Source organism: Oncorhynchus clarkii, chromosome 8, assembly GCF_045791955.1.
Source record: "Oncorhynchus clarkii lewisi isolate Uvic-CL-2024 chromosome 8, UVic_Ocla_1.0, whole genome shotgun sequence".
Lineage (NCBI taxonomy): Eukaryota > Metazoa > Chordata > Actinopteri > Salmoniformes > Salmonidae > Oncorhynchus > Oncorhynchus clarkii.
This window is the reverse complement of record NC_092154.1, coordinates 30,036,257-30,180,435: the sequence shown is the minus strand read 5'-3', so window position 1 is coordinate 30,180,435 and position 144,179 is coordinate 30,036,257. Positions and strand designations below refer to the sequence as shown.

Sequence of the window (144,179 nt, the reverse complement as noted above, 5' to 3'; positions counted from 1 at the left end):
AAACAATGGTGGAAACATGACGTGCAAAAAAAGTCATGATCAGAGAAAGAAAACAAAACACAAAATAGCATAATTGGTCAGTAGCCCGTAAAACAGCCGCTATACATCCCAGCGCCATTCTCACATGATGTAATTCTCATATAATGTACTGTCAGTGATATATTATGCTTTGTAAAGGATCCTACTTGAAAGGCACAAGAGGGGGCCATCTCTACAACATACACCAGGCATTCAGTGAGATGTAAGTTCTATAATGTACAGTGAGTGATATATTGTGTCGTCTATTGTCTGTGTTTAAAAAAGGATGCTACTCCGGGGCACAAGAGGGGTCTAGGGAAGGATGCTACTCCAGGGCACAAGAGGGGTCTAGGTCTCTAGTTTACAACATGTACTCTTCATTCAGTGAGATGTAAGGTCTACATGAATGAAAGTCACAGTCACATTTCATTATGGGTAATGTGTGTGGCTGGGCTCCACCGTGCTCCAGGAGAGTTGGCCTCCATTTTATGAGGCATTGTTCTTGGCAGAGGCTGCCCTGATAAGATAACCCATGTGCACTCATGCAATAATGTCTACGTCCCAAATGGAACCCTATTCCCTAAATAGTGCACTACTTTTGACCAGAGCACTATGGGCCCTGGTCACAACTAGTGCATTGTATGGGGAATAGGGTGTAATTTGGGATGCTCGAATGTCACATAGAGCAAGTTCATGATGCATGCTAGCCTGGTTCTAGATCTCTCATCAACGGGTCTATCAATGAGTATGGTTACATGCACACAATTATGTGATTATTGTGACTAGTCAGATTAATATAGTAATTTAATTCAAATGTTTACATGCTTGGCAAGAAGGATCTCTAATAATCCTGTTTACATGGACCTATCTGAAATCAGGCTACCTGATGGCGCTCTGATAAAAGCAGAGAATCTGGCAATCAAAATAAATGTTCTACCACAGCGACCATGTTATTTTTGGGAAGCACGGTTGATTCTGAGTTCGGACATATAAAGTTTGTATGTGATAAGTTTGTATGTCGTGATGCATTCTTAATTCTTACTCTTATTATTATTCATTCTGATGCCTGGTCACTTTACCCTGCCTTTATGTACATTTCTCCCTCAAATACGTTGTACATTCATCTGGTACTCCCTGTATATTGCTTCCTTCTTCTGTATTTTATGACAACTCCAAGTCCAATTTTTTCATTGGGAAGGGCTCGTAAGCCCTGTCCTAATGTCCTAATCATTTGAAATATTGTCCTGACAGCCAGGTGTTTTAATCGGCATGTGCTCACTACGATTATTTTATTTATTTATTATTTTTTATTTCACCTTTATTTAACCAGCTAGGCTAGTTGAGAACAAGTTCTCATTTACAACTGCGACCTGGCCAAGATAAAGCAAAGCAGTGCGACACAAACAACACAGAGTTACACATGGAGTAAACAAACGTACAGTCAATAACACATTAGAAAAAAACCATATACAGTGTGTGCAAATGTAGTAAGATTAGGGAGGTAAGGCAATAAATAGGCTATAGTGGCGAAATAATTACAATTTAGCAATTAAACACTGGAGTGATAGATCTGCAGAAGATGAATGTGCAAGTAAAAATACTGGGGTGCAAAGGAGCAAAACAATAAATAACAACATGGGGATGAGGTAGTTGGGCGAGCTATTTATAGATAGGCTATGTACAGGTGCAATGATCGGTAAGCTGCTCTGACAGCTGATGCTTAAAGTTAGTGAGGGAGATATAAGACTCCAGCTTCAGTGATTTTTTCAGTTCGTTACAGTCATTGGCATCAGAGAACTGGAAGGAAAGGCGGCCAAAGGAAGAGTTGGCTTTGGGGAAATATACCTTCTGGAGCGCGTGCTACGGGTGGGTGTTGCTATGGTGACCAGTGAACTGAGATAAGGCAGGGCTTTACCTAGAAAAGACTTATAGATGACCTGGAGCAAGTGGGTTTGGCAAAGAATATGAAGCGAGGGCCAGCCAACGAGAGCATACAGGTCGCAGTGGTGGGTGGTAGGGATGGGTGGGTAGGTGAGTGCAGCGATCAGTTGAAGACCATACATTTGGTTTTACTTGCATTTAAGAGCAGTTGTAGGCCACGGAATAAGTTTTGTATGGCATTGAAGCTCGTCTGGCGGTTTAACACAGTGTCCAAAGAAGGGCCAGAAGTATACAGAATGGTGTCGTCTGCGTAGAGGTGGATCAGAGAATCACCAGCAGCAAGAGCGACATCATTGATGTATGCAGAGAAGAGAGTTGGCCCGAGATGTGAACCCTGTGGCACCCCCATAGAGATTGCCAGAGGTCCGGACAACAGACCCTCCTATTTGACACACTGAACTCTACCATTGGTGAACCAGGTGAGGCAGTCATTTGAGAAACCAAGGCTGTTGAGTCTGCCAATAAGAATGCGGTGATTGACGGAGTCGAAAGCCTTGGCCAGGTCGATGAAGACGGCTGCACAGTATTGTATTTTATCGATGGCAGTTATGTGATATTGTTTAGGACCTTGAACGTGGCTGAGGTGCACCCATGACCAGCTCGGAAACCAGATTGCATAGCGGAGAAGGTACGGTGGGATTCGAAATGGTCGGTGATCTGTTTATTAACTTGACTTTCGAAGACTTTAGAAAGGCAGGGTAGGATAGATATGGGTCTGTAACAGTTTGGGTCTAGAGTGTCTCCCCCTTTGAAGAGGGGGATGACGGCGGCAGCTTTCCAATCTTAGGGATCTCAGACAATATGAAAGAACGGTTGAACAGGCTAGTAATAGGGGTTGCAACAATTGAGGCGGATCATTTTAGAAAGAGAGGGTCCAGATTGTCTCGCCAAGCTGATTTGTAGCGGTCCAGATTTTGCAGCTCTTTCAGAACATCAGCTATCTGGATTTGGGTGAAGGAGAAATGGGGAGGCTTGGGGAAGTTTCTGTGGGGGGTGCAGAGTGTATGACCTTACACTGATTAAGATAACAAGAGTAAGGTGTTTACATGACTAATGCCTTACTCGGCCTACTGGCATAGTCAGTATAATATAAAATTATTAGTGTGCGTGTGAACATACTCCTTGCCATGCCAAACATGTATGGACATGCTACAAACATGGCAAAGACACAAACAGATCTTCATATGTTTTACATCAAATTAAAAGCTAAGGGTCCTGAAAATGCTACAACCGGCACTGGAAAGAGAGAGAGAGAGAGAAAGATAAAGAGAGAGAGAGAGAGAGAGAGAGACAGAGAGACAGACAGAGAGAGAGACAGAGAGAGAGAGAGAGACAGAGAGACAGACAGAGAGAGAGACAGAGAGAGAGAGAGAGAGAGAGAGAGAGAGAGAGAGAGAGAGAGAGAGAGAGAGAGAGAGAGAGAGAGAGAGAGAGAGAGAGAGAGACAGAGAGAGACAGAGAGAGAGACAGAGAGAGAGAGAGAGAGAGAGAGAGAGAGACAGAGAGACAGACAGAGAGAGAGAGAGAGACAGACAGACAGACAGAGAGAGAGAGAGAGAGAGAGCAGAAGAAAGGTGTAAGTGCATCGCTCTTTATTAGCTAGTGTTCAGAGATGGTTCGACACTCCCTAATCCGTTTACCCAAAAGGCCTCAGTCAGCTGCTGCATGCCGCCCACAAAGTCACTAGTTATTACAGGATGTGAAACCATTCATAACAGGGACGCAACAAATGTCACTGCACCTGTTTATCCCATTGGACACCAGTTATCACGGGGATACAACACGTGTCACTACACCTGACACCAGTTAATACAGGGTTACAGAACCTTTCACTGGCTCACAATGTCACTGCTGATCCCAGAGGAAAGTAGTTATTACAGGGATGCAGAGCATGTCACTCTACCTGAGTGATAACCTTGAAACACTGTTCAGTATTCACTCACGCAGAAAGAAAAATACAGCAGCGATTCAGGTACAACCTCCAATTCATGTCTCAGTGGTCAAGTGTGGAAATGTGGAGTCCCTCACTCCCATAGGAGTGATATGCTCTAACGCATTACAATGTAGGTCAAGGACAAGCACAGGCCCTGCTACACCTAGTCTGTTGTGGTCTGTTACAGTGCAATAAGCCATGCAGGAGTAGGAAGTAACATCATATGATCTTGATTGACTCTGCAGGAGTTGGTATTCAGAAAATAACATCAGCAATGACTTTCGCTGCAGGCCTACAGTAGCCCCTATTCCACCAGTGAGAAGAAGCCTTATAGAAGTTGCTCCACTCAAGCTAATCTAACCTCCTGGTGGTTCTGACATATCTAATCATATGCATTTGATCTGTCAGCTCATTTACAGATTGATGTGAAAAGATACTACAGCGTCAATGCTATACTCACACACATTCACACACACAGCGTAAATGCTGCACACCCAGCCCAACGACCGACGCACTGACATCAGGGGAGAGAGGGATCATGGTGGAGGAGAGGAGAGGGAGCTGTAGCTAATTTCACGCCCAGTATTTTCCTGTCATGCACTGCTAATTTCCCGTTCAGCCTTCGTGATGAAATATATGCCCTGTGATCCCTGGTGGCCACCAAGGCCCAGATCACATCCCAAATGGCAACCTATCCCCTATATAGTGCACTACTACCATAGGGCCCTGGTCCAAATAAGTGAACTATATAGGGAATAGGGTCCCATTAGGGACACACACACCCTGAGTGCTTGCTGAGCTATATCTTTATACGGGGAGGCCTTCCTCGCAAATCCATATTAGTGCCCTTTTCATACGGGCTTCCTAATTCATACAGAGCCAGATAAAACCATGCGGGAGACAGTGGTGGCAGTTTCATTTGCTCGCTCTCAATTTCTCCCTATCCCTGAGTGACACTGCGATGAAAATGGCTATAGCATCACATTCCCCAGCTCTGCTCTGCTCTGTTCTTCACCCAGTCTCCATGTGTAAATTAACACTTTTGAGAGCCTGCAGTGGTTCAATATTGTTCAATAAGTCCTGAAACACAGTTTAGTACAGTACAGTACAGTACAGGATAGGATAGGATAGGATAGGGTAGGATGTTAGGATAGCATAGGGTAGGATAGGATAGGGTAGGATAGGGTAGGATAGGGTAGTATAGGGTAGGATAGGGTAGGGTAGGGTAGGATAGGATATGATAGGATAGGGTAGGATAGGATAGGATAGGGTAGGATAGCATAGGGTAGGATAGGGTAGGATAGGATAGGGTAGGGTAGGATAGGATAGGATAGGGTAGGATAGCATAGGGTAGGATAGGGTAGGATAGGATAGGATAGGCTAGGGTAGGGTAGGATAGGGTAGGATAGGGTAGGATTGGATAGGGTAGGGTAGGATAGGATAGGGTAGGATAGGCGTACCACTCCAACAGATCCACGGACGATGACAGTTCCACCTCTACTCACATGGCCGTAACACAGCTGGACAAGAGGAGCACCTACGTAAGAATGCTGTTCATTAACTGCAGTTCAGCATTCAACAATATTGTTCCCTCCAAGCTCGACAACAAGCTCAGAGCCCTGGGTCTGGACACCATCCTCAGCAACTGGATCCTGGACTTCCTGACGGGCAGACCACAGGCTGTGAGGATTGGCAACAACACCTCCTCCACACTGACTTAACACAGGGGTCCCTCAGGGGTGTGTCCTCAGTCCTCTGCTGTACTCCCTGTTCACCCACGACTGTGTGGCTTTGCATGACACCAACTACATCATCAAGTTTGCTGACGACACCACGGTTGTTGGCCTGATAACCAACAATAACGAGTCAGCCTATAGGGAGGAGGTAAGTGAACTGGCATTGTGGTGTCATGACAACAACATCAGCAAAACAAAGGAGTTGATTGTTGACTTCAGGAAGCAGAGGAAAGAACATGCCCCTGAACCACATCAGCGGGACTTCAGTAGAGAGAGTCACGAGATTTAAGTTCCTCAGCGTTCACATCACCGAGGACTTGAAATGGACCAACAACACCACCACTCTTGTCAAGAAGGCACCGTCTCTACTTCTTAAGGCGGATGAAGACATTTGGCGTGCCAAAGGACCCCACACACCTCACCCACAAGCTGTTCTCTCCCTTACTGTCGGGCAGACAGTATCACAGCATGAGGTATGATACCAACAGGCTCAGAGACCGTTTCTATCTACAAGCCATCAGACTGCTGAACACTTGAACTGGACTCACCACCTGCTCTGATTCTCCACATTCTCATGCACTCACTCACACAAACACACAGACATACTGTACTTAAACACACATATACATTCATGCTACACACACATCACAACTGCTGCTACTAGACTCTTATTACTGCTCAATTTAAACACTTGCCCCTAATCCCCCCTTCCCCAATACATGTGTAAATATTGGACTATAAATTGTGCCTTCCAGTATTATACTGATGCTAAAACGTTTTCTATTCTACTGAGCCATTGACTTTATTTTCATATTCTTATATTTTCTTATTGGTGTTGCATTGAAGAGAAGGAACGTGCAAGTAAGCATTTTGTTGGACGATGTACCCCATACATACGACTAATAAAACTTGAAACTATATTACATACATGCAAAGCTACTTTTCAAAAACCCCAAATATCAAGTCTTCGGGGATATATATCCTGCTTTTTGAAAATACGAAGTAGGACTACATATCAGTTATTGATGCTGCCAGGTACACAAACATGAAGCAGTGCAAGTGTGACATCTCTGTCCTCGGGGACAGAAAATAACAAAACATCCCAAGCCCTCCCAAACAACCAAACCTAAGCCGATGCGGTCACAGCTGTGCTCTCATCTCCTCCCCCTCCTCTCTCCTCCTCACCTGTCAGAAGTAGTTACGGAGGAAGCAGCCCCCCCTCGCTTCGGTCAGTCCGACAGCTCCTCTAGTTGCCGTGGAGCCGAGCGATGTCCCCAGGTGAACCAATGGCAGCGGTCGCTATGATGATGAGCTCCGTTTCAGAGAGGTGGGCGCCACGTGGGAGAAGGGTTGAGGGGGGATATAGGGAGGGGTGAGTGGGAATGAGGAGAGATGATGGGAAGGAGAGATGGTCCTGTGTGGCTCAGTTGGTAGATCACAGTGTTAGCAATGCTAGGGTTGTGGGTTTGATTTCTGGGGCCACCCATATCTAAAATATATATACGCATGACTGTAAGTCACTTTGGATAAAAGTGTCTGTTAAATGGCATATATTATGGTAAAGGGGTGAGGGCAGGTGTGAGGATGGTGAGGGAGTGCTGAACTCAAGTACTACAACACTGGTTCTGAGCTCCAGGAGCGAGGGGTGAGGAGGAGGTTAGGGAGGTTGATTGTGGGTGAGGAGGGGGTAAGCTCCAGGGGCCACCTCCACGCTATGCTTAAAGATGAAAGCAGAGAGGCTGTGCTGCTCCAACAAATCGATCAGACAGTGGTTAGCGGGGCTGGCTGGCTGGACGGTGTGTGTGCGTGCGCGTGTCTGCATGTGCACGCTTGTGTACTATTCCGTGCATACACGTTCTAAGTATTTCTGTGTCTTCTCCTACATTACATTGCATGTACAGAACGTGTATGTGTGAACGTACGTGTGTGTGTGTGTGTGTGTGTGTGTGTGTGTGTTTGTGTGTGTGTGTGCGTGCGTCAGATCCTCCGCACACCCTCAAGTCAGTCTCAAGAGGTCCCCTGGAGAGGAGAGAATAGGTGAAATGAGAGAAGAGTTGAGACACAGAGAAGGAAGCACGGACAAATCAAATGTCTTCCAAAACAGGTTAGAGAGACACACTTTGAAACTGTTCCCTCATGACTGGATCCCATTAATACAGTTGGCATACTACCACTCCTCTAGTGTTTTGATATTCTGGAATGGAGAGGTGTGCTCATTTTGCATCAGCGTTGTTTTGTAACTGAACTATCATCATGTATTTTTCAACGATAATTACACAGACATGAAACTATATGCACTGATGTTGACTATTGTGACATTTCCATGAAGATCATTAAAAAAGTGTCACTGTCAGGTGTTACGCTTCTCGACTACATATACAAAGAGGGGATCCTCACGTCATTGCTTGAAGCCGTCCTGAGAAGGTTGCCCACCCTAGATAATGCCCACAGTGCTCTCCCTCTCTATGGTTTTATGGGTGAGCTCTCTGAGCAGTGATGGAGAAGAGTTGGGGCTTATCTTTGCCTGTGTGAGTTCCTTAGGGATGGACGAGAGGAAAGGAGAGGAAGCTGAGGAGAGGAGAAGAGAGAAGATTAGCTACTAAGGCTGCCTCTTCTCTAGAGAGAGAGAGAGAGAGAGAATGAGTGAGTGAGATGAGTGCTCTCCTGCCAGAGGACAGTTTTAACTCCCACCGGGCTGGATATAGCAGGACTACAATTGTTTATGGGGAAGTTGGAGGTGTTTCCAACAGTGATAGGCTACAGTACAACCATTCACTGTTTCAGCACAACATCCTCCACACTGTGAGTAAATAGGGAGCAGAACAGTGGTGTTATGTGATTCTGAGTACATCATGTCTTGTAACACTTGGGCTTCACTTACAAGCATCTGTAGTGAGCTATCGAGCGACCGACGCTAGTTGCTCATTCTCAGGCACTGCCAATGAACGACATGCTCCATAGATTAGCTACGTGCTGCCTCCTTGCTTGGCTGCCTCATGCACACACACACACACACACACACACACACACACACACACACACACGCATACACACACACGGTCTGTCTTCTCAAGGTCAAAGCTTGATCAGCTCCACCACCACAAGCCCTACAGACGTGAAAGGAGGGAGGGAGGGAGGGAGGGAGGGAGGGATGAACATACGTAGCATGAAATGGGGTTATCAGAACAACAACTTTCTCTCTGTGACACCCACTGCGTGTTTATGTGAACGCAAGCGAGCAGTGGACTGAATAATTGCGTGGATGAGGGGAGGAAGAGGAGAGATGTCAATGTTTGCTGAGAGCATTCTAATTAGCCATCTCGTTTGCCTCTTAACGAGCTCTTGTTGGAGTGAAGAAACATTTTCAGTCTCGATTAGGAAGATGTGTGATTTCCTCCCCAAAGTGAGGGTCCTGTGTGTCGCAGTGTGTGTGTGTGTGTGTGTGTGTGTGTGTGTGTGTGTGTGTGTGTGTGTGTGTGTGTGTGTGTGTGTGTGTGTGTGTGTATGTGTGTGTGTGTGTGTGTGTGTGTCACAGCATGACTGTTGGTTGTTTCAGAGCCTCCCTACCTCCCTCCCTTTGCCCTAGATGGGATTTGCATTAGGAAGACAGTGTGAGTGGAGACAGTCCAGACTTACAGATTGGAGAAACAGCATCTCTCTCGATGCGTCCCAAATGGTACCCTATTCGTTATTTAATGTACTACTTTCTGATCAGAGCCCTATGGGCCTTGATCAAAAGTAGTGCACTAAATAGTGAATAGGATGCTATTTGGCCTCTCCTCATAAACTCTAATGCTGTTTCTGGAACAGACACACACGCGCACACACATACAGTGCATTTGGAAAGTGATCAGACCCCTTGACTTTTTCCACATTTTGTTACGTTACAACCTTATTCTAAAATTGATTCCATTTTTTTTTTTTATCTACACACATAATGACAAAGCGAAAACAGTTTTTTATACATTTTTGCAAGTTTATTACAAATTAAAAACAGAAATACCTTAAATGGAAGAAGTTTGCAACCACTAAGACTGTTCCTAGAGCCCTGCCAAGAGCAACAGGGGGAGAAGAGCCTTGGTCAGGGAGGTGACCAAGAACCCGATGGTCACTCTGACAGAGCTCCAGAGTTCCTCTGTGGAGATGGGAGAGCCTTCCAGAAGGACAACCACCTCTGCTGCACTCCACCAATCAGGCCTTTATGGTAGAGTGGCCAAATGCAAGCCACTCCTCAGTAAAAGGCACATGACAACCCACTTGAGTGGCACTGTGTACACAGAGGAGCGAAGGCAGATATATCTGCACGTGTTTCTTAGACGTTTACGAGCTCCTCAGCACAATGAAAGCTTGCCAAAGGGAAGTGTGCATGCGTGCGTGCATGTGTGTATGTTTGCGGTGTCTCCATGCTATGTATGTACAGTATGTGTGTTAGTGCTGCCATCTACTGGCACATACATGAACTGTACTAACCATTCCATATCCTCCATCCCAGAATGAGCAGATGTATTAATTTGATTGGGTGATAAGCTGCTATGTGTTCTGCACTTATCGTTCTCTCCATCATGCTATGCTAATGCAACATGAAACTAGGCCACATGTCCGTGCTATGAAGACGCTGTCTGCGTCCCAAAAGGCACCCTATTCCCTATATACTCCCCTGCTTTTGACCGGAGCCCAATTGGCCCTGGTCAAAAGTAGCGCACTAAATAGGGAATAGGGTGCCATTTTGCATCAGCTCAGGCATTTGGTATTCCAATTAGTCTCTTTGCCCAGTAGTTCATGCAGTGAAGATTCTGTAGTAATTTGCTTATAAAATGGTTCAATCTTTACATTACGATGCACAAAAGGGAATAGTTAACATCCATGTCTCTTTTTATCCTCCTTTTCATTGTTAATCCTGATGCTGAACATTCTGTAATTTCTGCGATATTTGGAACATTATAAACTGGGTAGTTTGAGCCCTGAAAGCTGATTGGCTGACAGCCATGATATATCAGACCGTTTACCACGGGTATGACAAAACTTATTTTTACTGCTCTAATTACGTTGTTAACCAGCTTATAATAGCAATAAGGTACCTCAGGGGTTTGTGGTACTCCACTTTGCGTTGTGCATAAGAACAGCCCTTAGCTGTGGTATATTGACCATATACCACCTTAGGGCCCATGAGACAGACACTAGACTAAGACATTAGGGGCTCAATTCAATCCGTAGCGTTGAAAATGTGCATTTCCGATTGAGCCGACATACAGATTACTGCCAAAATAATGAAAACGCTTGAGTAAATTAGGGATACAAAGTATATTAAAAGCAAGTGCTTCCACACAGGTGTGATTCCTAAATTAATTTACAATTAACATCCCATCATGCTTATGTTAATGAATACAAATGCTGGATAGGCCATTATTTTGCCCCCATCCACAGGGCACGAGTGGTCACTGAATGTTGTGATGAGCATAAAACCGATGTAGCCCAGATGTCATGATTGTCTCAGTCAACAGATCTCAACCCAATTGTACACTTACGGGAGATTCACCAAATTATGGAATTTCTCGTGGAAGAATGGTGTCAGATCCCTCCGATAGAGTTCCAAACACTTGTAGAATCTACGCCAAGGTGCATTTAAACTGTTCTGGCTCATGGCGGCCCAACACCCTATTAAGACACTTTATGTTGGTGTTCCCTTTATTTTGGCAGTTACCTGTATGCAGTGTTTACCATGGATGTAGTCTCCGCAACGCAAGAACATTGCCTTTAAATCTCACTGTAGTGCGGATCTTCAGCGTTACAGATTGAATTGAACCCTAGGATTCCCACAGTGACTCTACTATTTTTACATGTAAAACCCCCATCCTCCATCTTCCGTCCCTGTTATCTGCTTTACCATACGTCCTCTTATAAAACGTTTTACAGGTCCATCTGGGTCCGTTGTTCTCCCTCTCCACGCTTATTTACTCCTGTAAGCTGCTAAAGCCTTCTATTGACCTTGGCTGGCACTGCAGTCGTACTCTCTACACAGTCCTGAGTGGCCATGCCGAGGTTCCCAGTGCTGTTTGAGCTGAAGGCCATGTTGTCTGCCCTCTGCTGCGGTCAATCATGGCCTGGCTGGCTTACTCAACTCTCCTATAATGGAGACACTAGGACTGTGAGTAAAGGTTTTAACTCTCTAAAGAGAAGCCGAGTGGGTTTGGTATCCATTAAAACACACAGATATACACAGAAGCTAGACAAATATAACTGTATATACAGTAAGACAGATGATTATCAGCTTTCTCTGCCTACCCTCGCCAGGTTCGGACAATAGAATGGGAGAGAAAGAGATGCGGAGGGAGAGAGAAAGAGCGAGAGACAAGATGAGAGAGCGAATGATATATTGAAAGAGAGAGAATGAGAGCCAGAGGAGAGAGAGAGCACTCCGTGTACCTGTCCTGTAGATTTATGGAGAGGAAAGGTGTGCTGGAGGTAGAAACACTCTGGGCAGACAGCAAACTCCCTGCTGTGTGTTTAAACCAGATTATACTGGATAGAGACACCCCTAGAATAACCAAACCTGAGAATAACACCAACTCTAGTGAATATAGGTAGGAATACTGAATACGTGGCCAAAGTATACAACTACAGGGAATAGGAAGCTAAATCAAGAAATGATTTCATTTTTTAATTGCTTTGGTACTATTTTCATAAGTATGTGGTAAAATGTCACAACTCTTAGTACAAAACTCAAAACAGATCATCAAAAAGGCTGTTTTTTTTTGTTGTTGCTCAAAGCATATTTTCAATTGACTAAGTACAACATTCATCTAGAAATACACTATATATACAAAAGTATGGGGACACCCCTTCAAATTAATGGATTCGGCTATTTCAGCCACACCCTTTGCCAACAGGGGTATAAAATCGGCCACAAAGCAATACAATCTCCATAGAAAAACATTGGCAGTAGAATGCAGTAGAATGGCCTTACTAAAGAGCTCAGTGACATTCAACGTGGCACCGTCATAGGATGCCACCTTTCCAACAAGTCAGTTTGTCAAATTTCTGCCCTGGTCAACCGTGAGTGCTGTGATTGTGAAGTGGAAATGTCTTGGAGCAACAACGGCTCAGCTGTGAAGGGGTAAGCCACACAAGCTCACAGAACGGGACCACCGAGTGCTGAAGCGCGTAGCGAGTAAAAATAGTCTGTCCTCGGTTGCAATACTCACTACCGAGTTCCAAACTTCCTCTGGAAGCAACATCAGCACAAGAACTGTGAAATGGGTCATGACATGGGTTTCCATAGCCGAGCAGCCGCACACAAGCCTAAGATCACCATGCTCAATGCCAAGCGTAGGCTGGAGTGGTGTAAAGCTCGCCGCCATTGGGCTCTGAAGCAGTGGTTACACGTTCTTTGGAGTCATGAATCCTGCTTCATCATCTGGTAGTCCGATGGACGGATCTGGGTTTGGTAGATGCCAGGAGAACGCTATCTGCCCCAATGCATAGTGCCAACTGTAACGTTTGGTGGAGGAGGAATAATGGTCTGGGGCTGTTTTTCATAGTTCGGGCTAGGCCCCTTAGATCCTGTAAAGGGAAATCTTAACGCTACATTCTAGATGATTCTGTGCTTCCAACTTTGTGGCAACAGTTTGGGGAAGGCCCTTTCCTGCACAAAGCGAGGTCCATACAGAAATGGTTTGTCGAGATCGGTGTGGAAGAACTTGACTGGCCTGAACAGAGCCCTGACCTCAACCCCATCAAACACCTTAGCGATGAATTGGAATGCCGACTGCAAGTCAAGCCTACTCGCCGAATATCAGTGCCTGACCTCAGTAACGCTCTTGTGGCTGAATGGAAGGAAGTCGCCGCAGCAATGTTCCAACATTTAGTGGAAAGCCTTCCCAGAAGAATGGAAACTGTTATATGTATATATGGATTTTGAGAACTAGAGAAATAGAATGTGTGTTTTTAAAGTATAAACATGTAAATGACATGTATGGTATATAATAACCATACATAATGACTACTCGTTATTGCTAATTGATTTCACATAGTGGTCATCACAATTGGTCATCATATAGATGTGAAAGGGGGTGTGTGAACATTTGCAATTTCTTTCAACATGTAGCATAATAGACTGCAAGGGAGAGGAAGAAATCAAAGAGATCAAAAAGGATCAAAGGAGCCTGTCAGAGAGGTAGGCATGGGCCCCATCAAAGAGGTCAGAGAGGTAGGCATGGGCCCCATCAAAGAGGTCAGAGAGGTAGGCATGGGCCCCATCAAAGAGGTCAGAGAGGTAGGCATGGGCCCCATCAAATAGGTCAGAGAGGTAGGCATGGGCCCCATCAAAGAGGTCAGAGAGGTAGGCATGGGCCCCATCAAAGAGGTCAGAGAGGTAGGCATGGGCCCCATCAAAGAGATCAAAGAGGTAGGCATGGGCCCCATCAAAGAGCTCAGAGAGGTAGGCATGGGCCCCATCAAAGAGGTCAGAGAGGTAGGCATGGGCCCCATCAAAGAGGTCAAAGAGGTAGGCATGGGCCCCATCAAAGAGATCAAAGAGGTAGGCATGGGCCCCATCAAAGAGCTCAGAGAGGTAGGCATGGGACCCATCAAAGAGGTCAGAGAGGTAGGCATGGGCCCCATCAAAGAGGTCAGAGAGGTAGGCATGGGCCCCATCAAAGAGGTCAAAGAGGTAGGTATGGGCCCCATCAAAGAGCTGAGAGGTAGGCATGGGCTCCATCAAAGAGCTCAGAGAGGTAGGCATGGGCCCCATCAAAGAGGCCAGAGAGGTAGGCATGGGCCCCATCAAAGAGGTCAAAGAGGTAGGCATGGGCCCCATCAAAGAGGTCAAAGAGGTAGGCATGGGCCCCATCAAAGAGGTCAAAGAGGTAGGCATGGGCCCCATCAAAGAGGTCAAAGAGGTGGGCATTGGTGACGTCAATAGAGGTGGACATCAGAGAGAGCGAGGCAGAAGGCAAGGAGCCCTTCTGTATAATAAAGTCCGAGCCACCGTCGTTGACCATGTGGTAAACAGAGACCTTACCATGGCCGAGGCTGCCAGATTAGTTCACCCCAATCTGAAAAGATTCACCAAGAAATAACATTTTGCCAAGAAAACCTATAAGTCAGCAGGATATGCACTATGCTTTACCATTACATTGAAAGCAAATTACATACATGTATTGTAATGCATGTAAATTCACAAAACATGTTACAATATTCGTACAGTATGATCTATTGACAGTATACTCTGTTCTACCCTCAGAATTGACAGAAGACCCCATGGTGGTAGCCGTGTGCTGACCGACCAGCAGGAGTGGGCACTGGTGGAAATGGTGAGGTCCAGGAATGACATACGGATGTCCGAAACAAAGCAGGCTATTGATTGAGAACAGTGACACCTTTGCCAATGTGGCATTCATCATTCTACCAACAATCGCCCCCACCTTTTGAGAGAAACAACGACCGGGTGAAACAAATGCTGGCCGAGTATGTTCAGGTACAGCACTATATACTGTATTACTTTTACTGTTAATGCACATGCTACTTCACAATATCATCCTGGAACTATACTGTAAAAATAACTAACCAAAATATATTTTTAGATGGGGATGGTGCTTGATGCTGCTGTGAACCATCACAAGTATATCTTTGTTGATGAAGCGGGCTAACCTGGCCAAAACTCGGCGCCGCGGGCGGAACCTCGTCAGCCTACAGGCGACCGTCCAAGGGCCTGGACAAGGTGGGGGAAACATCTCCATGTGCGCAGCTATCTCTGAAGATGGTGTAGTAGGACGCAGGCCATTACTTGGATCCTGCAATGCTGCACATTGTGTTTCTCAATGAAATTGAGAAGGCCTGTCAAGGTGAAGGGGTCACTTATGTCATTGTGTGGGACAATGTCAGGTTCCACCCTGCAGAGGTGGTTCAGGCATGGTTTTAGGCACATCCCCGATTCGTGACCCTACAGCGCATTCAGAAAGTATTCAGACCCCTTGACTTTTTCCACATTTAGTTAATTACAACCTTATTCTATTTTTTTTATTTTTTTATCCTCATCAATCTACATACTGACAAAGCTAAATGTTTTTTAGACATTTTTTCAAATTGATACAAATTTTTCAATAGAAATACCTGATTTACGTAAGTATTCAGACCCTTGTTATGAAATTCGAAATTGAGCTCAGGTGCATCCTGTTTCCTTTGATCATCCTTCAGATGTTTCTACAACTTGATTTGAGTCCACCTGTTGTAAATTCAATTGATTGGACTTGATTTGGAAAGGCACACACCTGTCTTTATAAGGTCCCACAGTTGAGAGTGCATGCCAGAGCAAAAACCGAGCCATGAGGTTAAAGGAATTATCCGTAGAGCTCCGAGACAGGATTGTGTCGAGTCACATATCTGGGGAAGGGTACCAAAACATTTCTGCAGCATTGAAGGTCCCCAAGAACACAGTGTCTTCCATAATTCTTCAATAGAAGAAGTTTGCAACCACCAAGACTCTTCCTAGAGCTGGCGTCCTGGCCAAACTGAGCAATAGGGGGAGAAGGGCCTTGGTCAAGGAGGTGACCAAGAACCCGATGGTCACTCTGACAGAGCTCCAGAGTTCGTCTGTAGAGATGGGAGAACCTTCCAGAAGAACAACCATCTCTGCAGCACTCCACCAATCAGGCCTTATTGGTAGTGGCCAGACAGAAGACTCCTTGGTAAATGGCACATGACAGCCCGCTTGGAGTTTGCCAAGAGGCACCTAAAGGACTCTCAGACCATGAGAAACCAGATTCTCTTGTCTGATGAAACCAAAATTGAACTCTTTGACCTGAATGCCAAGCGTCTGTCTAAAAAAAATTATAATCTAAAAACCTGTTTTCTCTTTGTCATTATGGGATTATATAGATTGATGAGGGGAAAAAAGTAATTTAATCAATTTTAGAATAAGGCTGTAAGGTAACAAAATGTGGAAAAAGGAAGGTGTCTGATTACCTTCCGAATGCACTGTAAATGTCATATTTCCGGATATTTTGTAATACATTTGCAAAAATGTTGAAACCTGTTTTTGCTTTATTCATTATGGGGTAGTGTGTGCAGATTGATGAAGGGAAAAAAACAATTCATTTTAGAATAAGGCTGCAGCGTATCAAAGTGACTAAAAGTCAAGAGGCCTGAATACTTTCCGAATGCACCGTATACCTGCCACCGTACTCTCCTTTCCTCAACCCTATTGAGACTTTTTTTTCAGCATGGAGGTGGAAGGTGTGTTATCGCCATCCCCATGAGCGTGCAACCCTCCTGGCCATGGATGAGGCATGCGACAACATCAATGCAGACCAATGTCAAGCTTGGATTTGCCATGCCAAAAGGTGTTTCCCGCTGTGCATGAACAATGAGGACATTCACTGTGATGTGGATGAGAATTTATGGCCAAATGCTCAAGATAGGGATGATGCAAATGAATGCATGATAAAGAGTAGGTTTTATTTTCATTCATTTAATTTTTTCATTTTATTTCTTACATTTGATTACAGACAGTAGACCGATGTTGCTATTATATCTGAAAATAGAATCTTTGTATGAATGATTGTAGAGAATGCCTTCATTGAGCACACATTGGATAGATATTATGGAAATTATAGATTTTCTGTCAATTATAGATTTTTGTTGGATTATGTAAGTGTACTGCCACATGTGAAAACTGTGTAATCTACTGTAATTTACAGTACTGTTGCATATTACTTTCAGTACTTCTAAGGGCGATTTGAAACACGTATCTTGCATTGTTTGCTATTGGATTAACTGGTAGTTCAAACGACTACATTGAAAAAGTGATCATTATGTTGTGTATTTCACAATCAACTTATATTTTGAATCAATGGTTGCGTGGTGAAAGATTTTTACAATCCAAATGAATACACAATGACAGGTTTTGAATGAAAGACTGGCTGCGTTACAAGCGTGACCAGTTTGGAATGTACCAAAGTGATAAAAAAATATATGTGGTATCAAACATGTTGTGGGAGTCATTGAAGTTATAAGTAGGATCATGTGTGTGTGTGTGTGTGGCTGCTCCTGACCCACTTCAGCTTGTCTTCTTTCCTTTCGTTCTGCCATGTCTAATTACATGTAAATACAACAGGCTCTCTTTCTCTTTTGCTCTCTCCACCATGCTCTGTTTCTTCTCTCCCTCCGTCTCTTTCTCTCTACCTCACTCTGCTTCTCCCACTCCATCACTGGTCCATTGTTGCTGCTATGGGAACTGGGCTCTCTCTCTCCTCCATACTCTACCCTCACTGACTCCCTCTCTCTCTCTCTCTCTCTCTTCCTCCCTCCCTCTCTCCTCCATACTCTACCCTCACTCACTCCCTCTCTCTCTCTCTCCACCATTCCTTTTAAAACCTTTTATATTCAAGAGAATTAAGCTTGAGATCTTATCAATAGATACTTTAGGCTGGGCGTCGGTTGATAATTGTCCTTATCCATCAATGTGATAGGTAAACACTGGTTGATTGATTGATCATTCTAACTCGATTCATCCACTGCAGCCTGAAAACATCCTGCAGCATGCACACACATACATACGTCAAGTGAGTGATCTCACTTCAGCCCTGAAATGATCGCTCTTTCAGCCGAGGAGGCACTCCTCCGAGTGTTGTGGGACAGGGAGTGAGAGAGAGAGGGAGGGAGAGAGAGAGAGAGAGAGAGAGAGAGAGAGAGAGAGAGGCAGGGGAGATAGAGAGGAGAAGAATAGAGAGGGAGAGAGAGAGAAGGAGGAGAAGACAGCTAAAAAATGCCAACTGCCACCTGTGGCCCAGAAGAAGGAGGCTGGCCGGTGCCCACAGATGATTGGGTCTATTAAAAGCGTCCATCTGTACCGTGTCTCATTTTCTGCCTCCCAAATGGCACCCTATTCCTTACACAAAGCACTACTTTTGACCAGAGCCCTTATGGACCCTGGTGAAAAGTAGTGCACTATAAAGGGAATAGGGTACCATTTGGGAAGCAACCCTTGTCGTCCCCTGCCTGCCTGCCTGGGACCCAGTGATTGATCTCATCCGAACCGTCCTTTTGTCCTCTGTCACATTAATAACTGCCTCTCCTACTCAGAGAGAGACTGACATACAGAGAGAGACTGACATACAGAGAGAGACTGACATACAGAGAGGGGGGGGGGGTAAGGAGAGGCGGGAGAGAGAAGGCGAGAGGAGTGAGAGAGAGAGAGGGGTTGGGAATAAAAGATGTGAGAGAGAGGAGAGAAAGAGAAATGAGGGAGAGAGAGAGGGGTTGCGATAGAAGTGAGATAGGGATTGAGAGAAAAGGGAGGACGAGAGCTGCAAGATACTCAAAGTTACAGCTCTCTACTCATTAGAAACCAAGCAACTCTAGCTTGTGAGATGCTTGGTGAGTCTTTCTGCTGACAGATTCAAGGCTCAGAGCAATCACTCCAGCAGCAGTGTGGCTACTGTCAATGCAATCATCAGTCATTCACTACTGAATATGACATTCACATACAAATTGTCATATAATAATTATCTTTCTTCAACCCAAAACCCAATGTTTTCAGCAGCTTTGGCTGGCTTTCTAGCTCTGTTTGGTTAAACAGAAGTCCAATCTGATGGTTTAAACAGAGAGTCAGACACTGACAATGGCTAGAAGGCTCCCTCCAGGCTATTTTGCTTAGGGATAATGTCTTCTGTCCCTTCAGGTTAACCTGCCTCACTGCCCTCTGCTAGCTCCTTGTTCAACAGACTAGCCAATCAGCACACTCAGAAACAACCTAAGGAGTCTGTGGAGGGAGAGAGGGATGGCGAGAGAAAGAGAGAGAGAAAGAGAGGGAGAGGAGGGGGTTAGCAGCTGAGCACTAAGCAGGGGACCAGAACATATAGTTTTTTACATCCTCCATGCATGGTCGACACACACATACATCTGCACACACACACACACACACACGCACACACCGTGGCGGCCTCAATATGTGGTCACGGTTACGTAACCCTTAGTTTCACACCCTTTCAGAAACGTCCGTTACTGGAATAGTAACACTCAGAGAGGGGAAGAGGAAGGAAAACTGTGGAAATGGAACGATCCCTGCTTACCTCTTCATTGCCCACAGCTCAGGCAGTGAAGAGAAGATATTTGACACTACTGTAGAGGTTACTACTAGTACTGACTGAGTGGTAAGGAAGGGGGGCACTTAACCGTATGAATTGAAATGATCTCGTATTGTTTTCTTGAGCAGGTGTAGGTTAGTTAGAATCAGGTGGCTGAAACAGTTTGACCATTTTTTGGGGGGGGGGGTTATTTTATTTATGCTTGTACTCAACAAGACTGAATTATGCAGAAAAACAATCTTAGTTTTTTGGTTATTATCTTGCTTGCCCTTTTCTGTACCCTATCCAGTGCAGCTTAATGCTTCATTGTGCAGCCCACCAGCAACACACTGGCATACTCTAGGCATACTCTAGGCATACTCTAGGCATACTCGGTGGTGTAGAGTTCCACGAGGTCATCAGTAGGAAGGCCATTTCTTGCGTTCAAAATACCTTTTACGGTTAAATGTACATGTACTAAATAAAGAATGCAAGGAAAATGGGTTTCCGCTGCATTTTCTAACTCAACTGAAGGTTTTCTCACAACAAAAAATGCGTTACATAGTGAGTGTGCCTACTCTGGTATTTATTGGAAAGGAGCATCAAGCTCATCACCTTGCACTTACACAACGCTTTGAAGTTCATCGTGATTTATTTCATCTGTAGCCTAATGAACGGCATGTTTTCCAGACGAGTCGTAGAGGGAGGACCACACACCACATCATACACCATATTATCGCATGACTCCAAGTCCACTTTGATATTTTTTTATATTTTTTTTATGTTTTATTAGGATCCCTATTAGCTGTTGCAAAAGCAGCAGCTACTCTTCCTGGGGTCCACTAAAAACATGAAACATGACATAATGCAGAACATTACTAGACAAGGACAGAACTACATAAACATAAAAAATAAAAGGCACACGTAGCCTACATACCAATACATACACACAAACTATCTAGGTCAAATAGGGGAGAAGCGTTGTGCTGTCAGGTGTTGCTTTATTGTTTTCTTAAAACCAGGTTTGCTGTTCATTTGAGCAATATGAGATTGAACGGAGTTCCATGCAATAATGGCGCTATATAATGCTGTACGCTTTCTTGAATTTGTTCTGGATTTGGGGACTGTAAAAAGACCTCTGGTGGCATGTCTGGTGGGGTAAGTGTGTGTGTCAGAGCTGTGTGTAAGTTGACTATACAAACAATTTGGCATTTTCAACACAATGTTTTTCATGAAAAGAAGAAGTGATGCAGTCAGTCTCTCCTCAACTCTTAGACAAGAGAGACTGGTATGCATAGCATTTATTTCAGCCCTCTGATTACAATGAAGAGCACGATGTGCCACTCTGTTCTGGGCCAGCTGCAGCTTAGCCAGGTCTTTCCTTGCAGCACTCGACCACACGACTGGGCAATAATCAAGATAAGATCAAACTAGAGCCTGCAGGACTTGCTTTTTGGAATGTGGTGTCAAAAAAGCAAAGCATCTCTTTATTATGGACAGACCTCTCCCATCTTTACAACCATTGAATCTATATGTTTTGACCATTAGTGTTTGACAATCTAAGGTAACACGAAGCAATTTAGTCTCCTCAACTTGTTCAACAGCCACACCATTCATTACCAGATTCAGCTGAGGTTGAGAACGTAGATCTTACTTTTAGAGATGTTCAGGGCCACCCATTCCAAAACAGACTGCAACTCTTTGTTAAGGGTTTGAGTGACGTTATGAGCTGTGGTTGCTGATGCGTGTATGGTTGAATCATCAGCATACATGGATACACATGCTTTGTTTAATGCCAGTGGCATGTCATTGGTAAAAATAGAAAAGAGTAGAGGGCCTAGAGAGCTGCCCTGCTGTACACCACACTTTACATGTTTGATATTAGAGAAGCTTCCATTAAATAAACCCCTTTGAGTTCTATTAGATAATTAGCTCTGAATCCATGATATGGAACATGTTGAAAAGCCATAACACGTGTGTTTTTTCAACAATAGATTATTGTCAATAATATCAAAGGCTCCACGGAAATCTAACAGTACAGCTCCCACAATCTTCTTATTATTAATGTCTTTCAACCAATCATCAGTCATTTGTGTCAGTGCAGTACAGTACATGTTTAGTGCCCTTCTCTATAAGCATGCTGAAAGTTTTTTCTTAATTTGTTTACAGAGAAATATAATTGTATTTGGTCAAACACAATTCTTTCCAACAGTTTGCTAAGAGCTGGCAGCAAGCTCATAGGTTTGCTGTTAGTACCAGTAAAGCCCGCTTTACCACTCTTGGGTAGCGGAATTACTTTGGCTTCCCTTCAGGCATGAGGGCAAATACTTTCCTCTAGGCTCAGATTAAAGATATGACAGTTAGGAATAGCTATAGAGTCAGCTACCATCCTTAGTAGCTTTCCATCTATGTTGTCAATGCCAGGAGGTTTGTCATTATTGACCGTTAACAATACTTTTTCCACCTTTCCCACACTAACTTTACAAAATTCAAACTTACAATAGTTTTCTTTCATTATTTCTTTTTTATGCATAAATACGATGGCTCATTGTTCATTGTTGGCATTTCCTGACTAAGTTGGCCATACAGTTTTCCAATTCCTCAATTCCTCATCAATCCATGGAGCCTTAACAGTTCGTAACAGGTCTAACAGTCCGTTTCTTAAGAGGTGCATGTTTATCAATAATTGGAAGAAGCAATTTCATAAACTCATCAAGGGCAGCGCCTGGATGCTCCTTATTAATTACATCAGAACAACACATATTTTTACCATGATCCACGTAAGAGTCACAGCAAAATCTTTTGATTGATCTTTTATACACTATTTTAGGCCCAACATTTGGAACTTAGGCGTTCCTGGATATAGACACTATATTGTGATCACTGCATCCAATGGGTACAGATCCAGCTTTAGAACAATGTTCAACAGTATTAGTAGAAATGTGATCGATACATGTGGAGGATTTTGTCCCTGTAGTGTTTGTAAACACCCTGGTAGATTAATAACCTGATCCAGATTACAGGTACTGGTTACAGTAAGAAGCTTTCTTAGGGACCTCAATATTCAGGTTCCCAAGAAATTACACCTCTCTGTTTACATCACATACACTATCAAGCATTTCACACATATTATTTAGATACTGACTGTTAGCACTTGGTGGCCTATAGCAACACCCCAAAAGGCTTTAGATGTGCAAAGTGAACCTGCAACACTTAATTAACACTTGACATAAGATCTTCTCTAAGCATTACAGCGATATGGCTCTGAATATATACAGCAACACCTCCCCGGTAAGCGTTTCTGTCTCTTCTATATATGTTATATCCTTGCATAGCTCTGTATCATCAAATTAATTATCTTAGTGAGTCTCAGAAATGGCCAATATGAATGTTATTTGATGTTAGCAAGTTGTTGATTTCATGAATCTTATTTCTAAGGCTACATATATTAATATGGGCTATTTTCCCTTTTCATGGGGAGATTATCAAAGATAGACATAATATGGAAAAGAGCAAACAAAGCAAGAAAAAAAATATTAACATTCAGCAGTCCATTAATCAATAGGTGTGTGTGTGTGTGTGTGTGTGTGTGTGTGTGTGTGTGTGTATGTGTGTGTGTGTGTGTGTTTGTGTGTGTGTGTGTGTGTGTGTGTGTGTGTGTGCTGCGGGGTTGAAGCTATGAACCCACCCTCCCTTCCAAGCTTCTGGGAGGGAGGGTGGACAATGAGCCTGTCATAGCGGATGAAAGCAATGTCCCCACGTGCTCTGGCAGCTTTCATAGCTGGGATAAGTTCTTTCCTCTTCTGGCGCACAGCTTCAGGATAGTTCTTGATGAGGAAGATATACGTTCCTCTCAAATTCTTGGCTCTTTCCAGAACAGCTACCTTGTCCTTGAACCTCAGGAACTTGACCACTATCGGCCTGGGCCTGGGAAGCCAAGATATGATGGTTATTATATCAATATGTGCGCATAAAGCGTTTCTATCAACATTTCTCACACTATTCATTTTACTGACACAAAACAAACATGTTTTATGCGACATGTACTTTACTCGCATAAAAAGGTTGGATAGAAACTTGGTTATTCTCAAAAAATGGAGACACTTTGAAGCCTTTTCCACTGCCTGTGGGGACCAATGTCACCATTAAAAAATGTCACCATTAATTGGATTTGTGGGTAGTGAGGGTAGGCAACAACACATTCGCCACGCTGAACCTCAACACGGGGGCCTCTCAGCGGTGTGTGCTTAGTCCCCTCCTGTACACCCTGTTCACTCACGACTGCGTGGCTGCGTACGACTACAACACCATCATCAAGATTGCAGATGACATGATGGTGGTAGGCTTGATCACCGACAACGATGAGGCAGCCAATAGGGATGAGGTCAGAGACCTGGCAGTCTGGTTCCAGGACAACAACATCTCCCTCTATGTCAGCAAGACAAAGAAGCTGATCATGGACTACAGGAAACGGAGGGCCAAGCACACCACCATTCACGTTGACGGGCTGTAGTGGAGCGGGTCGAGAGCTTGAACTTTGTGACATTTTGCCACATTTCAGGCTTCAAACATAAAGATATAAAACTGTATTTTTTTGTGAAGAATCAACAACAAGTGGGACACAATCATGAAGTGGAACGACATTTATTGGATATTTCAAACTTTTTTAACAAATCAAAAACTGAAAAATTGGGCGTGCAAAATTATTCAGCCCCCTTAAGTTAATACTTTGTAGCGCCACCTTTTGCTGCGATTACAGCTGTAAGTCGCTTGGGGTATGTCTCTATCAGTTTTGCACATCGAGAGACTGACATTTTTTCCCATTCCTCCTTGCAAAACAGCTCGAGCTCAGTGAGGTTGGATGGAGAGCATTTGTGAACAGCAGTTTTCAGTTCTTTCCACAGATTCTCGATTGGATTCAGGTCTGGACTTTGACTTGGCCATTCTAACACCTGGATATGTTTATTTTTGAACCATTCCATTGTAGATTTTGCTTTATGTTTTGGATCATTGTCTTGTTGGAAGACAAATCTCCGTCCCAGTCTCAGGTCTTTTGCAGACTCCATCAGGTTTTCTTCCAGAATGGTCCTGTATTTGGCTCCATCCATCTTCCCATCAATTTTAACCATCTTCCCTGTCCCTGCTGAAGAAAAGCAGGCCCAAACCATGATGCTGCCACCACCATGTTTGACAGTGGGGATGGTGTGTTCAGCTGTGTTGCTTTTACGCCAAACATAACGTTTTGCATTGTTGCCAAAAAGTTCAATTTTGGTTTCATCTGACCAGAGCACCTTCTTCCACATATTTGGTGTGTCTCCCAGGTGGCTTGTGGCAAACTTTAAACAACACTTTTTAATGGATATCTTTAAGAAATGGCTTTCTTCTTGCCACTCTTCCATAAAGGCCAGATTTGTGCAATATACGACTGATTGTTGTACTATGGACAGAGTCTCCCACCTCAGCTGTAGATCTCTGCAGTTCATCCAGAGTGATCATGGGCCTCTTGGCTGCATCTCTGATCAGTCTTCTCCTTGTATGAGCTGAAAGTTTAGAGGGACGGCCAGGTCTTGGTAGATTTGCAGTGGTCTGATACGCCTTCCATTTCAATATTATCGCTTGCACAGTGCTCCTTGGGATGTTTAAAGCTTGGGAAATCTTTTTGTATCCAAATCCGGCTTTAAACTTCTTCACAACAGTATCTCGGACCTGCCTGGTGTGTTCCTTGTTCTTCATGATGCTCTCTGCGCTTTTAACGGACCTCTGAGACTATCACAGTGCAGGTGCATTTATACGGAGACTTGATTACACACAGGTGGATTGTATTTATCATCATTAGTCATTTAGGTCAACATTGGATCATTCAGAGATCCTCACTGAACTTCTGGAGAGAGTTTGCTGCACTGAAAGTAAAGGGGCTGAATAATTTTGCACGGGCAATTTTTCAGTTTTTGATTTGTTAAAAAAGTTTGAAATATCCAATAAATGTCGTTCCACGTCATGATTGTGTCCCACTTGTTGTTGATTCTTCACAAAAAAATACAGTTTTATATCTTTATGTTTGAAGCCTGAAATGTGGCAAAAGGTCGCAAAGTTCAAGGGGGCCGAATACTTTCACAAGGCACTGTATCTACCTCAATTACCTCATACCCCTACACGTCGACTCGGTACTGGTACCCCTTTTTTATAAGCTAAGTTATCGTTACTCATTGTGTATCTATTATTACTTATATTATTACATGTTTTACTTTTCTATTATTTCTCTATTTTCTTGTTCTCTGCATTGTTGGGAAGGACCCGTCAGTAAGCATTTCACTGTTAGTCCACGGCTGTTGTTTACGAAACATGTGACAAATACAATTGGATTTGATTTGACTTAGGTTAAAAGTTGGGTGGCTTGATTCTCCACCCTTGCATAAGGTGGTTGAGTCGCGGGAAAGTACTGCAGCGATTTGTTGACTTGCTGCCCAAGATCAAATCATCTCTGAGTCACGAAATGAGGAGTATGAGGAACTGTCTGATGATGCATGGCTGCTAGACTGAGGTTTCCTCACGAGAACATAACAGCAAAACTGAACCAGCTCAACTATGAGCTTCAGGGAAAAGACAAAGACGTGGCACACATGATCAGCGCTGTCAATGCCTTTAAGGCCAAGGTGGGTGTGTGGGCCTCTCATCTGTGGAATGGAAGGCTGGTGCACTTCCCAAACCTGGAGAAAATGTCACAAAACATTGGAAACAAAGATGCTTTTCTCCCACAAGAATTGTGCACCCACCTGGAGAAACTGGCATCCGAATTCAACAGGTGTTTTCAGGAGTTAAATGACATAGGGGAGGTTGTTGCATTTATCTCAAACCCTTTCCTCCCCTTTGAGATTGGGGAGGTGTCCGCCAGATTCCAGCAGGTATTTGCTTTACCAATCGGAGTTGACATGGAGATAATTGAATTGCAATATGACATCGAGTTGAAAGCAAGATCAAGAGACAGTGACTTTTGGGGTCTTGTAAACACTGAAGTTTCCCCTCCTTTCATCCCCTCCTTCATCATTAAGGTGAAGGCCTACTTTGGGTCAACATATCTCTGTGAGATGGCCCTTTCACAGATGAAAATAATCAAGTCAAAGAACAGGTCTTGTCTAACTAATCTCACAAACAGTGTCAGACTTGCTTTGTCAAAGTATGAGCCAGACTACAGAGCACTTGCTGAGAGTGTAATCACAGCCATCACATTGAATGTGTGTGGGGCTCTCATCAACAGCCATCAGAGTGAGTGAGTATTGCCAGTTTTAAATCTGTTGTAGGCTATATTGTTTACAAAAGGATATGATCTGTGCTGTTCAATAAGGGAAACAGTACTGTACAGGATTGGCTTAGAATTGAGATTATATATATTTTACTAGGCAAGTCAGTTAAGAACAAATTCTTATTTACAATGACGGGCTACACCAGCCAAACCCAAATGACGCTGGTCCAATTGTGTGCCACCCTATGGGACTCCCAATCACAGCCTGAGCTGCAGTGCATCTCAGGCCATGCATCGTGTGATGCAGCCTGGATTTGAACCAGGGACTGCAGTGACACCTCTAGCACTGAGAAGCAGTGCCTTAGACCACTGTGCCACTCAGGAGCATATATACATGAATGGTGAATGAGTAATAGGCCAGTTGAAATATTGAACAATGTAATATGACTGTTTTAAAATGTTGAATGATAGTTGCCCTTCTGATTATAATATTTGTATAATTAAATGAATGCTTTGCTTGTGACTGACAGGTAACTAAATGTCAAAGTGGAACTACATTGTGGCCTTGTTTTTTGTCATTTTTTGCAAGTGGTAGATCTTGGTTTACATTTGGACTTGGGATGTGATCTTAGGCTTGAAAAGGTGACCACTGATCTAGACCAAATGCTTTCTTTGGACTGTCTTGGAAGAGCTTGTTTCATTTTTGAGTTATTCTTAATTTTTTAGGGTGTAAATAAGCTTTAATATTGCAGATAGATTGTGGCTTCCATCATTGTAATTGTCTGCATCATTTCCAACCCCTTAAATTAAACTGTTATACTTTATTATTCATCACAATTTTATTTAACCAATTTTGTTCTTTAATTCAGGGCCAACAGACAAATTCCTTACTTTCTTCCCCTTCCACTTACCTCTTCCATTTTTGCAGTAATGCTGCAATTAGTTGGTTGTAATTTTGGATAGCAGACACTTCCATATATTTTTGTTAGCTGCAAGTGAGACACAACTCCACCATTACTCCACCAGTCCCATTTATATAATTTACAAAGATTATACAATTTAATGTTTTTTTTAATGTTTTTTTATCAAATAGTATATTTGAGTTTAAAGGAAAGGGAAATGTGTCTTCCGCATTTAACCTAACCCCTCTGAATCAGCCAGGTGTGGTGAGCTGCCATAATCATTTGCCGATAATATTTGTTGTAATATTTGTTCTGTCTTTTCTGGTGGACTAAACTGAAATTGCCACCAACTTTCTATGGCTTCTTTTAAAAATAGTGATATTTTGGAGACAATTTCATTTTCAAATATTGTAAAGTGTGAGGTTGAAATTAAATTAAAGGGGAAAATGCCATTCTTGGACATATGGTGAGACATTCTTACTAAAAATGCCATTCTTGAACATGAGGTGAGACATTCTAATCTGCTAGAGAACCAGTTTGGATTTAAGAATAACTACCTCTGAAGCCTTTAGTGAGAGGTCTAATGCTTTAATATTTAATAATTTCAGCTCTCCAAATTCATGTAGGTGTAACGACGTTCGTCTGTACGAGAGGCGGACCAAAGCGCAGCGTGGTTGTTTTGATTCATGTTTTAATAAATAACTTCACATGAACAAACTAACAAAAACAAGAAATGTGAAAACGCAAAACAGTCCTATCCTGTGACAACAAACACAGTGACAGGAACAATCACCCACAAACACACAGTGAAACCCAGGCTACCTAAGTATGATTCTCAATCAGAGACAACTAATGACACCTGCCTCTGATTGAGAACCATACTAGGCCGAAACATAGAAATACCCAAATCATAGAAAAACAAACATAGACTGCCCACCCAACTCACGCCCTGACCATACTAACTACATACAAAACAAAGGAAATAGAGGTCAGAACGTGACAGTACCCCCCCCCAAAGGTGCGGACTCCGGCCGCAAAACCTTGACCTATAGGGGAGGGTCTGGGTGGGCGTCTGTCCGCGGTGGCGGCTCTGGCGCGGGACGCGGACCCCACTTCACCATTGTCTTAGTCCGCCTTATTGTCCGCCTCCGTGGCTTTCTCACCATGGCCACCCTTCTCAATGACCCCACTGGACAGAGGGGCTGTCTGGGACAGAGGGGCAGCTCGGGACAGAGGTGGAGCAGCTGCTCGGGACAGAGGGGCAGCTGCTCGGGACAGAGGGGCAGCTGCTCGGGACAGAGGGGCAGCTGCTCGGAACAGAGGGGCAGCTGCTCGGGGCAGAGGGGCTCCGGCAGCGGCGCCGGACAGGCGGGAGGCTCCGGCAGCGGCGCCGGACAGGCGGGAGGCTCCGGCAGCGGCGCCGGACAGGCGGGAGGCTCCGGCAGAGGCGCCGGACAGGCGGGAGGCTCCGGCAGAGGCGCCGGACAGGCGGGAGGCTCCGGCAGAGGCGCCGGACAGGCGGGAGGCTCCGGCAGCGGCGCCGGACAGGCGGGAGGCTCCGGCAGAGGCGCCGGACAGGCGGGAGGCTCCGGCAGAGGCGCCGGACAGGCGGGAGGCTCCGGCAGAGGCGCCGGACAGGCGGAAGGCTCCGGCAGCGGCGCCGGACAGGCGGGAGGCTCCGGCAGCGGCGCCGGACAGGCGGGAGGCTCCGGCAGCGGCGCCGGACAGGCGGGAGGCTCCGGCAGCGGCGCCGGACAGGCGGGAGGCTCCGGCAGCGGCGCCGGACAGGCGGGAGGCTCCGGCAGAGGCGCCGGACAGGCGGGAGGCTCCGGCAGAGGCGCCAGACAGGCGGGAGGCTCCGGCAGAGGCGCCGGACAGGCGGGAGGCTCCGACAGAGGCGCCGGACAGGCGCGAGGCTCCGGCAGAGCTGGACAGGAGGAAGGCTCTGGAAGCGCCGGAGAGGCGGGAGACTCCGGCAGCGCTGGAGAGGAGGGAGCCCCTGTAAGGATGGGCCGGAGAGACAGCCTGGTACGGGGGGCTGCCACCGGAGGGCTGGTGCGTGGAGGTGGTGACGGATAGACCGGGCCGTGCAGGCGCACTGGAGCTCTTGAGCACCGAGCCTGCCCAACCTTACCCGGTTGAATGGTCCCGGTCGCCCTGCCAGTGCGGCGAGGTGGAATAGCCCGCACTGGGCTATGCAGGCGAACCGGGGACACCGTGCGCAAGGCTGGTGCCATGTAAGCCGGCCCAAGGAGACGCACTGGAGACCAGATGCGTAGAGCCGGCTTCATGGCACTTGGCTCGATGCCCACTCTAGCCCGGCCGATACGCGGAGCTGGAATGTACCGCACCGGGCTGTGCACCCGCACTGGGGACACCGTGCACTCCACAGCATAACACGGTGCCTGCCCGGTCTCTCTAGCCCCCCGGTAACCACAGGAAGTTGGCTCAGGTCTCCTACCTGGCGTAGCCATACTCCCTGTTAGCCCCCCCCCCCAATAAATTTTTGGGGTTGACTCTCAGGCTTCCATCCACGACGCCGCGCTGCCTCCTCATACCAGCGCCTCTCCGCTTTCGCCGCCTCCCGTTCTTCCTTGGGGCGGCGATATTCTCCTGGCTGAGCCCAAGGTCCTTTACCATCCAAATCCTCCTCCCATGTCCATTTCTCCAAATAGTGCTGCCTCTCCCACTGCTGCTGCTGCTCCTGTTGCTGCTGCCTCTGTTGCTTCTCCTGCTGCTCCTCTTGCCGTTGCCCGTTACCACGCCGCTTGGTCCTGTTGAGGTGGGTGATTCTGTAACGACGTTCGTCTGTACGAGAGGCGGACCAAAGCGCAGCGTGGTTGTTTTGATTCATGTTTTAATAAATAACTTCACATGAACAAACTAACAAAAACAAGAAATGTGAAAACGCAAAACAGTCCTATCCTGTGACAACAAACACAGTGACAGGAACAATCACCCACAAACACACAGTGAAACCCAGGCTACCTAAGTATGATTCTCAATCAGAGACAACTAATGACACCTGCCTCTGATTGAGAACCATACTAGGCCGAAACATAGAAATACCCAAATCATAGAAAAAACAAACATAGACTGCCCACCCAACTCACGCCCTGACCATACTAACTACATACAAAACAAAGGAAATAGAGGTCAGAACGTGACAGTAGGACTGTTTAATTTAGTCTGGCTTGCCGTTCCAAATAAAATGGAATATTATTTTGCTCATATAATTTAAAAAACAAGTCGCTAGGTGTAAGCAAGGCCATAAGCAAATAGATCAACTGAGATATGACTAAAGAGTTAAACATTAAAATACCATTTATAATACGAACACATTTCCACATATAACACACTATTACAAACATACATAATATACTAACATAATGACCCAATAAATACTCAATCTAAAAAAAATATTGATTCTTCATCTACTATAGTCCCACAACATTTCTATGTATTATATTTAAATTGTTTTAAAATAATGTTTAAATGTATATATTGAAAGGTTTCTGGTTTGCTCAGTTAATTTATTCCATGTATTTATTGCTCTAAATGAAGAAATGGGCCTCTGGCAGTCTCTATGGGTGTGCCACAGGGTTCAATTATTGGACCAACTCTCTTCTCTGTATACATCAATGATGTCGCTCTTGCTGCTGGTGAGTCTCTGATCCACCTCTACGTAGACGACACCATTCTGTATACTTCTGGCCCTTCTTTAGACACTGTGTTAACAACCCTCCAGGCGAGCTTCAATGCCATACAACTCTCCTTCCGTGGCCTCCAATTACTCTTAAATACAAGTAAAACTAAATCTTCAACCGATCACTACCTGCACCTGCCCACCTGTCCAACATCACTACTCTGGATGGCTCTGACTTGTATGTGGACAACTACAAATACCTAGGTGTCTGGTTAGAATGTAAACTCTCCTTCCAGACTCACATCAAACATCTCCAATCCAATGTTAAATCTAGAATTGGCTTCCTATTTCGCAACAAAGCATCCTTCACTCATGCTGCCAAACATACCTTTGTAAAACTGACTATCTTACCAATCCTCGACTTTGGCGATGTAATTTACAAAATAGCCTCCAATACCCTACTCAATAAATTGGTTGCAGTCTATCACAGTGCCATCTGTTTTGTCACCAAAGCCCCATATACTACCCACCACTGTGACCTGTACGCTCTCGTTGGCTGGCCCTCGCTTCATACTCGTCGCCAAACCCACTGGCTCCAGGTCATCTACAAGACCCTGCTAGGTAAAGTCCCCCTTTATCTCAGCTCGCTGGTCACCATAGCAACACCAACCTGTAGCACGCGCTACAGCAAGTATATCTCTCTGGTCAACCCCAAAACCAATTCTTCCTTTGGCCGCTTCTCCTTCCAGTTCTCTGCTGCCAGTGACTGGAACGAACTACAACAATCTCTGAAACTGGAAACACTTATCTCCCTCACTAGCTTTAAGCACCAGCTGTCAGAGCAGCTCACAGATTACTGCACCTGTACATAGCCCATCTATAATTTAGCCCAGTTTCAGCTAAGGCATAGGGAAAGTCGTTGGTATATATTAAATAGAGAAGTGGCCCAAGGCAGCTGCCCTGCGGTATTCTATAGTTTAACACATGAGGGGAAGAAAATGAAGCATTGATATAGGTGAACTGTTTCCTGTCAGTTAGATATGACTGTACCCAATTCAATGCTACCTCCTTAAAACCATAATGCATTACTTTTGTCGAAATTATTTCATGATCCACTGAATCAAATGCTGCACTGAAATCTAAAACTAGTACACCCACAAACTTGCCATTATCCATAGCATTGAGCCAATGGTCAGTCATGTCAACCAATGCAGTGGTAGTGGAATGTTTTTTGCGATAAGCATGCTGATTGGCTGTAATCAGGTCATTCTTTTCCATGTACTCCCATATTTGTCTACTCACAATACCCTCCAATATCTTTCTGAGTGTAGGGAGTAGACTAATTTGTCGACTATTGGCAGGAGTAATGGGTTCTTTGCAGTCTTTTGGAATAGGACACAGTTTTGCATGCTTCCATACATTTGCAAACATCCCCTTTTCCAGTGACCAATTAAATATGTATCTCAGTGGAACTGCAATCCGGGGAGCAGCACAGCGAAGCAAAAAATTGTCCATAAGACCATAACCTGTAGATTTACCATCAGGTAATGACTTCAATAGGTTTAACGCCTCCTCCACTGACACCGTTTGCAGACTAAAAGAGCAGATCTTCTTGCTCATAATATGATCATCAATCCATTGGACAATAGCTTGTTTCGAAGAATGTATGTTTAAATTTCTTGCTCAGTAAATACATTTTCTTTGTAAAAAAATCTGCAAAATGATTGTCAATATCAGCTGGTTTTGTTATTATTCTCCCGTCAACCTCCACACTAGATGGGCGTGAGGAGATAGATGTACCAAGTAAGCCCTTAACTGTGTTCCATACCTTTATAGAATCATTTTTCCAATCAATTAAAGCATTGCCATATTTCTTTGAGAAAAAGTCTCACCCAGTTCCTTCATCAATCCATGGAGATGGACGGGCACCAACTGTACTCTTTCTTATAGGGGCATGATGGTCCATTACCTCAGTGAGCAAATCAATAAAACATTCTGTAGCATGATTTAAATCATCCTCTAGATAAATCAGCTCCCAGGGTACAGCAGACAAATCATTTAGAAATAGCTCATGATTAAATGTTTTAAAATTTCTCTTAACCACAATCCTAGGGGGTTTCTTTGGAACCTTGGTGTTCATGGTTATGGTCACAATATTATGGTCTGTCCAGCCCACTGGCATTGATCTGGCTTTTAAGCATTGCAATGGTATATTACAGAAAATCTGATCAATGCATGTGTCTGAACGATGACCCAACTTAATTGAAGATCTAGTAGTATCATTAACCATTTGTTTCAAACCACAGTTCTTGGCATTTCTCATCAATTTTGTTCTATTCAAATTATTGTGATCCTTCCAATTTATATTAAAATCATCCAAGATAAATACATCTCTGTTGCTATCTGTGGCCTGGTCAAACCCAGTGCATAAATTACCCAGATAGCACACCTTAGAGCTAGGAGGTCTATACACACATCCTACCAATATGGGTGCCTGGTGAGGCAGATGTACTTGAGCCCATAGTGCCTCTATTTGACATACATTAAGGTCATCCCTTCTCTTAAAATGTATATGATTCTGAATGTACAGTGCTCCACCCCCACCATTCCTATTCCTATCTCTTCTCAGTAGACTATATCCATGAATGTTAGTTTGCCCATCATTTACAGATGCATCTAAATGTGTTTTGGTCAAAGCCAAAATATATAATATTTATGTAGACCAAGTTAAAAACCTCACGTATTTTGTTAGGAAGGCTTATGCAACCCTTTCCTTATCAAGTGAAGATCAATAGAGCATGTATTCGTTATAGTTTAAGTTGTCATGATACACTACAACAAGCAAACTCAAATTTGAACATTAAATTAAAATAGCCAGGAAGTTACTCCAGAGTCCCGAGTACAATCTGGTTAGAGCCAGTTTGCGCTGTTCTGTGAAGGGAGTAGTTCACAGCGTTGTACGAGATCTTCAGGGTTTTGGCAATTTCTCGCATGGAATAGCCTTAATTTCTCGGAAAAAGAAAAGACTGCCAAGTTTAAGAAGAAAGTCCTTTGTTTCATTTTGAGCCTGTAATCGAACCCACAAATGAGGATGCTCCAGATACTCAACTAGTCTAAAGAAGGCCAGTTTTATTGCTTCTTTAATCAGAACAACCGTTTTCAGCTGTGCTAACATAATTGCAAAAGGGTTTTCTAATGATCAATTAGCCTTTTAAAATGATAAACTTGGATTAGCTAACACAACGTGCCATTGGAACACAGGAGTGATGGTTGCTGATAATGGGCCTCTGTACGCCTATGTAGATATTCCATTAAAAGTCCAGCTACAATATGTCTGCAGGAACTGTTGCCCCTGGTATCGGGGTTTAGGAGCGTGTCCGGGAGCACGCGGCGATGCTCCATCATCTCGGCGCCGCCATGGACCGCATCCCTCGACCCCTATACCAGGGGCACCTGACTCCACATTGAGCGTGTGAAATTCTGTCAGTGGGTGGGTGTAGCTGGTGCATGGAAGTCAGGCGCAGGAGAGCAGAGATGAGTGGACAAAGCACTTTACTCAGGCAATTATTAAAACAGGACGCAACCGCGTCACAAAAAACAAAAACAATGGTCCTCAGAGAGAGAGAGAGAGAGAGAGAGAGAGAGAGAGAGAGAGAGAGAGAGAGAAAGGAGAGAGCGAGAGAGAATTAGAAAGAGCATACTTAAATTCACACAGGACACCGGATAAGACAAGAGAAATACTCAAGATATAACAGACTGACCCTAGCCCCCCAGATACATAAACTACTGCAGCATAAATACTGGAGGTTGAGACAGGAGGGGTCAGGAGACACTGTGGCCCTGTCCGGCCCCCGTAATGGGGTTTGAGTCAGAGAATCCCAGTGGAGAGAAGGGAACCTGCCAGGCAGAGAATTGGAGTAATATGATCCATTTCTTGGTTCTACTCAGGATTCTAGCAGCTGTGTTTAGCACTAACTGAAGTGTATTTAGTGCTTTATCCAGGTAGCCGGAAAGTAGAGCATTGGAGTAGTCTAACCTAGAAGTGACAAAAGCATGGATACATTTTTGGACAGAAAGTTTCTGATTTTTGCAATGTTACGTAGATGGTAAAAAGCTGTCCATGAAACAGTCTTGACATGTTCGTCAAAAGAGAGATCAGGGTCCAGACTAACGCCGATGTCCTTCACAGTTTTATTTGAGACGACTGTACAACCATCATGATTAATTGTCGGATTCAACAGAAGAGCTCTTTGTTTTTTGGGACCTAAAACTAGCATCTCTGTTTTGTCCGAGTTTAAAAGTAGAACATTTGCCGTCATTCACTTCCTTATGTCTGAAACACAGGCTTCCAGGGAGGGCAATTTTGGGGCTTCACCATGTTTCATCGAAATGTACAGCTGTGTGTCATCCGCATAGCAGTGAAAGTTAACATTATGTTTCCAAATGACATCACCAAGAGGTAAAATATATATTGAAAACAATAGTGGTCCTAAAACAGAGCCTTGAGGAACACCAGAATTTACAGTTGATTTATCAAAGGACAAGCCATCTACAGAGACAAACAGATATCTTTCCGACAGATAAGATCTTAACCAGGCCAGAACTTGTCCGTGTAGACCAATTTGCTCCAAAAGAATGTGGTGATTGATGGTATCAAAAGCAGCACTAAGGTCTAGGAGCACGAGGACAGATGCAGAGCCTCAGTCTGACGCCATTAAAAGGTCATTTACCACCTTCACAAGTGCAGTCTCAGTTCTATGATGGGGTCTAAAACCAGACTGAAGCATTTCATATGCATTATTTGTCTTCAGGAAGGCAGTGAGTTGCTGCACAACAGCCTTTACATTTTATTTTGAGAGGAATGGGAGATCCAATATAGGCCGATAGTTTTTTATATTTTCTGGGTCAAGGTTCGGCTTTTTCAAGAGAGGCTTTATTACTGCCACATTTAGTGAGTTTGGTACACATCCGGTGGATAGAGAGCCATCTATTATGTTCAACATAGGAGGGCCAAGCACAGGAAGCAGCTCTTTCAGTAGTTGGAATAGTTGGAATAGGGTCCAACTATGCAGGTTGAAGGTATAGAGGCCATGATTATTTTCATCAATGTGTCAAGAGACATAGTATTAAAAAATAGGATTGGGGGACCATTCCATTATGATATCATGATAAATAAACTACATGTACATCTCATATCTGCACAAAATTGAAAGATCTCTACAGTCTGTCAGAACTCCTGCTCGCAGACACACGTGGGCTCTGGCATTTGCAACCATTTTCCTTTTACACTCAATTAACTCCTGTTTTATTTGTCCAATGCTGCATTTTTCTCCTTCCCCAACAGGTCTAGGAAGAGGAAAAAGAGTGAAGCATTCAAAAAGTATTCAGACCTCTTGACTTTTTCCAAATGTTGTTACAGCCTTATTCTAAAATGGATTAAAGCCTTTCCAAAACTGATTTGAGCCTTTCCCAATCATGTCCAATCAATTGAATTTACCATAGGTGGATTCCAATCAAATTGAAGAAACATCTCAAAGATGATCAATGGAAACAGGTTGCACCTGAGCTGAATTTAGAGTCTCATTGCAAAGGGTCTGAATACGTATGTAAATAAGGTGTTTCTATTTATTGTTTTTAATACATTTTCAAACATTTCCAAAAACCTATTTTTCCTTTGTTATTATGTGGTATTGTATTTATTTTTCTGAGGAAATTGTTTTATTTATGTCACGTTCGCCGGAAGCTCTGTACTGGGAACTGTCGCCGGAAGCTCTGGACTGGGAACTGTCGCCGGAAGCTCTGGACTGGGAACTGTCGCCGGAAGCTCTGGACTGGGGATCGTCGCAGGAAGCCCGGTGCGTGGGACCGGCACTGGTGGTACTGGGCTGGTGACACGCACCTCAGGGCGAGCGCGAAGAGCAGGCACAGGACGTACCGGACTGAGAAGGCGCACGTGAGGGAGAGTGCGAGGAGCTGGAACAGGACGTACCTGACTGGGAACACGCACTTCAAGGAGAGTGCGTGGAGCAGGCACAGGACGTACTGGACTGGGGAAACGCACTTGAGGGAGAGTGCAAGGAGCAGGCACAGGACATACCTGACTGGGGAAACGCACTTGAGGGAGAGTGCAAGGAGCAGGCACAGGACGTACTGGGCTGTGGAGGCACACTGGAGACCTGGTGCATAGAGCTGGCACAGATGGTGCCGGAAAAATGACACACTCCGCACGGTGAGTGCGGGGAGTTGACACAAGATGTACTGGGCTGGGAAGGCGTACTGGAGACCTGGTGCGTATAGCCGGCATCACTTGTACCGGAACTTTAACACACTTCTCAGGATGAGTACTGAGAGCTGACTCAGGTGGCTTTAAATCGATAACACGCTCCTTAGGGCAAATGTCGTGCATCCTCCACCAATTCAATAACTCTCTCATTTCTCTCTCCTCCACATTCTCCCTCTTCTCCCAGACTGGCTCTGGTTCACTCCTCGGCTCTGCCGACTGCTCCATGTGCTTCTCTCCCCAAAATGTGGGGTTTCTGTGGCCTTCCTCCCCGACTACGTCGCTGTCCCTCCCTCGCTGCTTCTGCCTGCTTCCATGGCAGGCTCTTCTCTCCTGCCATTATGTCGTCCTAAGTCCAGGATGTTCTCTCCCTGATCTCCGCCAAAGACCAGGATGCCATCTCCTCCCGGGCACGCTGCTTGGTCCTTTGTTGATGGGATATTCTGTCACGTTCGTTTGTATAGACGGACCAAGGCGAAAGTGAAAATTTGCAAAACAAACAAACAAAACAACAAACCGTGACAACAGAGGTGCTACATACACTTACTCAAAACATTATCCCATAACACACAGGTGGAAAAATGCTACTTAAGTATGATCCCCAATTAGAGACAACGATAGCCAGCTGCCTCAATTGGGAATCATACCAACACACCAACATAGAAAAAACAAACTAGAACCCCACATAGAAAATATAAACTAGACTAAATCCCTGACCTACTCTACCATAGAAAATAAAGGCTTCCTATGGTCAGGAAGTGACAATTTAATACATTTTAAAATAAGGCTGTAACGTAACAAAATGTGGAAGAAGTCAAGGTGTCTGAATAATTTCCCGAAGGCACTGTATGTGTTAACATATACATGTATGTGGCAAAACACATTTGAATACATGATTGAGGTCATTTTCCTACATAGATATGGTATTTGAGACTTTAGAAGGATTCGTTTACATGTCTCTAATGTATGTTTTTCATACAATACATGCAACATATAAGTTGGATATTACAAGAATCTTCAGTGAATCGTGTAAGTGTATTTGCTGCCATTATGTATCACTTCCAAGTTCCAGATAGAACACTTAAGAACCTTGTTAATACATTATTCTATATATTTTCCACACGGGATGTGACCCACTGTTATGTATTAATACAATACGTATCCTATAGGAGAAAGTCTCAGAGGGATTTCCATTCAGTGGAACGTATTAGAAAAGACCTGCACAAAGGTCAACAGTATTGAAGAGGCACTTAGGCTATTGCTATTTTGGTCTTTATTGTGTCTTCTTTTGGCGAATGGACACCTAATGAAGTTTGATCTGATGCGGAAATGCTGTGATGGATGTGAGCTGACAGGGTTTGGAGAAATAACACTGTCAGAGGATTGAGGATGAGTGACAGGGAGATGAATGAGACAAGGCAGCATTTATCTTTTGGGTCATCGATGCTCTTTCTGTCATCTTCTCAATAGCCTAATTCGGATCATTTTGAGGCAGTTACAACAGTGTAGAAAGCTAGGCCTAAAAAAGGAGGTTCCACTTTTTCTGACTTCGCCCTATATATTTTACATCTAATAGCCTATCGATAGATTTCATAAGCTATTTCACCTTGGACATCCTTGGTGATCACTGATTAATGTGCTATCTAGTCTTAAATGTTTGGCGTGAGTTGCTTTGTTGCAGGGGCTCCTCACCTGAATTGCCTTTGCTGGGCCATTAGCAGTGGGGGTAGCATTTTTCCCTCCCATGATTTTATTTCAGGTAGGATAGCAGCCTACCCCAAAATATAACTGATATTGATAACCATACTGTAGATGTAATCTTGATGCAAACATACAGTCGACTACTCAATGGGGAAGGCATGAATGGCAACAACACTGTGCCCTTCGCTCCCGCTTGACAAGTTACCGAGTAGCCAAGTCATTGTAAGCACACACAGAAAATGCATTAAGAAGCAACACTGCAGCCATCATCAAATCACATTGTGAAATGCCCTTAACCAACAATGCTTTAAGAAGATTTTTTTTAGAGTGTTAAGTAAAGAATAGATAAGTAGAGAATAGAAAATAAAAGTCACAAATAATTCAGCAGCAGCAGTAAAATAACAAGCGAGGCTATATACAGGGGGTACCGGTACAGAGTCAATGGGCAACGGTGAGTCGAGGTAATTGAGGTAATATGTACATGTAGGTAGAGTTACATGAGCACTTTTAATAAAAAAAATAAACATATAACTTTATAACTGAAAATATACAGTGAAATACTTCTCAGACTCATCCTCTGGCAGACTCATCCTCAGACTCATCCTCTGGTAGCTCAACGTAAAAGAAAAAAACACAGCTCAATCAAAACCATCTAATCTATAGCAGAGCACTTTCAACACAACCACTCCTTTCCACACGCCCACTATTTTCCTTTCCACACACCCACTCCTTTCCACACACCCCTACTCTCCCATACAACAGTTTCCACTAGATAGCACAGCCACAAAGTCAAATTGGCTTTATCCAATTGTATATGTATAATGACGAGATGCTCAAGTCTCCACCCTAACAACGGGAGTCATTGTCCCAAAGGTGGGAAGGCAGGTGGCAAGCTTAGGTCCAAAATAAGCACATATTTTGGCTAGATTTTGGTGACCCTGTTTGATGGCTATGACCTCCGGCAAGCCATCAAACAGGCAAAGCGTTAATACAGGACTAAGATTGAACCCTACTACGCCGGCTCTGGCAGGATGGATGTGGCATGGCTTGCAAACTATCATGGATTACCAAGAAACCCAGCCACGAGCTGCCCAGTGACGTGAGCCTAACAGACAAGCTAAATGCTCACTTCAAGGCAAGCAACACTGAACCATGCATGAGAGTACCAGATGTTCCGGACGACTCTGTGATCTTGCTCTCTGTAGCCGATGTGAGTAAGACCCCCCTCAGGGGTGTGTGCTTAGTCCCCTTCTTTACTCTCTGTTCATCCACGACTGTGTGGCCGCGCACGACTCCAACACCATCATCCAGTTTGCTGACGACACAACGGTGGTAGGACTGATCACCGATGATGATGAACCAGTCTAGAGGGAAGTGGCCACAGACCTGGCAGTATGGTTCAAGAACAACAATCTCTTCCTCAATGTCAGCAAGACAAAGGAGCTGATTGTGAACTACAGAAAACTAATGGGCAAGCACGCCCCCATCCACATCGATGGAGCTGTACTGGAGAGCTTCAAGTTCATGTGTGTCCACATAACTAAGGAATTAACATGGTCAATACCCACACAGTTGTGAAGAGGGCACGACTCTTTATCGTTATTCACTGTATATGTATTCCTTGTGTCACTATTTGTATTCTTATTTTATCTTTATCTTAAATTCTGCATTGTTGGAAAAGGACCCTTGAGTAAGCGTTTCACTGTTAGTCTACACCTGCTGTTTACGAAGCAGGTGACAAATACAATGTGTTTTGAGAGTGAAACCTCTCACTTTGACCCTCTTCCTCGCCCTTTTCAGAAAAACATTGAAGCAAGCATTGCGAGATCATAGACATTGTGGAATAAACAAGAATGTCACTTATGAAGTGAGTGTTGTGGAAAGGCCTTATTTTTTGTTACAGAATGTAAAACAATTCCAATCAGGCGTTTAAGTGATAAAATGTCATGTTAAGATTATGTAAAGTTACTAAGGTTTTACTGCCATATTATTGCTTTGAAATCGATGTTTTGTTCGTTAGCTTATAGCTAGCTATGGCTAACTCCTGAGCCGAGTCCTGGCCTTTCCCTAACGTTAGTTAGTTACTCACTTAGCTAGCAAGCTAACCTTAGCTGGTCTCCTTCAACAGTTTATTGTTTTGGTGTTTAGCTAGTTATTGTATCGGGGTCAGTTTAATTAGTACCTCTCCGTTACTACTGCGAACACAAAAGCTTCTGTTGTGTTTCAAAACTAGTATTTGCAGCTAGCACATGCACCGCCCACATACGCTACTGTAACTACGTAAGTAAGGTTAACTACGTTATCCTAACGTTAGATGGCCTTCTTTAGAGTCGAGATGTTGGAAGTGGAAATCTTAGCTAATGGTGCAAGAAGAATGACAATTTCCTACCGGCGCCGACTCAGTTGTCCCAGGACCAGCTGGAGTCCGAGTAGAGGGCCTGGGCACAGAGGTCCCACTCCACCGCCCTCGTCTCCTCCCGCAGACAACCCCCTCCCTATGGCTACAGGAATAGCTGCATGCCCCGCTCTCTGGAAGTACTAAGCTTTACTCCATACCCAGTTTAATGGATTCAATGAAGCTGTGTTATTGTTGGTGTTGTGTTAGAAATGACGCCCTGAATGTTCAGAAAAGCGATATCATTGGATTTAGCTTTTTCCTCTCAGTTTGTGTGTTGGACTCCCCTGTGTTGTAGGACAGTGGAAATGGGTACATCTGCACATTGCTTCTTACTACTAGTCTCTCAGTGTTTGACAACCTTCCTTGTGTTGGAGGACTTTTGAGATGGCTTTGCGTTCCCTGAAATCCACGTGGCCCAGTTCCCTCTGGAGATGGGATGGAAGAAGAAGCACTCCAATGCCCTGGCTGTACAGGTGGACGGGGAGGCCAAGATCAAATACGACGCCATCGCCAGACAGGGACAGGGCAAGGACTAGGTAAGAATGTTAATAGATATCCAGCTGGTCTACTGTACGTACGAGACATTCTCATATGAGTCTAAAGTAAATCCATTGGTCCTTCTCATGTGGATTTATTTTACAGTTGTACGTACGAGACATTCTCATATGAGTCTAAAGTAAATCCATTGGCTCTTCTCATGTGGATTTATTTTACATTATTTACATTAGTCATTTAAGACACTTTTATGCAGAGCGAGTGCATACATTATTGTGAGTGGATACATTTTCATACTTTTTTCATACTGGGAATTGAACCCACAACCCTGGTGTTGCAAGTGTCATGCATTACCAACTGAGCCACATAGGACCATGATGCTGGGGACCATGATTCTGGGGACAAAATTGCCTATGAATCGCTGTGCCCACATCTTTATTTTATAGAGCAGTGGTCTCCAGACTCCTTCCTGTGCTGTGACCCACCATGTTTTTGTTATTGTCATCTAGTTACCAAGTAAACAAAGCTGTTTCTTGCCACAATCCTGTATTAAACAGAGAGCCATCATTTGAATAACTACTGTCACGGAGGACCTGTGTACAGTTCAGTTTCTATATATTCAGCTGTCTCCTCTGTTGTCCCTGTGCAGGTGAATTTCAGTAAGTACTCAGACCTGCTTCCTAAGGAAGTGCTGAGCGACTATGCCCCAGAGTTGCAGAAGCCTGACGAGGAGGCTGTCAAATAGCTGACGGAGAAGACCCGCGATGCTCTGCTGAAGCAGGTCTCTCAGAAGATAGCTGCAGCTATGCCTGTGAGGGCAGCTGACAAACAGGCCCCAGCACAGTACATCAGGTACGGATTTTGAATGTGATGGATGATGCCAACTGTTGTTTATGAGTTTCTCCCTTTTCAAAATGGAAGATATTACAGGGTGTTCACCCATAAAATGCTTAATTCATTCAAGGTTTTTACAAGTATGTCCATTCAATAGAACATTTTGTTAGAAAAACAATACTCCAAACCTCATGTCTCTACCATATATGGTTCCAAAAGTTACCAACGATTTACTCTGAGAATGTAGCACGTTTAGAGTGAATGGAACGTCATCAAGGGCATGATCAAAAAGTGGTCAATGCTCAATAGAACTCTGGCGCTGCTCCGCAGCAGAACGGCACTAACGTCAACTGAAAAGCTAACTAGTGACTGCCGGTTCGTGAGTTAAAATATGGTATTTTTCTAAATTAAATCCGCTGAATACAATACTAAATACAGGTATATATTTACACTACATGACAAAAGGTATGTGGACATAAGGTATGTGGACGTCGAACATCGCATTCCAAAATCATGGCCATTAATATGGAGTTGGTCCCCCTTTTTCTGCTATAACAGTTACCTCTCATCTGGGAAGGCTTTCCACTAGATGTTGGAACATTGCTGCAGGGACAACTCCACAAAAGCATTAGTGAGGTCGGGCACTGATGTTGGTGAATAGGCCAGGCTCACTGTTGGCGTTCCAATTCATCCCAAAGTTGTTTGATGGGGTTGAGGTCAGGGCTCTGTGCAGGCCAGTCAAGTTCTTCCACACCAATCTCAACAAACCATTTCTGTATGGATTTTTCTTTGTGCATGGGGGCATTGTTATGCTGAAACAGGAAACTGAAAGAAACTGTTGCCACAAATTTGGAAGCACAGAATGGTATAGAATGTCATTGTATGCTGTAGCGTTACGATTTCCCTTCACTGGAACTAAGGTGCCTAGCCTGAACCATGAAAAACAGCCCCAGACCATTATTCCTCCTCCACCAAACATTCCTGGCATCCGCCAAACCCAGATTAGTCTGTCGGACTGCCAGATGGTGAAGCGTGACTCATCACTCCATAGAACGTGTTTCCACTGCTCCAGAGTCCAATGGCGGCAAGCTTCACACCACTCCAGCCGATGCTAGGCATTGAGTAGGCTTGTGTACTACGGCTGCTCGGCCATGGAAACCCATTTCATTAAGCTCCCGACGAACAGTACTTGTGCTGAAGTTGCTTCCAGAGGCAGTTTGGAACTCGGTAGTGAGTGTTGCAACCGAGGACAGAGGATTGTTATGTGCTTCAGCACTCTGCAGTCCCGTTCTGTGAACTTGTGTGGCTTACGACTTCATGGCTGAGCTGTTGTTGCTCCTATAAGCTTCCACTTCACAATAACAGTACGTACAGTTGACCGGGGAAGCTCTAGCAAGGCAGAAATTTGAGGAACTGACTTGTTGGAAAGGTGGCATACTATGACGGTGCCACGTTGAAAGTCTGAGCTCTTTAGTAAGGCCGTTCTACTGCTAATGTTTGTATATGGAGATTGCATGGCTGTGTGCTTGATTTTATACACCTACACATTTATTTGAAGCTACTCATTCAAGGGTTTTTCTTTATTTTTACTATTTTCTACATTTCAAGCAGTTTAAGTCCAGTGAATAACCTGAAATGGTACAAAGGTAATCAATAAACTGCCAGAGGTTTAAAATAAAGTATAGGTTACCAAAAACTGAAAATTAGTGTACATTCCAGAGTTGTGAACAAGGGCCTTTTTCAGGGAACAAGTAACAGCTGTTCTGCAGCAATGGAAGAAAATTAAGCCTTGAAAGTTGATGCTAACAGTTTCTACGGGTGTCACAACTTTTGTTGATTACTTACAAACCCGCAGTCTATACAAAAGCCGTGTTGGAACAGACTGTGTTACTACACCCTCTTAAGCATTATTTGGACAGTACTGTACTGCAGGAAGTAGTATATTGCTATCATAATGGCGAGGGGAAAAAGCAATTAACAAAGGAAGACAGACCATTATAACCCTTAAAAAAGTGTAGGTCTTTCCTTTAGAGAAATTGCCAAGGTGTCAGTGAGTACAGTTTCCTACACCATCAAAAGACAGACCCAAAGCCACAACAGAATCGGAAGACAAGATTCTGAGAGTCAACAGCTTGCGTGATAGGTGGCTCACAGGACAACCGCTTCAAGCACAGCTTAACACTGGTCAACTTAAGCAAGTCTGTTTCAACTGTGAAGAGAATACCTCGAGCTGTAGGTTTGAGAGGTTGAGTGGCAGTAAGAAAGCCATTGCTAAGATGGCAAAATAAGAAAGAGGCTTGCCTGGGCCATGAAGCACTGCCAGCGGACAACTGAAGACCTCAAGGAGGTCTTCTGGACTGCTGAATCAAAATGTGAACTCTTCGGGTTCATCACGCAGTGTTTTTGTACGCCGTCAAGCAGGCGAAAGGATGGTTCCTCCGTGTGTGACAGCAACTGTCAAACATGGAGGAGGAAGCGTGATGGTCTGGTGCACTTTTGCTGGATCCAGAGTTGGCGACTTGCACAGAGTGAGTGGCACCCTGAACCAAAACGGCAATCACAGCCTTTTGCAGGGGTTCATCGTACAGCAAGATAATGACCCAAAACATACCTCCAGGCTATGTCAGAACTACTTTAGAAGAAAAGAACAAGACAGTAGGCTTCAAATCATGGAATGGCCAGCACAGTCTCCAGCCTTAAACCCCATGGAGCTGGTTTGAGATGAACTGGGCAGAAGGGTGAACGCAAAGCAACCTACAAGTGCAACACATTTGTGGGAACTTCTGCAACAGTGTCGGGAAGAACTTTCCCAACAATATTTGATTTCCATTGTAGAATGAATGCCACAAGTGTGTTTGGCTATTATGTATGCAAAGTGTTATGTTAAACAAAATGATTCCATGGTTACATTTATTTTTGTCTCCAGTTGTTTATTTGTTCTATGCTTTAATTTCAGAGTACATTAAGACATTAAACTGTGAATTTCAATAACAACTGGGAAAATGGTGGCGTTCTAAAAATTGTGACCTGGAGTGAGTGAGTGAGTGTGTGTGTGTGTGTGTGTGTGTGTACATTGTAGCAGTGAGTGAATGCCCTAGATAATAAGACTAGGCTATATAAATCCTGTCATCATGGGCGGTATAGAAAGCATCAGGAGCACTAGGGTATACTTAGAAAATACACACTGTGCTGTGTGGGCGTGGACTTCAACTCGGGGGGACAAACGTATGGTGGAGATGCAGAAGGACCCCATGGAGCCACACGCGTCAAGTAAGTACATTCCCAGTCAAGTAAGTACATTCCCAGCAGCGTCGCTGACTAAACTCATAACTGACTAAACATATGTGCTTTCACTATAGACAGGTTGGCTGACAAGGTCACAGAAACAATGCACACATTTCAATGGGGCATGTGTTTCTGGGGGGGCTAGATATTTATTTTTCCTTTATTTAACTAGGCAGGTCAGTTAAGAACAAATTCTTATTTTCAATGATAGCCTAGGAACAGTGGGTTAACTGCCTGTTCAGGGGCAGAACAACAGATTTGTACCTTGTCAGCTCAGGGGTTTGAACTTGCAACATTCTGGTTACTAGTCCAACGCTCTAACCACTAGGCTGCCCTGCCTAGCTAGCAACAATGACAAGAAGCTGCCATGTGGGGAATCGTGGGTGGCTCATTTCAGCTAGTTTTATCTTGTACTTGATACCATGTCTTGTTTTGACTGAATATTCGCTGGCTAGTTAACAAGCAACTGTAACAATGTATTTGAGAGACGACACGTGGTCCTTGTGCAAATTATAGCTTACATGTTGTCAACCGTCGAAGCCAACCTCGTCTGTTTTGTCCTATAGCTGTGCACTCGTCGGTTTTGTTGCTAAACAGCCAACCTGCCTATGTGCTAGGATAACTTGAGTCGTGCACATCTGCTAAATAAAGCTAGAAGCACACTCGCTTATTTTGTCATCTAGGATGTGGTGTGTCAAGGTTCCTTATTCCAGGATCAATAAGAAGATTCCTGGTGGACCTCCCTCCCCTCCTGCACCTGCCATGCACTCGCCAAGCAGAAAGGTACCATTGGGGTTCAGACAGACTTAACTGATCTCGAGATTTTAAGTTGCCAATAGTGTTTTTATTACTTTTAACAATGTGTAAAAGGATCAGCTCAACTCAACACCTTTTTTCGTGTCCAAATGAAATGTACTCTCTTCTCTAGCTGTGTTGATGTGTTGAGCAAAGATGTGATGCGTTTTCTCTCTCTGTCCTACCAGATGACAGTCAAGGAAGATTCCTCTCTGCATCTCAAACTGGAAGAATGCAAAGATATACCAACTCTGCTCTCTCCTTCTGGAGACACTGACTCAATGGGAGGTTGTGTTTGTTTGAGGTCAGGATTGCTGACATTGTAAGTACACTCCTGTGTTCTATGACTAGTGGTTTTTGTGATTGCCTAAAGCAAAGTTGTGTAATGCACTATATTTCTGTTATAAGGCATTATACAACTGGTTGGTTTAATCCTGAATGCTGATTGGTTAAAACCACATTCCAGTCTGTGTCTATTCCACAAGTTACCACCGGCTAAATCCTATGACATTAAAATGCCTATTTACTCTGTTCCATCTGACTGAGCAATCCACTGTCTTATCAGCCCAGCCAGGCACTTAATTAACTTGATCTCCACTATTAAAAGCATATAGACAGTTTCGGGGGATGAGATAGACAGGAAGCGTTTCTCAGCCAATCGAAATTATGAATCAGCTGGCATCATTTTATGGATATGTATAAAAAAATTTAAAAAAGTGAAACGAAGTGCAGCTTGTTTGATGTCTTTCCAGGTCAGTTTGAAGTGATTGTGCTAGCTGTGTTGTTGGCTTGCTCCTCTGAACAACAGTGTCCTGACGAGTGAGCACATTTTCTATGCCAGGTGAAATCACGCCTCATTAGCTCATTGTTATGGATGTATCCAAATAAATGTCACTAGAAAACAGCTTATGCAAATGCTGCGACTTTGCTGTTATTCCGGCTACACTTTTTGATGTGACTAAGTTAGCTGTAGTTGGCTAGCTTGCAAGCAAGGGATAAGAAAGTTGCCAGCCAGTATGGCAATGGAACATTTAGAACGAACGACTGGGTCGCATCTCTAGCAACCGAACCGATAGAACGAACAACCAGCCGGCATTGGTAGCAACCCTAGATTTGTGTCGGGACTATATCTTGTGGAAGGATGAAATGGTATGAAAAATTGAAATATGTCTGTCATTATTTGAATATGTTGGTAACCTGTTCTTTAAAAGTGACAATGCCCTCGAAGCCGGTGTTTGGAGGATATCTTGGCACGGTTCGCCGACCCGAGATAAAGCCTAACCAACCCTGTGCCAGTATATCCTCCAAACACCGGCTTCGAGGGCATTACTACTTAATTATGTGTGAGTGTGTGTTTCATAGAAACTGTTCCCAAAGTTGAGTCCTATGTTCTGGGTTTGTCTTCTCGAGTTACACCACCCCCCCTGGACAAGCATCTGGAAGCGTACGGTAGAGGACTGCAGACCGTTCACATCAATGACAACTTTGCCAAACTGGCCGAGGCGCTCTACATTGCTGACAGAAAGGTACACTGTTTGTGGTTTTGAGAACCGATGTTTGTCCTGTGATTAGCGATTTCTTCTCCGAGTCTCTCTGAAATATATATATACATACATACATACATACAGTGGGGAGAACAAGTATTTGATACACCGCCGATTTTGCAAGTTTTCCTACTCTAGCATGTAGAGGTCTGTAATTTTTATCATAGGTACACTTCAACTGTGAGAGACGGAATCTAAAACAAAAATCAAACATTTTTAAGTAATTAATTAGCATTTTATTGCATGACATAAGTATTTGATACATCAGAAAAGCAGAACTTACTATTTGGTATAGAAACCTTTGTTTGCAATTACAGAGATCATACGTTTCCTGTAGTTCTTGACCAGGTTTGCACACACTGCAGCAGGGATTTTGGCCCACTCCTCCATACAGACCTTCTTCAGATCCTTCAGGTTTCGGGGCTGTCGCTGGGCAATACAGACATTCAGCTCCCTCCAAAGATTTATTGGGTTCAGATCTGGAGACTGGCTAGGCCACTCCAGGACCTTGAGATGCTTCTTACGGAGCCACTCCTTAGTTGCCCTGGCTGTGTGTTTCGGGTCGTTGTCATGCTGGAAGACCCAGCCACGACCCATCTTCAATGCTCTTACTGAAGGAGGTTGTTGGCCAAGATCTAGCCATACATGCCCCCATCCATCCTCCCCTCAATACGGTGCAGACGGTGAAAAGAAAAGCATCCCCAAAGAATTATGTTTCCACCTCCATGCTTCACGGTTAGGATGGTGTTCTTGAGGTTGTACTCATCCTTCTTCTTCCTCCAAACACGGCGAGTGGAGTTTAGACCAAAAAGCTCAATTTTTGTGTCATCAGACCACATGACCTTCTCCCATTCCTCCTCTGGATCATCCAGATGGTCATTGGCAAACTTCAGATGGGCCTGGACATGCGCTGGCTTGAGCAGGGGGACCTTGCATGCGCTGCAGGATTTTAATCCATGACGGCATAGTGTGTTACTAATGGTTTTCTTCGAGACTGTGGTCCCAGCTCTCTTCAGGTCATTGACCAGGTCCTCCCGGGTAGTTCTGGGCTGATCCCTCACCTTCCTCATGATCATTGATGTCCCACAAGGTGAGATCTTGCATGGAGCCCCAGACCGGGGGTGATTGACCGTCATCTTAAACTTCTTCCATTTTCTAATAATTGCGCCAACAGTTGTTGACTTCTCACCAAGCTGCTTGCCTATTGTCCTGAAGCCCATCCCAGCCTTGTGCAGGTCTACAATTGTATCCCTGATGTCCTTACACCCTCTCTGGTCTTGGCCATTGTGGAGAGGTTGGAGTCTGTTTGATTGAGTGTGTGGACAGGTGTCTTTTTTACAGGTAACGATTTAAAACAGGTACAGTTAATACAGGTAATGAGTGGAGAACAGGAGGGCTTCTTAAAGAAAAACTAACAGGTCTGTGAAAGCTGGAATTCTTACTGGTTGGTAGATGATCAAATACTTATGTCATGCAATACAATGCAAATTAATTACTTAAAAATCATACAATGTGATTTTCTGGATTTTTTCCGTGTCTCACAGTTGTAGTGTACCTATGATAAAAATTACAGACCTCTACATGCTTTGTAAGTAGGAAAACCTGCAAAATCGGCAGTGTATCAAATACTCCCCACTGGATATATTTTTTGGGGTGAATGGTCATCTCTTTGTGTCAATTTCAAAGCCGACTACTTTTCTGTATGATATTGGCTCTAGCCTTTAGAGTGATTCTCTCATCATAAAATTAAGATTCTGTGTTTTCTTTCTCTTCGTTGTGCTATGTCTAAGCCTATATGCCTCCAAGCCACATTTATGATTGTAGCCTAAAGTTTAAAATGTGATGTTGATTTAAATGAATGTAAATTAACTCTGTGTCTACTGCATCCAGGCCAGAGAGGCTGTGGAGATGAGATCCCAGGTGGAGAAGAAGATGGCCCAGAAAGAGAAGTAGAAGAAGGAGGAAAAACTCAAGAGAGCTGGCTCAGATGGCAGGGATCAAAGGTCACAGAGGGGGCAGAGGTCAGTCCACAACCTCTTCCTGCTTGAACCTAACCACAGATCTAGGATCAGGTCACCTGTTTGTGATGTCATGTTTTCCTGTACAAGGACTGCCAATGTAAAGTGCTGTAAAGTTGTGTGGATGGTCTGTGACAAATCAATCAATATATTTGAAATGAAATATACTGACGGGGTTTAACCAAATGCAGCATTGAGGAACACAAACCCCTAGACCATTCTCAGAATCTTGTCCAAGTAGCTCTGTGCACGCAGAGAGCAGACTACTCAGCTGTCAGTCCTGATTATGTGTGAGTGAGCTGCCTGGTAACACCCTTGCTCCTTCTCTCTCGCACGCTTTCGCCCTCCATACCTCCCCTCTTTCTGTCGTCACTCTGTAACTCTCTCTCCCCTCTCTCCATCCTCTCACCCTTATTCTCCTCTCTATCCTCTTTCTTCTACGCCACCTCTCCCTCCCGCTCTCTCTCCTGTGGCAGGTGGCGAGGACGGTGAGGCCAGAGAGCGTGACGAGATCCGCCATGACAGGAGGAAAGAGAGACAGCACGACAGGAACATCTCCCGAGCCTCCCCCGATAAGAGGTACATACATCCACACACACACACCCTGCTGAATCATTCATGGTTCATTCGGAGCGCTGAAGGAACGCAGCTGGCCACAGCAGCACCCAGCCCAGACCCCCTGACCGTCCTGTCTGCTACAGCTGCAGTGCTTCAGAGAGTGAGAGGGAGACAGGGAGACAGGCCGAGAGGGAGACAGGCAAAGAAAATGAAAGAGCAAATTGGTGAGAGGCAGACATAGAGATTAGGCTACTCTGCTCCAGTTGTCTGTCTCTGCAGTGGAGCTGTCAGATGATGGCAGGGGGAAGGGGGGAGAGCAGTAGGAAGAAAGGATAGGGAGACGGCCACTGATTACAACGACAGGCCTGACTGCTGGTTGTAAATGGCCTCATTATGAAGAGCCGGTTAGCCCAGAGCGTCTACTTAACCTTGCAGTCGCTTCTGCTGGATGTGATTATCTGCAGATATGTTGGGATTGTGATAATGTTAGCAGACAGTGATGTGCTATGTTTGGTGCAGCAACTCATTTCACACACAAGCTACAGAGGTGGGGTGCTCTACTAAACACCAAGCTCTCCCGTATCCATATGTTGTCTCTCTCTCTCGCTTTCTTTCTTAACTAACCGTCTGGTTTGGTTTATTCCCATCGTCAGGTCGAAGCTACAGAGACCAGGACAGGGACGTCAGTGAGCTCATCGCTCTGGGTCAGCCCAACCCTAGAGCCTCCAGTGAGGCTCAGTACGACCAGAGACTATTCAACCAGACCAAGGTGACACACACACAAGCACCTGCTGTGCTGTCAGAGGTTCTCCTATAGTGGTGTTTCTACTAGAGTGACTTAAGATCTCACCTGTTACACTTTATCACCTGTTTACCCCCCCCCCCCCCCCCCCCCCCCCACCCCCCAAGGGTATGGACAGCGGTTTTGCAGGCGGGGAGGATGAGATGTACAATGTGTACGACCAGCCGTTCAGGACTGGCAGAGACATGGCCCAGAACATCTACCGGCCCACCAAGAGCTCTGACAAGGACATGTATGGAGACGACCTGGACAAGCTCATGCAGAGCAACAGGTACCACCTCCGTCTGTTAAATTACCCTGCTGACTATAGCTTATACCAGGGCTCTCCAACCCTGTTCCTGAAGAACTACCCACCTGTAGGTTCTAACTAACCTGCTTCTGCTTATCAACAGGTTCGTTATTAGAATTGAGTGTGCTAGATCAGGGTTTGGAGTGAACCTACAGGACAGGTTGTTCTCCAGGAACAGGGTTGGCGAGACCTGGCTTATACTATATCCATATGCAGTATATTACTGTATGTTGATGACCTGGTCACTCGTGTGCAGAGCATCAGGTATCGTAGGCCGCGTGTTTCCCTGGCGCTGCTTCCTCTCTGGGGAGAGATATATTGAGCGATGCAGTCGACTGCTGAGAAATGCAATGTTTAAGCCTCATTTTGTTACCCTACGTATGCAATGCAAGGACGCTGCAGTCTGTAGTGTAAGGGCTGTAGTGATGTGTACTGTAAGGGCTGTAGGGATATTGCACCAAAGCGAGACATGCAGGCGTCTACAGTATAGTGCGTATACCAGAGCAGAGCAGCTTGCTTAATCCGTAGTATCCCTCCCCTAAGGTACATTATCTCTACTGAAATCCACTCTCAGTTCGTTGTACTGGCTGGTTTATAGGTTAGGATTCTTTATTGGGTTTTCTACAGATAACCCAGTCACTAACAGGGACTGGTGGTGGAATGCGATACTAGCTATAGCCTTCTAGACACTACAGAACAGTATTTGTTATCTGACAGATTGCCGTCACTGACACATTCTACCTGTTTCGATCACATTTCTATTGGGGGATATAATACACTGAGAAAGTTCAATGGACAGCATTCCAAACAGTACACATCAATGCATACAGGTAATTGCCAAAATAAAGGAAACCTCAATGTGGTGTCTTAATCCCCTAGTGTCAATGTCCCCTTGGAAATCTAATTACATTAAGCTAGAATATCTATCTTGATATCACATTTCTGCATGGGCTGCGTCTCAAACCTCTGCATCTGCCGATGTCGCCCTTCCGCATCTGCGTGAAAGGCGGCAGAGCTAGAGCAGTGTTTGTCAAACCGTGAGACATCCCGGGAAATCGGTCTTCTCACAAAATTCTCTGTAGCGTCCCAACAGTTTGGCCAACAAACTATTATGACCCCTGTCATGACGTTGGCCTCTTTGGGTATAGCAACCCCATCCCCCTCTCTCTGCCTTCCCCTTGCCTCCTTCAACTAGGCTGCTGTGGTCAGAGGTTGTAAATTCCTGAGAAGACCCTGCCACATAGTAGAGAGAGAGTGCATTTTCATAGAGGACAAAGGAAATCATTCCACCTCACAGAACTTGAGGTACGAACAAATTTCATGTTCTGGAGAAAGTATAAAAGATCGGTGAAGAATCCAGCTACGAACTGGTCCGTTTGTCACAACTTGGGAAGCTCATGGGAGACGGTGTGGCCACATTACCATAACACTGTTTATATAATAGCCTCAGATATGAGGTTTACATCTAATTGCTGTATAAGATGAATGAGTGAGTATGATACTGTTTGTGTAATATGATTCCCTTTTGATTTGAACTAAATCAGAGGACCGCCCCTGAGCCAAGTTAGGGTCAGACATCCTGGGACAGCCCTCTTCGGCCCTTCCGAATGAAACCTCCACTCTGGTTTTTGTTGGTTGCAGACCATGTTTTTCTCCATTAGGAGGACAAAGGTTGTAGACCATTGCTGAATCTTTTAACCATACCACGTGGTAAAACTCTTAGACTATCGTTACCGACAGAATAAGAACAAGTCTTTGATAATAATTACTAGTCTGCAGCTAGGAATTCGGTATCATTGAACACGAAGAACGACAACCGCCGAAACATTCATTCTATAACGAATGTCACTCTGAACAATCCCCTCTAACCACAACCGAGGGAGAGAGACGGACAATTCTACAAAAGAAATTAACTTTTCACCAGCGATCAAGACGACACACTGAGCGTAAATATATATATTGATTGCAATTGTTCCCGAATGAGTGAGCGTTCATGTGTAAAGGATTAGCATTTCAATTGTTATAATTATCACTCTGTAGTGACTTCTTAGTCGACCCCAACCTCCCCTTTTGTCTAACAAGCCGCCATGCCGGTTTAGGCCACTAGGGCACATTCTCCTATCATTTCATGTAACCACATTTACCATGTTTGTTTGTTTATGCATTTCTGTGAATTACTTAGTTATTAATAAATTATTTAAGACAATTGATGTATGGATGACTCATAGTGAAGACTGGGTTCGTGCAGATAACCAACAATTTACGACGTTTGGAATGAGACTAACGTGAGGTAAAATAAAGAATTCATTAATTCAAAGACTAATTGATCAGATAGAATATCTGAAAAGTTATTTTAGGAAATGATAACTTTGTAATCTGAATATTTTTCCTTGCCCCGACTTCCTAGTAATTACGGTTACATGATTAATCAGTCTAATCGCGTAATAACTAATTACAGAGAATCTTTGATAAGAACTATCAGTCTTCAGTTAATGATAGTAAAGACACGACACCCCTCTATGGAGAGACGAGACTCTCACAAACACGATACCGTTGGTTTTACTCTAGGGCGCCATCAAGCCTCAAGACTATTCTGAAGGTAGCCGGGTACCAGTTGAAAAACGTTTAGAGTTTAGTGCCTATAATAAAGCGTTAAACCCCCTTTTGAGACCTCTCTTTCAAAGTCACCGAGATCTCCTCTTCTAAACATGGTATCCAAAATAATGGGGAACAGACTTTTTATTCATGACCCATAGAGATGGATAAAGGACTCAACTTGGATCTAACCCATTTTAGCATGGACATTTCCATTGAGGGCTTCCACCATTTTTGAAGTAGTCATCGGTGGGGATTCCTATGGTTTGGGAACCAACAGCCAATGATCAGCGCATTGTCTTCTTCCAATTGGGTCCTATGGTTTGTAAATGGCATAAACATCGCCATCTAGTGGCCACAATAAATGATTGACGCAATATTTGGTTCAGGATTCAGGCACTGCAGGCTGTGGATCACCAATATAAGCTTTGTACTTCATTCACAAAATAAGAAAATGTACTACTTTAAAACTGAGGGCCTCAATGGTGCTGCCCATGCTGTCACAGACGCCATAGTGGTACGGACACAATGATGAGGCCTCTTTCCATCTCTATGACATTGATGGGAGGATAATTGCACCTGCTTTCAATATACTTTGTATCCCTTATTACTAAAGTGTGTCTGTCCTTTATCAAATCACATTTTACCTTCCAGTGAAATGCTTACTTACACGCCCTTAACCAACAATGCAGTTTTTAAAAAGTCCTAAACAAACTAAAGGATGATATAAAATGATAATGAGGATATATACAAGCGGTACTGGGTTAATGTGCAGGGGTACGGGTTAATTTAAGGTAATATACATCAGTTGAGGCTGCTGAGGGGAGGCTGGCTCATAATATTGTCTGGAATGGAGTACATGGAATTGCATGTGTTTGATGGATTTGATACCACTCCACCTATTACCATGTGCCCATCCTCCCCAATTAAGGTGCCACCAACCTCCTGTGATGTACATATAGGTAGGGGTAGAGTGACTATGCATAAATAATAAACAGAGAGGTGTGTGTGGTTAGAGTCCAGTGAATGTACATCCAGCCTCTGCAAGAGAGTCGGTGGGAAAAAAATTATAATAAATGGAAATAAAATGAGGGGTTCGATGCAAGTCGTCCAGGTAGCCATTTGATGAACTGTTCAGCAGTCCTATGGCTTGGGGGGTAGAAGCTAGTTGATTTATCTAGTTAGCTATATATTTACATATACCTGTATAAATAAACCATTAAAGAAAATATTCCCTGAATTATACTTTCTATGGGTCATAACTACAAGGATCCAAAACACTTTTTTTTGCAGCAGCAGCAGCATTTTGTCTACTGTTTCAGAAACAAAACATATCCTGACTCTCTCCTTCCCCTCTCCCAGGTTTGTTCCTGACCGTGAGTTCTCTGGTACGGATCACGGTCCTCGTCGTGACGGCCCGTCCAGTTTGAGGAGGATCCCTTCGGTCTGGACAAGTTTTTGGAGGAGGTTAAGCAGCACGGGGGCTCCACGAGACCCTCCACCAGCAGAGGCTCCAAGAGACCCTCCACCAGCAGAGGCTCCAAGAGACCCTCCACCAGCAGAGGCTCCAAGAGACCCTCCACCAGCAGAGGCTCCAAGAGACCCTCCACCAGCAGAGGCTCCAAGAGACCCTCCACCAGCAGAGGCTCCAAGAGAACCTCCACCAGCAGAGGCTCCAAGGACTATGACCATGACAAGAAACACAGGAAGGAGTGATTGGAACAAGACGGAGACCCTCGGTCTGATGGGAAGGGAGGGTAGCGTTCAGTATGCATAAAAAAATTCAGAAGTCACTGAATGTGTTTTTTCACTTGAACGTAGGCATCACCTGAACGCATCCAATGAGAATGGGCCTTTTTGTTTGAAGCTGTTTTCTCCTTTCAGTACCTACTGAATGTAACCCTGGGTTTTTGGGAGGACGTGAGGGAAAGTTGGGGAGGAGAGGGAGGAAAAGTTGTGGATGAGGGAGGGAGAGTTGGGACCCTGACCTCTGTTTGTGTGTGTTGTATGGCTGAACACGTCCCCCCCCCCCCCCCCCCCAGGAACTAGCAGGGATTATTTGATGATAATGACTTTTTCCTTTACAGCATCCTTTTATCTTTACGTACAGCACCATCCTGCCTGTAACGTGAGCTTTAAGTGAAGCCCCCTAGTATTTCTAAGAAATATTATTATTACCCCGGAGAAGTCTGTGCTAGTAAAAATGTTATAAACCTTTGTGATCAGATTTTACAGTGCTATGGTGTCATACAAAATGCACTAACAGAATGCAATCGTCGAGGTTATTCAACACCAACCAGAAGAGAACCCACTGCAACTGGGAGGGACTACCTGACTCATCCAATAAGTGTATTTTCTGTTTCTAAACATGTTCTATTGCATACCGTAATGAACATGACCCAGATGCATTCTCCTCAGTCAATGAATGCAGACCCTCTGTTAGGTCTATTCCAGTTGTAATCGTTTTGAGTGCCACAGTTTCCCCTGATTTTTATTTTCATCACATCTTGAATAATGCCTCGTGTTTACATGAGATGAAAGACCCGAAGTGGCGGAGGACCCATCAATTCCCAAGCGTTACCAACGGAAATATGAAGCGCATCCCAAATGGCACCCTATTACCTACATCGGGGTATCCCAAAGTAGGTCCTGCACCACCGGTGTTGTTACAACAAAACGTGCACCCCTTGGGGTCCACAGGACTGAGTTTGGGAAACCCTGCCCTTCATAGTGCACTACTTTTGTCCCAGTATAAGGCTCTAGTCCAGTAAAAAGTTGTGCACTGAATAGGGTGCCATTTGGGCCGCAATCCAAACTGTATGGGAGTTTAGAGTTGATTAGAACAAAACTGGTTCCATTAATTATTTATGGAGCTACATCCAGGCCTCAAAGAAATAATCAACAGGACATGATACAGTCCAGCAGACTGGGGATTTCTCAGTATTACGCTGTGTCAGCCGGCCCTCATGCTTGAATGGGGGGTAGCTTAGCAGAGGGTTTACTCTATAGATGTATTTAGTTCAATTGAAATTAATTTGTGGATTTCTACATTTAGCTCAGGCTTTTGTATACTCTGTCAGAGGTAGGTCATTATCAGTCCAATAGCGCAAACTTAAATACTGTTGTCTGTTGTAGAGACAAATTCTGTAGGGTTGTCAAGTGCAGAATATGATGAAACGCCAAAATCAAAAGCTGCGACGTGTCTTCATTTCAACTTTATGTCAACGTCTTTCTCTTTCACATAACTGTTTACCTCGCTTTTTCTTCTACCTCCCAAGTGTACTGTAATTCTATTTGCGGTTGAACTACATTTTCTCCTCCCAAACACTACAATCTGGCCCCTAGAGTTCCTACTCAGACAGAAAAGACAAGACTGATACCAGAGCAAAGCAATAACTACAGCATCATCACAGGATGCCAAGTTCAGCAGCTTAGATGGGAGACTGTTCTCTGACTTTATTTCCCCCCCCCCCCCCCCCCCGTGCCGATTCTCCGATAGACAGTTTTCACACTCCACTTCACCAGTGTGTCTCTTCAAGGCTTCGCCACCTGTCTCTAGTCACAGCTCTTATGTTGCCATCAGGATTCATTTCCTCCCCCAGTGAGAGGTTGGGCTGAACGTGATGCGCTCTTACGAACACTACACCAAGACACACACACACTGTTTGTTTACAGGCTTCACAGGGATGACATGGTGTGTGTGTGCCTGCTTGTACTCTTGTCCCCACAGCCCTCTGAGAAACATTAAAGCGTGACTAGCTTCGTTTGTAAAGTGCTGCATTTTATTGTGTTGACCTTTAGCATGTGGAGAGGAGCGGAATCGGTGATTGTCATCTGATAGCCTCTCAGCGGGAGACAATGGACTCGCTGTGGAGGTGTGAGACAAGCCGTGGGGTGAGAGAATCAGGCAACAGCAAGAGGAATCAATAAACAATGTTATTACTGGTCTGATGCAAGGCCTCGTCTACTGGTTCATGGTGGTGGCAAAGTCTGCAGTGTGCGTAACTGTTACTGCCGGTAAAATGTATTTATTGTGGGTTGTTCAGACACAAATATGCACCCTTGATCTGTAATGTTGATGTGTTGACATCATAGGTCACAGGACTAAGAGATATCCTGACAAAGTGACCTTGACCTCTGAGCCTTTGTATTGTGCTACAACTCCGGCTCAGTGTTTCCTAGTTAGGCTGTATGGTCAGGGAAAGACTCCTGGCACAAATGATGGTTTAAAATGATATCTACCTGTAGTATTATAATGGGACTGGCCAAGCCCTTTACACCACAATATCAGGAACACCTCAGCCTTTATGATGATGCTATAGTCTACACATTTAATTTAGCTGTTGAAGCATCCCACTGGGGGGGAAATCAATGTTGTTTCTGTCATTTCAACAACAAAAATCTGTGATGACGTTGAATATGGAAAACGTGTGTTTTCCATATCAATGAGTTGAATCGATATGGAAAACTAATTGGGTTTGGAAAATAGCCATCAACATAATGGAATTGATCTGAAATCCAATGACATGGTGAATTTGTTGTTGAATTCAGGTTAGTTGACAAATCAACCAAATGCACATCAAAACTAGATGTTGAACTGACATCTGTGTCCAGTGGGTAAGCCCTACCACAGACACCCTCAGTGTACAGTATTCCTTCAATTCTCAGTTGAGCTTTGACCATTATTGTTGAGACTGTGAGGTGTATTTAATTTTCTCAGACAGCTTGATAATGGCTCTTCACTACTCTGTTGTTTGGGTTGTGAATGTGGAACAGTGGAAGACGAATGGGTTTCTTATTCATGAAGGTAACAAAGAGGAAATTGGTTCCTTTGGCTGGCTTTTGTTTGGCTTTGAACATAAACAGCCAAATACTATTGTGCCCTTCCATAATGGAATCTTCAATGTGCAGACAGAACACATACATGATTGATAGGTTCTTATCTTTGCTCCAAAATGGAGCAAAATCCAGAAAGGAACAATATTGAGTTGTACAGGAAATGTTTATTTATTTCGCTGTGGTCATTTAAAGGGGGGGTTATAGTTATTTGCAATGTGTTTCTGTGATATTTTTCTTTCCTGTTAATAGTGGGTAGGCGAAAGCGATTGGGTTTAGTGATAAATGGGTGTGCTCCACGATCATTTTGACCTGTCTAAAGTTCTGGACAAAGATCTTACAATGTAGATTTGTTTTCCCACTGCTTATAAGGTCATGCTGAAATCCATCTCTTTGTCCCTTGCTCTTTCCATATAATTGCCACCTCTGTTTTTAGAGTTTTGAATCAGTCTGAGTATGGACAATTTGATTCTACTGTCAATGTCAATGATAAACAGAAGGACATTCTCATTCAGTCCCCATATAACCTACCATCTAAGGAATCCTGTCATCTTCAGCCAGTCCCTTTCTTTTCGTTAGGTCTTCCATGTTGCCTGAATTGCATCATTCACTCATCACATTGCCAGACTAGCCCTGGTAGTCTAGGTTCTGAGCTTTAAACTCATTGGATTAGTCTCACTTGACTGACATTCATGTGGCTTGTGATTTGGCTATTGCTCGCGAGACTAGTCATTTGATGACTAAGCAGTCAGTGGGTATATAGCCGAGGCTACCCTCTAAGCCCTGGAGAGCTGCAGAGAGAGTCTCCGTTCCTCAGCAGTGGCCCATGTCTCCTGTGTGCCACAAGACTGTCTTAGCCCACTGAGTTAAAGCCTAATAATTACGCAAGACCTCAGGCAAGGTTACTCATCAAGCAAGTGTGGTTACGAACCACCTCTGTTGCACTGGGACAACCCTGTGAATCCTGGAGAGCTGAACAGAGCCTCTCCCCTCAGCTCCAGTCCTTTCCTCTCATTTCTGCTTTTCAGTATTATACTAATGCTAAAATGTTTTCTATTCTACTGAGCCATTTACTTAATTTTCATATTCTTATATTTTCTTATTGTAGTCGCATTGTCGAGAAGGAATCTCCAAGAAGCATTTTGTAGGATGGTGTATACCATGTGTATCCCGTACATACGACTAATAAAGCTTGGTACTTCAAACTCTCTTCCCCTCCCTTTTCCTCCCCTCATCTCCTCTCTTCCCCTCCCTTTTCCTCCCCTCCCCTCTCCTCTCTTCCCCTCCCTTTTCCTCCCCTCCCCTCTCCTCTCTTCCCCTCTCCTCTCCCATTCCCAGGGAGGATAATCCATTATAAGGAGAAGGTTTAGACAGCCGTAAAAACACTCTAATGGTTGTGTCAGTCAGAGACAACCCTCCCCCCAACACACACACACACACACACACACACACACACACACACACAGTGGCTGAGAGAGAGGCATGGCTGCCTGGAATTCAGTGTTTAGCAGACTGACAGCTCTGGAATGTGTTGTGAAGTGTGATTGAGTGATGGCTGGGACAAAGTCTTCATTTAATAAAAGACCAGCTGTGTTATTGTGGGGCCTAATGGCTAATAGTAGTGTCCTTTGGTTTTCAGATGGTGGCGATGTCTACGATGATGATTTCTTCCACGTTTCACTTGCTCCTCTTTGCTTCCCCTCCCTATCTTCTAACATTCCCTGGTAAATTATAATAGGCAATGATTCTAAGATCTTCAGAAATCATCATCCCCCATTAACCATACACATACAGTAAATTGAAATGTCACATTGTTAGATGTAGTTGATGTGGGGCATTTTTTGTCCTCTGCAATGTATTGACCGACAATAACATTTGAGATGAATTCATCCATCTCCTGGTTGGGAGGACCTTAGCCGGTGCCGACAATGTGATTTGTAATGCTTAGGTTTATAAATAAATGGACTGCCAGGTGATCATCTATTGTCTTTCATCAGCCTGTATATTAGAGCTTATTTCATCCATTATTTGTTCATTTATTATTAAGTGCATGGCGTTAAAGTATGACAAATGACGTTGAATTATGCACGTGTGTGTGTGTGTGTGTATAGTTATTTTGTCGAAACATCGGTCTCTAATAGGCTGTCTAGGGTGTATAGGGAGAGATTGATGCCCCTTGATGATTTCATTAGATCACATCAACATAGGGAAATGACTACAAAGGCTGTGAATATATCATCTAGGCATTAGCCTAGATCATCAATCAATAGGCAGGTAGCATAGCGTTGGGCCAGTAATCGAAAAGTCACTGGTTCGAATACTCGAGCCGACAAGGTGATAAATGTCAATGTGCCCTTGAGCAGGGCACTTAACCTTAATTTGCTCCAGGGTTGACCCACTACCATCACTGACCCTGTAAAACAACACATTTCACTGCACCTATCCAGTGTATGTGACAAAACTATTTTGTTTTATCTACAATAGGGAGTAAAGAAACCCATTAATTGAATGTAAAACACTGTCACGCTCTGACCTTTAATATCTCTGTTTTCTTTATATTTTGGTTAGGTCAGTGTGTGACGAGGGTGGGTATGCTAGTTTTTGTATTGTCTAGGGGTTTTGTATGTCTAAGGGTTTTGTAGATCTAGGTATTTATATGTCTATGGTGGCCTGATATGGTTCCCAATCAGAGGCAGCTGTTTATCGTTGTCTCTGATTGGGGATTATATTTAGGTGGCCATTTTCCCTTTTGTGTTTGTGGGTTCTTATTCTATGTTTAGTTGCCTGTCCGCATTAGCTTCACGTTTTGTTAGTTTGTTCAGTGTTCATTCTTATATTATTAAAGAATGTACGCATACCACGCTGCGCCTTGGTCTCATTCGTATAACGAGTGTGACAAACACAGCCAACAACATGCGTAAGGGGCAGGAGAACGAACTTGGTATAAATAGAGCTGTTTAATAAATGCTGACAAAACTCCAAAACAACCCAAATGTACAAAATAACAAAGTGGGTAGAAAACCTGTCGCACACCAACACTAAATAGCACATCACATACAATCTCCGACAAGGACATGAGGGGAAACAGAGGGTTAAATACACAACATGTAATTGATGGGATCGGAACCAGGTGGGAAGGAAGAAAAGGCAAAACCAATGGAAAATTTCAAACGGATCAGTGATGGCTAGAAGGCTGGTGACGTCGACCACCGAACACCGCCCGAACAAGGAGAAGGACGGACTTCGGCGGAAGTCGTGACAGCAGTACATTTCCAAGGACATGTTTACCTGTTAGAGGAGACACACAATAATGAAGTGGTTGTTCCTATGTGGATATTTAATTTAGGGTTGATGCATGTTTACAATTACAGACACATGTAGTCTAATCTGTCATATTGTGGGGATTGTTTTTCAGGGATTTAATTGGGTAATGTATATCTACTGGTCTCTTACCTCAGTGCCTCATCTGCAACAACAACATTATCTATGCATCTCTACATTTGCATACATGAGTAGCGATAACAGATCAGTAAAAGTGTTTTACCACAGGCAAATTAAATGCTGATACAATAGTGGCTGTGTATATTTGACGACTACATATCCGATCACAAAAATCGTACCGAAAATGCAGACCTCTAAATAACATTGAAAGGTAATTGATCAATGTGTGTTGCCAATAGTTTGTTATTAATTCTATTCCATGAATAGTCTACTGGAGAAGCTTATATTGCCAAAGAAAATACCCAATCAATCAGAATTGATTATGTTTCAATCACTACTAAATCTACTCACTGTAATAACACTGTGGCAAAACTGTAACAACTATGTGGCAACACTGTAACAACTCTGTGGCAACACTGTAACAAATCTGTGGCAACACTGTAACAAATCTGTGGCAACACTGTAACAAATCTGTGGCAACACTGTAACAAATCTGTGGCAACACTGTAACAACTTTGTGGCAACACTGTAACAACTTTGTGGCAACACTGTAACAACTCTGTGGCAACACTGTAACAACTCTGTGGCAACACTGGCAACACTGTAACAACTCTGTGGCAACACTGTAACAACTCTGTGTCAACACTGGCAACACTGTAACAACTCTGTGGCAACACTGTAACAACTTTGTGGCAACATGGTAACAACTCTGTGACAACACTGTAACAACTCTGTGGCAACACTGGCAACACTGTAACAACTCTGTGGCAACACTGTAACAATTCTGTGGCAACACTGGCAACACTAACAACTCTGTGGCAACACTGTAACAACTTTGTGGCAACACTGTAACAACTCTGTGGCAACACTGTAACAACTCTGTGGCAACACTGTAACAACTCTGTGGCAACACTGTGGCAGCACTGTAACAACACTGTGGAAACACTGTAACAACACTGTAACAACACTGTGGCAACACTGTAACAACTTTGTGGCAACACTGTAACAACACTGTGGCAACACTGTGGCAACACTGTAACAACTCTGTGGCAACACTGTAACAACGCTGTAACAACACTGTGGCAACACTGTAACAACACTGTAACAACACTGTAACAACTCTGTGGCAACACTGTGGCAACACTGTAACAACACTGTGGCAACACTGTAACAACTTTGTGGCAACACTGTAACAACTCTGTGGCAACACTGTGGCAACACTGTAACAACATTGTGGCAACACTGTAACAACTTTGTGGCAACACTGTAACAACTCTGTGGCAACACTGTGACAACACTGTGACAATGTAGTGTGTCATCTATTAGATCCACAGCCTCCTCCCACTTAACCCTGTCCTTGATAAAGCTTTACAGTGTTATCTCCACTCTCAACTTAGGAAAAGCTCTAAGGCTCCCTCCCAAATGGCACCCTATTCCCTTTATGCACTTATTTTGACCTGGACCCATAGGGCTCTGGTCAAAAGTTGTGCACTTTGGAAGGAATGGGGTGTCATTTGGGACGCACACTACTGGTCTTAACGACCTCTATGCAGGTTGGCAGGGCCAGACTAGATCATTTATTATAGCACAGTGAATGGTATATAACCTTGTATAGAGTACAAACTCTCCCGTTGAAAATCAATCGGACAGAGAATCAATTGGTTTGATGTTATCAGTAAATAAAATGTCTTAATCTCAGAGTTCACATTGTGTAAGAACATTGCTGTCGTATATTGAGGTATACAACAGTGGTATTAAGCCAAAGAAAGACTTTAATATTTGGTGATATGAGGGTAAGTTTCCTTTAAACTATTTCTATGGTTCCACAGTGCCATCTAGTAGGGTAAGAAGTGAAATACTATTCAGTCAAACTCTTACCAATTGATATGTTCCCAACCAAGTTACTGGTTGTTATTGTATTGATCCCACCGTGTAGTGTGTTCACAGTTGTGTTTGATGATTCAATTTAGCCTTTGGCAAACCCCATAATTCACTTTAGTTTACTGTGTCAAGAGAGCACACACTTACCAAGTGTGTTGTTGTTTATAGCATCTGAAAGACACACTTTAATAATGCATCAAGGAGAAGCACGGTTTATCTTCCAGCACTATTTATATGTATCTAGAAGACCTCAAGGCTGTTGTAGCGTCAATTGTATTGTGTGTGTGTGTGTGTGTGTGTGTGTGTGTGTGTGTGTGTGTGTGTGTGTGTGTGTGTGTGTGTGTGTGTGTGTGTGTGTGTGTGTGTGCGCGCGCGCGCGCGGAAACAAAGGTACAGTACGTGTGTGGTGTGCTAAAATATATTGACCAAACAGGAAGAGATGTTGTAACATGACCAGGAAGGTTTTTAAAGCTCTACTTCAGAGTCCTGCACTTGACTTCAGGAAGAAAGGTCTATTGTTTTAAATTCACTATCTGACATTCCACTGATTCCACAGATCAGCAGTGTTTGTTTTCTGTTCCAGGAATGTCTTAGCCGGCAACACTAAGCAAAACAGTCTATGTCTACTGAGCTCGTAATGTTCCACCTTGTACTGGTGTAATGTTTATGAATGATCTTACCATTTTAACCAACAAATGTTATCTGTTTAATTAATGATTTATAGTGTCTCCATTGACGGCCAATAAACAAATGCTGAACCCTTTATGATCCCTATTCTAAAGAGTTCCCAAGAAGGGATACTTTATAGGTAGAAAAAAGGCCCATTGATAGAGGAGCGGATAAGGATCAGGTCACACAGGCATGTCATTGTGAGAGTATGTTGCTAGCTATATGTTAGTGTGTTCAAGAGTTGGCTTCTAATATGGTCAATCATAACAAGTCGATTGTGATATGTACTTGACTCACTTTGTGTGAGTCCCAATTAATATCCCTTTCCCTATATAGTGACCTACCTTTGACCAGAGCCCAATGGGCCTGGTTAAAAGCATTGCAATACAAAGGGAATAGGGTCCTATTTGGGACACACTCTATATTGTGGGTAAGCTAGGTCTTATGGTGAGTGGGTGAGAAAACATATCCTGTGATCAGTGATTGTCTGTATCTATTAAAGGGATAATCTACTCCAGAAAGGACAGTGATGAAACTGATAGTCTATGTTCTATGAGTGAATAAAATTTGACTGGCTACCCGTCCACACGCCAGGCTCACTAACACTAGCTCTCCACGAAGAGTCTGGATTTGATCTCCTCCCCAAATGCGAACACATTCAAACCGTTCTGATTGGTCCCAGAAACCAATAGGTTAGGCCAGAGTCTGAAAACACATGGGTTTTATTGTCACATACAGTAATACCAGATAGATGCAGTGAGATGTGTTGTTTTACAGGGTCAGCCATAGTAGTACGGTGCCCCTACAATGGCAGTCTTAGACTAAATATATGTAGCGATCAATAGAGCAACTGAATTAAACTCTGTATGAGCCATCAGGAAATGGTAAAATAACTATTTTTACTATGATTTAACTTCTAAGTGACCCATCTGGGAAATCAGGGCTGCATTCAGTATGAAATAAACAGTGTGCAACAATGAATTAAACAGAAACGGTACTGTACTGAACGAGCAGTTGAAGAACAGAGAGATTATAGTGGCCCTGAGGGACATTGTGTAAGGTGTCTGCTGCACGAGTTTTGCGATTTCAAATGGTCACACCCATGATATTGATAAGCCACACCTCGCCACACCCACCAGACACGAGCAAACGTACCTCAAAGGCTGTTGAAGAACAGTTTGCACCGTTATGGGGAAACATGTCGCTCAGTAGAAACCATCACGCAATGTAGCAAATGTTGAATGGAACTGAATGTACCCCTGGAAATCATGTTGTGCTGCATCATCACGACAAGGTTCTCGTCACTAGAGATAATTTAGAGTTCAGAACAACTGGGACCTCGGAAATCTCAGACTTCTGACTTCAGTGCATTCAAGACAACTGGGAACATGAAAAAAAAACTAGCCCTGATTGGTAAAAATCGTTTTGAATGATACCCAGCTAGCGCATAATGTTCTGAGAATCAAATGTGTCTTGGTGAGAGTGTGGTTGTGATATTGTTATTTTCAGGGGCACAACTTTCACTGGCGACGGGGGGGACATGACCCCCCCACATTCTGAAATTGCATTTTTGTCCCCAACAGTTTTATAATTGCGCTGTGATATAAAACGCAGCACCAGTGAGCTTTAGGACCATGCAGACTCCTCAGAGCGGTCAGGTAGGCTATTTGCCGGTTGGAGCAGGCTGGATTTAGGACCACACAGACACCACAGAGCTTGCGGAGAGGCTGTGTGATGACAAAGCTTCTGAAAGGCTGGCGTATAGGACCAGCACGGGAAATATGAATAAAGGCAGCTGCTGTCTGTGGTGCACTTTTGTTTGAGTTGTAAAAGCAAGCAGAGCAGAAACTGGCTACTCTTTAGTTGACTGATCTAGCTGACACAGTAACTGCTGTTTGACAGAAAAATATATATACAGTTGAAGTCGGAAGTTTACATACACCTTAGCCAAATACATTTAAACTCAGTTTTAAACTCATTTAATCCTAAAAAAAAATTCCCTGTCTTAGGTCAGTTAAGATCACCACTTTATTTTAAGAATGTGAAATGTCAGAATAATAGTAGAGAGAATCATTTTTTTCAGCTTTTATTTTTTTCATCACATTCCCAGTGGGTCAGAAGTTTACATCCACTCATTTAGTGTTTGGTAGCATTGCCTTTAAACTGTTTAACTTGGGTCAAACATTTCGGGTAGCCTTCCACAAGCTTCCGACAAAAAGTTGGGTGAATTTTGGCCCGTTCCTCCTGACAGAGCTGGTGTAACTGAGTCAGGTTTGTAGGCCTCCTTGCTCGCACATGCTTTTTCAGTTCTGCCCACAAATGTTCTATAGGATTGAGGTCAGGGCTTTGTGATGACCACTCCAATACATTGACTTTGTTGTCCTTAAGCCATTTTTCCGCAACTTTGGAAGTCATTGTCCATTTGGAAGACCCATTTACAACCAAGCTTTAACTTCCTGACTGATGTCTTGAGATGTTGCTTCAATATATCCACATAATTTCCCTTTCTCATGATGCCATCTATTTTGTGAAGTGCACCAGTCCCTCCTGCAGAAAAGCACCCTCACAACATGATTCTGCCACCCCCGTGCTTCACGGTTGGGATGGTGTTCTTCGGCTTGCAAGCCTCCCCCTTTTTCCTCCAAACATAACAATGGTCATTATGGCCAAACAGTTCTATTTTTGTTCCATCAGACCAGAGGACATTTCTCCAAAAAGTACGATCTTTGTCCCCATGTGCAGTTGCAACCACATGGGGTTTTGGAGCAGAGGCTTCTTCCTTGCTGAACGACCTTTCAGGTTATGTCGATATAGGACTCATTTTACTGTGGATATAGATACTTTTGTACCTGTTTCCTCTAGCATATTCACAAGGTCCTTTGCTGTTGTTCTGGGATTGATTTGCACTTTTCGCACCAAAGTACTTTAATCTCCAGGAGACAGAAAGCGTCTCTTTCCTGAGCGGTATGACGGCTGTGTGGTCCCATGAGATTTATACTTGCGTACTATTGTGTGTACAGATGAACGTAGTACCTTCAGCCGTTTGGAAATTGTTCCCAAGAATGAACCAGACTTGTGGAGGTCTACAATTGTTTTTCTGAGGTCTTGGCTGATTTCTTTTGATTTTCAAGCGAAGAGGCATTGAAATACATCCACAGGTACACCTCCAATTGACTCAAATTATGTCAATTAGCCTATGAGAAGCTTCTACAGCCATGACATAATTTTCTGGAATTTTCCAAGCTGTTTAAAGGCACAGTCAACATAGTGAAAAATTACTTCTGTCATTCCCAAAGTACAGTGGGGAGAACAAGTATTTGATACACTGCCGATTTTGCAGGTTTTCCTACTTACAAAGCATGTAGTGCAAATTAATTACTTAAATTACTTAAAATACAATCACATACAATGTGATTTTCTGGATTTTTGTTTTAGATTCCGTCTCTCACAGTTGAAGTGTACCTATGATAAAAATTACAGACCTCTGCATGCTTTGTAAGTAGGAAAACCTGCAAAATCGGCAGAGTATCAAATACTTGTTCTCCCCACTGTAGATGTCCTAACCGACTTTCCAAAACTATAGTTTGTTAACAAGAAATTTGTGGAGTGGTTGAAACATGAGTTTTAATGACTCCAACCTAGTGTACGTAAACTTCGACTTCAACTGCATATTCCCAGTGTTGAGCTAGTAGTGTAACTGACATGTTACAACGTTAACTAATGTTTCATCACCTCTCGACTGAATGAACTACTAGCAGCTAGCTAGTAGCTACCACAGCCAGTTCAGCTCTAGTTAACCTCTAGCTATCTGTCAGGTAGCAGTATCTAACAGCTGTTGTGTGAATGGAAATGTTTTGTAGCCTTTGTTTTGTCTTAATTCAACAGAAGTAAATGTGATGATGTACCATTAGCTAGCAGAGCTAAGTTGGTTAACGCTAGCTAGCTCACAAAATGTTGCTATTATTTTGCCTCAATCACACTAGACCTGAATCAAACGACCATGCTTGACAGATAGCGTCAAGCATTCCAGCATATTTTCATTTTTTCTACGTCTCATGAATGTTCCGAGCACCTCAAACTTAGATTTGTCTGTCCATACCACTGTCCAGTGTCTGTGTAATTTTGCCCATCTTAATCTTTCCTTTTTATTGGCCAGTCTGAGATATTGCTTTTACTTTCCAACTCTGCTTAGAAAGCCAGCATCCCAGAGTCGCCTCTTCACTGTTAACGTTGAGACTGGTGTTTTGCGTGTACTATTTAATGAAGCTGCCTGTTGAGGACTTGTCTGTTTCTCAAACTAGACAATCTAATGTACTTGTCCTCTTGCTCAGTTGTGTACCGGGGCCTCCCACTCCTCTTTCTATTCTGGTTAGAGTCCGTTTGCGCTGTTCTGTGAAGGGAGTAGTACACAGTTGTACAAGATCTTCAGTTTATTGGCAATTTCTCGCATGGAATATCCTTAATTTCTCAGAACAAGAATAGACTGACGAGTTTCAGAAGAACGGTCTTCGTTTCTGGCCATTTTGAGCCTGTAGTCGAACCCACAAATGAGGATGCTCCAGATACTCAACTAGTCTAAAGAAAGCCAGTTTTATTGCTTCTTTTAATCAGAACAACCGTTTTTAGCTGTGCTAACATAATTGCAAAAGGTTTTCTAATGATCAATTAGCCTTTTAAAATGATACATTTGGATTAGCTAACACAACGTGCCATTGGAACACAGGAGTGATGGTTGCTGATAATGGGCCTCTGTACGCCTATGTAGATATTCCATAAAAAATCTGGCATTTCCAGCTACAATAGTCATTTACATCATTAACAATGTCTACACTGTATTTCTGAGCAATTATTTTAATATAAAAAAATATGCTTTTCTTTCAAAGACAAGGACATTTCTAAGTGACTCCAAACTTTTGAACGGTAGTGTACATTTGAAAACACTTTAGAATATCTACATAAATTCAACAATTGCATTCCTCTCATTACACTGTAGGCTACTGACATATTCAAAGCTTCCTCTGGCATCTCACCATACATCTGCCTGTAGTTATTGAACTCAACCTGCAGAAGGATTGTTTGTTGTGATTGAGTGAGGGGAAAGGTTCTGACAGATGGGTGTGACTTGGTGGTGGCCAGAACATATCCAAGAAATATCCACATCAAGCCAACTCACGTTTAGCTTCTGTCATGGTCGCCAGCTTTTCTGGAGGAGCAAGCCAGAAAATTGAGCCAAATCAGTGGGTGCAGTTCCCCTTAAAGATTCAGGTGACATTTCAATTTATACATGCGTAGGCATACAGTAAACTCATGTTACTCCAAAAACAGCATGTTGTTCCAAATGCTAGCTACACTATATATGCAAAAGTATGTAGACACCCCTTCAAATTGTTGGATTTGGCTGTTTCAGCCACACCCGTTGCTGACTGGTGTATAAAGTAGAGCACACAGCCCTGCAATCTCCCTAGACAAACATTGGCAGTATAGTGGCCTTCTTGAAGAGCTCAGTGACTTTCAATGTGGCACCGTTCAACTGTAAATGCTGTTATTGTGAATTGGAAACATCCAGGAGCAACAAATGCTCAGCCATGAAGTGGTAGGCCACACAAGCTCACAGAACGGGACCGCCAAGTGCTGAAGCGCGTATCCTGTAAAAATCGTCTATCATTAGTTGCAATATTCCCTTCTGAGTTCCAAACTGCCTCTGGAAGCAACATCAGCAAAATAACTGTTTGTTGGGAGCTTCATGAAATGGGTTTCCGTGGCCGAGCATCTGCACTCAAGCCTAAGACCACCATGCGCAATGCCAAGCGTAGGCTGGAGTGGTGTAAGGAGAACGCCAGGGGAACGCTATCTGCCCCAATGCTTAGTGCCTACTGTAAAGTTTGGTGGAGGTCTTAATGGTCTGGGGTTGTTTTTCATGCTTCAGGCTAGGCCCCTTAGTTCCAGTGAAGGGAAATCTTAACGCTGCAGCATACAATGACATTCTAGACGATTCTGTGCTTCCAACATTGTGGCAACAGTTTGGGGAAGGCCCTTTTCTGTTATGACAATGTCCCTGTGCTCAAAGCAAGGTACATACAGAAATTGTTTGTTGAGATCGGTGTGGAAGAACTAGACTGGCCTGCACAGAGCCCTACCCTCAACCCCATCAAGCACCTTTGGGATGAATTGGAATGCCAACTGTGAGCCTGGCCTAATCACCCAATGTCAGTGTGACATTGAGCCGCCGCCGCACCTGAGCCAGCACCGCGGATAGATGCCCACCCAGACCCTCCCCTATAGGTTCAGGTTTTGCGGCCGGAGTCAAAACCTGTTTTTATTTTGGGGGGGGGGGGGGGGGTACTGTCACGCCCTGACCTTAGAGAGCCTTTTAATGTTTCTATTTGGTTTGGTCAGGGTGTGATTTGGGGTGGGCATCCTATGTTTTGTTATCTATGATTTTGTATTTCTATGTTATGGCAGGGCATGGTTCTCAATCAGGGACAGCCTTCTATCGTTGTCTCTGATTGGGAACCATACTTAGGTAGCCCGTTTTCCCTCCTTTCTTTGTGGGAAGTTGTCTTTGTTTGTTGGCACTATAGCCTTTAGCTTCATGGTTGTTTTGGCTGGTTTATTGTTTTTGTCGGCGTCATATGAAATAAAGGAATATGTACACTCACCACGCTGCACCTTGGTCCAGTTCATTTGACAGCCGTGACAGTTTGTAGATTGACTGAGGTGAAGGAAGCTACAGGAACCGGTGTGATACTGGCTGGAGTCATTTTTGCTTGTTTTTTGCTGTTCTCCAAATAGCCAGGGACCTCACCAAATCTCAGACCCTGGCTACGGACCTGGATGTGCTCAAACTAAACAGTGGACCAAATTATTCAAATGTTTTATTTTTTATTCAACTACCATCATGCAACACAATTTTCTCCTCTCCCTTCTCGCTCTGTGTGTGTGTCTGCCAATGACTGTATACATTGAGTGGACAAAACATTAGGAACAACCTCCTACTTTAGGGTTGCACCTCCTTTTGCCCTTAGAAAAGCCTCAATTCGTGGCTCTACAAAGTGTCTAAAGCATTCCACAGTGATGTTGTCTCATGTTGACTCCAATGCTTCTCACAGTTGTGTCAAGTTGGCTGGATGTCCTTTGGGTGGTGGACCATTGTTGATACAAATGGAATACTGTTGTGCATGAAAAGCCGAGTAGCATTGCAGTTCTTGGCGTAACATGGAGACACAACATGGTCGTCACTAGTTACCACAGCCACAAAGTCATAAACCCTGCCTATTTCTTCAATTTCCGCAGTTTAAACCTAACCCTATCCCTAACTTTAACCACACTGCTATCCTTATGCATAACCCTAACGTTAAATGAAGACCAAAAAGCTAATATGGCCACTTTGTGACTGTGGTAACTAGCAGAATCAACATAACATGCTCAGTTTGAGCTACTTCAGGAAGTGACGCTGCAGGCTAGCTCAGTGCTGCCACCTCTCATTGAGTAACTCAAGTTGAATGCCAAATAGGGTATTGCAGGCTGCAATTAGCAACTACATTAGCCTTCCAACTTCTGTGTGCGATTTAAATAAAATCATCGGTTCAAGCACATACATGTGGTACCAATTATTGCATCTAATACACCATTGTCTTCTGAATTTGTATTTATTTACACGAAGATTGACCACGAAGATGGCTACTTTGCCATTCCATATAATGGAGGATTCCGTTTTTTGCCAACAATGCGGTACCGCGATCGGCCTTAAATTTACGTGGCTTCAATGACAGAGGGCAGTCATTCTCCCCTGGTGTGTATTGTGTGTGGCCCAAACAGAATCTCTGTGGTATGGCCAAAGTGCTGTTGCCACAGCAACATCAGAGACTCCACTCAAGGAATTGAAAAGTACTTAACTCCACACTCAGGCAGACAATCTGCAGATTGAACATGGTGAGATTGTAGACTTGTAAATTGATAGTGCAGTTTGTTTAAGAGAATTTACAGCTAGCTAGCTACTTCACATGCTGATATTGACTTTGGTATTATTGTGTTTAGTTTGCTAGCTAACTACCTAGCTAGCTTAGCCCTGGTTGCCAGTCTCTGTAACATTACACTCCTTGTTGAACTGGTTGCCAGTCTGTTTCGTTAACATTCCACTCCTTGAACTGCATGTCATGTGCCCAAGAGACTGACCTTTCGGTATTCTCAACGTTCAATATGCAGCTGGATTGTGTGTGCGGTCACTGAATTGTTGTTAACATAAATAATTCCATGCCAAAATGTGTGATGAATTTCTGTGTTCATATGTGTTAGAATTTGAGAGTTCCTCCCTTGCAAGAGGAAATTCCCAGTCCCCCCTTATGATCCATGTGGGTAAAGGCAGGAAGCACTCCAGGCGAAGAAGTTTAAGTACCACCTTTGCCCAATCCTGATACATCCAAATAACAGTGATGAAAACCCCAAAAACGGAACTAATAGTGCTCAGATCTCACATATTCCCATTCAGTCCAGGCAGATTCTCTCGATCTACATCCAGAATCTGCCCATTAGAATTATAACAACAAAGTCAAAAACAATCATTTCGCTGTTAACACTGCCATGTTGATCTGAGTTTTGCTGTTGGAAAACCACTACAGGGTCCGCCTTTCAGCTATCTGCAGATGCACCTCCCCCGACTTCCCTGGTCGACTTTAGTCTAAAGTCAGCTTTGTTAGCCTTAGTACTCGAACACACCCAATGTGAGTCATTCATTAGAACAGTACTCCCTATGTATTTTATTCATGTATTTCTATTCAGTTTCCCCAAAATACTCTTTACACAAGCATCCTATTCAGGGACAACTTGCTCAGTGAGTGGATGTAAGGGAATCTTTTTTTCTAATTCAAATAGGAACTGCCTGTATGAGTCTTCTTGGAAAAATCCTTGACACTTTTCCTTTTTGCTAATTACTCAAGGCCAAAGTCCTCTACACACAGGTAAGGTAATAATAGGTCATGGGGAAAGAAGTCGTCACGATTTCACCCACTACAGGGAGAGAGGAAGAGGCGAAGCAAGAGGGTTTATTCCTCCCATAATCTGTCCATGAAAATAAAACCACGAATTGAGGGATTTTTGTATGGAGGTCAATGAGAGTGTCAAATCTGGTCAACAAAAAATGTAATTGCTAATTTGCTACATGAGGCTTATTTGATCGAATAGTAGTTTTGTAATGGTTAGGTTGTTACTAATGCAGTGATACACTGTAAGTGGAAGCACGTGGCATTTCGTCAACAACAAAAAAAGACTATCAAAGTTGTGCCTGTTGTTGACGCGGGTATCTGCCCTCTCATTGGCTATAATGGTCCCACCTGATCTCGCCTCCTTTTATCTGTGAGGAAATGCATTTCCATTGTTAGAGTAGTCACTCCTTACAGCGTCAATGACAGCATGGGTAGGGCCATTGAGGCTACAACCCAAAGAAATCCCCAACCAGTTGACTACTTTGAATACTTTAAACTGACTGGAAGCTGTCAATGATGCTGACCATACTAAAACGATTGTTTTGCCACAAGATTACCTGTATCATTCTCTATGGTAATCTCATATTGCATCATTTGCAGTGGGCCACTTTTTTTATTTATTTTTTTATTTCACCTTTATTTAACCAGGTAGGCTAGTTGAGAACAAGTTGTCATTTACAACTGCGAACTGGCCAAGATAAAGCAAAGCAGTGTGACACAAACAACAACACAGTTACACATGGAATAAACAAACATACAGTCAATAATACAATAGAGAACGTCTATGTACAGTGTGTGCAAATGAGGTAGGATAAGGGAGGTAAGGCAATAAATAGGCCATAGTGGCAAAATTATTACAGTATGGCAAATTAAACACTGGGGTGGTAGATGTACAGAAGATGAGTGTGCAAGTATCGGTAGTAGGAGCAAAATAAATAACAATATGGTGATGAGGGAAGTTGGATGGGCTATTTACAAATGGCTATGTACAGGTGCAGTGATCTGTGAGCTGCTCTGACAGCTGGTGCTTAAAGCTAGTGAGGGAGATATTAGTCTCCAGCTTCAGTGATTTTTGCAGTTCGTTCCAGTCATTGGCAGCAGAGAACTGTAAGGAAAGGCGACCGAAGGAGGAATTGGCTCTGGGGGTGACCAGTGAAATATACCTGCTGGAGCGCATGCTACGGGTGGGTGCTGCTATGGTGACCAGTGAGCTGAGATAAGGCGGGCTTTACCTAGCAACGACTTATAGATGACCTGGAGCCAGTGGGTTTGGCGATGGATATGAAGCGAGGGCCAGCCAAAGAGAGCATACAGGTCGCAGTGGCGGGTAGTATATGGGGCTTTGGTGACAAATCGGATAGCACTGTGATAGACTGCATCCAATTTGAGTGTTGGAGGCTATTTTGTAAATGACATCGCCGAAGTCAAGGATCAGTAGGAGAGTCAGTTTTACGAGGGTATGTTTGGCAGCATGAGTGAAGGATGCTTTGTTGCGAAATAGGAAGCTGATTCTAGATTTAATTTTGGATTGGAGATGCTTAATGTGAGTCTGGAAGGAGAGTTTACAGTCTAACCAGACACCTAGGTATTTGCAGTAGTCCACATATTCTAAGTCAGAACCCTCCAGAGTAGTGATGCTGGATGGTTGGGTAGGTGTGGGCAGCGATCGGTTGAAGAACATGCATTTAGCTTTGCTTGCATTTAAGAGCAGTTGGAGGCCACGGAAGGAGAGTTGTATGGTATTGAAGCTCGTCTGGAGGTTTGTTAACAGTGTCCAAAGAAGGGCCAGAAGTATACAGAATGGTGTCGTCTGCGTAGAGGTGGATCAGAGAATCACCAGCAGCAAGAGCGACATCATTGATGTATACAGAGAAAAGAGTCGGCCCGAGGATTGAACCCTGTGGCACCCCCATAGAGACTGCCAGAGGTCCGGACAACAGGCCCTCCTATTTGACACACTGAACTCTGTCATGGAAGTAGTTGAGGCAGTAATTTGAGAAACCAAGGCTGTTGAGTCTGCCGATAAGAATGTGGTGATTGACAGAGTCGAAAGCCTTGGCCAGGTCAATGAATACAGCTGCACAGTATTGTCTATTATCGATAGCGGTTATGATATCGTTTAGGACCTTAAGCGTGGCTGAGGTGCACCCATGACCAGCTCGGAAACCAGATTGCATAGCGGAGAAGGTACGGTGGGATTCGAAATGGTCTTTACAGTGTCCATGGACTTTACAGTGTCCCAGAACTTTTTGGAGTTAGTGCGACAGGATGCAAATTTCTGTTTGAAAAAGCTAGCCTTAGCTTTCCTAACTGCCTGTGTATATCGGTTCCTAACTTCCCTGAAAAGTTGCGGGGGCTATTCGATGCTAATGCAGTACGCCACAGTATGATTTGTGCTGGTCAAGGGCAGTCAGGTCTGGAGTGAACCAAGGGCTATATCTGTTCCTGGTTCTACATTTTTTTGAATGGTGCATGCTTATTTAAGATGGTGAGGAAAGCACTTTTAAAGAATAAACAGGGATCCTCTACTGACGGAATGAGGTCAATATCCTTCTAGGATACCCGGGCCAGGTCGATTAGAAAGGCCTGCTCGCTGAAGTGTTTTAGGGAGCGTTTGACAGTGATGAGGGGAAGTCGCTTGACCGCAGACCCATTATGGACGCAGGCAATGAGACAGTAATCGCTGAGGTCCTGGTTGAAGACAGCAGAGCTGTATTTGGAGGGCAGGTTGGTTAGGATGATATCTGTGAGGGTGCCCGTGTTTACGGATTTGGGGTTGTACCTGGTGGGTTCATTGATCATTTGTGTGAGATTGAGAGCATCAAGTTTAGATTAGTTTCCCCAGCCCCGAGATTACCGTTCTCCTAGCAGCATTTTTTTATATTGTATTATTTGTATGAGCCTTACTTTTGAAAGTTTACACAAATAATGGTACAGTATGTTGAAAACTATTGTGTAGGCTATATTTAAAGAAATTAGCTTTTAATACAATACAAATATATGTTCTTGGAATTAACCTACTCAATAGTCTGCAAAACTTAAATTGCTGTCTTGTGCTGGGCAACGGGTTTAATAGAGAGTGCTGGTGACTCCTTACTCAACCCATTCATTCACTGCAATACAATACACTCTATATGGGAAATGTATTGAGTTGTAAAGAAACTACTACCTCATATAAACTGGGTTGGGAAACACTCAGTCGGGTCTCCACTAACCAAATACGTTTAGTTTTTGAGGGGGATTGTGTCGCACGGCCCACTGCTGGCTTTTCGCTCCGCCCCCTCCATAACCCACAATGCAATTCACTGTTTTAGACTGTATATGGGATACATATTAGCTTGTAGAACTTTTCAATCTGTCTCAGCTAAAGTGGGATTAAAAATACTCATATGGTTAGTTTTTTAAGAGGGACTGTGTCGTGCATATCCAGCAGCACTTCAATCTCCACCCCCTCCATAGCCTACAATGCACTACACTATAATATGGGATACATATTAGGTTGTAGAGAGAACTTTTCTGCTTATTTCAGCTAAAGTGGGGAGGGAAATACTCAGTAGGGTCTCCGCTAACCAAATATGGTTAATTTTTTAGGGAGACTGCATCGCACAGGTTGCTGCTGGTTTTTCACCCAGCCACCTCCATAGCCCCCAAAGCAATCCACTTTAATAGAATGTACATGGGAATGGGATACATACTGGTTGCAGAGAGAGAACTTTTCTACCTGTCTCAGCTAAAGTCAGGTGGGAAATACTCAGTAGGGTCTCTACTAAGCAAATATGTGTCGTTTTGGAGGGGGACTGTTGTATGTACCTAGCACTTCGTTCTCCACCCACCCACCAATACAACACGATACACATCGTGTTTTAGAGAGAACTACCAACTTTAGCTAAAACAGGTAGAAAAGTTTTCTCTCTACAAGCCAATATGTAACCCATGTACTGTACCGTGTATTATGGTGTATTGCATTGGGGGCTATGGAGGGGGTGGAGAACGAAGTGCTGCTGGATATGTACGACACAATCCTCCGGCAAAACTACACATAGAGGGGGGCAAAAAAGTATTTAGTCAGCCACCAATTGTGCAAGTTCTCCCACTTAAAAAGATGAGAGAGGCCTGTAATTTTCATCATAGGTACACTTCAACTATGACAGACAAAATTGATGATCCCAAACACACCGCCCGGGCAACGAAGGAGTGGCTTCGTAAGAAGCATTTCAAGGTCCTGGAGTGGCCTAGCCAGTCTCCAGATCTCAACCACATAGAAAATCTTTGGAGGGAGTTGAAAGTCCGTGTTGCCCAGCAACAGCCCCAAAACATCACTGCTTTAGAGGAGATCTGCATGGAGAAATGGGCCAAAATACCAGCAACAGTGTGTGAAAACCTTGTGAAGACTTACAGAAAACGTTTGACCTCTGTCATTGCCAACAAAGGGTATATAAAAAAGTATTGAGATAAACTTTTTTAATTGACCAAATACTTATTTTCCACCATAATTTGCAAATACATTCATTAAAAATCCTACAATGTGATTTTCTGGATTTTTTTTCTCATTTTGTCTGTCATAGTTGAAGTGTACCTATGATGAAAATTACAGGCCTCTCTCATCTTTTTAAGTGGGAGAACTTGCACAATTGGTGGCTGGCTAAATACTTTTTTGCCCCACTGTATTTAGTTAGTAGAGACCCTTCTGAGTATTTTCCACTGCACTTTAGCTGAGACAGGTAAAGGTTTTCTCTCTACAGCCCAATATTCTCAACATACCAGTGTCAACATTGTATTTTTTCATTATTGGTGTTAATAAAACATGTTCTTCACAAATTACTTATTTGCCTGCAATGTTTTGAAATGCGGCCTTTTATTTTGAAGGCTTCTTCATTACCATACGAATGTGACGTCGTTGTTTGTGCTGCTGGCAGAATGCTAGTTCCGGCATTAACTGAGAAGAGAAGAGTCCCTTGATGAACAAGTATACAACCGGGATATTCAAGCGAAAAAATGCCACCAAGTATGACTGAGAGCTCGGCGAATAAGTTGATAAATGGAGATGTTTGCCACCGGACCGCAAACGGTAAAAAATCTTCGGGAAGGAACGGTTTCGTGAAGAATCATTGTTTGTTCCAACAACCGCAACAGAAGAAGTATCGGCGCCCGAGTGAGAAGGTGAGGCCCACCCGTCAACGCTACCGCTACATAGGAATAGGGAAGAAACACTTGCCTTTGTTCACAAGTAGATTGAATAACCACAGCCCGACGAAGTATCAAACAGTTGAATAATTCGCTTCATTATGTAGCTTTTATTACCTAGTCGTAGTTGTATTATTATAAGTTTGACAGGGTGGATGTTTTCTTACTAAATGATCAAGCCTCATAATTTGTGTACTGAGGGATAGGTTATGGGTGTTGTCAGATAGCAGCCTATGATTAGGCTATGTTTCATTGGTGAAAGTGAATAGGAAAGTTTACAGTACACAATCGACCACATCCTTGACTCATTTTGAACATTTGTTTTATTTAGTTTTCCTCAAAGACACTTTTAAACTAATCATTGACATCATAAATTCACTCTTTTAAACTCAAAACACCTATAATGTTTGTTTTTTTTACCTGATGACGTGATAATGCTGGTATGTGTGTAGTAGAACAGCATTTAGCTATAACTGTGTGTGTGTGTGTGTGTGTGTGTGTGTGTGTGTGTGAGAGAGAGAGAGAGAGATTGTAGAAGGGCTTGTCTCTGTTTACACTGACACTACTATGGAGAATACCAGTCAGCATGGGGAGGCAGAGCTTTTGTTGTGTAACAACTAGACAGGAGTACTTTGTCTCCCAGAAACACACACACACCCCTCCCCGGGCAGCACACAAGCCTGCACCTGGGGAGAATGGCTGCTGGCTATGGGAGTGGGCCCTGGCAGTGCAGGAATGTCTCTGAGGAGAAAGATATGGAAGAGAGGGACGTGGTGGCAGTTGAGACAAATTAGTCATTGAAGTTGTTAGGTTTGTGTCCCATCCTATATCCTGATATTACCAGGTTCTGACCACTAAATGGTGCTGTTCCTACTTTTAGGTGATATTTGTTATCAGTATAGTTCACCCAAATTACAAAATGACATTGGTTTCCTTACCCTGTAAGCAGTTTATGGACAAGGTATGACAGCAACCTATGCTTTGGTTTTGTTTACCTGGACACTGTTTATAAAGCTAACTTTTAAGCATGTGTGGCACAAATCCAATGCAAGTCTCTTTTGACCGTGTCTTTGGATTCCTTGTTTCTAACTCATTGTTTAAAAAAACAGCAAATTGTACGTCAGGTTGTAGAAGGGCTGGTCTCTGTTTACACTGACACTGCTATGGAGAATAGTTATTGAATATTATATGAATCCTCTAAATTAAAATGTCCAATTTGGGTGCAGTCAGTTAGCTTAATTTCTCAGAGGCAAAATAATGTTTCAGGAATGCTAATCTTATCTGTTTCTAACATACTGTACTGTAGGCTACATTTCCAGTTTCCACCCCAGGTTCAAAGCAGTCTCTTCTCACATGACAGTTGGTCTTAGGACCGTTTCTAATGCACAGCTATAAATGGTGCTCAAATAAGATCGGCCTGTTTTTAGTAGTCTGTGGTAGTGGACGTAGGGCCTAGGACACTAACTGCTTTCTCTGAAAGGCATTTTTCACTTTAAACATGAAGCAACTCTCTCTCTGTGCATTTCAGTTAGCCTAAAGGTCTAGTTGTTAGCAGTCAGACCTCAGGGTGTATGTTGATTAGTGGACAAGTTAGAGGGCTATTTCCTCATGTTTGTTCCCCGCGGGAGACAGACCCTGGTAGCCGGTTTGACCAGTTCTGAGCTCAGTTCAGAACAGCCTGTATGCGTGCAAACACATACACCACAAAGGTATTTCAGAGAGGAGCATGACTGGGTCACGTGTGGTTGCTAAGCAGCCAGGGGTTTAATGGGGGACGAGGCTGACTGACTTCAGGTCATTTGATTTCAAAGTATAGTTTTCAGGACAATAAAACCACAGTTCAGCTCAGCCTCAATTGGAAACCTATGGATAACCCTCTGAGCCTAGGGGCTATGTGATCTGGCTTTTTATGGGGGGGGAACAACCACACTTATGTTTTTATGTTTCAAAAAATGTTTTATTGTATAACTTGAAATGGTCTTGGGTCTGTTTTTGTCCCTCTGTGTTTTTAACAAACGATCTCTGAATAAAGAAGACCTGGGCCTATATTTCCTCATGTTTCCCCTCTGAGTTGTTTTAATGTCCATAGAAAGGCTCGGCAAGCCTCTTAAATGTAGTTGTTAGACTCTCTTGATCTGGAAGCCAAGCTAAACACCTTTTTTTAAATGTTCACTCTCTCAAATCACCCTAGATTCTATCCCTGGCCTATGTAATCAAAGAGATAATAAGTTCACTCAAATGTCACTCGTTAATATTTTTCTCACCTTGGCTGTCACCCATGGGACAGAAGTAACTTCAACTGCCGTTAGGGTACGCTTTGCTAAGCAACGACTAGGCCTACCCCAAAAACAATGGCGCTTCCGTGTCACCTTGTTTGGCGTTAACCGAATTTCGTGCAAAGATCAACACAAAATCTTCATGCAAAGATCAACACAAAATCACTTTGAGGTAGTAACACCACCGTCTTCTGTTGTCCGTGTATTTCTTCTTCTCCAGAACAACCATGTTGTGCGTAACACCAGCCTGTACAACAGGCCGTTTGTGGAGCAGTTTGAGGAGACTCCTCTGCTTGTGGCGGTTCTCACCTACGTGGGCTACGGCATCCTCACCATCTTCGGGTACCTCAGAGACTTCCTCCGCAACTGGGGTGTCGAGAACTGCCACGTGGCCAGAGAGAGGGACGAACAGAAGGTAAGAGATGCAGACAACTGGGGTGTCGAGAACTGCCACGTGGCCAGAGAGAGGGACGAACAGAAGGTAAGAGATGCAGACAACTGGGGTGTCGAGAACTGCCACGTGGCCAGAGAGAGGGACGAACAGAAGGTAGGAGATGCAGACAACTGGGGTGTCGAGAACTGCCACGTGGCCAGAGAGAGGGACGAACAGAAGGTAGGAGATGCAGACAACTGGGGTGTCGAGAACTGCCACGTGGCCAGAGAGAGGGACGAACAGAAGGTAGGAGATGCAGACAACTGGGGTGTCGAGAACTGCCACGTGGCCAGAGAGAGGGACGAACAGAAGGTAAGAGATGCAGACAACTGGGGTGTCGAGAACTGCCACGTGGCCAGAGAGAGGGACGAACAGAAGGTAGGAGATGCAGACAACTGGGGTGTCGAGAACTGCCACGTGGCCAGAGAGAGGGACGAACAGAAGGTAAGAGATGCAGACAACTGGGGTGTCGAGAACTGCCACGTGGCCAGAGAGAGGGACGAACAGAAGGTAAGAGATGCAGACAACTGGGGTGTCGAGAACTGCCACGTGGCCAGAGAGAGGGACGAACAGAAGGTAAGAGATGCAGACAACTGGGGTGTCGAGAACTGCCACGTGGCCAGAGAGAGGGACGAACAGAAGGTAAGAGATGCAGACAACTGGGGTGTCGAGAACTGCCACGTGGCCAGAGAGAGGGACGAACAGAAGGTAAGAGATGCAGACAACTGGGGTGTCGAGAACTGCCACGTGGCCAGAGAGAGGGACGAACAGAAGGTAAGAGATGCAGACAACTGGGGTGTCGAGAACTGCCACGTGGCCAGAGAGAGGGACGAACAGAAGGTAAGAGATGCAGACAACTGGGGTGTCGAGAAGTGCCACGTGGCCAGAGAGAGGGACGAACAGAAGGTAGGAGATGCAGACAACTGGGGTGTCGAGAACTGCCACGTGGCCAGAGAGAGGGACGAACAGAAGGTAAGAGATGCAGACAACTGGGGTGTCGAGAACTGCCACGTGGCCAGAGAGAGGGACGAACAGAAGGTAAGAGATGCAGACAACTGGGGTGTCGAGAAGTGCCACGTGGCCAGAGAGAGGGACGAACAGAAGGTAAGAGATGCAGACAACTGGGGTGTCGAGAACTGCCACGTGGCCAGAGAGAGGGACGAACAGAAGGTAAGAGATGCAGACAACTGGGGTGTCGAGAACTGCCACGTGGCCAGAGAGAGGGACGAACAGAAGGTAAGAGATGCAGACAACTGGGGTGTCGAGAACTGCCACGTGGCCAGAGAGAGGGACGAACAGAAGGTAAGAGATGCAGACAACTGGGGTGTCGAGAACTGCCACGTGGCCAGAGAGAGGGACGAACAGAAGGTAAGAGATGCAGACAACTGGGGTGTCGAGAAGTGCCACGTGGCCAGAGAGAGGGACGAACAGAAGGTAGGAGATGCAGACAACTGGGGTGTCGAGAACTGCCACGTGGCCAGAGAGAGGGACGAACAGAAGGTAAGAGATGCAGACAACTGGGGTGTCGAGAACTGCCACGTGGCCAGAGAGAGGGACGAACAGAAGGTAAGAGATGCAGACAACTGGGGTGTCGAGAAGTGCCACGTGGCCAGAGAGAGGGACGAACAGAAGGTAAGAGATGCAGACAACTGGGGTGTCGAGAACTGCCACGTGGCCAGAGAGAGGGACGAACAGAAGGTAAGAGATGCAGACAACTGGGGTGTCGAGAACTGCCACGTGGCCAGAGAGAGGGACGAACAGAAGGTAAGAGATGCAGACAACTGGGGTGTCGAGAACTGCCACGTGGCCAGAGAGAGGGACGAACAGAAGGTAAGAGATGCAGACAACTGGGGTGTCGAGAAGTGCCACGTGGCCAGAGAGAGGGACGAACAGAAGGTAAGAGATGCAGACAACTGGGGTGTCGAGAACTGCCACGTGGCCAGAGAGAGGGACGAACAGAAGGTAAGAGATGCAGACAACTGGGGTGTCGAGAACTGCCACGTGGCCAGAGAGAGGGACGAACAGAAGGTAAGAGATGCAGACAACTGGGGTGTCGAGAACTGCCACGTGGCCAGAGAGAGGGACGAACAGAAGGTAAGAGATGCAGACAACTGGGGTGTCGAGAACTGCCACGTGGCCAGAGAGAGGGACGAACAGAAGGTAAGAGATGCAGACAACTGGGGTGTCGAGAACTGCCACGTGGCCAGAGAGAGGGACGAACAGAAGGTAAGAGATGCAGACAACTGGGGTGTCGAGAACTGCCACGTGGCCAGAGAGAGGGACGAACAGAAGGTAAGAGATGCAGACAACTGGGGTGTCGAGAAGTGCCACGTGGCCAGAGAGAGGGACGAACAGAAGGTAAGAGATGCAGACAACTGGGGTGTCGAGAACTGCCACGTGGCCAGAGAGAGGGACGAACAGAAGGTAAGAGATGCAGACAACTGGGGTGTCGAGAACTGCCACGTGGCCAGAGAGAGGGACGAACAGAAGGTAAGAGATGCAGACAACTGGGGTGTCGAGAACTGCCACGTGGCCAGAGAGAGGGACGAACAGAAGGTAAGAGATGCAGACAACTGGGGTGTCGAGAACTGCCACGTGGCCAGAGAGAGGGACGAACAGAAGGTAAGAGATGCAGACAACTGGGGTGTCGAGAACTGCCACGTGGCCAGAGAGAGGGACGAACAGAAGGTAAGAGATGCAGACAACTGGGGTGTCGAGAACTGCCACGTGGCCAGAGAGAGGGACGAACAGAAGGTAAGAGATGCAGACAACTGGGGTGTCGAGAACTGCCACGTGGCCAGAGAGAGGGACGAACAGAAGGTAAGAGATGCAGACAACTGGGGTGTCGAGAACTGCCACGTGGCCAGAGAGAGGGACGAACAGAAGGTAAGAGATGCAGACAACTGGGGTGTCGAGAACTGCCACGTGGCCAGAGAGAGGGACGAACAGAAGGTAAGAGATGCAGACAACTGGGGTGTCGAGAACTGCCACGTGGCCAGAGAGAGGGACGAACAGAAGGTAAGAGATGCAGACAACTGGGGTGTCGAGAACTGCCACGTGGCCAGAGAGAGGGACGAACAGAAGGTAAGAGATGCAGACAACTGGGGTGTCGAGAACTGCCACGTGGCCAGAGAGAGGGACGAACAGAAGGTAAGAGATGCAGACAACTGGGGTGTCGAGAACTGCCACGTGGCCAGAGAGAGGGACGAACAGAAGGTAAGAGATGCAGACAACTGGGGTGTCGAGAACTGCCACGTGGCCAGAGAGAGGGACGAACAGAAGGTAGGAGATGCAGACAACTGGGGTGTCGAGAACTGCCACGTGGCCAGAGAGAGGGACGAACAGAAGGTAAGAGATGCAGACAACTGGGGTGTCGAGAACTGCCACGTGGCCAGAGAGAGGGACGAACAGAAGGTAAGAGATGCAGACAACTGGGGTGTCGAGAACTGCCACGTGGCCAGAGAGAGGGACGAACAGAAGGTAAGAGATGCAGACAACTGGGGTGTCGAGAACTGCCACGTGGCCAGAGAGAGGGACGAACAGAAGGTAGGAGATGCAGACAACTGGGGTGTCGAGAACTGCCACGTGGCCAGAGAGAGGGACGAACAGAAGGTAAGAGATGCAGACAACTGGGGTGTCGAGAACTGCCACGTGGCCAGAGAGAGGGACGAACAGAAGGTAAGAGATGCAGACAACTGGGGTGTCGAGAACTGCCACGTGGCCAGAGAGAGGGACGAACAGAAGGTAAGAGATGCAGACAACTGGGGTGTCGAGAACTGCCACGTGGCCAGAGAGAGGGACGAACAGAAGGTAGGAGATGCAGACAACTGGGGTGTCGAGAACTGCCACGTGGCCAGAGAGAGGGACGAACAGAAGGTAAGAGATGCAGACAACTGGGGTGTCGAGAACTGCCACGTGGCCAGAGAGAGGGACGAACAGAAGGTAAGAGATGCAGACAACTGGGGTGTCGAGAACTGCCACGTGGCCAGAGAGAGGGACGAACAGAAGGTAAGAGATGCAGACAACTGGGGTGTCGAGAACTGCCACGTGGCCAGAGAGAGGGACGAACAGAAGGTAAGAGATGCAGACAACTGGGGTGTCGAGAACTGCCACGTGGCCAGAGAGAGGGACGAACAGAAGGTAGGAGATGCAGACAACTGGGGTGTCGAGAACTGCCACGTGGCCAGAGAGAGGGACGAACAGAAGGTAGGAGATGCAGACAACTGGGGTGTCGAGAACTGCCACGTGGCCAGAGAGAGGGACGAACAGAAGGTAAGAGATGCAGACAACTGGGGTGTCGAGAACTGCCACGTGGCCAGAGAGAGGGACGAACAGAAGGTAAGAGATGCAGACAACTGGGGTGTCGAGAACTGCCACGTGGCCAGAGAGAGGGACGAACAGAAGGTAAGAGATGCAGACAACTGGGGTGTCGAGAACTGCCACGTGGCCAGAGAGAGGGACGAACAGAAGGTAAGAGATGCAGACAACTGGGGTGTCGAGAACTGCCACGTGGCCAGAGAGAGGGACGAACAGAAGGTAAGAGATGCAGACAACTGGGGTGTCGAGAACTGCCACGTGGCCAGAGAGAGGGACGAACAGAAGGTAAGAGATGCAGACAACTGGGGTGTCGAGAACTGCCACGTGGCCAGAGAGAGGGACGAACAGAAGGTAAGAGATGCAGACAACTGGGGTGTCGAGAACTGCCACGTGGCCAGAGAGAGGGACGAACAGAAGGTAAGAGATGCAGACAACTGGGGTGTCGAGAACTGCCACGTGGCCAGAGAGAGGGACGAACAGAAGGTAAGAGATGCAGACAACTGGGGTGTCGAGAACTGCCACGTGGCCAGAGAGAGGGACGAACAGAAGGTAGGAGATGCAGACAACTGGGGTGTCGAGAACTGCCACGTGGCCAGAGAGAGGGACGAACAGAAGGTAAGAGATGCAGACAACTGGGGTGTCGAGAACTGCCACGTGGCCAGAGAGAGGGACGAACAGAAGGTAGGAGATGCAGACAACTGGGGTGTCGAGAACTGCCACGTGGCCAGAGAGAGGGACGAACAGAAGGTAAGAGATGCAGACAACTGGGGTGTCGAGAACTGCCACGTGGCCAGAGAGAGGGACGAACAGAAGGTAAGAGATGCAGACAGTACTTTTGTTATATTTACTGTTGCGTTTTGGTCATTTAGCAGACACTCGTATCCAGAGTGTCTATACATTTTGTTTGTCTGTATTTTTCTAAAGAATAAGGTATTTGCCACTAACCACCTCACCGGCCCACCTTCCCAATCCTAACCTAATCATTAAGATCTGACCCTGTATCAGTGGATAGGGATAACTTCTACAGACTCCCTGCTCACCACTCTCACTCTGCTCCCACCCAAACGGACTTTTACTGGATTTGTTGCTTTGATGTAGACCCAACTATTACAATTCTAATATTTACTCAAGTGCTGTGTGAATAAGGTGCGTCTCCTTGGCGACAATCGTATTCGGATGTAGGAATATTAGACGTCTTTCAATTTGAACTTCATTGAAGTTGGTGATTACTACTGGTTTCAGATCTCAACCCGAGAGAAATTGTCTGCCATGTTTTGTGTTCTGGTAAGGGCTCTGAGTGATGTCACGCACCCAAGAATTCTCAACCAATCACCCGATGGATAATGGCTTTTCTTCCGGCTATCCTACGAAAGGAAATGTTGCCATGTAACACAGGAATGTGTGAAAAAGCTAACTCAAGGCAGATTCCACAAGATCTTTTTCACAACCTTTATGCTCAGTGCAACCGTTATGTCCAGAACAGAGTAAGCGTTTCCCAAACCTGTTATTTGTAAACAGCAATGCTCAGTGCAAGCTATGTCAAACGAGCTCTCTGAAAGCTTGAAAGAAAGACACACCTGTGTTGCTTGGATTGATCCAGACCTAGCTAATCATTCTAACGTATGACAGTGATCTCTCTCTCTCTGTCTGTGTTGTAGGACTTTGTTCCGCTGTACCAGGACTTTGAGAACTTCTACACCAGGAATCTATACATGCGTATCCGTGACAACTGGAACAGGCCTATCTGCAGTGTCCCTGGAGCCAAGATGGACCTGGTGGAGAGAACCTCCAAAGACTACAACTGGACGTTCGAGTGAGTCGCGCACCCTAACAACCCTAACAGGGCTTACTTATAGTGTGTGGGGGGCTACTACGAGACCATTTGTTTGGCGCTGTAGCCTAGGGCCCAGCCCTAGAAAATCATGGGAGTAGCTCGGGAGACAAGATGTGTGTGGATGGATGGGTTGGTTCTTCTATCCTTGTGGGTACCTAAAATCCCCCAAAAGAAAAACAAGGAAAATTCTCCCTTGTGGGGACATTTCCCACATCCCCATGAGGATAAAGGCTATTTTAAGCTTAGATTTAGGATTACAATTAGGATTACAATTATGGTCAGGGTGAGAGGAAGAATAGTGGTCATGGGTTGGGTTACTGGTTAAAGTTTAGAGTTAGGGAAAATAGGATTTTGAATGGAAATACATTTTAGGTCCCCACGAGGATAGAATACCATAATGTGTGTGTCCTTACCTACCTACGTCATGGAAGGCATGGCGCTATCATGCCCCCTCTATCACCCTTCAGGTCGTTGCCCTACTTAAAGGACAAATCCACTCAAAAAATCTATTTTTTGGTAAGTTTCACTGGTGAGACTATTTTAACTTGACTGCTGAAATGCCAAACATTTTAGGACCGTATCAAAAGACTAATGGAAAGAAATATCAAAATATATATTTTTCCGCTTTTTGTGAGGGGAGACTGTCGGGACAAATGTGCTGGATAGAAACCACCAACTGTATTCATCACATGTTGACCTCTTTCACTCTTAGCTAGGCCCTATTTGATTTTATTAGCTTATTTTCCACAACCAAATGTAAGTGTTAGGGAACCCATCATGTCAAGATGCCGTTCAAAAACAAAACCTATTCAAACACGTTTAGCCAGTAGGGTATTTAATTTAGCTGGTTTGTTTAATACTTCCATGTCTTGTCAGAGTTGCTCAAAGTTGTGTCTTTGTCTGCCAGACACACAGGCAAGGTGGTGAAAGACGTGATCAACATGGGTTCTTATAACTACCTGGGCTTTGCCGAGAACACTGGGAGTTGTGCTGACAATGCCACAGGGTCAACACACAAGTACGGTGTGGGAGTGGGCAGCACCCGCTCTGAGATGGGTAAGACCTGGTTATAATAACCTTCTTGTGGGGGGGGGGGACATTTGCTTTGATACACTCATATCTGTGGACCTCTGTAGCTCCGGTATAGCATGGTCCTTGCAATGGCTGTATGGTGGGTTCGATTCCCGATACCGCCCGAACACAGTCTATTCACGCGTGTGCTAAATGGCATATGCTATCTAAAACGAAGCACAGATATGAAGCATGCACTAGTACAGACAAGCTGCTCCGCTCAATTTGTTGTTGGTCTTGTTTCTCCCGTATTCTTTGTGGTTTTGTCATTTTTAAAGAAACAAGGAAACAAAAGGCACGTCCTCTGTTATTATGTACCACACAATGACAGAGCACGGAATATAATGAATGACATGTTGGACATACACTGAGTGTACAAAACATTAGGAACACTTGCTCTTTCCATGAGCGTCTGACCAGGGGAAAGCTATGATCCCTTATTGATGTCATTTTTAAAATCCACTTCAATCAGTGTAGATGAAGGGGAGGAGACAAATCATCTGAACTGAAAAGCACACGTATTTTGGAATTTCTGTGCATCCTTGACAACCGCTAATCAATATCCAAAAAACGCACACTTTTTTTTTCCCCCCTTGAACTTGCACCTCATCTTCTCTCTTTTGGCAGGGGAAACGGTGTTGCGTTAGTCTAGTGTGTGGTGTGGGAATAATGACAAGCGACTCTGAAGAGCTTTGTGTTCACATTGCCCTAAAAAGGGAATCGGACCGCAAACTGAAATCCGACCACATCCGAGATGGTCTCCGTTTGGTTCAAGGGCTCTTTTCAGTGATCCGAGTTCATTTTGAAGTGTACACACTGCACAAAAATTGTCTGAAAGGGTCCAAGTGTGAAAACACCCATAGAGCATCACTGTTACTGATATGGATAGTTATGTTCGTGCATCTTTATTGACGTCATACACTTTACATTGACATGAACACTTGTTCATAGACTCAGCGATAGGATGTAGATGCAGTAAGTAAACATCATAGTGGGTCAATTTCAACGTGGGAGGCTCAACTTCTCCTGGTGCCCTGGCTACCACACTGTGAACCTGTGCACGTGTGTAGATACTGTGTGAGAGAGAAGTCTTGCATCTCACTTATCTCAATATCTGCGGTGCTGCTGGTGGCAATGTCATTTAGCTGAGTTGACCTTTTTACAGTAAGGCCTTATTGTATTGGCATGTTCTGCTGTCTCCAGGTAACCTGGACATCCATGAGGAGTTGGAGCAGCTGGTTGCTAGGTTCCTGGGGGTGGAGTCATCCATGGCGTTTGGGATGGGCTTCGCTACCAACTCCATGAACATTCCTGCTCTCGCTGGGAAGGTAGGAATTCTGCAGGAATGCCTCGCCACATTTCCATCCACAGTTTTAATGCAAGTAAAGTACAACCATATAAAAAAACTTTTAAAAACACGAAAGCTGTGATGGAAGTTTTGGTACACTCTTTTTATGTCGGTAACATTAATTATGCGAGAAATAGCGATGTAAGCGCCTTTATGCTCAAATATTTATTTAATGGCCATCATATCGAAGTAAACTTTGAGTCACGCGATCTGGTGTGTAGTACGCTTACTACGATTCAGGAAAGCATGCAGTTTATTAGGCTACAGATTAAATACATTTTGATGAACTTCACGGGGTGGTGAAAGTGCAAGGTGATGAGCTTGATGCTCCTTTCCAATAAATATTGAGGGTTTTATTCTGGTGACATGATGCTCAATGCTGTTCCATAATAATCTCATCATGTAGACTGCGCCCACAGCCTATCCGCCCACAGCCTATCCGCACTGTAACTACAAGCTGTTGGCTCCAGTGACGTTACCAAGGCCGGAGTAGACACAGTTGCTAATTAACGCCACAGTTTTTGTGACAAATCTATCAGTAGGGTTGAAACGTGCATATTTCTTTATGCGGATTGTAGGATATGTGCATGAAAATCTGTCGCCAATTGGATGTAAACTTAGCTTGTGTATCACTTTTATCCGTGTGTGTGTGTGTGTGTGTGTGTGTGTGTGCCTTTCTCACTTTCTCTCTCCCTCTTTCCTCTCACTTTCTGTAAGTCAATGTATTAAAGTAACCTTCCCTGAAATGATCGCTGTTGGGCACACAGCGTATTTCCTTTTGGTGGTGAAAACATGTTATGTTTTCATTCACCAGTTGTACGTTGGTCTTAAAGGGTTAACGCCATTCCAAAACAATCTAGTTTCCTCCATGTGTTCTCAAAACATTGAGATACGGGGTAGTCAATTGTCATAATGCCTGACGACACCAATGGCCCTGAGGGTAGTAGCATATGAAGTAGTGTCGGGAGACTTTATGATAGCATCGTCGATCAACGATGATTGACAGCCATTGTCGATGGTGATGACTTTGTGATGTGACAGACAATAGTTTAGCCTATTTGAACTTGACTGGCGCTGCTCAGTAAAAAACTGAGTCTTGGATTGCACAGCAGGGCAGTACACAAGATACAGTTGAAGTCGAAGTTTACACACACCTTAGCCAAATATATTTAATCTCAGTTTTTCACAATTCCTGACATTTAATCCTAGTAATTCCCTGTTTTAGGCCAGTTAGGATCACCACTTTATTTTAGGAATGTGAAATGTCAGAATTAGAGGTCGACTGAATATGATTTTTCAATGCCGATGCCGATTAATCGGCCGTTTTTTATTTATTTTATTTATTTGTAATAATGACAATTACAACAATACTGAATGAACACTTATTTTAACTTAATATAATACATCAATACAATCAATTTAGCCTCAAGTAAATAATGAAACATGTTCAATTTGGTTTAAATGATGCAAAAACAAAGTGTTGGAGAAGAAAGTAAAAATTGCAATATGTGCCATGTAAGAAAGCTAACGTTTCAGTTCCTTGCTCAGAACATGAGAACATATGAAAGCTGGTGGTTCCTTTTTTAACATGAGTCTTCAAAATTCTAGTTTTAGGTTGTAGTTATTATAGGAATTATAGGACTATTTCCCTCTATACCATTTGTATTTAATTAACCTTTGACTATTGGATGTTCTTATAGGCACTTTAGTATTGCCAGTGTAACAGTATAGCTTCCGTCCCTCTCCTCGCTCCTCCCTGGGCTCGAACCAGCAACACAACGACAACAGCCACCCTCGAAGCAGCGTTACCCATGCAGAGCAAGGGGAACAAATACTAGAAGGCTCAGAGCGAGTGACGTTTGAAACGCTATTAGCTCACGCTAACTAGCTAGCCATTTCACTTCGGTTACACGAGCCTCATCTCGGGAATTGATAGGCTTGAAGTCATAAACAGCGCAATGCTTGACGCACAGCGAAGAGCTGCTGGCAAAACGCACAAAAGTGCTGTTTGAATGAATGTTTACGCGCCTGCTTCTGCCTACCACCGCTTAGTCAGATACTTAGATACTTGTATGCTTGTATGCTCAGTCAGATTATATGCAACGCAGGATACGCTAGATAATATCTAATAATATCATCAACCATGTGTAGTTAACTAGTGATTATGATTGATTGTTTTTTATAAGATAAGTTTAATTCTAGCTAGCAACTTACATTGGCTTACTGCATTCGCGTAGCAGGCAGTCTCCTTGTGGAGTGCAGTGAGAGAGAGGCAGGTCGTTATTGCGTTGGACTAGTTAACTGTAAGGTTGCAAGATTGGTCCCCCGAGCTGACAAGGTGAAAATCTGTCGTTCTTCCCCTGAACGAGGCAGTTAACCCACCGTTCCTAGGCCGTCATTGAAAATAAGAATGTGTTCTTAACTGACTTGCCTAGTTAAATAAAGGTATATTTTTCAATAATTGTTTTTTTTAAATCGGAGCCCAAAAATACAGATTTCCGATTGTCGACCTCTAGTCAGAATAATAGTAGAGATAATTATTTATTTCATCACATTCCCAGTGGGTCAGAAATGTACATACACTCAATTAGTAATTGGTAGCATTGCCTATAAATTGTTTAACTTGGGTCAAACGTTTCGGGTAGCCTTCCACAAGCTTCCCACAATATGTTGGGTGAATGTTGGCCCATTCCTCCTGACAGAGCTGGTGTAACTGAGTCAGGTTTGTAGGCCTCCTTGCTCGCACACGCTTTTTCAGTTATGCACACAAATGTTCTATAGGATTAAGACAGGGAATTTTAAATGTTAGGAATTGTGAAAAACAGAGTTTTTAAATGTATTTGGCTAAGGTGTACGTAAACTTCCGGCTTCAACTGTATCTCCTACTAGGCCTATCATAAAAGCCTTAAGACAACTTAAAGTTATGAACAGTAGCTCATTTCCCAAATTTTCTAGGCTACGAAGGCGTTGCCCTAGAGTTGTTGTGGCTTTCAAGAATGAAGGGCTATAGCCTAGGCTTCTCAATCACAGCTTTATGAGAGATGGCACAAACAATTTAAAGGCCATGATGTATAAGTTAACTCGCTACGGTAAGACTGTTCCTCATCAGACAGTCACTGCTCCATCATGTGCGTGCCACGCACACACACACCTGTACTGCAATTCCACCAGAAAGGAATATTCGAAAACATTTGCTATTGCTTGCACTTAGCCTCTTCCCAGGCTTTCAACAACATCTTTCGCCATGATTTGTCCAGTTAAATTTGATTTTGCGCTACAGCCTAACTGTCTTTTTAGCAGAGCTTTTAGGTTATGTTTGAGTTGTTGTATTTAAATGGCCAATGGGGGCGATAGCATCGTATATCACCGATTTTTATGGTACATAATCATCATAGGACAAAGGTTGACATCGCTGAACCCTACCTCCTTGCTCTGACTACTGATAGCTACGTTATTGAGGAAAAATGTACTTTATATGCCTGTGATAAGTGGTTGTCCCACCTAGCTATCTTAAGATGAATACACTAATTGTAAGTCTCTGGATAAGAGTGTCTGCAAAATGACTACAATGTGAAAAGTAGGAAGCGCTCTGTGTCAGACACATTCACTCTCTCGCTCTGTGTGCGTGTGTGTGTGTGTGTGTTGACAGAAAGTAAAATGAAATTACCCCAGGGTACTTTAACTGTTGACTTTTCAGGAGACTAAAGAAAAAATGAACACTGTTTCTGTGTAAAGCTGATAGATTTATGAACGGGACAAACAAACAATAGGCTTACGTTTTGCCATGAATCACCTTCATCAGAGTTTTGAGTGGGAAAAGGATATTGGGAGGCACCTGCATCACCTCGCAGGGGAATGTCCCACTCGTCATGTCAATCAAACATGTCAGTAGTAACAGCAACTACACAAGTTATTCAAACAATAGTATGATTGATTCAAGATTCCTACACATGCATTCCACGTGAGTAACAAAAGACGGAGAAATAAACAAAGAAAACGTCTTTACAAAAAAAGATGAGGGAGAGCTGTTCATTCAGACCCTTTGGCTCGACGCAATCTAAGCAGTCGATCCAAAGTGCTGCTCGCTGTAACAATTGCCTCACAATAAAGCGGAACCGTCTCAATTACCCAGAATTTCAGGGTTGAGACTGCACCGTGATTGGCATTCACGAATGTATTGGTATTTTTTTTTATTTTACCGGATAAGTTGACTGAGAACACATTTTATAGCATTGACTTGGGGAATAGTTACAGGGGAGAGGAGGGGGGGGGGGGGATGAATGAGCCAATTGGAAGGGAAGCTGGGGATGGTTAGGTGGCCGTGATGGTATGGTTTGACCAATGTGATGGTTTTGTTTGACCAATGTGAACAAGCCCACGTGGGCATTTGAGCGTGTAAATAGCATGTGTTGTACCCTCTCTTACACACACGTGGTTGTCCTTGTGAGAGTAAGAACACACATTTCCTGTCCTGACGGACATCGGAACCACTGGTTAGAGAGGTGGTAAAGGTCCAGAATTCTTAAACCCAGTCGGTCTCTCTCTCTCGTTCTTTCTCCTTTCCTCGCTTCTTCTTGTAAATTGTGTCATTGAGCAGAATGAGCTCATTATTCAATCATTCATTCACTAGATGATTAAATTGTGTAACCTGTCCTGCGGTAACTATGCAACGGTGTGTGGTGTCATGTGATGGCCGAGGTGTCACTGACTGTGAGACTGTCTGTAAAGCCCTCCCCTTCAGGGAAGCTGTCCTGTATACCACTTTAGTTCTTCAGTATATTGTATTGCTGTGTAAATACATTTGATTGATATTAAGTCATTCTAGGGCTGTTTGATGTAATATATTGTATGAGTTACTTGATTTAAGACAAGGGCTCCTATAAGGAGTCTACGCCATTGAATGTCCTCCATCGCTCTGTAAGGGGCAAGTTTGAATATGTTGTATGAAAATACCTTCTGTAAATTGATTTGTTATTTCCAGGGCTGTTTGATTCTGAGTGATGAGTTGAACCACGCCTCTCTGGCGCTGGGGGCGCGGCTCTCTGGCGCCACCATCCGCGTCTTCAAACACAACAGTGAGTACACTTAAAACTAGTTCCACTCAACTAAGGCCACTACACACTGGGGGGAAACTAGACAATAAGAATTCCACAAAGGCTCTGTGTTTTTGGTGTGTTTTTACCTGGCACCAGTAGTGGGTGTGCCCGTCGGCGACACACACGTTTACCGTTACATAATCTACTGTTCCTCCCTTTGTAATCAGTTCGGTGTGTCACGTAATAGAAGCATTACCAATAGTCTGCTCCTTGTTCATGCCAAGGTTTTTGTTTTCGACTCCTCTGAGACTGGGTGTCAGTCTGTGTTTGTCAGCTGGTTGTCTTATCACGGATACAATGAAGCGTTGTTGAACGTCAAAAAAAACATTCAGGTATTTCCCAGCTGCATTATTCACACCCTGTCTATGTCCTAGTCTTCTCTAACACCGTTCTGTCGGTCTCCGCTCCCAGATATGGTGAGTCTAGAGAAGCTGTTGAGAGATGCCATTGTTCACGGCCAGCCCAGAACACACAGGCCCTGGAAGAAGATGCTCATTCTGGTCGAGGGAATATACAGGTAGTCTACCTTTTTTTTTTTTTTTTTTTTTTTAGAAAGACTGATAGATTCTAACCCTTTGAACTCTCATATGTAGGGCAAGATGGATTCTGTGGAGGCATGTTATTTTAAAAAAAAATAATAATAATTTTTAAATCCAGATGAAATGAATCAAACGGATTTTATGCGGATACGCTGTTTCTAGCACCCTGAATGGATTGATGTAGAGTGAAGCATACTGCGGTGCATTCAGACTTCGCATAGAAGTGGACATAAAAAGTGTCTGGCTTGAGTTCTTCATAAGGTGCTTACCGTTAAAAAGTCAACCAATCCATAATGATCAATATGGTTGTTAGTAAAGCTGCCTCTCCCTAATCAATATAATTCACTAATGTGTAGTTAAAATGGTCTGACACACCCTTAGGGAACTTAAGATAAACAGTCATTGTCTTCCCACTGCAAACAAAGATCAAGGAGCTGCAAATAAGATGCACTCGGTGGCTAATTTATTTGGTACACCACGCCGTTCCTACAGAAGGAGTCATTGTGGCTGAGGCTTGGTATATAAAGCAGGCAAACAGGCATGGAGGCATTCAGTTACTGTTCGTTGGAACAAGTGACTTTAACCGTGGTATGATAGTCTGTGCCAGGCGCGTCGGTTCCAGTATCTCAGAAACGGCCTCCTGGGCTTTTCACGCACGACAGTGTCTAGGGTTTACCGAGAATGGTGCGACAAACCAAAACGCATCCTGTCAGTGGCAGTCCTGTGCCTGAAAACAGCTTGTTGATGAGCGGTCGAATCAGAATGGCAAGAATCGTGCAAGCTAACAGACGGGCCACAAACAGACAAATAACGGGGCAGTACAACAGTGGTGTACAGAACAACATCTCCGAACGCACAACTCGTCCATCCTTGTCACGGATGGACTATTGCAGCAGATGACCACACCAGGTTTCACTCCTATCAGCTAAAAACAAGAAGCGGGGCTCCAGTGGGCACGCAATCACCAACACTGGACAATTGAGGAGTGGAAAAACATTGCCTGGTCCGACAAATCCCCGTTCCTCTTGCGTCATGCTGATGGCAGTCAGGATTTGGCGTAAGCAGCATGAGTCAATGGCCCCATCCTGCCTGAGGTCAACCGGTACAGCCTCGTAGCGGTGGTGTAACGGTGTGGGGAATAAACATCCTGCCACACGTTAGGAACATAATTCAGGCTGTTCTGGAGTCAAAGGGGGGTCTGACCCAGTACTAGATGGGTATACCTAATAAACTAAACAATGTAGTGTACACTCAGTGGGCAGAGATTATACCTAGGGTGAACTAATCATATGTATTTCTAGGTGAAGTAACATAAGGTGAAAAGTACAGTTAACTGACCCATCGTTTTAGTGTGCATGTGTCAGTCTTGAACGTGTATGTGTCTCTCTCTCTCTCCTCCCTCCACCTCTCACCATTCTCCTCTCCTCCCCAGTATGGAGGGCTCTATAGTACGTCTGCCTGAGGTGATAGCCCTGAAGAAGCATTATAAGGCCTATCTGTACCTGGATGAGGCCCATAGCATCGGAGCTCTCGGACCACGAGGTGGAGGGGTGGTGGACTACTTTGGTCTGGACCCCAAAGACGTTGACATCATGATGGGAACATTCACGAAGAGCTTTGGTGCTGCTGGAGGATACATCGGAGGGAAGAGGGTGAGTTTGTTGTCTGCTCTAAAGCAACCTTGATTTCCTGCTGTCTTCACACCTGCCAATTCTGGTAACGGAGTGAATACGAGACTAGGAAGTAAGGCAGCCTGTGACTCTCTCCAAAGGGTCACGGGTTAGGAGAAATGTTCTTGGCAGGGTACCAAGGTCCCCAAAGCTATGTTCAGGGCAGTAAATGTTTTAAAACATTCCATTATAACAAAGCTAGGGGTGTGTGTGTGTGTAGATAATAGGCACTGACATGGGACATCATATTTATAATGATAAGATTTCCGGGGATGGTTTCTGATACAGTTTACTAGGACAGTTTAGGTGTGGAGGTTTAGTCATCAACAAGACAAACTGGTTTTATCATTGCCCCATGATGTGGGAAATTATCTAAGGGCTAAATCCTGTCTTGAGATCCTAACTCAGATTGTCACATATATCATGCTTTCACATCAATAGGAGACTTTCACGATCTGAAGTTCAACCTTTATGTAGTATTATTGTAACTATGAAACCCATTTATATTGACAATGGTGTTTTATTGTATCTCTCCCCCATAGGAGTTGATAGACTACCTGCGGTCCCACTCCCACAGTTCAATCTATGCCACGGCCATGTCCCCTCCCGTGTCACAACAGATCATCACCTCTATGAAGATCATCATGGGAGAGGACAACACCACTCTGGGTGAGTTTACACAGCAAGTCTCCACTTCAGCTGGTACCACACTGTGTTGTTGATTGAAAACTAGTTTAGTGTCTGTTTAGGTAGTTATTTTCATCTCTGGTCCTGGAGAGCTACAGGGTATTATAAACTGGGTAGTTCGAGCATTGAATGCTGATTGGCTGACGACCATGGTATACCACGGGTGTGACAACTTTTATTTTTATTATAGGCGCGTGTTCTTGCCTGGCACTGAAAAACATGATTCAATCATCAAATGTTTGATGTGTTGAATCTAAGCCAAAGGGTTGATGACTGCTATACAGTACAAAAAGTATTTCGCTAGCATTAGGCAGTAACTGACACCACAGTGTCATTACCATCAGTAGCCACAAGATGGTAGTAAAGACCTGGAAAGCTTAGGAGCTGTTTTGCCCACTGTTGAGTTGACCTAAACCCTGCTGCTTGGTTAATCTTGTCACGCGAAGTCATTGCCCTCTCCAACAGATGACAGCTCAGAGGTGGGAGCTTAATGTCATGTAGGGTTTGTATAGATTTTCCTCACCAGCTTTGAACTGGTCTGATCTGTACTTTGACTCAAGGAGTGGCAATTACTCACCTACAGCCAAGTGATGAAGGCTGTATAATACATTTCTAAGTGGCGAACAGAGAAAGGTAAACAAAGGAGAGTTTGGATAATAATCATTCTACTATGGCACATATAGTTGCCATGGCACTATTCCTGTTTGGACTCCCCCGACACACACACACAGCCTTATTGGTGACTAAAAGTAAAATAATCCTTTTCCCTGTTCAATAACAGCAGATTTTTAGCTCATCTCACTCAGGCAGGCATTAGTTGTTGATCATCTTGTTGTTTATGTGCATAGGCAACTGAGGGAGAGAGCGCCGACCTGTTCATTGTTGTTTGATCCATAGGATTGTGAAGTTCCCTAATGTATAGAGGACTGTATTGGTATTTTCATATTTTCAGGTGTATTTTGGCGATTGCTTTCTAATGATTTAAAGTCGTGCTCTTGCTGCTGCCTGTAAAATGTCAGGCAAACGGATTATTTGCATATAGGCCTACTGTAGCTCTGATTGGTTATGACGTGCTGGTCCTGGACAAGACAGATTTTTTAATTTGGTTTAATTTACTGCAGTGTCTATTAATTGTCCAAACGCAACGCCGCTTTCCCACTCCATATAGCTATAGAATTTTCACAAATGCCTGACTATGCATCATTCCCAAACATTCTAGGAATTTTTTTTTTATCCCTGGGGTGTGTATGTGTATAGGAACAGATTTTAATAAGATTACATGGTAGCAATTAAAAGGGAACTCTTTGGAAAATGATTAGACTAAAGGTGAGGACCCACCAGTTCACCTGTCACAAGACTGAATCCAAACATTACACTATTGATTTGATGCACATTTGACATTTACTGTACTTTTTGCCTCATTTGATAACGAAATCTGAAAATACTGAAGATGAGTTCAGTAAAATGATAAGAATATTCTTGGAGAATTTTGGGGTAGGTGTCACACAAGGTAAAAAAGGGTTTGAGTGAGAGGTCTAACTAGTGTCTCCAAGTGGCCACCCACCTCTCCAAAGTGTGCGCAGTTCCTAAGTCATTCCAATACACTTTTATGACTCAAAGAAGTTCAACTATAAGGTACTTTTTAAACTTATTTTTTAGCTCTCCTAGCTCTGTCGTTAAGGAAGTAGATCAAGCACACTTGTAGTTGTTTTGTTTGGAACACAGCCCTGCATCCCCGCCTTAACACAATTACCGTTGTTTACGCAATCCAAAAACTGTCCATTATAAATCGCAGTCTGGGTCAGGGTGGGCATAATTTGAAAGTTTGTTCTATTGCCAACATGACAAGCTACATTTTCAAATACAATCTTAGTGTTAGGCTTTCACTAGGCAATTCAGAGTACCAAATTGTATACTGAACAAGAATATAAATGCAACATGCAACTATTTCAAAGATTTGACTGAGTTACAGTTCATATAAGGAAATCAGTCAATTGAAATAAATTCATTAGGACCTAATCTATAGATTTTACATGACTGGACAAGGGCGCAGCCATGGGTGGGCCTTGGAGGACCATAGGCCCACCCACTTGGAAGCCAGGCCTACCCACTGGGGAGGTCCTCGGCTGGCATGGTTACACGTGGTCTGCGGTTGAGGCTTACAGTAGAGAAATTAACAATCAATTCTCTGGCAACAGCTCTGATGGACATTCCTGCAGTCCGCGTGCCAGGTGCACGCTCCCTCAACTTGAGACATCTGTGGTATTGTATTGTGCGACAAAATTCCACATTTTAGAGGCCTTTTGTCGCCAGCACAAGGTGCACCTGTGTAATGATCAGGGATGTAAACAAATTTGTGCTCAATTTGAAATGAGCTTTTTTGTGCGTATGAAACATTTCTGGGATCTTTTATTTCAGCTCATGAAATGACACTTTACATGTTGCGTTTTATAATTTTGTTCAGTTTAATGTTGGTGCGTGTAGAATGGAGTCGTGCGTGCATTCAGATGCCTGTTTCACAGATTCATTCTGTTCAGGACAACTGTCAACACAACCCAGTGTATAACGCCATGTTGTCTTGTAACAGGACATGTAAACATGGTGATCATAAACGTTGACACGGTATATGACATGTGTTTTGTGATATGGAAAGGTGAAGTGCACATTTGGACTCATGGGTCTTTGGCTTGCTTTTATGATGTCAAAGCAGTATTTATTATAATCCTCAACATGTCATCTTTCAAAATACTGTACATCGAGTCCTCAATGTACAGAATTTCCCTGACTCAGACAACAAAACATTAGCAAAAGTTGACCAATTAGCGGGAGAGATTTGGGCTACTTCTTGTCACGCGCGGTGCTCAAGCGCTGTGAAACGTGGAGCCTGAGGTCTGACGTCATGTATAGCATGTTACTGTGAAGCCACTGCATTCCAACTGAGGCGCTTATCAGTGTCCAAATCTGCCATTTTCAACCCACATACAGGTACGAGTGTAAAGGGCTACGACCACCAACTATCACTCAAAAACTAAAGGCAATGCATGTTAAAAGGAGTGGAGTTAAGGAGATCAACTGTGTTGACAGTCACTCCTACACGCACAGCAGAGCACACCCCCCTCTCAGTAGCACCAGGCTGGGTTAAAACCTCCGGACAGTCCCCTGCATCCCTCAGAGGGCTCTGGGTGATTGAAGCCTGTGAAGTGGTAGCATGGACTTTCCCCACATAGAGCTTTTATAGGTTTCAGATGTCTGTGTGTTGGAGTGTTTGTCTTTGCACCTTCTAGCTGGGTACAAAGCGGCCTGCCGCTGGGGGGGTTAGAGTTCTAGGTGTCTCCCCTGACCTTCAGGGCTTCAGGGAACGAGCTGTGGTAAAACAGATTCAAACAAACGCACACACAGCCCAGCGGGGGTCCGGGTCACTCCAGGGTTGTTACTCTAACAGGGAGGTTCCTCCCGTCTCCCACCAAGGTAGAAGTTGCGTTTAACCACAGATCTAGGATCAGATTACTCTATAGCCCAACATTACCCATTGGGGGATGAAAACATATATCTCGCCCGGTATCAGTGGATAGGTCCCTCCCAGGTGGGCCACAGAACAGCAAGGTTGTATTCATTAGGGCATGCAATGGGAAACGTTTTACAACGGAAAATGAACCATTTCTTATTGGATCAAGTCCAAGTAGGGCCTCACAGTTTCAGTCCACTTACTTCTGTTTGGTCCTCAATGAATATGAGCCTGATCTAGCAGATATGTTCAAACCATCACAATGCTCCATACCATTCTCTGACAAGCAGATGGATGGAAATGGCTGATCTCACGGCCTTGTCTGAATCACTTGACAGTTTTCTCAGGAAAGAGTAACATTGACAGTTCGATGGTTCCCAGCTCCATGTGGGTTTGAGATTCAAGCCTTTGAAGTGTAGTCACTGCCAATAGCTGCATAACTAGTAGTGGCATCGAGGCTGCTAACGTTTTGGCCGGTGTGTCATGTGCCAGAATGACTGACTGGGGTTCGACGCTTGGAGACTTAATAAGTCTTGAGTGTCTCAGGCAAGGTTGCTCATCATATCGAGTGTGGTTCAGGGAACCAACCAGAATGACTTTCTCTGGTTTGAAGCTCAAATCAAATATGTGGATGAGACTGGAGACAGACAGGACATTCCTACCAGGGAGCCCTTCGATATGAAAGGAATTTCAAACAAGTGGAACGCAATTCCTTCTCCTGAAAGCACCACTCTCTTTTTTTTTCTTCAGCCTATACGTTTATCATTCTCTCAGAATGGCTTTGAATTCCAAAGCCAGGGCCCAGGGGAAACGACTGTCTGAGTGAAGTTAATTTCATTTCAGACTTAAGCCTGGAATGCTTTACGTTTTCAGCTCTGTGTTTCAAAATGAAATGGCAGATGCTGTTTTTCTGAGTTTGAGCACCTAGATGTATCCCTTCCTTTCAGTCAACAAGGAAGTTAGGCCTAAGGTGGTGGGCTGAAGTAGTGTGTAAATGTAAACAAGGAAGTTAGGCCTAAGGTGTTGGGCTGAAGTAGTGTGTAAATGCCACAGTTCTTTCAATGGTTGTGGTTTACCTGTTCATGTTCTTACTAGTTAATGGTTGTAATCACTAATGGTTTAACAGGTTAATGGTTGTAATCACTAATGGTTTAACAGGTTAATAGATTAATCAGCTAATGGTTTAACAGGTTAATAAATGAATTAGCTAATGGTTTAACAAGTTAATAGATGAATTAGCTAATGGTTTAACAGGTTAATAGATGAATTAGCTAATGGTTTAACAGGTTAATAGATGAATTAGCTAATGGTTTAACAGGTTAATGGTTGTAATCACTAATGGTTTAACAGGTTAATAGATGAATTAGCTAATGGTTTAACAGGTTAATAGATGAATCAGCTAATGGTTTAATTGGTTGTTAATGGTTTCAGGGGCGGAGCGTCTAAAGCAGTTGTCAGAAAATACCACATACTTCCGAAGGAAACTCCGAGAGATGGGATTCATCATCTACGGAAACAATGACTCTCCTGTCGTACCCATGATGCTCTACATGCCCGCCAAAATAGGGTAGGTCTGGTAACCGCTAGTTCGTGATGTTTACAAAAACACAAACCTCAGCTAAGATGGAGTAGGTTTGATCAGTCAGCCAAGTCACACATCTTGGTCAACTAACACCAGTTGTTGAGTAAATAACCACAGTGAACATGATCAGATTGTTTATGTTGTATTCACTTTTCTCTCACACGATCAACGTGACATTGCTCAGTCAGCCAGCCATAGAATAAGCAGATTGTTAACACATTGGTCACGTGGTCCATAATCCTGATCTCTGATTGGTTCGCTCTCAGGGCGTTTGGCAGGGAGATGCTGAAGAGGAACATTGGGACGGTGGTGGTTGGCTTCCCTGCCACACCCATCATAGAGTCCAGGGCCAGGTTCTGTGTGTCTGCCGCACACACCAGGGACATGCTGGACACGGTGAGACACCGATCAACGACACACACACATGCACCAGACATGCTTGACACAGTGAGTCAACTAATCACAGTACAGAGTAGTCAAAGGACACCATCTCTATCTGGCTCTCGCTGGTACTTTTTCAAAAGTGTAGCCTTGTTTTGTCAGTCTGTCTCACTCAATAGGATTTGTGTTCAGAATGATTTATATTCTATTCAACTCTCTTTTATCTTCGTATAGGATGAAAGGAGGAGGAAGGATACTAAGTGAGGAGACTACATTTATGTATTGAGATGTACCCAAAGTTTCTATGTGGTCCTAGAATTGGGTCCAGTCCAATTGATGTGAATGGTTATGGTTAGTTACAATAGTAGGTGCATTGTTAGAATGTATGGTGAAGACTTTATTTTTCCCTTGAGACATCACCATCATCCTTTGATAGCTGATGGAATTCCTCCACATCTCTTCGTCTCCTCAAAGTAGTTACAGTGACTTGACTGACTGTCTCCCAGCAGTGAGTCAGTCATGTCTGGCTTCTGACTGTCTGGGCTGATGTGCTGCAGGCATGGAGGACAGGAAAGGCATTTCAATACACGCTTTATTAGAGGGGCGGGGGTGTGAGAGAACACCTGGGTTCAGCAAGTGTTTGTTTTCTTCAAATACTTAAGCTGAGCTCGCCTGGCGCAACAGAAACAACAAAATCATCCCATAAGTGCTAACCCCACCCATCTGGCAATCCCAGGGAGGCTCAATTATGTGTTCAAAGTATTTGGAAGAACACAAATACTATTTGAACTCTGGTGTGGGAGTCTTGGAAGGAAGACCGCGCAGTGCCATAACTATGGTGGAGCAGCAATCTCAGATTTAGTTTTCATTGGGCATGTGCGTTGTCTGTCCAAGGACAGTCATTTATCTTTTGGAAGAGCATGTCAACACTGTTTTTAATGCTCCATTTTTAAAGCACATCAGCTTCACTTTGTTAAAATGCATGAAGCCACTTTTTTTCTTCTTTGGAAATCTCTTCTCCCTCTTTACTCAAAGTTCAGAGAAGGTGTTGTAAAAAAGAGAAAATCAAGGAAGGTAAATTGTTTCCAGGTGGGTTGCGGACCGATGGTATCGCAACACAGAAAGTCTCTTGTGGAAAGTGGTGTAGGCCAATTTATTTTGATTTTTTTGTGCTCAGTTGTGTTTTAGTTTTACGCAAGTAGACTCTGTTTTTCTTCACTAACAATTTCGTCAGGTGAATGTCATGGTTCAGCAACCCTCACGATGGTGTAAGAAGCACACCTCTCCCCATTCAGTCTCTATGATCAGCAGGAAATACTCATGGTCCTTAATACTCACAATATGCTGCTGTTGTGAGCTACTCAACCCTCCCCTCTTTCCTCAGTATAGAATCCCACTTCTGACTCCATGTGTAGTAAACATAAGGTCTCCTGTTGTTATCTCTCCTTTCTTCTCTCCCCCCCCCCCCCCCCCCAGGCATTGGAGGCCATCAGTGAGGTTGGGGATGTGTTGCAGCTGAAGTACTCCAGACATCATGATTTCCCCTCGTCCCTGGATCCATGGTCCTCTGCGGAGAGTCTGCTCCTGGAGCCCAGCCACGTCAAGCCTCCTTGTCATATAACTAACTGAACCAGCTACACCAGGCATACTTGCACCGTTGTTTGTTTTTGCACTTACCTGGTGCACCGGCTCTAAATCAGTCCCTGACTAAAGAATGAAAATGTAGAAGTGGAACTTAGGGGATTTGAGTATCTCTTGACCTACACTGCAGTGGGGTAGGGATAAAAAAAAAAAGTCACCAAGGTCCTATCGTGTGTGTTCGTTTCGAAGTGTGTAAGCCCCTATCGTTGTCTTAATGTATCTTAACTTATTGTGAATTCATTTTTTTGTGTTGGACCTAAATGTTGAATCTTATTTCTGTGTTCCAACTGCATTATGGGGGCTTCTAGTGCAATAATAACAAGATGGGGAGGAAGAGTAGAACAAGACATGGATTTCTATTGCCATTAAAATATACAGTTTGTTTGGTTGTACCAATGGAGTTAACGAATCAGAGAAATGGAATCCCTAGAACCGCGATCTACATTTTGTTCTAGGGATTATATTTCTAGGATAACAGCAGAAGTTATAATGCAAGAAAGAAGTAAATAAATAATATATAGCATTCATGACTAATAGGGCAACATATAGGCTTCATATCAAATGAGGTACACCGTCAAGTGTAGCTTATTATTGAACTTTCCACTCTGATCGGTGTGTTAGGCTTTAATATTGTCACGGGGGTTCTTTCCCTGACCAATGTTGACATTATCTGCTGTTTACACAGTAAATGAACAGGTAAAATCTCAATGTCTTGGACCTATTATCAGAGCTAATCCTCTCTCGCTCTCTCTCTCTGTGTGTAAGCTACATATTTCACCAGTTTAGAAGAATAGGGTAAGAACCCTTTTGAAGAGCTGCCATGTTGTGAATATTTCATATATATATATTACAGCTTTTTTTTCTATCATTCTTCAGCCTTTAATATTTAGTGTTTATGCCTGCACTCGAATGACTTAAGCCCAAATGTCTTAAGCATGTCTATACGCTCTAGCGTATTTAACATGTCTATCGCTGAAGAGTCTTTAATATTTCTATAAGCTTGATAAGAGCCATGTCGTGTGAAGTGTTTCTCTTGGGGTTGGTATCATGGACACCGATTTTTAGGCTAGTCCTGGACTGAAAAACGATTTGAATGGAGATTCTTGGCTTAACCTGTGTCCGGGAAACTGACCGTTACCGAAGAACCACGTGGTTTGAGTCTCTAACTGTATATCTTCTAAGTGCTTATCTTAATAACCAGCGTTGATGTCTTCGTAAACTATGACACGCTGGTCATAATATGACCCACCTGTTTATCTGTATGTATGAAGATGATGCATAGTAGCCATGCTTCTCTGATGTACAGATATGTCCTTATTTGGTAAAACTTCCTATTGATACCTTCTTCACAGTGCATTATAAGTGCATTTATAGTGCCTTATGAGCTATATATAATGCACGACATAGACATACAGGAAGTGTTACGCCTTTATTTATTACAAATGTCCTATTTTTTTTCAATCTGCTCTATTTTGCGGAAGATGTTTCTAATATAATGTCTCTGTGGCAGCTCTAAATGAAGACACCTAAAGGGTTCTTTGGTTATTTCTGTATAATCCTTTTTTTGGTTCCAGGTAGAACCCTTTTTTGGGGGGGGGGTTCCAGAACCTTTAACCAAAAGGTTCTTTTGAGGGTTCTTTGTTGGGTGAAATAGTTCTGCCTGGAAGCAAAACGGTTCTACAGGGACAGCAAAATAAACCTTTTAGGAAGACTTTTGATGGAGTATGTCTTAATGACAGACGGACCACATCTTCAGTGCTAGTACTACTGACAGGCATTGGTAACATACAGATGATGTAGCCTCACTGAAATGACAGGCTTTACGGCTGGCTATCTGACGCTTGGTTTAAACAAAGCATCTTTTCCCGCCAGCGGTCTCTCACAATGATTCTTCTCTAATATGGCATTCCAGAATTGGCTGATTTGTGTTTTAATTTGAGTTTGTTTTGTTTAAATGTTATGTTTGACTTTCCTTGGCGCAATTTATGGGTCAGTTCAAGTATAATATTGTCTTTAGTCAAATATCCAGTTTGTAGTGTGTGTGAGTGTACATAATTTTTATTTGTATTGGAAGTAGAAATATGTGGAAGAGAGCTGCGGTTAGCACTGTGATCATTCCACTACTACAAACTCCTTATTACACTATGGCTGAGATTTTAAAGTGTCTATAATTTGTCCAGACGTAACATTTTAAACTTGCTACTTTTCTGTTGTGTTTAGTTAAATCTGGGTGGGCCCATGTAGTCTGTCTTCATTCCAAATGGCACCATATTCCGTATAGTGCACTACTCTTGACCAGAGCCCTTGTCAAAATGGCGCACTATCTAGGGAATAGGGTGCTATTTGGGATGACCCTCTGTATCCTGTTCCCATCTCCTTTCTATTGAGGCATGATGTGATTGCTGACATCCAGTAACATGACCATTTATCTCAGGAAGGCTGTTTAGATTTCAATAACACTATAAACATATGTGATGAATCATTATCTAACTCAAAGTAAATGTTTTTTTAATTAAAAGATTCAAAAGCCCTTTGATGTAACATTACATCGTTTAACTTGCAATGGAAAGAGAGATGTGATCTGACCTACTCTGTAAATGCATATACACCTGTATGTTATCAGTAGGCTTTTACTCTTGGCAAGTTCAATGTTTGGAGAGAAACCACTTGATGGGGTTCTTGAAGCTATGGTTTGTGTTGACTGCTGTTGGAAACAGTGCTGAGATTAAATCCATTTTTGTTTGTGTCAAGCTCTTGGTTAGATTTGTCTTCTACAAAGGTCTATCTGCATACAATGTGTAACATAATCTATCGGGAAGACTTTACACAATGAATAGCATTAAATGACTTCCAACTTTCTATCTTAAAGAAAGCATATGGTTTATCCTGTTTATATAAAAGTGCACACGCAGCAAAGAGCGGTAGGGAGAGAGTGGACACACAAGCCGACCTCTGAAATATATTCATATAGTTAAATAGGTGAATAACTGGGGCCAATATCGGCATGTAAAACTGTATCTGTTACTGGAGAGTGACGCCTCTTGCCGTGAAGTTTGCATTGACGCACCATATTTTTACATGAAGGGTAGTGTGAAAGTAGACCTATGATCAGCGCCTTTGCTCAGGGGGAATGTTTTCTTGACGTGTGACACCTAATGTGCCTAATGAAGGTGTTGGCTCCCCGGTAATCCATTTAATCCAGTCTACAAAGTCACTTATCTCCTCTTCCATTATGCGCGTGCCAATTATCAGTCGTTTCTGTGTCCCGGTCACATCTCCAAAGGGCTCTCTCCCTCTCTATTTGGATAACTAGATCCGCGAGACACCCCCTCTTAAGCATCACCCCTCTCTTCAACAGTGTAGAAGGTGTGAAGACGTGCGTATCCGAACCAGTGCGACTCAGACACTGATTGATTTGGACAAACCTGCGTTGTAGATAATCGACTGACTTCAATTGGATAATGGATTAACGCGTCAGAGATAACGCAAACAGGCTATTCTCAACTCCAGATGTCAATGTATTGGAAGAAAACACTCACCCATCCATAAGGAAGTGTACCCAACTATTTTAACCTAGTTGAATAAACCGTTCACCGGTGCGCACTGAGAGAGTGCGTGGTTGTGTGTGTCTTTTGTACTTATAGCCCAAGTTGGTCTGGTTAAATGGGGAGGCTTGAAGAACCTAGACATTGACCTAGACGCAACATATAGGCAGGCAGGCAGGCAGACAGTGAAAGGAGAAATCAGTCGCTTTGAGAGTCTGAGTGGTCAGAGTTGCGTCGAAGTGCGGCAGAGGGATATGGATTGTGCGTCGGATGCCATCGGACATCAGCGCGCATCTCTATCAAGAGGAAGACTCTAAAGCTGTTGCTGCTGGTCGAATAGGTGACCTGCTCGTAAGGAAACAAGTTCTGGAAAAGAGAAGCTCGGATGAGGACAGAAAACAACGTTTCTCTCGCTACGTAAAGAATATACAAGTTAGGGATAGATTGGGGACTTCAAATTACTTGTTAGTTGTCACTTCAATGGAGAAAATGATTCAAGTCGGAGGGAGATGTCTGACAATATTGATGATCTTTTTAGTACTTTTCGTTGGATTGGTGATGGGCTTTCCCACCAAACAGCACAACAAACTGCATAACGGCGTGTCTTTGGAGGTAGGCACATTTATTTTCTTGATTATTTTCATCTACAAAGATTTGTCCAATTCCGTGCAATGCGTTCCAAATGTAACGAGTGAAATGTGATGCAAATTGTATTTAAATTAATTGCGCATATGTAAATGTAAATTTAATGACTACAATATTTGAATATATTACACACATGTCTACGTGCAAATTACAGTATGAGTTATTTTGATGCCATTATGCCAATTATTTATTTAAGTCAAATTAATTGTGATAACTTAATTAGTTTCCAGAAAATAACTACTGCTCTCCTGCCAAAAACATTCTGCATTATCATTCACATCATTCAAATGTTTACTTGATAGCAAACCATAATCACCAGCATCACAGACTGACTTACAATGCTGTGCACTCATAGCAGACTGTCATTGCCCATTCCCTGTTCATGAACCAAAGGAAACTTGTTTCAATGAAGCTCTAGGGCCTTGGGGCAAAGTGTTGTTCTGTGTTTCTCCATGTATAGTAAGGTATCTGAGCATCCAGAGAAGGTCAGCCTGAGCTAAGCAGCATAGCATTACACAGCAGCTACAATACATTCAAAGGCTGTATTCCCTTTGAACACATACCTAGCTCACATCTGTAACCGGATCCAATAGGGGTATTTGTGCCGCTCATGGACGTGTGTGTATAGAGGGCTTGAAGGTCACCGTGAACAGAATCAGATGTACGAATGAAAGAAAGGTGCAAACAGACAGATTCCAGATCTGTGTTATGAAGTCGTTCCTTTGTACTTTCTCTCCCCTGGCTCTCCTCCAGTGGGTGCCCTATTGATGTCCCGATGCCCATGGCCTATAACTGATGGATGATTCATGTCAGTTGGAAGTCAAACAGCTAGGGAGAGAGGAACTGAGAGGGAGGGAGTGAGAGACAGAGAGGAAGAGTGTGACTGGTGGTGCTGAATGCGCGTTTTGGGCACCAGCGAGTATGACCCTATGTCACCTTTCTTGGTGACCTGTTAGATGCCAGTGTAAGTGGATAGAGGAGGGGCTGGTTTGTACAGTAGAGGAATGAGAGGCACAATAACAAGGGCTTACATAACCAAGTGGGTTAAAAGGAACCCTCAGCAGCTCTCTCTCTCGCACTGGAATAAGGTCAGAGGTCAGGCTGGTTGATTGTTTATGTTGGCTCTTTACTGAGTTAATGTGGAATTTCCTGTTTTTGGTTTCCCCCTCATCATGGGGGGCAGAGGAGGGGTGTGAAGTGTGCATGGCCTCATTCCCAAATATTGAGACCTGTTTGCTTTATTTATCTGTTCGGTTTCACCCCCCTCCCCTCCTTTCCTCTCTCCCTCTTTCAAGCGCTTGCACTTGTTTTTTCTTTTTTGTTTTCCACATTTTCAAAGAGGCGATCAAAGGACCCCATAGTTTATTGTTCTTCTGTAATGGTTAGAAAATGGCCAAGTGCAGAGGCCTTTGATATCTGTGGACACATAAATCAGGCCTGCCTGCCACACCACCCGCCCGCCCACCCGCCTGCCTGCCTGCCTGCCTGCCCGCCTGCCTCTCCTCTGCTTCATCATCCATACAGTACTGTACATCCACCTCCCCTCCTTTCCTCTTCTGTCCCCGCTGAATGTGTGTCACCACCGACTACTAGGCCGGCCGGCCTAAATGGCTCCAGTGTCCCCCCAGCCACCCCCTACAAAGGACACTAAGCTTTGTTTCATGACGGAAGAGGAATTTAATGGTAATTCCTTTGTTGTGTGTCGGAAAGGCCAGGGCTCCCACTGCTGCACATCCATAGTGGCTCGTAAAGACAGACCGCATACCATCAACCAATAGGCCTTTGATCATCAGGGGAGTCCCTCTGCAGAGAGAGAGAGAGGAGAGAGAGAGAGGAGGAGGAGACTGAATACAGAATCCAGATGTGTAAAAAAGACAAGATGAGGAAGGTGTGAAAATATGTGGCCCTTCATGATTCCAATCTTAAAGTCTTGTCGGTGTATATCTTTGTGTGTCAGGAGTATCTCATATGAGCTCCTTTAACTAGATCTAACTTCTGACAATACTTCTCTAGTCAGACCATGATACAAGTGGTAGAAACCATGCATTGAATATCTTTTAATGCTAAGCCTCAGAGGGACCTGCCTAGACCCCAGGGGAAGCCTTTCTGATCCCCCTCTGCCTCTCTCTCTTCTTCAGAATCCTCTGTTTACTCTTTCTCATTCCCCTTTCTCTCTCCCCATCTTCCTCTCCCGTCCTCATGCTGTTTGACAGGGGTTACCTCTAAATGGTGGCCATGTGTTCTCATGGTTGGATCTGATCTGATGGACTTTTTTTTATGGGACAATTGCAGCCACTGAAAAAGTATGGTCTGTTTTCGGCCCCATAACCACAATTGCTCAACCGTTTTGTCACGGCTCCAGATTTTTTTTCCCCCTCATTGTTTTAAATGGCACCACATTTTCGACCGCAAACTGGCACGGCTCCAGACACTGAGGCCCCGTCAGATGTTTGGGCTATTTATTTATAGATGCTGGCTGAATTAAAAGCTTAGAGTAGTGGAAGTTACCCTTAGATCAGCTCACCCTCCCTAAATTCGAACTTTAACTGTAAGAGTGGAGAAACGTCAAACTGATCTTAGCTCAGAATTAGGGGAGAACTTCATCCTACTCTCTGATGAGCTTCAATTTAGAAAAAGACATTGACAGGTGTCTGATGGTTGGAATCTGACTGAGGAGGACCCCTACAAGTTGTGTCTGTGTATAGCGGGTAGCTGTGTGGCGGCACGGCAGGTTGAGACACACAAGGCCAGCCTGCCCACCGTCCCAGGGGTCCCAGGGGTCCCACGACTCCGAGGCTCTCTCATTAAAACTAGAGAATCTGGCACAGTCTCCTCTTTGTCAAAGGCCTGTATGCCAGGGCTTTGGCTGCTGTGGGAAAAAAGAGAAATAGATGGACTAGGATGGGTTGGTTGGTAGGTTGGTTTGTTGGTTGGTTGGTTGGTTGGTTGGTTTGTTGGTTGGTTGGTTTGTTGCCCTCATGGTTTTCAGAACGGTCTAACAGCATGGACAGTGGAAACATGATAGTAACATGGTGGAAATGTTATAGGGGGTTGACAATGAAATCCCCAATGTTTTTAAGCTTTCATATAACAACCTGCTAAATTAAACTAGCAAGTTTAACCTATGTGGCTTTAAACCAGCCAGTAGCAAATGTACTTACTGTGTGTTATTCATTTCATCCAAGTCTTTAGAATGGTCCAGTCCACTGTGTTTCATCATGATGCTTAATTGAGGTCTCCTATCTTTTTACTTAGGCTCGTGCTCAGTCGCCCGCCAGTGGGGTCCATCGTGGACCGGAGGCTCTGGAGCAGCAGAACCAGGTCCAGAGCCTCCTCCCCCCTGACACGGAGCACCGCCACAAGAGGAGGTGGTCTCACTCTCAGCATCGCTCCGTGGGGGTTCTGCCCCAGCCTGAGCCGGAGGAGGAGATGAAACCCTTCGTTCTGGACCTCAAGAACTTCCCCGAGCTCGCCAATGCAGACATCAGCTCTCAGAACCCCAACATCCAGGTGAGTGGTGATGATTATTGATTGGATATTTGAAAAAAATTCTCACTCTCAGAGATTTCTTTACAGAGATCTCTTTGCATTGTAGGGCGGGAAACTCATCCTATACCAATGTGTGGCAGAGTGCCCACTTGGTTAGGCAGTATAGAGATCTGTTACCTTCATTCATTTCTATTGTGTTGATTTTCTCTGTGGCATGATGAGTGGGATATTTCATAACATTTCAGAAGAAGGACAACTCAGCTCCACATCACATAAATCTACCTGCTTCATTCCTCCCATTTCCTGTGATTTCTCAAGCGATTAGCCTCAATGTCTTCAGCATTCCCTTCCGTTCAACTCATCTTAATCTCACAGTAATTGGTTACATCTTCTGGTTGATTCCAGGATGTGGTTCGCTGGAGCTGCATGTAATGACCTCATGCTGGCTCTGCCCTCTACTGGGGATGGAAGTCCCTCACTATAGCCCCCCAGTTGCCTGGTCCTGACATTCTCTACTATGTAGACTGTGGCCCAAATACCACCCTATTCCCTGGGGCTCAAAAGTAGTGCACTATATAGAGAACTAGGCTGCCAATTGGAGCTTTAACATACAGGATGAGTCTTACAGTAGTCACCCATCAGTCTAGTAAGTAGTCACCTACCAGTCTAATGAGTAGTCACCCACCAGTCTAATGAGGAGTCACCTACCAGTCTAGTGAGTAGTCACCTACCAGTCTAATGAGGAGTCACCTACCAGTCTAATGAGGAGTCACCCACCAGTCTAATGAGTAGTCACCCACCAGTCTAATGAGGAGTCACCTACCAGTCTAATGAGGAGTCACCTACCAGTCTAATGAGGAGTCACCTACCAGTCTAATGAGGAGTCACCCACCAGTCTAATGAGGAGTCACCTACCAGTCTAATGAGGAGTCACCTACCAGTCTAATGAGGAGTCACCTACCAGTCTAATGAGGAGTCACCTACCAGTCTAATGAGGAGTCACCCACCAGTCTAATGAGGAGTCACCCACCAGTCTAATGAGGAGTCACCTACCAGTGTAATGAGGAGTCACCTACCAGTGTAATGAGGAGTCACCTACCAGTCTAATGAGGAGTCACCAACAGTCTAATGAGGAGTCACCTACCAGTCTAATGAGGAGTCACCTACCAGTCTAATGAGAAGTCACCTACCAGTCTAATGAGTAGTCACCTACCAGTCTAACGAGTAGTCACCTACCAGTCTAACGAGTAGTCACCTACCAGTCTAACGAGTAGTCACCTACCAGTCTAACGAGTAGTCACCTACCAGTCTAATGAGGAGTCACCTACCAGTCTAATGAGGAGTCACCTACCAGTCTAATGAGGAGTCACCTACCAGTCTAACGAGTAGTCGCCTACCAGTCTGAGGAGTCACCCACCAGTCTAATGAGGAGTCACCTACCAGTCTAATGAGTAGTCACCCACCAGTCTAATGAGGAGTCACCTACCAGTCTAATGAGGAGTCACCTACCAGTCTAATGAGGAGTCACCTACCAGTCTAATGAGGAGTCACCTACCAGTCTAATGAGTAGTCACCTACCAGTCTAACGAGTAGTCACCTACCAGTCTAACGAGTAGTCACCTACCAGTCTAATGAGGAGTCACCTACTAATCTAATGAGTAGTCACCTACCAGTCTAATGAGTAGTCATCTACCAGTCTAACGAGGAGTCACCTACCAGTCTGAGGAGTCCCCACCAGTCTAATGAGTAGTCACGTACCAGTCTAATGAGTAGTCACCCACCAGTCTAATGAGGAGTCACCCACCAGTCTAATGAGGAGTCACCTACCAGTCTAATGAGTAGTCACCCACCAGTCTAATGAGTAGTCACCCACCAGTCTAATGAGGAGTCACCTACCAGTCTAATGAGTAGTCACCCACCAGTCTAATGAGGAGTCACCTACCAGTCTAATGAGGAGTCACCTACCAGTCTAATGAGGAGTCACCTACCAGTCTAATGAGGAGTCACCCACCAGTCTAATGAGGAGTCACCCACCAGTCTAATGAGGAGTCACCTACCAGTCTAATGAGGAGTCACCTACCAGTCTAATGAGGAGTCACCTACCAGTCTAATGAGGAGTCACCCACCAGTCTAATGAGGAGTCACCCACCAGTCTAATGAGGAGTCACCTACCAGTCTAACGAGTAGTCACCTACCAGTCTAACGAGTAGTCACCTACCAGTCTAACGAGTAGTCACCTACCAGTCTAACGAGTAGTCACCTACCAGTCTAATGAGGAGTCACCTACCAGTCTAACGAGTAGTCACCTACCAGTCTAACGAGGAGTCACCTACCAGTCTAATGAGTAGTCACCTACCAGTCTAACGAGTTGTCGCCTACCAGTCTGAGGAGTCACCCACCAGTCTAATGAGGAGTCACCTACCAGTCTAATGAGTAGTCACCCACCAGTCTAATGAGGAGTCACCTACCAGTCTAATGAGGAGTCACCTACCAGTCTAATGAGTAGTCACCTACCAGTCTAATGAGTAGTCATCTACCAGTCTAACGAGGAGTCACCTACCAGTCTGAGGAGTCCCCACCAGTCTAATGAGGAGTCACCTACCAGTCTAATGAGGAGTCACCTACCAGTCTAATGAGGAGTCACCTACCAGTCTAATGAGGAGTTAAAATCCTAACAAATGCTCAGGAAGTAGGATCATCTGATTGAGTGCTCAATGCATATCTCGTTTCTGCCTGGCCAAGCCAGAGCTATAAATTAGGCAGGTCAGTTTCCCTGGTACTTCTGGAGGTTGGGATTATTTCCGAGGAGTCTGCTCAGTCATATCTTGGTTTCATTGTGGCTTTCGAATACACCCGCTTTATATAATTTAAAGAGCTTGTCTTTTTTTTATTTTGTTTTTTTATTTTTTTATACATAAAAGTAGGTCTTTGTACAGACTTTGTGTGCACGAATACACCAGAGTGTGTAGAGGTTGCCAGTTTAGCATGCGCAGACCTTTGATACCAAGCTTGCACATTTTGTAATAACATTTACTAACACCCTCTTTCCTCTCAACCTGTCCCAGGTGACCATTGAGGTGGTGGATGACCCTAACATAGAAGTGGAGATGGATCTGGTAACGGACAAGGACTGGATCCCTCCTTCCTCCCCTTCCACTGTAGACTGGCTGGGCGGTAAGAAGCTGTTCTGGCCCCTGTTCTGGGGCTACACAGATGCTGACTCCAGTGAGGATGGAACTGGCCGCTCAGGGCTGGAGGAGACTGAAGAGGAGGAGGAGGACGATTACCTGTTGGAGTATGGTAGTGAGGAGCCCCTCCCAAGTGGAGTGGGGGGAGACTGGGACAGTCGCTGGAACGAGGGTTGGGACGCCACTCATAGCTACTATGGTGAGGCTTCTTGTCTTCGCTAAGACTGAGTTTACACAGGCAGCCAAATTCTGATCTTTTGCCAATAATAGTTTTTTTTGACCAATCAGATCAGATCTTTTGCCAATAATTGGGGAAAAGAACAGAATTGGGGTGCCTGTGTAAACTCCTAAGTGGCACAGTGTCTGTCTAGATGTCACACCAGCCATCTTAGTTAACACCTAACTTGGGATCACTTTGAGTACAGTAGAGTCAACATTTCTCTACATGCCAGTAGCAACTGATAATCTAGGCAATCATTTTGGCTTCCATGCAACGGTTCTGGACCCAAGTCTTTCCAAAAATCGTTCTAATTGGAAAAACTTTCATCTTTGATCCACTGGTCTTTGGCATGCCTGTCTGAGACTAGTTGATAAAATGGCATCCAAAAGTTGAGGATGTTTTGAAATGGTGGGAGAGAAAGAGAAACAAAGAGATTTATAGGAAGTTAATGTAGAAAAGTGGTACAATATAGACAGATAGAACACAGAATTGAGAGAGATAGAGAGACCGAAGTATTGACTGAGCATGCGAGCAAGAGAGCTCTCCACTCTGCGAGCACTCGACCGTCAGGCCCATTGTGGAGCCCAAGCCTTTGAAGTGGACACTGGGTCCCAGCTCGCAGCTCACTGTGGAGGCCTGCTGTCTTTTGAAGATGGGCCCGATGCACTCGCTAATGGCAGCGTGAGCCTGTTCCCCCTGACAGACAAAACAGCTCACTGCTTGTGAACAATTAGAGGGCAGATTGGGAAGAGGGGATGACAGGGGCCATTCGGCTGGGTCTTTCATCCCCCCTCCGGGACCCCAGGCCCCCAGACCCTGGCTCAGCCCTCTGCCCTGGGCCCTAGGCGGCAAGGCCTTTTGAGACAGTTCAAGAATTCGGGGGCTTTCAGGGCTGTGCAGAACATTTACTCCTCTATTGTTTTTTGTTTCTCTTAATTCTCCTCAGTCTGTTTTCTCCTTCTGCATGGTGGGAAAAGAGCAGCATGCCTTCTGGTTGCACAGGCAGATAGCTTTATTCAGCCCCGCAGAGCAGAGCCAATGAAAAGAGAAGGGAAGAGTATGGATGTGGAAACTATAAAGGAATGGAAAAGACAGTGGGATGGGAGAATCCAGCCTAGGAGGATAGGCAGAGAGGGGTTACAACTTCGTAGTTTGATGAATGTTTACGTTGATAGTGCACAGGCAGAGGAGCTCCCTGTTTAATTCTAAGTCACTCATTTTAGCCAGTGTGCCCTTTGCCTCTACCCTTCAGATCAGACAAAGGGATTGATTTCAGACAAAAGAGACGGACTGTTAACTCTGGCAATTGCTCTTAACCTCAAACCTCAATGAACCAAAACACAGTACATTCCGATAACATAGTCAGTTGAACAATTTCACTGAGTATAGGATGTGTATGCGCATGTGCATCTGGCTTGAACGTTGCTAAATGAGGTGTATGTTGGTTAGGAACAAGGCGACCATGTCTATTAAGTGGTCATATATAAAATAAGATTCTAGTGAATATAAAGTATGTATGCCAGACTAGCGTAATGTAACGTTGGGGCTTCCCTTCTGTAATTAAAACGCTCCTGTACTGAGAAGAGTCTATTCCTGTGTTCTGGCCACATGGTGAGCTGGCAGCGCCACAAAGGCCCAAGCTGCACCACCAACAAAGCTGCCATTTCTGCGCCCACCTCATCTTGTCTGTAATCGAGGGCGGACATGTTTTCGGTATCATTAACACCAGACTCAAACCTCTCAGAAGCAGATGGAGAACTTCAGCCTCATTGCGGAGACTTGTCTCTAATTTGGCAGAGTCTACATTACAGGACTATGGGGCTGGGAGAAGGTTAGACCCGAGGAAAATTATACTGTTGCCTGAGATAGAAAACTTATATACAGGGCTTGTTATGGCTTAGCTATAATAGCAAATATTAACATTTAGTCCATAGATTTTTTTTGCAGATAATATTATTTTAGAAAAACTGCTAATTAAGGGGTCTTTGAGAGGGAAACGCTACTCCTGTGTAAGAGTCTACAGTATGTTCCGACTTATACTTCGGTTCAGGAAAGGCATCTAAACCTAATCTAGCATTCTTTCCCAGCAGCATTATTTACTATGCAGAGTTTCCTTCGTGCCCACTCCTAATCAATCCTTTCAAGTTGTTGTTTTCCTTTTCCGTGATAGCTTGTTAAATGTATGTGGTGAACAAACCAAATGCTTTTAATGGGAGTTCTACACAGTTACGGAACCTAGTTAGGGAACCCTACAGCTGGGAGAGGAATTCAACTCTCTCTGATTAGAGAGTGAGCATTAGGGGGATTCTAGGGGTGTGTAGTTGTGGTTCCTACACATCCGTTATGGAAGGCGTGAGATACTAGCTTACTGTGACCAGACAGAAGTTTTGCTAGATAAACCAAAGGTGAAACAAAGACAAGTATTAGTCTGTTCCCGGGCTAATGAGTTACAGTTACCCCACAACATGGAAACCACTATGTAAATCCAAATCCTTATCATTAATGAGTTTTTCAGTTTTGCTGTCTTGTCTTCCCCCCGTACAGAGGAGGGGACGGAGGAGTGGAGTGCCTGGTCTCTGTGCTCAGTCACCTGTGGTCATGGAGAGAGGAAGAGGACACGGTCCTGTGGTTACAGCTGCACCCTGACAGAGGCCACCAAATGTGACATGGAGCCTTGTCCAGGTGAACTTCACACACAACGTTTATTCTAGATTCCGGTCACCAACTCCTAGTCCTGAGCCACAGGATGTACAGGCTTTTGCTCCAGCCCAGCACTTACACACCCAATCCAGCTAATTTAAGTTAGTTGGTCGACTAGTCGATTAGCTGAATCATCTGTGAATGTGAGCTAGAGACGTGATCTAACTAAATGGTACCGTTCCTGTCTCTGCAGACGCTGTCAACACAGTGGCTGAACCTTTCCCCTTCGCGATGGAGAACGGCACTGAACCGTTTGGCACAGGTATGTCGAATCAATGTACACTTAGAAAATGGTTAAGCAAATAGGTTAGTCAAACTAGCAAACATGGGCAGTTAGAATGCACCTACTAATCAAATTACATCTAACATGGTCTCTCTCTCCTCTCCCTCTAGATGTGGACACATGTGAGAAGTGGCTGAACTGTAAGAGCGACTTCCTCCAGAGATACCTCAACCAGGTCCTTTCAGAACTACCCAGCTGCCCCTGTGCCTACCCCTCGGCCGCCGCCTACACCGTGGTCAGCGCTTTCGACGAGGGACACGACCGGACCTTCCGTTGGCATGACGCCAGTGGCCCTAAAGAACGCCTGGACATCTACAAACCCTCTGCAAGGACTTGCATCCGCTCGGCCCTCTCCAGCGATGTCGCTACGCTCGGCGCCCAGCACTGTTGCTACGACGACCGTGGCTGTCTGATCACACGGGGTAAGGGTGCAGGAACGCCCAACCTGATCAGCACGGATTTCTCCCCGGAGCTCCACTTCAAGGTGGACGTGCTTCCCTGGATCCTGTGTAAAGGGGACTGGAGCCGCTTCCACGCGGTACGGCCGCCCAACAACGGCCTAGTCTGCCCGGAGAACCCCCACCATGACGTGTTCATGAACGAGCTGGAGGAGGCCCGGGAATACTGAGAACACACACAGCAGCCAAAACTACACTAACCAGAATTCACCCGTACAGTGGGGCCCAATCCTAACTTGAGAAGGGAGCGCTTGTAGGACTGTTTTGCATATAAGGAGGTATGGCGGTTGCAAGGTTGAGGTGCAAGTTGATTTCAAGTTAGGATTTGGCACATTAAACACCCTGTGACCAGACCCAACAGAACAGAACTGAACTTCATTGAACTGAACAACAACTAAAAAGACGCAGTCCTGTCAATGCTTGCCGACGTGTTTCGCATCCAGCATGGTACCAAGCTCTCTGTCTCTCTCTCTCGCTGTCTGTCCATGACATTGTCGTCTAGCCTGTTGGTGGCTTGTTGTAGGTGTTGTGGCTCTGTGTGACTGACAAAAGCAACATAAACATCCCAAATGTACTTCCTGATTTGATTTTGCTGTGTGAGATGTTTGATACTGTAGTAAGTCTTGTTTTGAAAAGGGGATTGTGGAATGTGTCATGCCCAACACATGAATATAGTCATAACTATGCTGCTATGAGAAGATGAAGTTAAATAGGTACTGGAGGGGGATATATGATTGAACAAACATGAATTTGCTGAAAGGTTATTCTTAAAAAATATAATCTAAAGCTGAGGAGAGAATTTGGTCTAAAGAAAGAAGTTTACAAGCACGAACAACCACACCCAGCACCTCATGCTCATTCTTGATAACATGCCAACAGAACAACTTCTTAGAAGCTTGGAGGTGGAGACAGTCTTCTGGTCTGGACTGAACTTCTCATCCTCTGAAGCTTGGAGGTGGAGACAGTCTTCTGGTCTGGACTGAACTTCTCGTCCTCTGTTTCAACAATGACAGTTTGAGAACCTTCAATCATGGATGTTTCTACAGTTTTCTCAGGGGGACTCATATTGTTAGAGATTATAGCCCATATGTACCTCAACAGTGGAGCAGCATTGGGAACCACTACTTCAGAGTGCACTTCAGAGTGCACTTCGGACTGTACTTCAGAGCGCACATTAAAGATGAGAATGGTACCTGTTACGGAAACGAAAAAGTTGGATCTACAGTGTAAATGGATGAAGAGCGGATAAATACAGTATTAATTCAGATAAAGTTATGAAATGATGCTCTTTGTGCGGTTTTTGGCAAGCCATTTTTTCTGTCAATGTAATTAAAGTTGAATAGCTGTTCTATTCCATTGCGATATGTTGCATTGTTTTTGCAAAGACTTCATAGGAGTGGGAACTGTTGGCTTGAAGTCTTAACATTTATGCTCCAAACCTCTTTCAGGAATTCAGTTTTTTTTTTTATGTGTGCAAACATGCATTACATTTTGAAATCACATGTTGTTGTTTTTTTAAAGGAAGGCACTTTATTTAAGGTATATATATATATATATATATATACAAACGATGGCATGTATGAAAATCAAATGTTTATATGTTATAATGTTATAATTGTGAAAGGGTAACTTGCCAGAAATGCTGCATTGTCCATTTGTAAAGTATATTATCATGTGAGTTTCTGTTTAAAAGCATGGTTGATATTTTGTGATTTCTTAAACTAGTATAACTATACTCATAGAAAAAAGGTGCTATCTAGAACCTAAAAGGGTTCTTCAGCTGTCCCCTTAGGAGAACTCTCAGAATAACCCTTGTTTGTTCCAGGTAGAATCCTTTTGGTTCCAAGTTGAACGGTTTTGGGTTCCATATAGAACCTTTTCAACAGAGGGTTCTACATGGAACCCAAAATGGTTCTACCTGGAACAAAAAAGGGTTTTACCTGGAGCCAAAAAGGGTTGTCCTATGGGGACAGCTGAAGAACCCTTTTGTAACCTTTTGTCTAAGAGTGTACCATATTGTCTTGTACAGTATTTATTGTCCGTTTTTTTAAGTCTGCTAAAGCTTTGAAATGACTCTACTAAAACCCACATGGTGCACTACTAGGGTTGCAAAATTCACAACATTCACTTTCCCAAAATACCCAGGTAAAGAAAATCCTGGCTGGAATATTTGTGGAATCAGCAGGGCATAACCTGCGAGGGAATCATCCAACCTGGAGTTCTTCAACTGGGATTTCTGGAAAACTCCTGAAATTGTTTCGGGAAAGGTTCTGGAATCTTTAAAACCTACTTCGGACTGAGACACTCTGACTCCACGGTGACGTCAGAAGGGAAACGACCTGCCTCACATGATATGACCACTCCAACAGCAACTCCATCAAGTGTCTGTATCGTTTTATCATTTTATTGTACTTCTGTGCTATGAAAATACGTTGTGACAAATACAATGAGGAATATAAAGACGTTTGCATTGATTGTCTGGCTCATAATTGTCCTTGTTCTGTCCTTCTGTATACTATCAGATGTCTTTGAAATCTGCGTAGTTTCTCTGTGTAGTTGACTTCCTCATCATACACAAAGCCACAACTCATCTACTAGATTTCAAAACACAGTAAAGCATAGGGAAAGTTGGCCGCAAATCTTTCTTTCTAGAGGTGCTTAAGTTTACTGATGTTTTGGCCCTGAACTTTTAACGGCCCTGTGTTTTACTCAGTAGTATCACTTCCAAATTGAACGTTTTCACAAGAACCTGATCCGTGGAGCAGGCCCCCTCTCTCTCCCAGGGTCTCAGGCAGGCAGAGGAGAAGAGAACCTGATCCGTGGAGCAGGCCCCCTCTCTCTCCCAGGGTCTCAGGCAGGCAGAGGAGAAGAGAAGCTGATCCGTGGAGCAGGCCCCCTCTCTCTCCCAGGGTCTCAGGCAGGCAGAGGAGAAGAGAAGCTGATCCGTGGAGCATGCCCCCTCTCTCTCCCAGGGTCTCAGGCAGGCAGAGGAGAAGAGAACCTGATCCGTGGAGCATGCCCTCTCTCTCTCCCAGGGTCTCAGGCAGGCAGAGGAGAAGAGAAGCTGATCCGTGGAGCATGCCCCCTCTCTCTCCCAGGGTCTCAGGCAGGCAGAGGAGAAGAGAAGCTGACTGCGTTTCGATGTCTTTGTTTTTCCACTTGCTGTGCCTTAACCAGGGTCGTCCAGGCATGGCCTGCTGACTGATCTTACAAGGCTGAACCCCAGCCTCCGCATGTGTGGAGCAATCTGCTTTCACTTGGAGACCAAACGGCCTGAAACGTTATACATTTTAGGACAGGCAGAATGTTTTGTTTTTTAACATCTTGGTTATTCTCGGAGCGAGCTCCTCTATGTTCTGTTGGCTGCAAACAAAAAGGCAGGATCAAAGAGGCTTTTGTCTGTCGTTGTTGATTTTGTCAGTAAGTGGGGGATTGGAGAATGATTGAGTAGACCATTGAGGTGAGTTCTATTCTCCACCTCCAAATCCTGAACTTGAGCTGCAAGACACGAAGCAACATTGGCTCATAAATGCATCTTTATTATGTAGTTCAATGATCCTCTTCGGAAACAAAATGAAGCGTTAGTTCTGTGCCACGTTAGTCGTGACTATTGACTCTATACTGACATGATGAGAAGCAGAGTTGAACTTTGCACCCTGATTCAATCACATATGGATGAAGAGTGCTCGGACTGGTTACGTTATTATATTACCGTAGTGAAACACCGTGCATCAACAGAATCACACTCAATTTGCTTCGTCGACTGTGTTCTCCAGATGGCATCAATTTGTTTTCAAAGTCCCAACCCAGATTTTGGAGAAGCCGGAGTTAATAACGGAACGAACGCTTCTTAGACCAAAACATGATGACCTATTAATTACTATAGAAATCACAGTAACCTCGTTCTCTTTCTTATTGACACAAGGAAGTATCAAGTGCAGGTATGAAAATGTGGTTTCACTTGTTATAGGGTGAGGAAGGCACATCACATCCGTATTGATTGTTGATTCTATAACTCACAGATGGCATCATAGACAACAATCTCATCTGTTTTCTGGGTTGTTCTCGGTTCTCTAATCTGTACATAATCATGTCTGTCCGTAACTCCGTATACTCTTACAGGGGGGTTAAATAATGGAGATTCAGAGGTCAGGGCAGTGCAGATCCATAGGCGTATCATTCCTTCTCTAAAGGAAGGTACAGTCTTGAACTTTCTGTTACGTCTACTTTTTTGTCTGTCTAGTGTACCTCAAGTATACATTATTTATTTTTTTAACCATTTTTAGATTCTCTTCATTCCTATAGGTCCTCACCATAATTCATAGCATAGCATTTTTTCAAGCCTCTCTGTCACCTGTAAGAAACGAGAACACCAGAGGAACACTGATACTTCTAGAACGGAACATTAGGTTGCTCATGGGTCAGGGTGGCAATTGAGTCTATACTGTATTGAAATATGTATAATTAAAAGCAGGAAAAGCGTAAAGAAGAAACACCAGTGTTGGTTTGCTCATTCACACAAATGGAGGACTGGTTAATAAGGAGTTGATGGTGTGTGTGTGTGTGTGTGTGTGTGTGTGTGTGTGTGTGTGTGTGTGTGTGTGTGTGTGTGTGTGTGTGTGTGTGTGTGTGTGTGTGTGTGTGTGTGTGTGTGTGCGTGTGTGTGTGTGTGTGTGTGCTACAGTTATATTGTTCCAAGTTTCTAAATTCAATCAGTCAACTTTAATTTATAAAGCCCTTTCTATGGCAGCAGTTGTCACAAAGTGTATTACAGATACCTAACGTAAAACCCTAAACAGAAAGTAATGCAGAGGCAGAAGAAGCACAGTGGCTAGGAAAAACACCATAGAAACCTAGAAAGAAACCTAGAGAGGAACCAGTCCCTTTCCGGCTGTACCCAAAATTGGTATGTGAAAGTTTGCACACATAAATGCAGTATGTGAAGATTTGTATGTATTTGAGCTGCCGGTAGAATCGTTTAACTATAAAGACATAGCGTTTTACAGTTAGTTCTAGTTCTAGGTTGACTAAAGATGAGCTGTCTGTGGAATGCGTCCAGACAGATGCTGACCACGTTTGTTCTCTGAATAATAGATAAATATCCACAGATGTGAAGACAGAACAGAGAAGAAGACATGGCTTCAAATACTCTTTGAAATCATTTCAAATACTTGATCTGTGCTTGACTGAGGTTGCCTGGTTTAATGGACCAATAGAATAGTCCCAAGTGTAATCCCTGCCCATCTGGTGCTCTAGGCAGGCTAAAACAAACGCACAACGTATTTGAACGATTTTGAATAGTATTTGAACCCAGGTCTACAGAGAAGGAGAAAGAAAATGCTCAAGGAAAGAGCATAAAAAGGATTGGAGACATTTTTGGGACTGACTAAAAATGTTATCTGAAATCTTGAATCATGCAAGAAAGAGGTGTTTTTCAATGAGCTGCATATATTTGCTCAACTCAACATGAGCGCCACACGCACATCATCTCACGGCATGGTTCTATCATTTCCACATTTCACCAAAAAACAGATGTTCATAACAGAACTAGACATTCGTTTATGGATCTTGAGTTCAGAATACACAATTCACTATGCAGTTGCTGTACACTGTAATGCAATCTTACAATACCACGCGTGATAAATCCTTGTGAAGCAAAGGGTGGACGAAGAATAAGGGGGAATAGAAAAGGCTACTAGTAAAAGCGAAGTTACAGTAGGTGAGGCATCGGAGAGGAAGCTGTGCAGATGGATGACGTGAAAGTATATGGATGCAGTCTTAGTCATGGCTGGCCAGGCCCAGAGCCAGGACTTGGTGGTTACGCTCCTGTTAACTCTGCTAGGCTGACAGGAATATGAGATTTCCTCAGCATGTTAAGTGCACCGCAGTGGACCAGGACCGGCATATAGTGGACTAAGTTCTCCACCACTACACTCCCTATATCCCCAACAGAATCCCCAACCCCCAACACACACTGTGGCCCGCCTATATGAGAGTAGTACACAGGCCACACATGCACACACACTTAGACACAAATACGGATCAATTACTAGAACTGACGCCATTGGAGACTGTCATACAGAAGTGATCTACTCCAGCTAATATGTAACCCCAGGAGACCTGTAAACATCTGTGTGCCTCTGAGGCGGTCACATGCTTTCTTTCTTGTGAGCAGTGATTTATGATTTACATGCATTTAACAAACAAACATAGCAACGCACACAGTCAATCAAAGGTACACAGAAAGACAGGAAACAGGGGTTGTTTTTTTAAATAAAAATGGTTCACATCCCTTTTAACCTGCATGTTGTTAGAATGTTGTAGTTGAGTATGTGTGAGGTCTCTCTTGTGGTCACATTTCCAACAGACAAAGTTGGTAGATGATTGCACATGGTCTCTGATCCAATGTACCATCTCCTGCCATTGTGCTCTTGGGCAAGGCACTTAACCCCCCACAATTGCTCTCCATCCAGGGGCACTGCACTGCTGCTGATCCTGTGCCTCTCAACGTGTGTCCTTTCTAACCAATGGATAATACAGTTGTATTCTATTCCATGTATTCTATGAGTTCTGGAGAAGTTGGTAAAGCAATTGTGGTTGACATTGACATACCTACATAGTGGCATTACTTCCTACAGTGGCGTGATTCCAATACATTGTTTGAGCAATTTTCAGCACGATGATCCCAATAGAGGACCGCAATATCCTCCTTTAAAAAGTCCCCCAAAAAAGGACCAACAAATTCCTCTGTGGAATCAGACTCCAGAAACGTTTATTTTGATGCTGTTTTCCAGGAGGATTAATACATTTTCTCTCTCTGTGTCTCTCTCTCTTTAGTGTTATCTGCTGTGTCTCTCTCTTTCTCTCTGTATCTCTTCCGCTCTCTCCCCGCCTCTCTCTGTCGGCTGTTAACGTAACCACAAGACGAGCCAAGACAATACCCTGCAACATGATGAGCCTCAGCCTTGCCTAGAGAAGAGAAGCCAGCCTAGTGATACTACTGGGACGGCAGTGAGCCAGCCATAACAATAACAACATTGAACAGCCTCCGGTGCTTACAGCCTTACACTGAGCCAAGGACCAGTTCAAAAATATGATTGCTCCTTTTTTCCCCTCTGTGAATAAAGAAAGCGGAGTACCACTGACGTTATTGGGAACAATATGTACAGGTGTGAAGTTGGCATAGAGGAGAATGAGATGTAGTAGTTCAAGGTGAAGTATAACCTACATACTGCCTGAGTTAATTTTGGATTTCATTTGATCTACCCAGTAGCCTGTATGTCGGGTATGGCCGATAACGTATCATTGATACATCAACACACAAACAGTTCTTCAGAGAGGGGAAATCTACAATCTATGGGAGGTTGTAAAAGATTGATAAAACATGAATAAATATGGTAATAACTCATTGGTTAATCTCATCCACCAGCCAGCTCACTCAATTGAGCCTGGGGACAAGGCTACTGATTGATTGAAATTGTGTGATTGAGAAATTGACCTTAGATCTGGGAGCAGCTTCATCCTATTCCTTAACTCGGTGGTTCTCAACCTTTTTTGGTTACTGTACCACCAAGTACATTTGAAGTACCCCTGAAGTACCCCCTCATGTGCAATTTAGCAGTAGGCCTATGGTCTAATGAGTCTTCTCAAGTACCCCCTGTGGATAGGCCAAGTACCCCCCAGGGTACGGTTGAGAATCAATGCCTTAACTAACCTATGTAAGTGAGGCAGTGCAAAGGCCCTCAGCATGACACTAGGAAGGAAGGATCTTCAAAACCTAACATAGAGTGACCCCTGCTGTTGGACATACCTCAATACATCGCTGACTCATGGGCTGCATCTCAATAGTCTAGATAGGCATCCTCTGTTGGACATACCTCAATACATCACTGACTCATGGGCTGCATCTCAATAGTCTAGTGAGGTGTCCTCTGTTGGACATACCTCAATGCATCACTGAGTCATGGGCTGCATCTCAATAGTCTAGTGAGGCGCCCTCTGTTGGACATACCTCAATGCATCACTGAGCCATGGGCTGCATCTCAATAGTCTAGTGAGGCGTCCTCTGTTGGACATACCTCAATGCATCACTGAGCCATGGGCTGCATCTCAATAGTCTAGTGAGGCGTCCTCTGTTGGACATACCTCAATGCATCACTGAGCCATGGGCTGCATCTCAATAGTCTAGTGAGGCGTCCTCTGTTGGACATACCTCAATGCATCACTGAGTCATGGGCTGCATCTCAATAGTCTAGTGAGGCGTCCTCTGTTGGACATACCTCAATGCATCACTGAGCCATGGGCTGCATCTCAATAGTCTAGTGAGGCGTCCTCTGTTGGACATACCTCAATGCATCACTGAGCCATGGGCTGCATCTCAATAGTCTAGTGAGGCGCCCTCTGTTGGACATACCTCAATGCATCACTGAGCCATGGGCTGCATCTCAATAGTCTAGTGAGGCGTCCTCTGTTGGACATACCTCAATGCATCACTGAGCCATGGGCTGCATCTCAATAGTCTAGTGAGGCGTCCTCTGTTGGACATACCTCAATGCATCACTGAGCCATGGGCTGCATCTCAATAGTCTAGTGAGGCGTCCTCTGTTGGACATACCTCAATGCATCACTGAGCCATGGGCTGCATCTCAATAGTCTAGTGAGGCGCCCTCTGTTGGACATACCTCAATGCATCACTGAGCCATGGGCTGCATCTCAATAGTCTAGTGAGGCGTCCTCTGTTGGACATACCTCAATGCATCACTGAGTCATGGGCTGTATCTTTTTTATTATTATGATTTATTTTTTAATTGAACTTTTATTTAACTCGGCAAGTCCGTTAAGAACAAATTCTTGTTTACAATGACAGCCAACCCCAGCCAAACCCTAACCTGGACGACGCTGGTTAGGGTTTGCGCCGCCCTATGGGACTCCCAATCACGGCCGGTTGTGATACAGCCTGGAATTGAACCAAGGTCTGTAGTGATGCCTCTAGCACTGAGATGCAGTGCCTTAGATGCAGTGCCACTCGGGAGCATCTCAATAGTCTAGAGAGGATTCCTCCTCTCCTCTCCTTTATTAATAGTGATCTGAACTGAAAACACTGCGCTTCTTTTTCACCTGAATTGACTGTTCTGCCTGGTGTGTGGCTGACAAATTAAAAGAGTTCATCCTAAGCAAGGATGATAATTCTATTTCCATGACCAATCATGACTTGTCGTAGGTAGGCTACAGGTTTTATTATGAAACAGAGAGCCTCTCTTGTGGAACAATGACTTTCTTAATCTGGTGCGCGAAGACATTAGAAGTGATCAACTTCATTCCCTTGAAGAATCACAAACAGCAAGAACTCTCCTGATATCCTGTCGAAATAAATCATGACCATGAAACGTCATGTTTAGCCAACAGATCCATAGTCATCCACTGTCTGTGCCCCTGCCTCTCTTCTCCCCACAACCACACATTGAGACAGCACTTCATAATGCATTCAACAAGGAGATATAAACATAGTCAGAGGAACGTACAGAACTATTCAACCTTCACATTGACAATGTTCATGTGCATCACTGCTTCCTCCTCCACAGTGAATTGCTATTTTGAATTCACTTTTGAACTCACTTTGATATCAGTTGACTCCCACAAATGACTCCCACAATTACCCCATCATCAGGGTGTAATTGTATTTCTAAGGGATGCCCGCTCTGCTCTGCAACCGAGAGGGATAGGTGTTCTTAGGCAGTGAAGTGTGGGATTAGTTAGCTCTACATACACCCTTCTACGCCTGGCTATCATAACAATGCTCCTATTTTGAGCCAAAGAAGGAATTCCTTGCCTCTTCATTGGAGCAGATGAGATTTCAACGCAATGTATGGGCAGAGAAAAGATACCCACACACACCTCTGCGCGCGCGCAAACACACACACACACACACACACGCACACCCACACGCCTAACTGTGGATGAGAGGATATGGAGGTCTAACTCAATGAGAAGTTCAGAGACATGGAACATTATAATTCACCTCTCTTAACACTCTATTAGAGGGAAATGCATGAGCAGATTTTTACAATGCAACAAGTGCATGTCACGTATCTATGACACATCAGTTAAGCCTAGGTTATATTTGAGCACCCAGTACATTCACATGAGTCATACTCTCTTCTCTCAATTGATTAAGCTGGAAGTTGGAACAAAGCTTTTAAAAGGCCTTTTTTTTTATCAGTAGTGCAGTTTTGTGTCTCCTTGGAGCTCCTCTGAACTCCTCTCACAAAAGACTCAAAACTGCATCATTTCTATCTCTGTGACCTGTTATTACCGTCTTATATACATGTCATAGCATACATAGGGCTACACACATGTTATTATTGCACCATAATAAAGCACTCGCTTGCTTTTAGTCAACTAAAATGTTTACTAAATCTTCTTCACTACCATGTGAAAATTATGATAGCTATACTCATCCATACACTTGCATATTGACCCAATTCAAACAATGGATACATTGTTTATAAACTTTTGACTGGCCTATAGTAACATCATAGCTGAACAGAGAAGACATTTCACACTTGGCTGAGTATAAACAATGTGAGCATCATAAAAATCTAAGTATCATTCTTACACTTGCAATTCAGTCCACACGTGTCTAAAACGACATCCATCTAAAATGACACCCAAAGTGAGTGCAAAATACATCAGATAAATGCCATTGTAATTTTATTGGTTATCTTCTGCAAGAACTCAGCGACCGTGTGAGGGAGATTCTTTTTTATTTTAGGCTCCAGCGAGGATCGAACTGGCGACCCCCGGTTTACAAGACCAGTGCTCTGCCACTGAGCTATAGAGCCGGTTTGAGCAAAGGAGAAACGACATTGGTAGACAAAACAACTGACAACTCTGAAATCTCCGAATTCCGAGCATTCAAGGCAACTGGAGACTCGGAAAAAAGACGAGCTCAGAGTCGGAAAAATATTTTGTACGACCAAATATCAAATCGTAAACTTTCCGACATGAAGATCACTGACGTAATGATTTGACCTCGTTTTAATCCGAGTTCCCAGTTGTCATGAAAGCACCAAGAGTCCACAGCGAGAGCCTATAAGGAAACGTCGTTTCAAAGATATTTATAACTAACCCTGTGGCATGGTGCCCAAATTGATGATGTATGTCTCGCAGCTGAGAGTAGAATGTGGAGACGAATGGATTCGGCCGTCGGCCTGATGAGCCCTTACTCAGCTAGCTAGTTTATGCTGGGTTTTTTTCGATTGTAGTATTGGTCACCATCTGGATGTCACCGTGACATGCCAATTAGCTAGCGTTAGCCATTATTATTATACCTCAGTGAGATGTAGGCTAGCACATATCGATGGCTGTAGCTAACGTGGTCAATTTGTTCCATCCCACTTGATTTTATTTCGAGTAGGATAGCAGCCTACACGATAAAAAAGAACTTGTAATATTGGTAGTAACCAAAAATAAATAATAATAATAATGCAACCAATTATTCTGAATACTCCCAAGTCCCAACTTTGGCTGACAAGTTTCACATTCCCGCTGAAGTTTCTTGGCACAAGCATAAACTCGCTAGCTGGGAAGGGCAGTAGGACGACTGAGCCGAATCCGTTCGTCTCGACTCGCTTCGTGACATACTTTCATCATTCAGGGCACCAGGCGTGTCCGAAAAACCTTTCCCGTCTACCTGGTCCTATACCTCAGTGGTCAACCCCGCATTTGTCTCATGTCAGAAAGGGTCTAAATGGATACAGGGTTTCGTTGCAGTTTTAGCGAATAAGGTTAAGGTTCGGAAAAGGGCTAGGGATAGCTAAATTACACAGACAAAATATATACTTTTGACATCAATTTGACAAAAGCTGTATCCCATCTAGACATGACCATCAGATAGCACGAAGGAAAAGATTATGGATACCAGACCAGACACATGTCTCTCCGCCCTAACAATGTAAGTCTTTGTCCACAATGAGGCTCTTCTATCCTTTCTTTGAATTGGTGGATACATCTCATTGTTGTAATCTTTTTTTAAATATTGTATGAAGGTTGTTTGCCTGTATTCAATGAGACACTATGCTACTAGCTTCATGCCAAGAATATGCATATGTGACCTTCCTGGTCATAGTGAGTCAACACAGGAAGGAGTAATGGATGGATAGTTAATTTATTTCCAAAGATGCAATCGTGGGACACACACAGTATGGATGGATGATGTCGACGGGATATAAATAGCACTCCCACAGCAATTCTCCAAAAATCTGTCTATCAAAGTCATTGTGATCCTATGGTGGATTTAACCATTTCTAATAATTCCTAATTTACTATAATACAAATATATTGTTTCCATGTGTAATCTTATATTCACAACATCAGAATAAACTATCATCCATTTTAGTATTCAAAATATATCAAATGACCCTGAAACATTACTCAAAGTTGCACTCTTGTGACGAAGAAATATATTACACATAGAATGTACCACATATTTTCCTAAGCTAACAAAACCAGGATAATATGCTGCTAGCTGGTGCTCATGAATTTATAAAACATATACTTTATACATTTGTCATAAATGACCTGCAATCGTGGGACACACACAGTATGGATGAATGATGAGAAGTGATGGGATATAAATAGCACTCCTAAAGAAGATGCATTTTTGAGTTAGCTACCAACTTCAAAGAGTGACATTTAGTTAGCCGTAAAACCCACATGGCAAACTGAGATTTGGCAAATAACATATAGAGTGGTTTATTTGACACCAAACCAACAACAGTAATTACTAATAACATAAATTGATAATGTACGATGTAAAAGGTGTATTTTATGATGTAATGTCAACTTTATACATTTCTATCCCGGGACCATTCAATTTTCGACTCACACACAGCAATTCACCATAAATCTGCTGTGGATCACCCAGAATCCCATACCTTTATCACTGGGCGTATTAGACCATGTAAACACACTAATCCACCACGAGGTGGCATAATATCCATTTTATGCAGAAATGTAACAATTTATTTACACCGTTACACATAGCCATCTCGAGATAACGACTATATAATTTTTTTTTCTCAAAGTTAATGGGATGTCAAGTGTACTACTTATATCAGTACAGACATAACAACGTATGCATTACGAAACTTCTATTCGATCAAGTAAACCTCACATAGCAAATAAGCCATACATTTGACACTAATTTGCCTCGACACAAAAACTTGCTTGGTGGGCAAAACAACTAAAAAACACCACCTACTGGAGCAATACAGATTTTCCGCCGAGCTCCCTATTCCCATTTGACAGAAGACATTGGGCGCGTTTGAGGGGCAAGGCGAAAGCAACAGACTGTAGACGAAAGCCGGGACACTTGGTTTTCCAACAGCAAGGCTCAGATCAACATGGCAGTGTTGCCAATGTTTCTAAAAGTTTTTTTTATACTGTCTAAATAAACATGGCTCCAACCCCCATATCACACACTCACAAACTGAAATAATTTGTGTTTAGGCCTACATTGTACAATCAATCATTGAGAGAGACTAGCTAATAAGAGACAGAGAGAGAGAGGTCATGAGCAGATGAGCTCCTGCATTTTTCAGCATGTTCTTGGACAAGGAGTTGGACTACCAAGCCTGCTAGGACAAGGAGTTGGACTACCAAGCCTGCTAGGACAAGGAGATACAGCTTCAATTAGCACTGACGTGTCAGATGAGAGGAGTCAGAGCCCTTTAGCCCAACAACAACAGGAGAATCAAACAGGCTATTCCAACCAAATGCAGAGAGCTTTGAAGCTGTCTCCCAATGTTCAGAGGTAAATAAAATACAGTACCCTCTGTATGAAAAAAATGATAAGGTAAGAAAAGTGTACAAAATGGAGCTCCTTATGGAAAATCAAGAGACACTTTTTGCTGACTGTTATAAAAATGGGAACATAAGCAACTTAATCTTCCACACAGACCATCCCCTGGCATGGCACAGTGCTATATTAACACACTACCCCTCTGTTAAGAGGGGGGTCAACCTCCCAGCACAGAGTACTACTCCCTCATTGAAATGAAGGATAAATTCACCCAGCTGGAGGTAAGGCAGGTGGAGCTGGAACAGCAGGTGATTACACTCCAGTCAGCACAGACCCAGACAACAGTCCAGCACAACAACATCCCCTTTAACTAGACCTGGAAAGCTGGAGGTGGAGAGAGACATATCTACACCCTGGACTGTAGTGAAACAACATAATCAGGAGAAAGAGCAGGAGCAGGAGAAGAACAGAGCACTAGAGGAGAGGATCAGACTGCTGAAGGAGAGGTTGAGGGGGATGGCGTATGACAGAGAACAACCTACTAGAGAGGTGGCCACCCCCACAGAGAAGCCAGCAGAACAGCCCACCTCAGCTCCCGACAAAAGTCTAGACACCATGGCAGAACAGTCCACCCCTGACCATAGCGTCAAAATCACAATGGGACGGACAAATTAAGAACCCCAAGCCCAGGGGATCTCACCCCCTCTGAGCACCCCCCCCCCCCCCCCCCCCCCACACACACACACACACACCCACTGAGGACATACACAAGACACAGATTGTACTCCTTATGGACTCAAACGGGAAATATATATAAGAAAAAAAACTTTTCCCAAACACAGAGTGTCTAAACTCTGGTGTCCAAACACCCAGTGCGCCCTAGACCTTCTGTCTGAGGACCAACTAGGGTCACCTAGCCACAAAATAATACACACAGGCACAAACAACCTGAGAACACAGCAGGAAAGGGTGGCCATAGCACTCACAGCACTTCCACCCTGCTCCCATACAGCGGGTAAACCCAAGTATTTCCCTTGACTTTGCCTCAAAACCAAATGTTTTCCTGGCCCACCACTCCACCCTGGACTTTACGACCAGGTCCACCTATACCAGGCAGCAGTGCCCATCTTCGCCCAGACCCTAAAAGATATCGCTCTCAAACGCAGCCCCAACACTTCACACAGGAGCAACAGATCATTAGACACCCTGCCCAGACCAGCGAGACACTCTCCCAGACTTGCGGGACCCTCCCATGGACCTACACATAGAGGACCCACGCTGAGAGGACCTACATCCACACCCCAACCAATCAACACCCCCCCCCAAGTCAACCATTCCCACACCCCATTTAGGCCCTCTCAGATCAGACCTATGCCCCTCCTGCCTACCCCATGTCCCCCACTCCCGCAAATAGGGCCTCAATATGGAAGTCACACATACGCCCCACTCTTACACTAGCCCAAGCCAATGGAATGTACCAGATGCTCAGCAGGCTCTGCTCACACTTACTTGCCTGAGGCCAAACCACACAACCAACAACATTGGACACTTTATGGAACACAAAGCCTTCATCTATCTCATCCTGGAATATCCAAGGCCTGAGGTGATCTGCTTTTGGCCTAAAGAGCAGGAACCTGGACTTCAACAAAGAAATCAGAAATACAGACATTGTCATCCTACAAGAAACATGGTATAGATGAGATGGACCCACTGGTTGCCCTCTAGATTACAGAGAGCTGGTAGTCCCATTCACAAAACTACCAGGTGTGAAACAGGTGAAGGGACAGGAGGTATACTAATTTGGTATAGACCAGACCTAACTCACTCTATTAAATTAATCAAAACAGGAACATTTTACATTTGGCTAGAAATTCAAAGGGAAATGATCTTAACAGAGAAACATGTCTTCCTGTGTTCTACCTACAAACACCTGCCTGGAGGTGACAGCATTCGCTCCCCCATATGCCCCCCTAGGCACAACTATGACAACATAACCAACAAAATGGGTCACAACTCCTGCAGCTCTGTCGCACGCTGGGTATGTACATAGTCATTGGTAGGCTTCGAGGGGACTCCTATGGTAGGTACACCTATAGCTCATCTATTGGCTGTAGTACTGTAGACTACTTCATCACTGACCTCAACCCAGAGTCTCTCAGAGCGGTCACAGTCAGCCCACTGACACCACTATCAGATCACAGCAAAATCAGTCTACTTGAACAGTGTAATACTCAATCATGAGGCATTACAGCCAAAGGAACTGAGTAATATTAAGAAATGCTATAGATGGAAGGAATGTAGTATGGAAACCTACCAAAAAACAATTAGGCAACAACAAATTCAATCCCTTTTAGACAATTTCCTGGGTAAAACATTCCACTGTAATAGTGAAGGTGTAAACGTGGCAGTAGAAAATCATAACAGTATATTTGACCTCTCAGCTTCCCTATCAAATCTAAACATTTCTAACAGAAAACCGAAGACAATGAACAACAATGACAAATGGTTTGATGAAGAATGCAAAAACCTAAGAAAGAAATTGAGAAACCTGTCCAACCAAAAATATAGAGACCCAGAAAACCTGAGTCTACACCTCTACTATGGTGAGTCACTAAACCAATACAGAAATACACTACGGAAAAAGAAGGAACAGCACGTCAGCAATCAGCTCAATGTAATTGAAGAATCCATAGATTCTAACCACTTCTGGGAAAATTGGAAAGCACTAAACAAACAACACAAAGAATTATCTATCCAAAATGGAGATGTATGGATAAACCACTTCTCCAATATTTTTGGGTCTATAACAAAGAACAAACAGCAAAAACATATACATTATCAAATACAAATACAAATCAACTATTAAAGACCAGAACCCACTGGATTCTCCAATTACCATGAATGAAATACAGGACAAATAAAAACCCTCCAACCCAAAAAGGCCTGTGGTGTTGATGGTATCCTCAATGAAATGATAGAATATACAGACAACAAATTCCAATTGGCTATACTAAAACTCTAACATCATCCTTAGATCTGGCATCTTAACCCAATATTTGGAACTACAAAAGTGGAGACAAATTTGACCCCAATAACTATATGCGTCAACAGCAACCTTGGGAAAATCCTCAGCATTATCATTAGCAGCAGACTCGTACATTTCCTCAGTGAAAACAATGTACTGAGCAAATGTCAAATTGGCTTTTTACCAAATTATCGTACGACAGACCACATATTCACCCTGCACACCCTAATTGGCAAACAAACAAACCAAAACAAAGGCAAAGTCTTCTCATGCTTTGTTGATTTCAATAAAGCCTTCAACTTAATTTGGCATGAGGGTCTGCTGTACAAATTGATGGAAAGTGGTGTTGGGGGAAAAACATACAACATTATAAAAATCCATGCACACAAACAACAAGTGTGCGGTTAAAATGAGCAAAAAACACACACATTTCTTCCCACAGGGCTGTGGGGTGAGACAGGGATGCAGCTTAAGATCCACCCTCTTCAACTTATGTATAAACGGATTAGCGAGAGCGCTAGAACAGCCTGCAGCACCCGGTCTCACCCTACTAGAATCAGAAGTCAAATGTCTACTGTTTGCTGATGATCTGGTGCTTCTGTCACCAACCAAGGAGGGCCTACAGCAGCACCTAGATCTTCTGCACAGATTTTGGCAGACCTGGGCCCTGACTGTAAATCAAAATAATGGTGTTCCAAAAAAGGTCCAGTCGCCAGGACCACAAATACAAATTCCATCTAGAAATGTTGCACCAGAGCAGTGGTTCTAAATCCTGGTCCTGGGGACCCAAAGTGGTACACATTTTTGTTTTTGCCCTAACACTACACAGTTGATTAAAATGATTAACTCATCAAAAGGTTTTGATGATTTGAATCAGGAGTGTAATGCTAGGGCAAAACCAAAAATGTGCACCCCTTTGGGTCCCCAGGACCAGGATTGAGAACCACTGCCATAGAGCACACAAAAAACTATAACCAACTACAACCACCTAAAAGGAAGCAATTCCCAAACCTTCCATAACAAAGCCATCCCCTACAGAGAGATGAACCTGGAGAAGAGTCCCCTAAGCAAGCTGGTCCTGGGGCTCTGTTCACAAACAGGACAATTAGACCCAACCAAATCATGAGAAAACAAAGAGATAATTACTTGACACATTGGAAAGAATTAACAAAAAAACAGAGCATACTAGAATGCTATTTTGCCCTAAACAGAGAGTACACAGTGCACCTGACCACTGTGACTGAGCCAAACTTAAGGAAAGCTTTGACTATGTACAGACTCAGTGAGCATAGCCTTGCTATTGAGAAAAGCCGCCGTAGGCAGACATGGCTCTCAAGAGAAGACAGGTTATGTGCACACTGCCCACAAAACGAGGTGGAAACTGAGCTGCACTTCCTAACCTCGTGCCAAATGTATGACCATATTAGAGACACATATTTCCCTCAGATTACAAAGATTCACAAAGAATTTCAAAACAAACCCGATTTTGATAAACTCCCATTTCACCCAGTAGCTATACCGCAGTGTGTCATCACAGCAGCAAGATTTGTGACCTGTTGCCACAAGAAAAGGGCAACCAGTGAAGAACAAACACCATTGTAAATACAACCCATATTTATGTTTATTTATTTTCCCTTTTGTACTTTAACCATTTGCACATCGTTACAACACTGTATATATACATAATATGACATTAGTAATGTCTTTATTCTTTTGGAATTTCTGTGAGTGTAATGTCTACTGTTAATTTTTATTGTTTTTTTTCACTTTTGTATATTATCTACTTCACTTGCTTTGGCAATGTTGACATATGTTTCCCATGCCAATAAAGCCCCTTGAATTGAATTGACTCAAATATCACATTCATATCCACCAGTGGAGGCTGATGAGGGGAGGACGGCTCATAATAATGTCCGGAATGGAGGGAATTGAATAGTATTAAACATGTATTTGATTCCATTCACTCCCTTCCAGCCATTATGATGAGCCGTCCTCCCCTCAGCAGCCTCCAGTGATATCCGCTGTATACATGAATCGGAACAAAGTTGGTTACTGTTTCAGTCATGTCTTTGGTCATGTTCGCCTGGTCAAGTGAGTATTTCTGTCTGTAATAAAGCCCTTTTGTGCGCAGTCATGTGAAATCCATAGATTAGGGCCTACTGAATTTATTTACATTGACTGATTTCCTTCTATGAACTGTAACTCAGTAAAATCTTTGAAATTGCTGAAAATGTTGAGTTTATATTTTTGTTCAGTATTGCTTTCGTCCTCATTGCCAAACTTCATAAAGACCTTCAACTTTAAAACTCCTTTGCTTGTTATACAATCATGTAACTAAGAAATTATCTGGAAATAGAAAGGCCTCTTTAGTGTCCTAAGTTAATTCAACGAAACCATAAAACAATAAATAACTTTCATGGTTTTGTTGAATAATCATGACTGGTTAGAGATATCTGAAGTAATACGGTAGTGGCGAAGGATATCATTGCTACTTAACGCGGATCCAAGTTCTGTTTTGAGATCCACTAGCATAGGGTAGACTGTATGTTTCTGATTGGAACTGTGACAGCCTCTCCCTGCTTGGCTCGATGGGATATGTAGTGATTTTGCCAAAACAGCCAGATATGTACACAGTCTTGTACCCTAACCATTTTAAAAACTGACTATCATATTTGTTGATTAAATCTGACTTGATTAATATAACGTGGAGCTCCTCCTCACCAGTCTATTGATTCCATCTCCATTTCAAAGTAGTCAGTTTTATTTTTCTTTTGTGTTTGAAAAAAAGCATAAAGCTAATATTGGTGGTTTACCACCACCTGCAGTGCTGGAGTCCTGATATTTTTTTGTGTGTCATTTTTTCATTGTAGCCACTAGATGGTGGTGATATAGCTTAAAGCCATTTACTAAACATAGGCAACGTAATTTGAAGAAAAAGACAATGCTCTGGTTATTGGCTGATCGCTCCCAACCCATTGGAATCCCCACCCAGTTGACCTGGCTGACGACACCTTTAGTCTACACATAAACTCAGCAAAAAAAGAAACGTCCCTTTTTCAGGACCCTGTCTTTCAAAGATAATTAGTAAAAATCCAAATAACTTCACAGATCTTCATTGAAAAGGGTTTAAACACGGTTTCCCATGCTTGTTCAATGAACCATAAACAATTAATGAACATTAAGACACTAACAGCTTACAGACAGTAGGAAATTAAGGACACAGTTATGAAAACTTAGGACACTAAAGAGTGACTGACTTTGAAAAACACCAAAAGAAAGATGCCCAGGGTCCCTGCTCATCTGCGTGAACGTGCCTTAGGCATGCTGCAAGGAGGCAATGGGACTGCAGATGTGGCCAGGGTAATAAATGGCAAAGTCTGTACTGTGAGACGCCTAAGACAGCGCTACAGGGAGACAGGACAGACAGCTGATCGTCCTCGCAGTGGCAGACCACGTGTAACAGCACCTGCACAGGATCGGTACATCCGAACATCACAACTGCGGGACAGGTACAGGATGACAACAACAACTGCAAGAGTTACACCAGGAATGCACAATCCCTCCATCAGTGCTCAGACTGTCCACAATAGGCTGAGAGAGGCTGGACTGAGGGCTTGTAGGCCTGTTGTAAGGCAGGTCCTCACCAGACATCACTGGCAACAACGTCGCCTATGGGCACAAACCCACCGTCGCTGGACCAGACAGGACTGGCAAAAACTACTCTTCACTGACGAGTCGTGGTTTTGTCTCACCATGGGGTGATGGTCAGATTCGCGTTTATCATTGAAGGAATGAGTGTTTCACCGAGGCCTGTACTCTGGAGCGGGATCGATTTGGAGGTGGAGGGTCCGTCATGGTCTGGGGCGGTGTGTTACAGCATCATCGGACTGAGCTTGTCATTGCGGGCACTCTCAATGCTGTGCGTTACAGGGAAGATATCCTCCTCCCTCATGTAGTACCCTTCCTGCAGGCTCATCCTGACATGACCCTCCAGCATGACAATGCCACCAGCCATACTGCTTGTTCTGTCCGTGATTTCCTGCAAGACAGGAATGTCAGTGTTCTGCCATGGCCAGCAAAGAGCCTGGATCTCAATCCCATTGAGCAAGTCTGGGACCTGTTAGATCGGAGGGTGAGTGTTAGGGCCATTCCCCCCAGAAATGTCCGGGAACTTGCAGGTGCCTTGGTGGGAGAGTGGGGTAACATCTCACAGCAAGAACTGGCAAATTTGGTGCAGTCCATGAGTAGGAGATACACTGCAGTACTTAATGCAGCTGGTGCCCACACCAGATACTGACTGTTACTTTTGATTTTGACCCCCCCCCCCTTTGTTCAGGGACACATTAATCCGTTTCTGTTAGTCAAATGTCTGTGGAACTTGTTCAGTTTATGTCTCAGTTGTTGAATCTTGTTTTGTTCATACAAATATTTACACGTTTAGTTTGCTGAAAATGAACGCAGTTGACAGTGAGAGGACATTTCTTTTTTTTGCTGAGTTTAGTAGGTTAACATTATCACCTCTTCCAAGCATGCTCAATCAATGCAACAGGACACACCCTACCAACAAGAGACACCTGTCAGCCTGTCAGCAAACAGTTTTGGTTCCCTAAAATGTTCAAAGCCATTTTATTAACCTCAAATAAAAGCTGACATTTTGTACATTTGCCTCATATTCATCATCTGATCTCATATCTAAACTAATGGAGTACAGAGCCAAAGCACTGTGATTGCTTCAATGTGAGCACAGTATTGCTTATTTAACTTGAGGGAAACGTTTAGTAGAAATACCAAGCTGTGGTTGGAATACCTTAATTAAGATGCATATTTTCCTGGCGAAATAAGCTTTTCATTCTTTTTAATCTTGATGTGTTGTGTGGACTGTGAGTAAGACTTCCATTTTCAACATGGAATTCATCCTGTCTTTTGTAAAGCAGCACATGTGGGATATTTTTAGGTTTTGGAGTTGCAGTGTGGAATGTTTTGTAATTCAAGCTCTGCATGTTTGCATTTTGTCCACTAGGTTGTGCTGTGGGGTTATATGTAATTGTCTGTGGTAGTAATGAAACACGAGTCACCATGATGATTCTCGTCATTATTAATGTGTGTGTTATGTGTTGTGTATGCAAGAGATTGAACGTTGAGTGCGATTATGCTCTATGCTACCTTGGACTTCCCTACACTCAGGAAAAAAAAGGGTCATTTGCTGAGGTATAGGGTTCTACCAAGAACTGTTTTGATCTGAAGACACCTTTTTGGGAGACCAACGTTCTTTGTTGTTTTTTAAGGCAAGAAGGGTTGTACATAGAACCCATCTGAATTTGAATATTCCTTTTTGTCATTTCCTTTCTTTTAAATAGTGCCTCAGCATTAGTGTTTAAACTTTAACAGGAGTTGGAGTTTAACAAGATAGGTGTGAGTGTTTTAAACTTTCCCTATATTGGAATATTTGTACATGTATCTATCTGGCATTCCCTTAATTAATTGTACATTTACCGTACTGCGGTAAATGTATTTATTAATTTCAAATCAGTATTTTCTGTGATATCATTGAGCAGAGAGTACAATAGAAAGGGGTCTGAGGCTGCTTTTAAACAGGCAGACCACAAAATAAATCTGAACTCATGAGAGGCTGCGGTGGCCCTCGCCTTTTTGGGGCCCTAAGCGAACTTGTGTTACGTTCATAAGCGGTTTTTAGGAAGAACCCTCCTCCGTAGAAGTTCTAGGTTCAACCTTCGGCAAAGGGTTCTTCAGAGAACCTAAAATGGTTCCCTTATGGAGTCACTCAGAGGAACTTGATTCATGTTAACCTGTGGTAATTCCACATGGACAAACTTGTTTAGTGACTTACTGGGTCTTGATGAAAACGCAGGGCACAGGTATTACATTTTGTCTATCTCTGCAGTATGCCAAGTCCTTTGCCGAACTCACAATATGCAACTTCAAATTTTCACACCAAAATCCGGATTAGCCAGCAGGGGTTCATCCCAATTTTGGGGAGTGCAATATGATGCACCAGAATTTAAAAGGAAATTTGAAGCTGTAAGAAAATGCTGCATTTGCAAACGCTGTCATTTCAAATGCTGACTACAAACAGGACGCTTCCTCAGTGGCACCCCAGGGTGTACAGAGAGAGTCTGAGGGGAGGTTGAATCCAGATGCAGCTTTTCCCCTTAACCGTCAGCCATGGTTTCTACCTCTGAGGGCTTCCTCTGCACAGGGTGAGAGAGCCACCATAGAAAGTCATTTCGATGCCTTTCCTGTCCATCAGCATATTCAACAGAATCTGCAATGTAGGATAAGATTTCAAACTTCATTTAGGGAAAATTAAGGTTGTGTAGAGAGATAAGATGCCCATTTAAATAAAATACATCTGCAAGTCA

General features: G+C 44.0%; 2 protein-coding genes, 1 non-coding gene and 1 pseudogene across 3 annotated transcripts; 3 read left to right on the top strand and 1 right to left on the bottom strand.

The window, feature by feature from the left end:
* Positions 1 to 40,502: 40,502 nt before the first annotated feature.
* Positions 40,503 to 56,789, top strand: LOC139415432 (SNW domain-containing protein 1-like; annotated as a pseudogene).
* Positions 56,790 to 79,792: 23,003 nt separating this feature from the next.
* On the top strand, positions 79,793 to 109,195 carry LOC139415256 (serine palmitoyltransferase 2-like). Its single transcript, XM_071163220.1, has 12 exons — positions 79,793 to 80,041; positions 82,562 to 82,756; positions 88,750 to 88,904; positions 89,833 to 89,981; positions 91,200 to 91,324; positions 96,326 to 96,419; positions 96,852 to 96,957; positions 98,412 to 98,631; positions 99,192 to 99,318; positions 104,273 to 104,408; positions 104,690 to 104,819; positions 106,281 to 109,195. Exons 1-12 carry the CDS (start codon positions 79,877 to 79,879, stop codon positions 106,431 to 106,433), a joined length of 1,755 nt encoding a protein of 584 aa, XP_071019321.1. The 5' UTR covers positions 79,793 to 79,876; the 3' UTR covers positions 106,434 to 109,195.
* Positions 109,196 to 110,164: 969 nt separating this feature from the next.
* LOC139415631 (isthmin-2-like) lies at positions 110,165 to 122,483 on the top strand. Its single transcript, XM_071163745.1, has 6 exons — positions 110,165 to 110,602; positions 113,891 to 114,145; positions 117,190 to 117,511; positions 120,077 to 120,214; positions 120,426 to 120,494; positions 120,626 to 122,483. Exons 1-6 carry the CDS (start codon positions 110,261 to 110,263, stop codon positions 121,141 to 121,143), a joined length of 1,644 nt encoding a protein of 547 aa, XP_071019846.1. The 5' UTR covers positions 110,165 to 110,260; the 3' UTR covers positions 121,144 to 122,483.
* Positions 122,484 to 131,742: 9,259 nt separating this feature from the next.
* trnat-ugu (transfer RNA threonine (anticodon UGU)) lies at positions 131,743 to 131,814 on the bottom strand. Its single transcript has one exon. It is a non-coding gene; the product is annotated as a tRNA-Thr (tRNA).
* Between the last annotated feature and the right edge of the window lie 12,365 nt (positions 131,815 to 144,179).

Excerpts from the sequence above, each read along its gene's own strand:
- LOC139415256 (XM_071163220.1), top strand. The coding sequence starts at position 79,877 with ATGCCACCAAGTATGACTGAGAGCTCGGCGAATAAGTTGATAAATGGA. Across the intron at positions 98,632-99,191 it reads GATACATCGGAGGGAAGAGG|GAGTTGATAGACTACCTGCG; the intron begins GTGAGTTTGTTG and ends TCTCCCCCATAG. Across the intron at positions 104,820-106,280 it reads CCAGGGACATGCTGGACACG|GCATTGGAGGCCATCAGTGA; the intron begins GTGAGACACCGA and ends CCCCCCCCCCAG.
- LOC139415631 (XM_071163745.1), top strand. The coding sequence starts at position 110,261 with ATGCCATCGGACATCAGCGCGCATCTCTATCAAGAGGAAGACTCTAAA. Across the intron at positions 120,215-120,425 it reads TGACATGGAGCCTTGTCCAG|ACGCTGTCAACACAGTGGCT; the intron begins GTGAACTTCACA and ends CTGTCTCTGCAG. Across the intron at positions 120,495-120,625 it reads CACTGAACCGTTTGGCACAG|ATGTGGACACATGTGAGAAG; the intron begins GTATGTCGAATC and ends CTCTCCCTCTAG.